Genomic DNA, 122251 nt, shown 5'->3' on the forward strand with positions numbered 1-122251 from the left:
ACTATGGCTGAACTTGTTAATTGGAAACTGATTGCTTGGAACATTAAACTACCTATGAATGACTTGGAAGAAAAGAGTATTTTGTTTCTTAAGTTTGGTGGTTCTGCAAACACTTTGGAATTTGATTCATCTCTTCCTGTTTTCACCACCCATGGAGAAATACTTGATATTTTGTGTCAAGATTCAAAAATATAGCTATTCTCAGAATATTTAAAAAAACATTGTAAAAGTCTGAGAATAGCCATATTTTAAGTCTTCTGACTGAAAAATGAGACTCCATGATACTGGGGCACAGTGGATACAGAACTAATTGCATAAAGTTAAGATTTGTCAAGGAAGGATACAAACCCCATTCATAAACAGTAAAAAAAAACAAAAAAAAACTGTTGATTATAAAATCCCAAATACAATTACTTATCAAGAAGCAAAGAAAGGAGTACATTTAGTCATAAGACACCCCACTCCTGTTTTCAAGTAATATCATGGCAATTTCATCATATTTGTAGTATCAACATATTATCCCTTTCATAACCAAAGGTGGTAGTAGTAGTGGCATGAGCTTATGCAGCATCCAAAAAATTACAAAACAATCCCCTCTAAATGTTCGTCCAGTTCCTCCTTAAATTTATTTAACCTATCAATTTCCATAATGACAGATGGAATTTTTGTTCCAGCAATTTAACCACCTGCTGGCTAAAGGGAAATTTCTGCACATCTGTCTTTCTTCAATTTGAATTTATACCCCCTTACTTAGGTTTGTAATCTGAACAAGTGGAAGAATCCCATCAGAATTCAGCATGCTCATTCAAGGCTTTGTACACCTCAGATCACCTCGCAGGTGCCTAGTCTCCAGCCACTGCAATTTGTAGAACTTAAGCTTCTCTTGGTAAGAGGATTCCTTCATTCCCCTCACCAATCTTGTTGCCTTTCTCTGTACATGCTCAAGCAAATCTACATCCTTCCTAAAATGCGGCCTCCAGAACTGTATGCAGTACTCAAAGGTGTGGCCTGACCACACCTTTGAGTACTGCATACAGTTCTGGAGGTGATTGTCCCTCTGCTGTGTACAGAGGGACAATCACCTCCTTTTCCCTGCATATCATTGATAAAATGCCATGACCTGCCCTGCCAGCTCAGAACTTGATGTCTGACTGCACAATTTCATTTTCTACCACACAATTGGTATGTTTCTCTGGGGTTACTTCTACCCATATGCAGTAGTACTTTGCATTTGTCAGTGTTAAACTTAGTTGCCACTTCTCGGCCCATCTGCCATTACCAACCCTTGTATCATCTGCAAGCTTCAACACAGCCTCATCTTTAAAACCTTCATCAATATTATTGATAAATATACAAAATGGTGGACTGAACCCTGTGGGACTCCACTAATATAACATTAGTCCAAAGAGCAGCACCCATTGATTACCACCCTCTGTCTTTGAATTTCCTTTTAAATCCTTAAAGAAAACTTAAATGTATGCTATAGTAATTTATTTATCAGTATGCTATAGTAATTTATTTATCAGTGTATGACCAAAAAAATACTGAATTTTTGACAAAGTATGAATAATTGGGATCTAATTTTTTGGTAGAAGCAAACCATTTGGGTTCCATTTTAGCATCATAGCAACAAACCATTTTAGCATCATAGCAACGAACATTCTCCAACTCATTTGTTTAGACATTCCACTAAGCCAGAGGCTCCCAAATTGTGGGTGTGTTATTTTTGTATGAAGCACCATTTTTTTAATCCTTTGATAATTCATGTCTATTAATGCCTAAATTGTCAAACCTGTTTATTTACACTTCTTGAGCAGGTGTGAAATGTGCAGAAGTTTGGGGACCTCTGTTCTAAGCTGTTTGCCAGTAATTTTTTGCTAAAGATTAAAGCAATTTTCCCATATCATGAATTCTATATATCAGTATTGGGAAAAATTTTCTTTGAAAACAAACTGCTTACTGTTTTAAAGTTCATTTTGCAATTTATGCTTTCAAATTATATTAACTTACACATGTGCTAAATTCATATTTTAATTTTGTATATCAACAGCCCTGAAAATTTATCCTACCCAAGCATATGCATAAGACCAGTTGAGTACCATGGGAGGTGATCCATGTTATCTTGATGAGGAATTTCAATCTGATGTGACAAGAGATTGAAAAAAATCTTTACAATTTACCATTCTTAAAAGGTAATTGCTTTTATTTACAACTTTTTATAGCTTAGTGTTCCTTGTGATGATAAGTATTCTGCCAATTGATTGCTATATGAAAATAATAATGCCCGTATCAGTCTGAAGGAACGTTGAGACTTTTTCAACATTAAAAATTTTAAAAAATTCCATGTCTAATTTTGCTTATTTTATTTTATTTTTTTCCATTATAGGTTTGGTTTAGAATGTTGAAATGGAAAGACACTTATGAAAGTAAGTTTAGTGTTACAGAAACATTACTTTAGAAATACTTGTTTTTGTTAAAGTTATTTTCCCAACACCTGCAGACTTTCATTTAAAATATAATACTAGTTTTAAATTAGATGTTCTACAACAAAACAGGCTAGTTCTAGGTGAGAATATCATTAGAAAATAGATGTGCAAAGTCTTAATATTTGAATCCTGCTCCTAAAGGTGAACCTTTCAAATCATCAGAATGCCCACATTCAGCAATTCAAGTTTGTTACAGTTTTTATTATTTTTTATAAAATGTTAAATTATATTGTATTCAAATTGTCATTTTATGGCTACATATTTAATAGAGTGAGTCGTGATGAAATGTTTTAATTCTGATGCCTTTATATGAAGCTAAAATAACGGCAGAAGTGCCTACTTTTGCCTGTTGACAAGGAGCAGAGTCATCCTGAAAGATGCAGTTACTTGCCTTCTAATATAGCCAGGTATCCATTGGCATTTATGGAACCTTTTATAAACTGCAGGTGACCTACTCCACCAGCCAAATGCATCATTATATCATTTGGCTGGTGGGGAATTTCATTGTAGATGCCATAGTCTGGGTCTGGATGGTATTCTTCACATCTATAGCAAATAGTTTGTCTCCCATCAAGAGCCATGTAGGTTGAATTTCTTCTCATCTGAGAAAATAACTGACTTCCACTGCTTGGGGAGGGGGTCCATTTGACATGCTACTTACACCAAATTAATTGGGCCTTTTTCTGCTGCTGCACTTGCTACCACTCTTGTATCTTCCGATTCTCTTTTCTTATGTTTTATGGCATAAGTGCTTCAAAAATGGGTTTTGTTTACATCTGGTTCCTTTTTTCCTATCAGCAGAACATCCTTCCTCATTTAAAGCAACGATAGCACTTAACTCTCCATCCTGACAGTCAACAGTGACTGCTAATGCAGTATTGTCAGTCTTAACTGATGCAATCTGTAAGGAATATTGCCGTATACTTATGTTATTTGGATGACAATTACAATTTTAATGGATGATGCACTTTCTTTGAACACCAGTGTATGTGGCATTTGGGTAGTATGATGTAAGAATAGATTCTTTAAGACAAAGTACTACTTTTATTATAAAATAAAAGGCATTAAAAATTTGTTCATCATACAGGTAATCAATGACTTCATTGTTATCCCAAAACAAATTGACCTCTTCCATCAAGTGCACTGGAGTTTTCCACTTTTCTTAAAGGAAATATACCACAGTTTCTGGTCTTTCTCCATGCCTGAACAAACCCATTCATAAACTTTTTCTAGTGTTGGAGCCTGAATGCTTATTCCCTTCAATTGTTGCACAGATTTTTTAATAGTATTTTTAAAAGATTTGTTTGGGTGGGCATAAAGGGTTGCATAATGATGGTTAGAGTTCCAGGAATCAGTGCCCTGGTCTGGAACACTACACTTGTTTTCAGCCATAATTTCAAACCTTATTTGTCCATGAACCTTTCTTATGAACATGCACGACTATTCCTCACTAGCACTGATTTCCTCCTTGTTTCAGATGCACATCAGCCGATCTTTCTATGTGATTATAAATTTCTGAAATGAAAATTATTTTATCATTTAATTCTGTGGGGAGTTGCTGTGGAATTTTTCTCAAGAAACAGTTTCAATTCTGCCAATCTTCAGTGACATTTATTTACTTCATCTTACAGGTGTGGCCATATATTATTAGTCTTGCCTAAGCTATGTAGACAGCTTCCTCCAATCCCTAACATTATTCTCTATGGCAGTGGTGTCCAACCTACAGCCCTGCAAATAATTTTTATACAGCATTTTTAATTATTTCAAAAACCATGTGCATTTGAAGCTAAAATAAGTGTAAATAACAAATTTAAAAGGCTGTGGCAAATGTGTTTGTAGCTGACCTGTTAAGCTTGTGCTTAATAAGTACTGCATGTCTTCTCGTGTTTACTGTTGAATACATTTACCACTAGCTTAAAGATATTTAAGCTGGAGGTAAATGTAAAGCATTTCATATCAACTTAAACATGAACAAATTTGTGGGATGGCCAATTATTTGCCGACACATGTATTCATTCAGGCATAGTGTGGCTGCAAATTAATTTCGGTAATTAACTATCATAGTGGATCTGATCGAGGGTTTTATAACAGGGGGCCTTACAAGGTAAGTTAATTAATTTTACTAGAGAAGTCAATCTACCCTTAAAGTCCTTGCTAGCAATTTAAAATCTAATTTTGTAGAAGATAAAAATATATATTTTTCTGAATAGTACTTTTTATTTGCAACTTTCTAGAAAATAGATTTGTGAAATTGTTTAAAATTCTGTAGTCCTCAGACAATTTCAGAGGTGATCTTTTTCTCACAAACAACCCTTCTAAGTACAATCACTTTGAATGTGTCCTTTAGGCACATCAGATCACATCCACCTTGTCTGCATAATATTCTATATTAATAGATTGAAACCTTTAACTGGCCTTCTGTCAAACTCATTATTTAATAATACCTAAAGTGGCCATCCAGCTCTGCAACTCCCGATACTAATCAAATAATCGTCATATCAGGACTTGTGTAAATCTAAAATAAACAATTAACATTGATCAGCAGTTGAATATAATGATGATATCTTGTGGGAATCTCTTTGAGTTTCTATGAAAAAAAAAAATACATGTATATCTGATGTATCAGCTGGTATATTAGTTACTAGAAACAAATGTGATACAGCCACATGCAAGGTTAAATTCTTTTCTACACCTATTATTAATAAAATAGGGTTCTTTGAGGTAAATTCCCATCTGGAATGTATCCTTTACTAAGTAACTCTATTACAATGATCAAAATATATCATTTTGTTACATTAACATTCTAAAGCAAAAAGTCTTTCCAAATGGGACTGACATTGTACTCAACTATTATGTTAGTGGAATCTGTCATACTTTTCCATTAAAATTAGAATCATTGTTGCCAGTTCTGGGATTAGAGGATTCTTTTAGCAAATAGAATGTTAATAAAGTTGTACAGAATTTGAGGCTTCCCTTAGATATCAGATTAAAATAGTTTTTCTCAGTTACTGAGTGTATGATCTGGAATTTCTAAGGGTAAACTGTTTTAAGTAAGTTTGTCTCCAAGTTTTAACTTGGAAATATGTTAGTTTCCAAATCATTCTCAAAGAGAAAATTATCATAATTAAAGATGACCCATTTTTACATAAGGAGAGTAAATATTATACCAATGAAGAGATCTATGGTTTAGATGCTCTGTTTTCAAGTGCATGCGAGGAGTTATCCTATCCTCCTCGTTGACCCTTTTTATCACTTTCCATGACTTACACAGCCTTTTGCTTGCATAAGGGGACTTCCATGTTGAAAAGTGATTGTGCATTCTTCAAATAAAGAAAGCTAACCTAGTTTTGTGTGGAAGTAGATAGGTGAAATGGGAAATTTTTTTTTTTAACTTATCATAGATCAAAATACACGCTTGGCACATTCTAAGGCAAAAAAAATCCTTTGTTTTCTCTTAAAGCAGTGGCTTTGAAAGACTAACAAAACTGGAGAAAAAAAATTAACTAGTGTTAAGTCTTAATTGTAATGCTTGTGTGAAAATAAGTTAAATGGGGGTGGGGTGTAAAGCTAATTTTTAATTCTATTTGAATGTTAAATAAACATAACTACCTATTCTGTGCAATTTTAAAATTGGATAGTTTCATAACATCATTGGCAAGTTGATATTTAAGGTGTATGTGATGAATGGAATTGTTACATAACTGATCTTAATTCAATGCAAGTTTGAATTAGAGGAGAATCACAAATTCTTATTTTAATTGGCATAGAACCATTGATAATGTGTGGATATATCTTCCTGGAAAGAAAATTAAACAAAACAAGAACAAGACATGTGCTTTAAAATTGACCTATTCCTCTGGGTTACATCTTCATGTTTTCAAGGCATTGCAAAGCAAAACAATTGGTATCTAGAAGTAATACATCAGTCAGTTCAAAATGCTGTTTATTTTTGGTAATGCATTCATAATAATTGGTTTAAGTAAGACTAAATGCAGTTAGGTATAATATTTCTAAAGAGTTATAATCTATATAATATCAGTGTAAAAACACCATATTCATCTCTTTAATTGTAGTGTGAAAGGCATCATTTCAACTGTATCTCATTGTGCTCATCCTTCACAGGTTACCATGTATTGCACTGTCTGGAATAAGTAATGCTTCATTAAGAGAGAAGACTTGTTACTTATTCTCATTGGGCACCACCACCCTGACTTCAGTATCATGTATACCTTTGGGTGGGGTATGTGATACTGTAGTTTTCACACTAATATTATATATACATACACTAATTGGTGTTAATTAAAAGCTTGGAACTAGTTAATTTTGGGTGAACTTTAACCTAGTTGACATTTCTCCACTGTTACTATAGTGATGACAGGCAGATCAACAAATTTTAGCAAGTAAATGCTCATCCTTTGTTTTGATATTTCATATGATGCAGAGGATTGTTTTGTCCCCTCTTATCCAGAGTTTGTGGCTTGTGAATTTTTACTGAAAGGCCATTGTAAACCTATTCTTGGTTCAATCATATTCCCCCCCCCCATTCAAGATTAGTGTTTTCTTTTAGAAAATTTGTCATTTAAGTTCTTTTGTAACACAAACATGTAACTACTATAATGATAGGTGAAGAAATACAATATGCTTTATTCCAGAATAAAGGCATGTTTTTATACTATTAGTTCATGCTAATTTAATGTGTAGTGCCAACATTGTATTAAGTAGTCAGTGGAACATAAGTGAACACTGCTTTTGGAAACAACAGTGAAAACAGTACAAAGCTAGTACCTGTGAGATCACTACTGGTTGACAACACAAGTCAACCAGTAGTGATCCACTCGAGCCTCAGATTCTTGCAGTTGCTAAGATGGCATGAACACTGCTCATGCTTGTGTCATTTGTGTATCCCATTATCTGAGAGAGCACTCTCAGATAATGGGATACACAAATGTTTTTGAGGATACCAACCATTAGATGCTCTTATGGGTAGGCCTATGGATTCTGCAATCTGTTTTTGTGTGCCAATGTTCATGACAGACTGTCATCAACATTGCCTACAGGAGTCACCTAGTCTGAGGTTCCATTATGCCAATGGATGGTTCATATTTGACTAGCCGTAAACAGACTGGCTATGGTATCAGATTTTTCTGTCTGTTCATCACCATTAACCTACATTCTTGAAATAGGTCTCAGGAAAGTTAGACTCGCACAACTGTATATGACAAATGTAGTGTTAAAAGTGATTAAAAAATTTATCAACAGTGGAACTTTGCTGTAATGACACAAGTTACTGTCATCCTTGATTGCTCACATAGGCCTGAGGGTGGATTTGTTCAGAACTTACCACCAAGAGATGGGAGTCTGTAATTTGACAGGATGAATGGTTTCACTTTTGATAAAGGAGGTGGTTGTCTAATTGCTTTAACACTACAGTCTGTTTGCCCTAGGTGATGTGTATCCAGATAGCATCGAACAGGAATGGTTCTAGGATCATCTGCAACATTTTGTGACCTCAATCCTATTGAATGTTTTTGGGATATAGTAGAATGCAGCAAAATCTAAATTGTGCACCTATCCTCACTGGCAGCCATCTGTTTAAAAGTATAGTCCTTGTATAACAAGTGTTTACACTACACTATTTATAGAGGGGAAAGATGACATATATAACACTAACCAAATCCAATTGTGCATGATTTGTGTTTACAAGAAAGGGCAGTCCAGTGTTTAATCACCCCCAATTGAATAAAGAGCAGACTATTTTATATCAGTGAAGGGAAAACTCGTTTCACTATAATAACGTAAAAACTGACAATTCTAGTTATAGGTATTATCGCAAATGCAATTAGATAGTTTTTATAACAGATTCCACTAGCAGAAATTAAATGAATCATGGTAGTGACCTCCAGAAATGTGAGGTGTTAATAGCCTTTACGGTGTTGTTTATTCAGTTGCTACATGTGCCTCCTGATTTTGTAATTTTGCTTTATAAGGTGAAGACTACAGATTCAGAGAGAAAAGAAAAGCAATATGGATAGACAGAGGTGAACTGGGTCAATTTGTAGCAGCCTTATAATAGTGTTTATGGCCAAAATTACATTGGCCTCCAGTCCATAGGAAAAAAAAAAGTGATATTGCATGTGCTACAGGTTGAGAATGCAGAGAAGATAAGATAATTTTCATAGCAAGTGAAAGTGTAATGAAATCAATTAGATCAACACAGATGGAATGGCTGTCATTTGTTTGGATAGAAAATCAAAGAACAAGTTTGCTTATGATAAAAGCATTAGCTGACCACTCATTTTTCACAAAGAGCCTGTTATTTATATTGCACATAGGAACACAACTATTGTGCTATACGAGGATCTTTTGGCTACAAAAACAGGTAGTAGAACAAGATAGTTCTGCAAGCATCTTATAAGAAGAGAAACTTCAAGACCTGCAGTTATTGATACTAATCCCTCCCCCAATGAAATTCTTTATAGAATGTAGGCAGATTATAATTGGCCCATTTGTTATAACATTCTGGTAAGTTTAAAAGCTTTAGGAAACTTAGGTTGCTGCATTTAGCAGGAAGTGTATGGCTAGATTCAAAATTCTAGTTTTCTGATTATTACCCTAATGATGGGCATTATTTGGATGATTGACCTTTATTGAGTAGTGGCTCCAGATTAAAAAAAAAAAAGTGCTTTGATAACAGCTAGTTACTAGTAAAATACCATGTAAATTAATAGATTTCAGCACATGATGATCATTAACAAAAATGAGTACTAATGAATAAATTAGAACTCTCTCTTCCTGATATGCTGATAAATAAATACTTGAGTATGTTACATTTTTATTTTGAGTTGTAACTACTTTAAATTTTGTTTCAGATGTCTACAGTTCAGGGAAATTGCATTGAGGTAGGTATTAGTATTCTTAAATTCTGTATATAATTAATTTAAAATGTGCACATGATGAAATTATTTGAACTCTCTCTCTGATTTCTTTGAGGACAAAATAAACTGATTTTGCACATTTAGTAATTTTTTTATTATGTAGCCAGTCAACATTATTTAAGGTTGATTGATAGTCTAATTTTTCTTCATAATTGAGAATGGAGTGGCAGGACTTTTTGTTGTTAATCCAGGGTTCTAGTTTGCCACAACAGGCTAGTTGACTTAGTCATGAAGCTAATTTTTAAATTCTGATTAGAGTGAAATTATTTTGGGGGGGGGGAAGGAAGGAAACATGTATTCGGGAAGAAACTCAATTCAGGGCTCAGAAAAAGGTTAAAATTATCCATATATGGAATAGGCAATCAACAGAAAATCCTTTGTGAACAGCAGCTGCTTTTTGAGTTAACATCAAATTTCTGCCAATCAGTGTTGTAATCCAGGTCAGAAATTTCACAGAAAGGAGCCAGCAATAAAAAAAAGATTGTGCATGATCAAAGGTGACCAATGTGAAACTTCTGTTGCTTGTACAAACATTTGGAATGGCCAAGTATCATTAGTTAACAATTTAACCCTTTATTAGTGAGCCCTGGAATTTTACCTAAATATTTATGTAGTTCCCCCAGAAAAAGAAGAAAAAAAATTTTTTTTTTTCTGGGGGAAACTTTAAATGTGAAGGCCTTAAATTTATATATGTACATCTGAACAGGTTAGTGTTTCCCCCCCCCCCCTTAATTAGAATACTTGTGGGCTTTCTTAAAACAGTTTACTGTTAGTGGTACACTGTTAATGGATTGCAGCCCAATAAAGGTGCCAGGTTCATAGTACTGTGGTGTGTTTTTATACCTCAGCCTCAAATCCTGGAACAAGTGTTTATTTTTTTTTTACTAATCGACTTTAGAATATCTGGCACCATTAGTGTTATGTTATTATGAAGACATTTATTAGTACACTGTTAAACAGGGTTTTCCTGAACATCCACTATCCTTTTCTTAAAATAACATTTTTGTGCAAAACTAGGTTATGGAGTAATGTTGATCATTTCAAGAAAATCTGAGAAGTTAAAAAAAAAACATGGGGGCTTATTGTATCATTGTTATCTCTGTAGTACAGATAAGACTTTACTACCAGATGTGAAAATAAAATTATCCATTTGCTATATGAGTGTAGCATAATGTCAGCTCATTCAGACATTGTTATTGGTGAAATTGCACAGATGGAAAGAAGTGGGGGGCATGTTAACATGATTTGTTGAGTTTTCATTAGGATTTTTAAAAATTTATTGCATGTTACCTGGCTTTCAAAGGGGTTGGACCCAAAGATTGAGAGTGTTGAAACGAAACTTCATTTTATCAAAAAAGGCTGGTCCCAGCTTTGTGTAAGGAAGCCTATATCAATGTGGAGGAAATTAAGGTTTTGACAGCAGGACCCAATACAGATTAATTCTGAAGGCTAAAATGTGGTTCCTTGCCACTAATTGTTTTTTCTTCCCTCCTAGGGAAGAAAGTATCCACTTATACAATAACTTTATATTTGTAGTTCAAATTTTAGAGTATCTGGACAGGAAATCTATTCATAACTTTTTGCTGATCAAAATCTTAATGGCAGTAATTACTTTAAACCTGTATGGTGCCACACCCCATTAGGTAGAACTGGAAAAGAAAATCTGATTTTCTGTACCTGTACTAAATATTGAGACATTTGTAATTGGTATGGCTGCTGAATTTACATTGTACTCCATGTTAAATCCTATTTTTGTCACAAGTTACAGTGAAACATTGCTTAATTGACACTAAGGTTTGGAACTGAAATTTGCTTGGGTGTGCATATGATTTTTTTTATAATAAAATCTGTCCTGAAATTAAATAGAATGTTAGGCCAAGGGCTGTTTATTTTCCTTCCCTTTTATCAGGAAAATGTTTCAAAATGACCTAGTGCATGGGGGGGGGTGGCATATTGAATTCTGTGTCCCAAAAAAATTGAGCCAACTATTGAAGTTCAGGGAATTGGAAAAAACTGCACCTTGATGATTTTCAGAGCTCAGTTTATCTATCTCACAGCTGTGAATTAGAAAGGGAAATAGCAAAGAAAAGGTATTAAATTTTGAAATTCCGTTCCTGAAACTTGTGTTTAAAAAATCTGGCAACAGCAATTTTCTCATCAACATATTCTTGAGTTCTCAGTGCTGAACTTTTTAAGTCTAGTTTTACAGATGAAACTAGAGCTACATGCAAAGGTTACAAATTATAAGCCTGATGTAAAACATCTAAAGCCTCACTGATTGACAGGTTTATAATTTTTGTTATGAAGGATTTTAATACCTTTTTATTAAAGCATCTTTGAAATGTCTTGTTTCTTTCTTTGGTTAAGTGTGACCTATACTGTACTTTGGAAAATTCCAAGTGGCATGTGGGGTTCACTACCTTAAAAAAAAAAAAAAAAGTTGCTTTCAGATGTTTAATAAATTCCACTGACCACACTACTTTTTGCACGTACAGTAGACTCTAGATCAGGGGTGGGCAACAGCCGGCCTGCGATGATGTTGAATCCGGCCCCTCAGTAAATGCATAAATATAGAAAATCCATACCTGACTACACTCGCCGTCAACGTTTGGCTTAATTCGGGAATCGCGGCCAGTACAACAGTAACCAAGTGATTCTACGCAGCGTCAAAGAGTTATTTCCTAATTATTATTGTAGCATCAATCGAACAAAGTTCCTTTGGGTTTGACTTCTTATTGAAAAATAATATTGGTGCGAGATATTTTATGCCTTTTCTAATTATTACAATTTTTAATTTAATATATAGCCCATAAAATGAGCCAATTAAAAGAAAACTTGATGCCACATTTTCAATGATAATTGGACGTCAATGTATTTTTTTAAAAAATACATTGGTAATTCAAGTAATATAACATTTTTTTTTTTTTATTAAATTGTTCAATCTATTCCAGCCTGCTGACGAAAAAAGTTGCCCACCCCTGCTCTAGATGGTAAAAAAAAAAGTCAAATTGTGGATAATCCAAAAGTCCCAGTACTTCTTACTTTTGAGTTTTATGTAACTCTGGAATGACTAATAACATTGTTAAAATCTGAATTCTCCACAATACTTGTTAATGTTTGGCCATTTTGATACATCCTTAGAGATTTAACAGATGCAATGTTCTTTGTTTTACTGAAAACGCATTTACTTATCATTTTCGTGATTTCTAAACGAAACACAACAATTGGTCTCTTTTTTTTTCTGAACGGCAATTGCAAGATAATAGGTACACTATTTCTGCCAGTGGCAACTTATAATGCTGCTTGTTGCTTATTTATTTTTTTAATTAAGTCTTGAGGTGTCCTGGCTAATCTAATCTGCTGTACCTGATTATAAGGCTTAATATTCCCTCATGGAATGCCAAAACTATATTGGCAATAGTAGAATTTTGCACATGATGCAAGAAAGTAAACTAATACAGCATCAGCTAAAAACAAAAAAAAATCCATTCATTCCAAATGTTTGTCTAATTCTGCCTTGAAGAAATTTTTTTAAGCTGTCAACTTCCAAAACAGATGGAAGTTTGTTCTTGCAATCAGCTGCCCATATATGCCACCATAGGTTTGTAATCTGAGCAAGAGAAAACTTTGTATCTGACTGCACAATTACCCCCAGTATAACACCACATAGTTGCTACCCAACTTTTCCAGATCCTATCATTAAAACCCTATGATATCAAAATTTTTTGCATTCAGCTCCTTTGTGACAACATCAGTACCCAATCAAATTGGTCAGACAAGACCCCCTGGCTTCTTTTACCATTATTTTCCCTGGAACAGAAGTCCTAACAAGTCTGTAATTGGAGATATATTTGCATATCTCCAGAGTCAAAGGATGCTCTCATAATTATGGCTAAGGGTTTGCTTACTTCCCTTGCTGCCTCCTTTAATATAACTGGACAGATCCCATCCACCTTTGTTATGTTTAACTTCCAACAATTTCTCCTTGTGTGAATGTAAAATACTTGTCTACAGTGAAATTGTTGATATCAAGTGGACCAATCAGATTCATAAGTAAAGAAGTCTTTGCATCCATTGCCAACAATTTTTCATAACCTGTCTACTGCTGTGTGACTTGAATACAGACTAGCTTGTATCTTCCTTAGGATTTGTATTGCCTGACAATTTGTGCATCCATTCATTTTTCTTCTCAGCTACAAGTCTTGTTGGTTCATCTGACATCTATTTGGGCCTGAATCTCAAGCAGTATTTCTTAGTGGAACAAAAAGCCCAGTAGCTTCCAAAATTACTTCCCACTTAATTTGCTGTTTGTAATATCAGTCTCACTGTAGGCCTTAACAAAAGGAAGAAAAAAAAATTCTGTTTACCCCTGATGGCAGTTACATCTTTAAGTAAATGCCACATCACTACACTATGATTTCTGCCTTTATCTAGCTGTAAATTCTTAATGTGTGAATAATCACTACTGATAATCAGATCAAGAGTGTTACTCCCTCTTGCTTCTCTAACATGCTGCTGAAGAAAATAATCATCTAATAAATCCACATGCCTTGCTAGTGACCAACCCACAGTCTATCTCAAAAGTTAAAATCCTCCATTATAAGACAGTGAACTAGTGTGCTAGTACTTTCTTCAAACAGGCCTCTGAGGTTGGGTATATTCATACTGTAGATTTTAGTGTTTTGCACCAACCTTACGTAAAAATAAAAACACAAAGGAAACTGGACTTTTAATAACTGTGTTTACAATAAATTTAACTTTACGATAAACTATACATATAAAATATTATAATCTGCTACATTAAAATATACTAAGTTAAAAGCGATAAAAAAAAAAACCATAGCTTTCAAAGGCTCCAGCCTTCTTCTTCAGCGGTGAAGAAGGCTGGAGCCTTTGAAAGCTATGGTTTTTTTTTTATCGCTTTTAACTTAGTATATTTTAAGTATATTTTAATGTAGCAGATTATAATATTTTATATGTATAGTTTATCGTAAAGTTAAATTTATTGTAAATACAGGTTATTATAATTTATTATAAACACAGTTATTAAAAGTCCAGTTTCCTTTGTGTTTTTATTTTTACGTAAGGTTGGTGCAAAACACTAAAATCTACAGTAGTGTGCTAGTAAATCAGTCATAACAAACTCCTACCCTCATTTTTGCTTTTCCAGTGGTTGTCACACCAAACTGACTCAACATTGCATCCCTTATATCTGAGTGGAACTATGCCTCTGATAGCACAACAGTGCACCTTGGAGGTGTTAATGAGCACTTCAAATTTATTTACTATACTCTTAGCATTGGTGTACATGTATCTGTTCTTACTCTAACACTGCCCTGATAGCAAATATTTTTGCATCCCTTCTATTTAAGTGTATCCCATCCCTGTAGAAGCACAAGAAAATATCTGATAAAAATTCTACCCCATGAGCCCTGCAAAATTTCTCCAGGGAGGATATGTTTATGTATGAGTGTGGGTTAACTGTATTTAGCAGTCCCTCTCCTGACCACTCTGCTATGGAACTTGTGAATTTTTTTTCAGCATTCACCTGTACTCAGCAGCTGAGAATTTGGGCCCCCTATGGTATGATTTCTGTTAAATTTACTTTCCCGTACTATACATCTCTTAGTTAAGTAACTAGGAATATAAATTAATGTGCCAATTTAGTCAAAAAAAAAAAAAAAAATTATTTAATAAATTTTTTTTTTTTTTAAATTTTAGGATGTCTGAAGATAGGTTTCTCTGAAAAATAACCATTGGTTCAAGATTGTGTATAGCATGCAGCACAAGTGGGTGTGTTTCCAAATTGGCTCCTAGTTTCATTTGAAAATGTTTAACTAGACCATACTTTGTACTGACCAGTATTGTTATTTCACTTAGGAAGGGAAGTTAATGACATTGCTTGAATATGTAATTTGAAAGTTGTTATTTTTATAAAGTGGAAATCAAATTCAAGAACATTTTTTTTTATTGTGAATTATTTACAGGCATTCCTTTCAGCAAGGATGCTATCTCTTCCTCCTAATTTTCAAAAGCAGTATGAGGTATGCCATGATCCGAAATCCTACAAGCAAGACTGCCAGCATTGTCAAATCGAAGTTGAAATTTCCCTGGAAGGGAAGGATTGCTTCATTAGTTTTATGCTATATACATCTAAGCAGGTTTTTGTTTGAATACTTGCTAGTACTATGTAAACATCTTAATTACAGCCTCAGTTGAAGAGACCTGTAGGGTGCACATTAAATTCATAATATTGTGTTGCTACCTTTGAAATAATTTATTGTTACATTTAAAAAAATAATAAATTTTGTAATTAATATACTGGTATAGAGTAATCAAAGACAGTGGAACATTTCAATGGGCTTTTGCATAGAGGTAATGAAATCTGTGAGGCTGAAAAAAATAAAATATTAGCAAACAGTTCAAAGCTCCTGTAACTAAAAAAAAAAAGTGGGAAAATATTGTCTTTAGGCCAATCAATTTGTATAGTTTTTTTTAAGTACTGATTGAGTTTGGGATTCATCACAATCCTTCATTAGGGAAGGATTGTAAAGATAGCAACACATGAATAAAAATGATTACCTCAATAAAGTTGTAACTTTTGAGTACAGACTGTCCATCTGGATTGCATGCTGTCATATTTTGGCAATCTGAAAGGAATAAAGATAGATGATTGTTTACACTGAAAGTAGCCAAGCTGAGCACAATTTCATGCATGATGTTAAACTTGGTAGTTGAAAAAAAATTAGATATAAGCATATACAGTGAAATGTGGCCAATGAGTCGATCACAATGAATTTTAAATATAGTCATTCCTCAATTTGTGCAGTGGGTTTTGGTACATTATTTTAATGAAGAGCAGATTCTGAAAATTTTGTATGATAAACAAGTTTTACCATAATGTAAAATAACACATTCCAGCTGTCTGTCTTATTGCATTTGCACTAACAGAGAAGCCCCATAAACTGGAAAGTGCAAATTCTTTTATGGTTGTGACATAAACTGATTTCTTATAAGGATATAACCAAACAGCAATAAACAAGGTGTGTTTGTCTGGTTATTTTGGAAACAGTTTCCTCATCAATTATCCTACATTAGCTGTTCAGACAACTTAAGTGTTTTAATACCATGAAAAAGAGTGGGAACTAGAATACTTTTTTTGTAATGGTGAAAGAAAAATGTTGCTGTTTGATTTGCAATGCTTCTGTGGCTATACCCAAAAAAGGCACTCTATGATAAATACCAATTGGATTTTCCACAGCACTAACTGTAATGTCATCTTGTAAGAAAAATGCACATTTTCAGAAATTAAGTGTTGTGCAATTATCTCAAATTAATGTGATGTGACGCATAGTTAAAATGAGCAAACAATTGTGTGCCCTTTTCTTTACAACTGGATAAATCTACAGATGCCAGTGATACAGCTCGGTTGCTAGTTTTCAGTGATCCTGCTCTGTATTGTTTCGTTAAAAGAAAGAACTAGAGGTCTTGAACTCATTCTATTGAAAATGAGTTGCCACTATTCAAGTTCATAACAGATTTGTGTGCCAAAAGGATGAATTCCCAGATTTTTTGAGTTACTGCTGTATCATACACCAAAAGAGTTATGGACATTACTTTCAAAATTAAACTAAAGAGAACCAGATCTGAGGTGGCTGAGTAAGTTTCTACAGAGATTTCAAAGGGGAGATTATTATCAAGATCTACAAGATACAGAGTGGTTGTGTGATCTGAATTACAAGGGAAAAAAAATAAAAATGTGGGTGACATGATTAGTAGTATTTCTGCCTATAAATATCAAAGAAAAAAAATTCTACCATTTGCAAAAATATCCTGTTTTTGAAACAGTTGGTGGACCTTGTTCAATATTTCTTATCCATTTAATGTTAAACAAATTGCTGCAATTTTTCACATGGAGAAAATGATATCTTTAAAGCCAGAGTGGAAATATGTTTGCAGAGAAAAGTACCCAAATTTAAAAAAAATGCAGTGAACATTTTGGTTCCACATATCTGAAACAAACAGATGAATCACTATGCTCTTATGGAGTTGCATACAGAAGATTCTTTACTGTTGGCCTTATCACAATATATCCCTGATTTTGAAAGCTTGGCAGATGAGATGAAGACTTAACTTTGCATAAAATGTTTTTATAAAAACATTTTTTAGATTGTAGATTTCATTACAAATTAAGTTGGCAAGGGGTGGCCAACTTAATTTGTATTTGTAAAATAAACTGCTATTACAGCAGACTTTCACAGCCGTAAAGCAAGTGGCCTTATCTTCCTCACTCCTATTATTATACACACAGACTCTTTGTCAAGTACCTTTTTAAATCAAATTTTCTTAGTCATTGTGGTTACAGTATCAGCAGTGGCAGATTTAGCACTTGAGGCCCTCCCCCCTAATATTTTCGGTACCCCTACAGTATGAATTCTACACAGACGTGCTATAGATTTGGTGTTGCGCAGTTCTTTCATACATATTCTACTTCAGATTCACTTAGATCATATAATACTAACTTCTCATATTAAATTTTTATTCAGTAATGGTAATAATGAAAAATTTTTTTAGACAACACCCTCCCCCCCCCTCAAGAGGCTCCTGTGCTGAAATCTGCCACTGAGTATCAGAAGAAAAAAAAGTAGATAATGGTAATTAAATTAAAGCCAGGTATGTCTCAGCACTGGAAATCTCATGCTTACCAATATATTTCACATTAGTCCATTGATTGATTGCTAGTGCTTCAAATCCGTACTGGAACCATGATAAGTATTTCATCCAGATGAAGTACACTGGAACAGAACTAAAATGATGAGAATTAATGTTTAATAATCCTCAATATATCAAGACTTCAGAAAGTAGGTAATGGAACTGTGAGCAACTTAGATATTTGAATACAAAGTTTCAAAAAGAGCTGTTTTGGGAGGCCTCATCCCAATCTAGCAGAACAAGCCTGTATACACAGGCTCCCTATGTAGAAGGCTCTTACTGAGCCTTAGAACTCACTGTTATTGGGGGGGGGAAAGGAGAGAGCAAAATAGTAAGTAATAACACTAGAGCAATGCTGCAGGAAAAGGTGCCATTAATGAGGCTATACTAGGAGAACAGCAGCTGTGGCCGTCAGAATTCTGACGTAATCTATGACCATTTGTGCTGTCTGCAAAATTTGAAGCAACAGGGCATCTTGCTGTTCAACCAGGTAGAGGTTGAAAATGAGTGGCCTCCTCTTGTGTTGAAGATGTGACTGCACAAGTGTGCCAGCTGAATCTCATGCCTTAAGGCAGAATACTGTATTCTCTGTGTCAGGGTACTATCCTTACAAGATGCACAATTTTGTTTCACAGTTTTTGGTGCAATTGCCAGTGGATATCATTTGGAGTGATGAAGCCCACATCTACACAACAGAAAACCCTTGAGTTATCCAAAAGTGACTGTGGTGTGGATTTATGGCCACATCTGTTCAATCACTGGACTGTGACAATGTACCACCTTGTTTCCAAAGGCAACACTTTACAGACATGATCAGTGGACCTTGCCCACAGCCCTTTACATGAACCCTGTGTATATATAGACTTGTTTTTAAATATACTAACATTTACACAGATGATTGAGGCTGGATATTTTTAGATTTGAAATGGTCATCAATTAAATATTTGCAAACAAAAATGTTATTCTGACAGGTATTGAAGATCATAGCATTAAAATTTGTCAAATGGAGTTGGTCAAAAACTCCAGTTGACACAAATGTAAAAACACTTTTAAAGGGAGTTGCCAAGAAACTTCTCATATATTCTAGTGTGGGTGAACAAAAAAAATTTGTAGTTGCCAATGAAATGCTGAAGATATACATTGTCAAATAACTAATCTAATTAGATTAAAGAATACTTTAGTGTTAATAGTGGCATCAGGCAAAAAAAAAATTCACTCATCCAATAGTTAGTGTGAAAAAATACAACTGCCACAGCAATGGATGGCTAGTTGCAAGCAATCAACTGTTGGCTGAAGTTAAATATCACATCTATTCTGTGAGCATTCTCAACATTGAATTTTTGCCTATAAGGGGCAGTGTCTGGAGACACTGCACCTGCCTTGAGGTATAAAGCTGAATACTGATGAAATTCCTCCTCTGATTATGCACCTGAGGGTACATAAATTCAAATTGAGGAAAGAAGTGTTGAACTTTGCCAGTGGGTGATTAATAGTTGGAACAAACTTCCATCTGTTGTAGTGGAGGTCAACAACTTAAATATAAGTTCAAAGCAGAACTAGACAAACATTTGGAGTTAATGGATGGGAGGGTTTTTTTGGCTGATGCTATATAATAGTTTTCTTGCTGCATGATGACCCACAGTGCAAGAATCACTTCCCCCTGCACTTCTTTATTTATCTGTTTATCCCATACCTGTAGAAGCAGTCTCTAATCATATATTTCCTCATATTCTGTCTGGCAGAATAGCACGTCAGAACTTTTTCAACATTACCCTGTTAAGCAAGTCCTGAGATCTACTCAATGTCGTTATTGCCAATGATATCAACTTTTGGCTGGTGCAGCATATGGCTGCACCAGCCAAAAAAAAAAAAAAAAATTTCCCGAGTTACCCAGAACAAGTAAATACGTGGGCTCTGTTAGGGTGACTAAGAGTAGAGTTAATAAATTTAAGCTTGAAATGCTAGTCAAGACAAATCCGACCCACCTTACACTGCGTTAATATATTAGCAAATATTCTTGCACCCCTTCTATTTAAGTGTATCCCATCCATGCAGAATTTGGGTAGTACAATGTGTACACAAAGAGTTAGTTAACCCACCGTTTTAATTATATCTCATATTGTGGTTGCCTTCACAACGAGATAGAGGTATTGCACTACTTCAAATAACGACGCTTCTCTAGTGGAAAAAGACTACTGTTATTTATTTTCAGAGGATACCACCACCCAGATGATCGTTTCGAAGCTATTGGGCTTCATCATCAGTGCTGTTAGTTAAGTAACACAAAATCTAAGTGCATCCAATTGATGTTGAATCTGCTTGGTGTGACATAAGCACTGGGAAAGGAAAAATAAGGTGTGTATAGGCCTAATGAGTATAATCAGCAATTGTGCAGAGAAATAGTGGGCCAGTAAATCATAATGTCTTATAATGGGGGGATTTTAACTGGATCTTGTGGGTTGGTCACTTGCACACTAGCAGGACTTTTGTGAATGGCTGTTTTCTACAACAACCAGAGGGAGTAATACTCTTGATCTGATTATCAGCAAATTCTTAATGCATGACTACAGGGGTCACGGACAGTTTTTAAATTCTGTACAGTGGAATAAACTGATGATGTTACCATGAATTCTAAACGGGAAACCTTCAGGGACTTAATTTTGGAGGCTACTGCCTAAATGGATGCAAGATGAGTTAATGAGGCTTGTGGCAGAGAAGAAAAACACATGGGATGCAAATAAAGTATCAGGTGACACAAGCCTATAACCAAAGGATGCAAAGAGATGAATCAGATTGGACCATGCTCAGGTAGCTGATAAACTGAATGAGTATTTTGCATCTACATTCACACAGGAGTGTTAATCAAGCTAAGCAAAAAAAAAGGCACTTGGAGTGGACGGGATCTATCCAGTTATAAAGGAAGCAAGCAAACATCTGGTGAGTATGGGCTTGGCACACCCAGGGTCCTGAGCTGGATATCATCATTCTCTTTTAGGAATTTATTTTTTTTTTGCCTGGTGAAGCATAAGACTCCGGTTTCCTTGCACCATATAGCTAATAATAATAAAAAAAACCTTTAGGTATAATTATGGGAGGTACCCACAGACTGGAGATGTGCAAATGGGGTTCAAAAGGTGACAAGTAACTATAGACCTCTTAGTTGTTCTGGGGAAAATAATGGAATCACTGGTTAAAGAAGCATTGCATGATCAGTCATCTAGAGAAGATGAGTAATAGTTATGAGGGCATGGGTTTGTCTGACCAATTTGATTGGATACTATGATGTAGTCACAAAAGGAACTGAATGCCAAAAATAATTTAGATACTGTTGCACATGAAAATTCTGATGTACAAATTGGAGACGACAGAGAGTGGCAATCACCTGGGGAACTCCACGTGGCTCTTCGTGGAGTTCCCCAGGGTTCGGTGTTGGGCCCATTGTTGTTTTTTATATCAGGTTTAATGTCCAAGTTTGCAGGCGACAGTAAGCTACTCCAATTGGGCTGATAAGTGTCAACTGAAGTTTAACATTGACAAATGCAAATTGCTGCTAATGGGTAGCAATAACCCAAGAGAAAAATACCAACTGTGTCGTACTACACTCAGGGGTAATTGTCCAGACGGCTGCCAGAGCAGGTCATGGAGGTGATTATCCTGTTATGAAAGGCAATGGTCAGGCCACATTTTAGGAAGGATGTAGAGTTGCTAGAACGAGTACAAAGAAGAGCAACAAAGGCTTAAGTTCTGTAAAATGCAGCACCTGGAGGTATATAAGGCCTTGAATGGGATTCTTCCTCAGATTAAAAACTTGAGGAAAGACAGTTGTAGAGTAGATGGGTCAAAATTTTCCTATAGCCAGCAGGTAGTTTGTGGAATGAATGGAGGGTTTTTTTTTTGGCTGATGCTGCATAAGCTTGCTTTCTTGCATCGTATGCCTCTACTAATGCTAAGTAGAAAGGAATCACCAAGAAAGAAAAGAATGACAATATCCAGCTGAGGACCCTGGGTGTGCCAAGCCCATACCAGATGTGAGCCCCTTGGGTTATGCTAAGGTTCTACAACTCCTGATATATACAAAGACATTCCCTCCCTGGCTGATATGTAAACATCAAATGCGTAGTACATTTCAAGAGGCCAAATTTATAATACTAAAGCAATATGCTTAACCTTTATAAGCTAATTTAAAAAAATAACAAAAAACTCCCGCTGACTCAAGCGAAATGCAAATTTGGACAAGGATCTATTTTAATCCTTACGGAAATGCATTTCTTAACATTGAAGAGGCATACAAGCAGTGGGCTTGCGAGAGCCCATTGTTGAGACTATCATTTATTTTACAAATGAAATCCTGAATGCAATTATTGAGTATCCAGAGCCGAAACTACGGTGGGGCACAATTCCCAGCATTTTAATGGTGCAATCGGTCAGTTATGTATTTTAAAATTGCTTCATTTTTTATTTAATTACAGTGGGACCTCTGGTTACCTAACTCCTTTACAGCGAATTTTTTTTGATTCCCCTTGATAATTACATTTTAAAATAGTCATGTAACGAACGGATTAAGACAGACAACTTTATATGCATTGTTCTCACCTCTGACTTTTAGAAAGCGCGAATTAAGGGTGAAGGGGATTACAATTTCACAATGGTAGTGGTGTCCTTTTATAAAACCTATGCAGTCGCATACCGAAAAGTCGCGCTCATCAATCTGCTTTCCACAGCCACTCAGAGGATTAAGAAGATTCCCAACACAGATAATAGCCTCTGGTCAACCTGTGTTGACCAGAGGCTATTATCTGTGTTCCCCCTTTACTCTGACCAGAAGTCATATGTTTTTCAGAGAAGTGAGTGATCCACGCCTTCCAGTAAATTTCTCCTGTCTATGTTTACTTGGTCACAGTAGCTGAATATTCGTGTGATTCCGACATTTTTCCCAGTATTCAAACAACTAGTGAGCGTAGCAATGTGTGGGGGGGGGAAGCGCGTGAAGCAACTAAGATGCTAAGATGAAACTTTGTCGAGCTTTTCACTGTGCAGAAAATGTCCTAAAATATAATGGCATACAGACAATAATTAAAAAAAAAAAAAATCTCCAATAAACTAGCACTAATTAAGGATGATTGCTAAAGAACTTGACGTGGAAACTGCAAAGATCGGTCGTGTGTTCGGGCCACGATGAGCAGCTTGTAGCTGGCAATTACGGGTTGGAGGGATTATCCCACTTTGTGCAAACATTTTGAATCAGAAGTTAAATATTCCGGATTTTTACATCTGGAATTTCTTAAATTAGCACTAATGATCGACATCCTGCAGCTTTACCGAATCGAAAGTAAAAAAATTACCTCGTGACAAGTTATTAATGCAACAGAGTGATTTTAAATTAAAAAAACGATACCATTGAAAGAACTTTTGTCTCGGTGGCAAGATGGTGAAAACCAAATAAGAAATTTGTTTTCTGATAAAATATTAAATAAAAATTAATGATTTTATCTTTAAAATCGAGTGAAATTCCATTTTCAATTAAAGCCAGAAATATCTTTGAAACCATTGCGATTAGCTGAGTGATCTTTCAGGCATAATGAATAATATTGTATACCATACATCTAAATGGAAAACCATTGCTTCAATTTGATCCAGATCGTTATGTCAAATCATTCTTCTGTAATCATCGCTCAGCTATTGAGCAAAGCAGAAGATCGACAACAAATAAAGAAGTAAATTGGCAATTTTTAGAATAAATTTTTTGTGATATGGGAAATATTTCATGTTATTTTTTATTCGCAATATTAAAATTTTATCATGAAAAAAAAAATGAATAAAAAGTTGTGCATATGCTAGATGGTTTATGCGAAACGTCCTTTGCATTTCTTTTAGGTATTTTGATTTGTATATATCGATTACGAAATAAAAGCGCTTTTTTATTGATCATTCACAGATTTTCATAATTTCTAGAAAACAAGATACAAAATGAATTTATGGTAAGATATGTATACTTGTGAGTGCAACGTATCTAAATATCTCTCTAAAATAGCACTGATTGTGTAGTTGAAGCGACACCTAACAATGGAATGTAATGAAAATAGAAATTATTGACAAATATTTGAATTGTTGCAATCATACTTACTGCAATAGTAACTTCAGGAAGCATGATTATGATGTCATACTATTCAAAAATTCTAGAACTGTAAATACTGCCGTATCCAGTTACCATCGTAAGGCGAGGCATGACGACCAGGTTATTTTTTTTTTTTTTTTTGGATAGACCTAGAAACGTTTTACACATTTAAGGGGGTAATATCTGTCCACCCCCTAAATCAAGATGAAAATCCAAATGTTGCTGGACATTGGATAATCTCTGAATTATCTACTGACTTTGAAACTCAGTAGTTCTTTAAGGATCTCATTTGTAATACCGAAACAGGGGGTGATGTTGTTGTAGTAGGGTTTTAGGAGCATTAGCATCTAAGGTCATATTCCTCCATGTACACTGTCTGTAAATTGTGGGTTCTAAGGTCGATTTTCTGTTTGCTGGACCAAAAACCCGTGTTTCCCAGGAGGAAAAAACCATGCTCCCCTTGTCTGAGCCTAACCAACTCAACCACGTTGTAAAAAAGACCCATAGAAATTCCTCGCATCATTGGCAGGATTCAAACTCAAGTACAGCACCACAGATATTAGTAGAAGTATTGAAAAAACCCACTTAAAGTTAAATGCTTTACCACTGATTATGTCACACCAAACTGACTCAACATTACAGTGTCCTGGTGACTCCCTTCTTAATGAACTTATATGAGACAAAGAGTGGACAGACTAAGAGTACCGGTCATGAAAAATGCATCACACGCTCTAATCACACTACTAGTAGCACAAGTGTGGGAAGCACCTCTGGTGGAAGCCACAGATGACATCACTTCCGTGACCCATCAAATTTACTCGGTAGAAAGTCTGAAAAACTGCGAGCCCATTGTTAAAACATTCACAGCTCACCACTGCATACAAGCCTACATTTGAATCTGCGAAAGTTTATACAAAATTTATCAAAGTTAGCAATTCTCCTAGGCTTCACTGCCATGCTATATCTGGGTAAAAACTTCAGTGTATCCTACCAGGCTTGCTTCCCAATGCAAAATTATCCTCTTATAAAATTTGCTATCATATCAACATTTTTTCTTCACATGCTTCATATTTGGAGGCTAATAACACCTAGTTGATTTCAAATAGCCTAGGTTAAGCTTTTGCTTGATGCATAGATTCCATCTCACTCAATACTAGTCCAAAGTGATGTGTACAGCAGCTAAAAAAAAAAAACTACTGTATCACCTGTCCAGTTCTTCCCTGAAAGTTGAAGGCAAACTTCTTCACATGTTTTGACACCAATAGGTGGTTTCCATCACACTATGTTAGTGTGATGGAGACCTTTATTAACTGGAAGTGAATTGTTTGCTAAAACATTTCATGACACTGACTATCCATGATACACAATATATATATATAAATTGGATATAGAAATATCACTGCACTTTGTATACTCTTCTTTAAAAAAAGAAATCCAGATTCTGAATTAACCAGGGTACCAGTTCAATAAAGAATAAAAATTCCTTATTTATCATTGTGTCTAAATATAGCATTAGCAGAGGCATTTGATGCAAGAAAGCAAGCTTATGCAGCATCAGCCAAAAAAAAAAAAAAAAAAAACTTCCACTTCACCCCTCTGTTCGTTCGAAATACCCGTCCAGTTGAGCCTTAAACTTATTTAGGCTATCAACTTCCACGACAAGGGGATGGAAATCTGTTCCACCAATCAACCACCCACTGGCTAAAGGCAAATTTCCACACTTCTATCCTACATCTGTCTTTCCTAAATTTGAATTTATGCCCTCTCAGGTGATTATTCTGAGCAAGAGGAAGAATCCCATCAGCATTGAGCATGCTCAAACCATTCAAGGCTTTATACACCTCTATCAGATCACCTCGCTGGTGCCTAGTCTCCAAAAACTGTAATTTGCAAAACTTAAGCCTTTCTTCGTAAGAGCACCCCTTTGTTCCATTCACTAATCTTGTTGCCCTTCTCTGTACTCGTTCCAGCAGCTCTACATCCTTCTTGAAATGAGGCCTCCAGACCTGTATACAGTACTCTAGGTGTGGCCTGACCATTGCCTTATACAAGGGAATAATCACCTCCTTATCCTTGCTAGAAAAAGTCGTATATATCATTGACAATACACCATGAGCTACTCTTGCAGCCCGTCTGCACTGCTCAGAGAACTTCATATCTGCCTGCACCACAACCCCCAGGTCCCTTTCATTCTCTACCACTGTCAGTGTAGTACCACCACAGAGTTGATACGTTGCTCTGGGGTTGCTGTTTCCCATATGTAGTACTTTACATTTGTCAAACTTCATTCGCCACCTCTCAGTCCATCTGCTCAACCTTTCCAGATCCTGTTGCAGCAGTGTCCCTGCCAACCTTCGTATCGTCTGCAAACTTTGACATTAAGCTTGATATATCATCATAAATATAGAAAACAATAATGGACCCAACACTGAACCCTGAGGGACTCCACTAATAACATTAGTCCACAATGAGCAGTATCCATTGATTACAACTCTCTGTCTTCTCCCCCACAACCACCCCTTTATCCATAGCAGCAATTTGCCTCCAATGCCACATTGCTCCAATTTGTGCAGCAGTATCAAAAGCCTTTCTAAGATCCAAGTTATTCCCTGCATCCAGTTCTTTTTGACTGCATCATATTATCCAATCAAATTGGTCAGGCAAGACTTCCCCTTAACAAAACCATGCTGTGTCCGAGCTATAACTGAAGTCTTGTCTAGATGATCCTGCAGTGCTTCTTTAACCAGTGCCTCCATTAATTTTACTGGAACAGAAGTTAAACTCACAGGTCTATAATTACTTGTGTCAGCCTTTGATCCTCCTTTGTGAATTGGGGTCACATTTGCACATCTCCAGTCTGTGGGTACCTCCCCTGAGTCCAAGGAAGCTCTGATAATTATGGCTAAGGGTTTGCTTACTTCCTTTGCTGCCTCCTTTAATATAACTGGATAGATACCATTCACCCCAGGTGCCTTTCTTGTGTTTATCTTCAACAATTTCTCCTCCACTTTACTCTCAGTTATTACAAGATTCTCTAGCTTACAGCCAGAGTTTACTTCACCTCTGGCATTCCTCTTCCTGAATAACTCCTCATGTGTGAATGTCGATGCAAAATATTCATTTAGTTTGTTAGCTACCTGAGCAGGATCATCAACAGTTGACCCGTCGATATCAAGTGGGCCAATCTGATTCATCCCCTTTCTTCTAGAGTTTACATAAGTAAAGAACTCTTTGCTGCCAAAGATTTCTCGTAATCTGCCTTCACCTGCCTAATCTCCTTTGTAACTTGGTTACAGATCAACTTCTATCTATCATAGGCTTCTGTGTCACGTGTTAATTTGTATGTATCCCATGCATTTTTCTTCTCTGTCATTCATTTAGGCCTAAACCTTGAACAATATTTCTTAGTTGGTATGTAAAGCCTAGTACTAAGCTTCCAAGATAAGTTCTTTGAAGCTTCCCATTTTGAATTTTCTGTTGGTAACATCATCAGTTGGTCCCACTGTATAGAATTTAAATACTGTCTTAGTCCATCATAGTCGCCTTTATGAAAGCAATAACCCTTCTCTTTGAGTAAATCCCCCCTTCAGCACACTGTGATCACTGCCACCTAGCGGTTCCTTTGTCTGCAGATTCTTCATGCATGAAGAATCACTACTGATAATCAGATCAAGAGTATTACTCCCTCTAGTTGCCTCCCGAACATACTGATGTAGAAAACAATCATCCAATAAATCCACAAAAGCCTTGCTAGTGTGTGAGTGACCAGGCCCAAAATTCCAGTCAATATCTGGGAAATTAAAATCCCCCATTATAAGACTCTCTGATTTACTGGCCCACTCTATTTCCCTGTGCAGTTTCTTATTATACTCAGAGTCATTAGGCCTATAGCACACTTCTACTCTCAATTTTGATCTCCCAATGCTTATGTCACACTGCACTGTCCAGCAATGTCAACTGGCTTCACTTCCTTGGATTTTGTGTTTCTTAACTAATAGCATAACCCCTCCTACCTTCCTATCCTTTCTGTAGACGTTGTACTCCCCAAATTCCAGTTCTGCATTCCTTATATCTGTGTGACACCACGTCTCTGATATCCCAACAATATCCGCCTTTGATGCTTTGAGCAATATCTCAAATTCATCAAATTTATTTACCAAACTCCTAGCATTGGTGTACATGCAAGTATACATGCACCTGTTTCTATTCTTAGCTACCCTAACACAACCCATGTGTTTACTTGTACCGCAATGACTCCCAGCAGTCTCTGAAATATCCTGCATCTTGTTTTTTAGGCTTCTGCTCCCAATAGAAGCAGTGCAAGAATCACTTTCACCTCTGCCAGTGGCAATTCTCAAACACCTTGTGGTTCACCCTACTAAATCTATATAAAGCACATGTATATGACTACAAGAGGAAGTGCACTTAGATAGCTTGTCCAACATAATGCCCATTTGAGTACACGCATAAAGCTAATGAACTACCACTTTTCAGAGTAGTCTACTGCTAAGATTTTAGTAAGTTTCTCTCTCTATTAATATATAGAAGATTGTTTTTAAAATCCACTGTAAATCGCTTTTTAATATTTTATTTTATTTTTTAGGGTTTGTCAAAACTGGACTAAAGTATCTTGATAAACCTAAATTTGTTTTCTGTTTATCGGAAAAGGCCTTACCCCAAAAATTAGGACTAATGCTAATAAAGAAAAGAATGCAAAAACATACCCATTATTTAGAAGTAATCCACCAAACAGCATGAAAGGAACTAAAAATGGACTTGTCAAAGCCAGTGCAATGGCTGGATTGCCAGTTGCACAGGACAATATATAACCTATAAAATAAAATTAAAAATATATATATTTTTTTTTCTCTGCAAGCTCTAGACTTGCAGCATGCACATTAATATGAATACATAAAGTTCAGAAGCACAATTATGCTGACATAGTTTCAGTGAAATCAGACTTAAAATTAATACATTTTCTCAAACTCCTGGCCAAATATTATTTCATGAATGTACTCCACTTCCTACTAAAACAGATTCAAATAATACCTTTAACCCTAATGCAGCATTAGATATAAAAATAGACTAAATAATTAAAGTCAAAAAACAATCATAATTCATTAAATCATTGTTAGCCAACTATTATGGACTTCGAGGATAAAAGTTGTCTCATAGGGATGGTTGTTTTGGAACATTGACTACTTTGGTCGTACTATGCCAGTTATATTTAACCCTGGGACTCACATCTGGTGAGTATGGGCTTGGCACACCCAGGGTCCTGAGCCAGATATCATCATTCTTCTCTTTCTTGGTGATCTACTTTTGACTCTCTCTCTCTCAGGGTAACTTGGGAATTTTTTTTTTCCTGGTGCTGCATAAGCCTCAGGCTTCCTTGCACCATATGGCTATTAATAATAATTTTCTTTTTACCATGTCTGTAAGCTCAACCCTTCTTACCTCAGATCAGCTAATTACAGCCTCGTTTTAAGAACAACAATTCCAGGTCTTGCAGGCAAAGGGCAACACTAGACGGGCACTTAAAGCGCGAGCATCAACTGGCATCATGAACACCTCCAAAACAAACTACATGTAGCGCTTCTAATGTCAGATCGTTTCAAACTAGACAGGGTTCTTCTAACATTTCATTGGATGTCACCAACGATTCACTTTTTCTATTCCTAGTTTCAAGATGGTGCATTGTGCATTTTTGTATAGTGTTGATTGCGAGTAGAAAGAGAACGACAATGATTGCTTCATCCAGAAAATTCAAATAGGTTAAAAACAGGACAGTTTTATATTATGTTAGAAAGCCTCCCGAGAAGTTTTTATGAACTTCTAAGATTAATTAGCAAAAAAAAAACACAAAATTTTATACCGTCATGCAGAAATCAATACTGATGTAGTAGTAGTGGCATGTGATGCAAGAAAGCAAGCATATGAGCTTATACAGCATCAGCAAAAAAAAAAAAAATTACAAAACAATCCCCTCAAGATATTTGTCCAGTTCTTCATTAAATTTATTTAACCTATCAACTTCCACAACGACAGATGGAAGTTTGTTCTAGCAATTAACCACCTGCTGGCTAAAGGCAAATTTCTGCACATCTATTCTACATCTGTCCTTCCTCGATTTCAATTTATGCCCCCTTAGGTTCATAATCTGAACAAGTGGAAGAATCTCATCAGAATTCAGCGTGCTCAACCCATTCAAGGCCTTATACACCTCGCAGGTGTCTAGTCTCCAGCTGCTGCAATTTGCAGTACTTAAGCCTCTCCTAGTAAGAGGATCCCTTCATTCCCCTCACCAATCTTGCTGCCCTTCTCTGTACACGCTCAAGCAAATCTACATCATTCCTAAAATGAGGCCTCCAGACCTGCACGCAGTACTCAAGGTGTGGCCTGACCCTTGCCTTATACAGAGGGACAATCACCTCCTTTTTCCCTGCTAACAAAATTTCTGTATATCATTGACAATACCCCATGACCTGTATGGCAGCCTGTCTGCATTGCTCAGAAAACTTCATATCTGACTGCACAATTACTCCCAGGTCTTTTCCTTTTCTACCTCCTTAAGTGTAGTACCACACAGTTGGTATGTTTCTCTGGGGTTACTTCTACTCATATGCAGTATTTTCCAATGTTAAACTTCAGTTGCCACTTCTCAGCCCATCTGCCCAAATTTTCTAGATCCTGTTGCAGTAACACACTGCTAACCTTCGTATCATCTGCAAACTTCGATACTAAGACTGATATATCTTCATCAATATCATTGATAAATATACAAAACAACAGTGGACCCAACACCGAACCCTGTGGGACTCCACTAATAACTTAGTCCATGAAGAGCAGCGCCCATTGATTACCACCCTCTGTCTTCTCCCACTCAACCATCCTTTTATCCATTGTAGCAACTTACTCTTAATACCATTCTGCTCCAATTTGTACAGTAGTCTTCCATGCACAACAGTGTCAAAAGCTTTGCTGAAATCCAAGTATATGATATCAAAATTATTTTTTGCATCCAGTTCCTTTGTAACCACATCATAATAACCAATCATAACCATAAAGCATAGATGTTTACATCTATGCTTTATGTGCTGTACCCGACAGGCCAACTTCCACTAATTGAAATGTTGTTTTCTTTGTATGTAAAATTATTTTTATTTCTATCCACTATTCTTAAAGATTATGGTATTTGTAAGACGATGTCTTACAAAATTACTTTCGGTAACATAAAGGGTAACTACTTATTTGATTTTACTGCACGGGACTTCTCAGAAAAAAAAAACACCAATGTTACTATCTTCCCACCACTTGGCATTATTTCCAGATTGAATATTGACCAGTGCTTTCATTCTGTGAGAACAGAAAATATTCTCCACTACCCACACTGTAATGGATTACTTTCCATGCAATGAAGGATTACTACTGTTTGATTTTACAAATGTTCATGCAAATACACCAGCTTTCGAAGTTTGTAACGCAGCTCTCAATAGAAATATTTTCTTGAAATTTCATAAGAACAGCATTTCCCAAACTAGGATCCATGTAATATGTTTATTTTCTTAAAAAAATATACTGACAGAATCACAATGATACAATTATTATATACGATTAGTGTATAAAATAATTGTATCCATATTTAAAATTGATGATAAAGTTATGTATTTGTATAAGAATAAAGTTGAGTTGTTTCACACATTAAACTTCATTTCCTTTTCAGAAAACCCATTGTTCATACTGGGTTTTCTTTTTTGAAGGGGTTCATAAGTCTCAGTAGTTTGGGAACTGCTGCATCAGAAGATCGAATATACATCCAGGAAATGTGCTGTACCAATATTGTTCCCTAAAAGGAAACTTTTTTTTATGAAAAAAAGTGCAGTGTTATCAGTTTTACACAACTTTTCCATTTCCGGTGTGGCTTGCAATAGATGAATTTCCTTTATTTTGCATTAGTAGATGCAATACACATTAAAGAAATGAAGAAAGATCTTTTTGTTTTACAAAAACGATCCATTGCAATTCTTTCAGTCATGTTTTTTATATCAAGAAATTCCTAGTTTTTCTGTGTATCATGCTGGCAACAACTCTGTACTTTGTGGGTTACTGTGTGCTTTCAGCCTTTCACAATACTTTTCAAAAAAGAAAGAGACCAAAGTTACGTTTGAAACAGAAGGTTCAAAGTGAATTTTGAAAGAAGACAGAGATCACATGCGATTATTTTTTGTTAATGCCAACATTAGTTGTGCTGAATATTCTTTGGCAGTTTTCCTGATTACTGTTTTGATCTTATTTAATAATAATAAGGTTCTTTATTAACCTAAATTATATACATTCATGATTCCATACACAGATAACCAGAGGAATCTGCCAATAAATTGTCTCTGCAAGTAAACAAACTTGTATTTTTTTAACTAATGAAACAGTACTAAAATAGATGTAATATTTACAATAAATATAAGGTTCAGAACTAAGCTTTCTGATTTTTATCACCATTACATAATTCATCCCAGTTCCGAAACATTTCTTTTAATTTCAATTTGTCTTTATTTCTTTGTTGGAGTAGTCTTTTAATAACATGTTGTACAAAGGAAGCCTCCTTTCCATCTCACAAATAAACTCCTCTGTGTCAAACATAGTCTTCCCCAAAGTATAATAAACGAATTAAGGCCAACCACCCCCATGCACGGGGAGAATGTCTCCTCGAGCTATACAAATGCCAAGGCGTTTGCACTTCCACCAGCATTGGCAGGCATTCGCCAGCTAATGTCATCCAAAGCACCCATCTAGTTTGAATGCCTTTACCCTTTGCTTCCTGTAAAACTGGGTGTTGGAAGGCATTGCCATGGTTCAAGTGCTCATCTAGTATAGCCCTAACAGTTGTCTTTCAAAGAATTTTAAACATTTCAGCCATGTATGAAATAAACACAAATTGTAGTCTACAATATTTGTTAACCACCCCCTCCACACACAAAAAAAAAGGGGCTAAATTCAGAATAACAAAAATAAATGTTTCTCAAACTTCAACTCATGCACAGTACTATAGATTCTAATAATTTATTTTTTCATTTCATGGTGCCTCTGTAGCCAGGTGCAGCAGTGCATAGCACACGCTTCATGATTAGACTGGGGTTCGAGCCCTTAACCTCCAAATACTGAGGATGCTGAAAGGTCAGGAATGATCACCGCATATCTCCGGAGCAATATGGCCTTAGTTGCTAATGCTCCTAAAAAAAAAAAAAAAAACACCCAATACAGTAAAGTGTTATTCCTTTTAACTACCAAATAGAAATTAAATGCTGTTAACACCATAAATTCAAAATTTACTTGTAAACCACACGGCGAGCCAACAAGTTATACACATACACATACAGCTATTGCATAAATGTTGAAGGGCCACCACCAATCCCTGATTGACTACTTATCGTTAAGACACTGGTTGAGGAGACAGGCAGTAGAGAAATTTCGAATGACATTCTGATCCATTGATTGAATCAGTGAAGTTGTGTTTGATGCAATGAATACTACTTTTACAGGAAAAAAAAATATCGTAGGCTGTTCAGGGAATTGTCGAGCACAAGCAATGCTGTGAGTCTCCAGATCATTTTCCTCAGCTTAAAATCTTAAATCATTACTACCCAGCAAGAGCATAAAGCAGCCCTTGATGCTTTATTTCCCCAGTACCTTAGTGTTACCATCAGTAGCAATTACTATTATTTTAGTACAACTCCTCAAGATCCACACCTGACTCAGTTAAAATATATATGTGAGTTGTGAGTGTCGCATTTAATCTGTTAATACATGCTATAATCTCCATAAAATTTCTCTCAATTAACAATATCAACTCTACAGCTGTAAAAACTCTACAATTGTAAACTTGTATGTATTGCTGCACAGGTCTGTTAATTCAGCTTGGTTTTGCGTTCACCTGGTGTTACTCGCAGACAAAATCGCACATAAGCCAATGTGAAAATCGCATTATATTCGTATTGTTCCCTAATATATCAGTAGTGTTGGAGCAAATTCTCTTCACTAAAATGCAAGTAATAGCAGAACTGACTGTATTGCACCCTCTCTAATGTGCTGGTGTACAAAACAGTCACCCAATAAATCCACAAAAGCCTTACTACTGTGTTTGTGACCAACACACAAATGTTAAAATTCCTCATTATAAGAATCTGGTTTACTGGCCCACTCCCACATCACAGTCATCAGGCCTATATATTACTCCTACTCTCATTTTTGTTTACCCAGTGCTTATCCCAAACTGACTGAACATTACACTGGCTACCCATCTGAAGTGGATGCATTACCTTTGATGTTACGCGCTTCTTAATAACCCCCCCCCCACACACACCATATTTTCTGAACACATTGTACTCCCCACATTCAAATTCAATTACTTTGCTCCTAACATCAGTGTGCATGCAACTGTTTTTACTCTTAGTTACCCTAACACAGCTCATGTTCTAAATATTCTTTCACTCTGTCTATTTAACTGTATTCCATGCCTGTTAACGAGCACAAACCATAGTGAGAAAAATTCTACACTATCTTGCATAGTCTCTTTAAGGCTGAACTACCTCTGTTATTTATTTATAATGATATATATAATTTATAAATATAAAATATTTATTTAGCTTGTCAGCAACCTGAATTGGATCATCAACAGTTATGCTATTCATATCTAATGAGTCAGTGTGGTTCACCCCATTCCTTTCACTGTTAATGTAAGCAAACAATTTTTTGCATTTCTAGCCAAAAAACTTTCCTACTCCCCTTAGCGATTTAATTGCAGACTAGTTTGTACTTACTGTAGGTTTCTGTGTTCCTTGTTAATTTATAATCAATCCATGCATTTTTTTCTCTACCACTAGTCTCATCTGTTCATCTGACAACTAACAGATATTGTTAAGATTTAGACCAAAATGTTCTAAATCTTGAACAGCATCTGTTAGTTGGTATAAAAAAGGTTAGTAGCTTCTATAGTTACTTCCCTGAATGCTTCCATTTAGAATTTGTTATTGTTGGTAACATCACCAATTGGTCCCATTGAAAGTAATTTAAATATTGTCTACAACCATTGTAATCACATTTACAAAAGCAAAATCTTTAAGTAGACTCATATCAATATATTATGATCACTATTACTTAGCAGTTTCTTTATCTTGGTTTTTTTTAATGAATGAGGAATCACAGGTAACAAGTCATGTTTAACTTGTTTCAGTAATATGTATGATAATAAATGTATTGAGGGCTTCACAAATTTTCCATTCAGGGTGCCATCAGAACTCAATGTAAAAATCTGTCCACAACACTTAGGAAGAGAATGAGCTCTAATGGCAGATAAAATTCAGTTTAATTTTATTTTCTGAAGACCTCAGTGCATAAATAAAAACAAACTTCATTTTATTGAAAAACAATGAATACCAGCTAATAACATTACATAAAAAAAATAACAACTATGATTTGATGGACAGATGAATGTATAATGAAAGCAAATCAATTGCTGAAGAGTATTTTTCCAATTTTACCCATAATATAACTTCACTTCCAAAATCTTTTCAAATTGTGCATTGAAAAATTATAGATAGGTCAGATTAACTATACATTGATCACAATCATTCGGACATAGCATGAGAATGAAAAGTCCAATAAATACCAAATTTTTTGGATATATCTTGTTGGTCTTTGGGAACATTTTTGGTCCAATTCTGATTCCGTTGTCTCTGCAATCCATTTAAAGACTTATTGAAGATACTCTTGGATGTGATGATTCCAGAAACAAAAAAAAAATAAATAAATAATAAATGTGGTCATCCTGTTTATACATTAGGATGACCACAAAAGACAGCAGAAATACATCATCAGCATTATATTAGTAGTCACATAGGCTTGAACTCTGGATACTTACATAACCTCACAGCTATGGTTACACAGATCCTAAAACCCTATATCATGCCTTCACACTCCAATGTAGCATAAGAGGTTTTAACTTCCTGGGGTACTTTATTTTATATTCCTATTACTCAATCACAGCAGTAGGTAATGTTGGTTAATGAGAAAATTCAAATAGCCACATGTAATTTCATAACATTCAGGTATATGTCATTCACAGAAATATGGGTAAAAATCAAAGAGATATACTATAGTGATAAAAACAATGAACAGATAAACAGCCATACCAAAGGAGCATGCAGTATTTGCCACAAGAACAGCAACAAGAACACACATCAAAAACAGAAATGGATCTCTCTGAAGTCCTGTAAGATATTAAGAAAAACAAAAATAGTGAGATAAAAGCAAAACCACTTGAAATTTATTTCTGTGAACACTTAATTAAGAATTCATTTAGTGCACTTTTTGTAATATCTGACACAGTTACATTGGAATGCAATGGCAGTCAAAAATTCCCATCTCCCAATTTTTCTTTCTTAATTGGGTTATCACATGTAAAGTGTAAGCTGGATCAACTTGGAAAATAGAGGAACCCACTGAGAAGATGTGTGTGCGCACACACACATGTTCAAATATTTTTGATGGATAATTTTTACAGTATAGGGCCTGGCTGAAAGTCCAGCAACTGTTTTTTTTTATTGGATAATTTTTTTTCGGATCAGAAAATGAGGCCTATCTAAATGTCTTAAACTCAATAATAAGAAATGATACAGGAGGTTGTACTGAAATCTGTTCAGCAATAAGAAATGGTTGCTAAATTTGATATAGATATGTGATCTGTATCAACCAAGTGTGTGATAAAGGTTTTGCAGTTTTTTGAATTTCACATTTTTGTTGATGAAACAGAAAAATTAAGACGAAATTTTTGCTATGTTATTGAGTAATTAATTTTTTGTGTTACCACTCTGCAAGCATAAATTAAATGGCTGTTTCATTTTGCTTTAAAACTTTAAAAGTAAGAAGAAAAGGGCAGCTTAGTCAAGGTGCTTGCCAGTCAGCAACTTGTGCCATATTGGCAGTGAAAGTGGTGTTTTGGATAAGCTAAATTTTTACTAACAGCCCAAGGGGGATGGCTTTCATTTTTTTTGTTCCTAAATACAGGGCATTTTTTTTTTTGACTATTCAACAAGGTTTGCATGTTTTGATATTGCCGTGCAATATAAAGAAATATATGCTCGAGATCAAAACCCAGCCATATATGTTTTCACAAGAAATATATGGTCCATTGCTATTAACACTGGTATATCAGCTACAATAAAACAACCAAAGAAGGTGTTATCTCCTTTGGTGACTGTATAAAGTATATATTATAAAAATTAATTTATTTCTGTTAATGCCTTCAAATGGTTATCCCCCCCCCCCTGCCGTGGATTTTTCCGAAGGTGAGGCATGATGCCATGTTTGATCAGCGTCGCTGCTACTAACTAGACATGTATGTCGAGTGACAGAGAGAACTGACTAGACTGCACCTTGCCTAATTACTTTGGTTTTTTCACAAGAAATAGTGGATGTGTTGCAAAATGCTTTTGCAACACATCCATCCGTCTCTTTGTCCACATATAATAACTGAACTCCCAGTGGTAGAGTGAATGCCTTCTTTTCACCGACTAAAGCCAGCAAATTTGCGTTACAGTATATGAAAACACTGGTTACCCTTTTCTAAACATTTTGAATATGCGAATGAATGCAAAGAGAGTGAATGCCATCTTGGTGCCAATTTTAAATCGGGAAACGAGTTTCCCTTCAAACTATTTTCCCGATTTCAAACCAGCAGCAAGACTGTATTCATTCTCATCTTCAAAATGTTTAAAAAAGGGTACCCTGTGTTTCCGTATACTCTAATTAACACAAACTTCCTGGCAATTACACAAGGTTCATTCTAGGCAGTTATCTCGACATACATGTCACGTGATCAGTTAGGCATAACGCTTTTCAAATGTGGAATCACGCCACAGGTACCCACTTGTAAACATTAACCTCTTTTTTTTTTGTTAGAAGCTGCACATGCATTTCTCCATTGTAGGCTACTAATAAGTGATTACAAGTATCAAATTCTAAGAACTATGTAAACTTAATTATTAAAAAAAAAAAAAAAGACAGGGAAGGGAAATGCTTTTGACTGACATCAATCAGCAACTTGAACACTTTGATATGGCCACAAAGGGATAGAACAGTTACCACCCCTACATTCATTTTCTTTAAAAATAAATCTTTGCTTTCTAAATTGGAGGATGTATTCCTCTACTTTTGCAATATTACTTTTGCAAATACAAGGAAAGCAGCTATTGTCTTTACACATCCATCCGTCTCTTTGTCCACATATAATAACTGAACTCCCAGTGGATAGATTTTCATGAAATTTTATATTTGGCAAGCCATTGAAAATTTCATTTATAAGTTTCACGTAGGTCAGTGTGCAAACTATGGGGTGCGACCCCCAGAGGGGTCGCAGGATAAATTAAAGGGGTTGTGGCAATTTTTAAATAAAATTATTGTGTACATAAAAGCTAAAATACCTGTTGTTAAAATTACTTTTTCAATACTGTAGATGTAGAGACCTAAGCGATATTGCTTATATTGCTTCATTTGCATACTTCTTTATACATATATATGTACATAAGTTAACATTTATATAATTTTGGGTTCTAAAGAATTGAAAAGTGTAATAAAAAGAAAATGCATTACTTTAACTATCATTAACAAGCTCAAAGTGATAGAACAACTTGAAAATGGTGTTACTGGAAAAAAAAAAATGCTGAAGAATTGGTATTGGCCAACAAACTGTCAGATATTTAAAAACAAAAAGAATCAATAAAGACATTTGCTTTAAAATTTGATGTGAGAGGTGATAAAAGCAGTGTATCAGACAGATGTTAAAAAAGCCAAAAGAAGTGTTGCTAGAAAAAGCTGTATTTAAAAATATAAAACAATTATTTTATTATGTAAATTAAAATGGAAACAATTTTTTTATTCATTTCTCAGTACTCGAATAAAATTTTCTACTACAATTTATAAAATGCCATTTTGCTTCTCTAAAAATCTGGTCATCCTACCTTGGCGTTTACATTATGGGGTTGTGAGCAAAATAAGTTTGCACGCCACTGACATAGACTATTCAAATACTATATATTGTGGCTGAAGCACCAAATATTATGTTTGTTGCCACATGCTGATTGAATAATATGACAGATGTATATAAATGAAATGTTCTCAGTGTGCAAATGAAAGTCATTGCTTTCTGTTACCAGTTCACTAAATACATAAATCACAGCCAAAATGTTAAATATGTTTTACATTTCAATTTTTATTTAAATCCAGGAGGAAATAAGTAAAATTGCATTACATTGACAGTATCCTATGATTGTTCAGTTTATTCAATATTACGAAATGTGGATTGAATAGTACATTCTGAGAGAGAGATGTGCAGTTAAGCGAAGATAATTATTATATATATTTTCAGTAAATCAATAAATAATTAAATTTTTCCTTCTACTAACTACAAAAAAAAGAAAAAATTCACTTAATTTAAGAAATAAAAATCTAACACACTGCATACATTAACTTGCTAATTACATGCTCTACAGCCATTTTTAATTTACTTCTAGCAGAAGCTCTATGAATTCTGAAATAAAACCAACAGACTTTATCGTAAATTCATAAGACCATAACATTTACTCACTGCAGTTGAAAATCTGCTGGCTACCAACTATAGAATGCAAAGTGGAGAAGCAAGATACCAACTAATTTTTGGAAGAATTAGTGTTTAAATCAAATAATATTTGGGGAACCAATTTTGTCATCCTGTAACGAAACTTGGAGAACAAGTTTTTCACCAAATTAAAATAAATTTGGATCCTGGAAAAGGGGGCCCAGTAAAAGTACAAAAACTGAACATATAGAATCCAACTGCACTGCACCATCTGTAATGCAAAACTGAAAACTCAAAATTAAGCTGAATCTTTATTTCAAATTTCTTTACTACTTGATTATTATTGCTGAAAATTAGTAACACAATTCTTTCAAATCATTTAAAATATATACAATCCAGGAAATTGAGTAAACCCGCTGATATTTTTTATCAGTTTCCATAAAAAAATAATTAATTTAAATTTCAGCTTTGAAACTCATTACTAAACACACAAAGCGGCATTCAATCCAGACTAAAGATTCCAGTCTAACTTTAGGCTGGATTTGTTGAGAAGAGTATCCCACCTGATGTATCTAAAATTAGCATTAGTAGTGGCATATGATGCAAGAAAGCAAGCTTATACAGCATCAGCCAAAAAAAAAAAAAACCTTCCCATTTCACCTTTCCGTTCACTCCAAAAGTTTGTCCAGTTTTTCTTTGAATCTGTTTAACCTATCAATTTCCACAACAACAGATGGAAGTTTGTTCCGGCATCAACCATTTGCTGGCTAAAGGCAAATTTCTACACATCTATTCTGCAACTGTCTTTACTCAATTTGAATTTATACCCCCCCTCACGTGCGTAATCCGAGCAAGGGGAAAAATCCCATCAGCACTGAGCTTGCTCAAACCATTCAAAGCCTTATACACTTCAGTCAGATTACCTTGCAGCACTTATGCCTTTCTTGGTAAGAGCACCCCTTTGTTCCCCTCACCAATTTCGTTGCTACCCTATTGCCGAAGGCAGGAAATGGTTTGAACCTGCTAGAGGAAGAAATGTTATTTTTTTATAATTTGGAAGTAAGTGCAAGCATGGCTTTAAATAAGAGAAATTAAATTAAAATTCAGTCTGCAGGATGCAGTTTGAAATATTTGGAAGCTCTAGCTCACAAATATCAATTCTTAATTTTCAGAAAACTCTAAACTTACCCACCGACCAATATATGATACTCATGAAGATAACTGGAACTATTATAAAAACAGGCATCTAAAAAGGATAGAATTTGACAGTTTTAATTTTTTATTAATAAAGAAAAAATATGTTCCTGTAATAAAGGTTAAGTTAATTATGATAGTAATTCCTGTATGAAATAAGATTAACATAAAAAAAAAATGCATATCCTACCTCATCAAGAAGCCAAATCATACAATGGTTAATAGAAGTATAAAGTATTTTGATGGCTAAACAATTCATTGCACTTCCCAAATTAATTTTTTTTTATTCAGTTTAACCTACATAACCCACTTGTTTAATATTTTCTATGCAACTGAAGTGAATGGTAGAGGAATTCAATATATATACAAAAAAGAGGGTAATAAAAACAAACAATATTATTTCCTTATTTTTGGGAATGACCAATTATATATATAAGTTAATTCAGAATTTCATGCCATAAATCATACGGTGAATTAGGATTTTTTAAGAAAAATTATTTTCATGTTTCTTGATGTTGTTTCTGGGCTCAGTAAAAATTATGCAAATATATAATTACACTGCAAATGCATGAAACAATCAACGTAAGTTCAGCAAATAAAATTCATTAAAGAAAAAACAAAACACGAAATGACTTGATTTACAGGGTACCATTTACTACCTTCAAGTCTACAACTCACATTGTGTTTCAGGGCATTATTATTCACATCACTGCAAATTTCAAGATGTAATCATTGCAAAGAGGAGAGGTAACAGCAAAGGCCTTTACTCTTTGAAAAGGTGACTACAATAGTCTCATGGACAGTTTTTAAATCCTATGCAGTGGGACCAACTGATGATGTTACCAACAGTGAATTCTAAATGAGAATCATTCAGAGAAGTAATCGTAACAGCTACAGTGGCAGACAAGAAAAAACTGTATCACTTGTGAATTTTGCAAATAATGTGTTTTGCACTGAATAGTGGGTTGCAGAAATGTTCGAAATGCATTTGTTAGATGGAATATATTTCTTTTTGAATGAAATCCAATAAAAAGAATCCACGTGATATACCTAATTGCCATAAATATCTTCCCAAAGGATAAAATGCATAATTAATAGAAATATGAGAAATCATGCAAATGGCAATCATGACAACCAAACATACATTTTATTGCATTTACATGTAAAAACTGAAATAACAAGTTAACATAATAGTATTATATACTGTCAATCAGCAAAATAAGGCCTCAATATTTTTTGTTCCTCCTCGAGCTGCAATTATAGCCTTGCAACGATCTGTCATAGATTCAATCAACTTCTGGATATACAGTTACCCAATTTCATGGTACCACACCCTTACAATGCTCTCCTGCAGCTGAATCTTACATGTTGGCTTCTTCTGAGCAATTTTAGATGAAATTATGTACTGGCAATTTTCAATAGGGTTCAAATCTGCACTGCTGTCAGGCCAGTCCAACACTGTAATGCCAGCATTTCTGAGGTATGACTGCACCTTAAGGGAGAAAAATGAGAAAAACATTGGTGCAAGTACGTTTTAAGCCTCGTGAGACAAGAAGACAAACTCATCATTAAATCTAAATAGCATAAACTTACCAATTTTGCTGTGTGGCAGGGTGCTGAGTCCTGTTGAAAAATGCAGCTTTGGATGTCTGTGTGGTGATCCCTAATAACGAGTTTCAGGCACTCCCCCAAGATAGGTGAATAACATTCTGCATTCACCGTTCCATTAATAAACTTAATTCACCCTAACCCTTTGCTTGTTATGCATCCCCATCCCATCTAACTTGCAGGGAACTTTACATTCTGTGTTATGCAGTCAGGATGGTATGCCTCCAATTTTAATCTTCTGACATATCACTTCTCATCCAAGCCATGGAGGTTGAATTTCATTCATCAGAAAAGATGACAGTGTCCCGTTGCTTCGTTAAAATGAAACATGCATTTTAACCCAAGCAAGTCACTTCTTCCTCATTTGTTGGGTCAAAAAAGGCTTCTTCCTGGGCCGATAGGCACACAAACCACATTCTGAAAGCCGTCTTTGGATAGTTTGTGCACTTGTTTCAACACCAGAGGCCATCTCAAAATACAGTTTTAGATCAGGAGCACCAGCATGGCAATTATGAAAGTATAGTCATTTCAAATATCGATCTTGGGAAGGCGTAGTCACTCTCTTATGACCTGATCCAGGTCTTCTCTTCACATCACCAGTAGAAAATCCTTCCTGGGATAGAGCAACAGCTACACTTTTTTTTCTTCATGTCAGCTGAACTAATGAGCATGTATCCCTTCCAACACCATATTTATAGAAATGGCTGAAGCAATACCTTGCAATTACTGTCTAATGCAATAGAAGCATTATCTGACACGTCTCACTACAAATGTTACTTTTTTAAGGTGATGCAGTTTTTTTTTGTCTGCCACTGTATTAAGCTTTTTATATTGAAGAAATACTGTTCAAGACTTAGATCTAAATGGATGTCAGATGAACTGATGAGACTTGGGGCACATAAATAAAATGCATGGGATATACATAAATTATCACATAATGCAGAAGCCTACAACAGACATAAATTAGTCTACACTTAAGCAAACCTTTAACCATAATTATGAGTGTCCTTGGATTCAGGGATTCTTATCATGGACTGGAGATGAGCAAATGTATCTCCCTCAAATGTACCATCCCTATCCATAGTCGTAACTTGCCCTTAATGTCACACTGCTCCAGTTTGTACAGCAGGCTTTTATGTGCAACAGTATCTCAAGTTTTCCTGAAATTCAAGTATGATCTCAAAATTATTTTTTGCCTCCAGTTCCTTTGTCATAGTATCCAATCAAATTAGTCAGCAAGATCTCCCCTCAACAAACCCACACTGTGACTGAAGTATAACTGCACCCCTATCTAGCTGATCCTGCATCACTTCTTTAACCAGTGACTCCATTATTTTCTCTGGAAAAAGGAGTTAAGCTAACACATCTGTAATTTCTCATGTCACCCTTTGACCCCCCCCTGTGGATTTTGAGATACATTTGCACCTATTCAGCCCACAGGGACCTGCCCTTAATCCAAAGATTCTCTCATAATTATGGCTAAGGGTTTGCTAACCTTCTTTGCTTTGATTCTGGCATCCACTTCAAAAAGAATTCCTCATGTGTGAATGTAGATGCAAAATACCTATTCAGTTTGTCAGTTTAACAAAACTGTTGTCACTGGTACTAGCATTTCAAATGAGGATTTTCCTCCTTTGGGACCTACACAGGACATAACATGAAGTCAATCAGATGCAAAATAAAATGCATCCTGTATGGTAAGTCTTGTCAGAATATATTCATCTCCTAATGATAATTTTCAAAATCAAGACTGTCATCAAACAAATACTATTGTTTCAATAGCTGATGCTCCGACTGATGCTAGAGCTCAGGCTCATAAAATACATAAAGAAATTGTTGAATTTTTTACTAATGAAAGCAACACTTTTTGTTTACTGAAGAAACTACTAATTTTATTTATGAAAAACCTGGTGACTTAGAATTTATTCTTAACAGTCTAGTTATGGACAATGAAAAAAACATTAATATTCTTTCATCTTCAGCTTCACATAGCACATCTTATGCAAATGCTTTAGAGAATTCAAAGAACAATGCTGTGCTGCCCGTATACAAGTACCAAACTGTCCAATCATTACCAACACAAAACCTGGATATTGCTATTTCTACAGATTCAACTAAAATCAAAATCTAAGCCTAAACCCTACATAATCTTATGCATGGCTACAGATTCTAGTACTTGTTCCACCAGTAAAGATATTTTTGATGAAGTAGCTAAGACCTTCCGACAGTCTTTAAAAAAAAAAAAAAAAAAGCATTAGCAGAGGCATATGATGCAAGAAAGCAAGCTTATGCAGCATCAGCTAAAAAAAAAAACTTCCATTTCACCCCTCCATTTGTTCGAAATACCTGTCCAACTGAGCCTTAAATTTATTTAGGCTATCAACTTCCACAACAAGGGATGGAAGTCTGTTCCACCAACCAACTACCCGCTGGCTAAAGGCAAATTTCCACACATCTATCCTACATCTGTCTTTCCTCAATCTTAATTTATGCCCTCTCAGGAGATTATTCAAGAGGAAGAATCCCATCGGCATTGAGTATGCTCAAACCATCCAAGGCTTTATACACCTCTATCAGATCACCTCGCCGGTGACTAGTCTCCAGACACTGTAATTTGCAAAACTTCAGCCTTTCTTCGTAAGAGCAACCCTTTGTTCCATTCACTAATCTTGTTGCCTTTCTCTGTACTCGTTCCAGCAGCTCTACATCCTTCTTGAAATGAGGCCTCCAAACCTGTATACAGGACTCAAGGTGTGGCCTGACCATTGCCTTATACAAGGGAATAATCACCTCCTTATCCCTGCTAGAAAAATTCCTGTATATCATTGACAAGACACCATGAGCTACTCTTGCAGCCCGTCTGCACTGCTCAGAGAACTTCATATCTGCCTGCACAATTACCCCCAGGTCCTTTTCATTCTTTACCACTGTCAGTGTAGTACCACAGAGTTGATACATTGCTCTGGGGTTGCTGTTTCCCACATGCAGTACTTTACATTTGTCAATGTTAAACTTCATTTGCCACCTCTCAGCCCATCTGTTCAACCTTTCCAGATCCTGTTGCAGCAGCATAGCGTCAGTAGTGTCCTTAACAACCCTGCCAACTTTTGTATCGTCTGCAAACTTGGACATTAAGCTTGATATACCATTATCAATATCATTTATAAATACAGAAAACAATAATGGACCCAATACTGAATCCTGAGGGACTAGACTAATAACATTTATGATGAGCAGTGTCCATTGATTACCACCCTCTGTCTCTTCCCCCTCAACCATCCCTTTATCCATAGCAGCAATTTGCCTCCAATGCCACACTGCTCCAATTTGTGCAGCAGTCTTCCATATGCAACAGTATCAAAAGCCTTTCTAAGATGCAAATATATAATATCAAAGTTATTCCCTGCATCCAGTTCTTTTGTGATTGCATCATAGTATCCAATCAAATTGGTCAGGCAAGACTTTCCCTTAACAAAATCAAGTTGTGTCTGAGCTATAACTGAAGTCTTGTCTAGATGATCCTGCAGTGCTTCTTTAACCAGTGCCTCCATTAATTTTCCTGGAACAGAAGTTAAACTCACAGGTCTATAATTACTTGTGTCAGTCTTTGATCCTCCTTTGTGAATTGGAGTCATATTTGCACATCTCCACTCTATGGGTACCTCCCTTGAGTCCAGAGAAGCTCATATAATTATGGCTAAGGGTTTGCTTGCTTACTTTGCTGCCTCCTTTAATATAACTGGATAGATCCCATTCGCCCCGGGTGTCTTTTTTATGTTTATCCTCAACAATTTCTCCTCCAATTTTCTCTCAGTTATCACAAAATCATCTAGCTCACTGCCAGAGTTGAATACACCTCTGGCATTCCCCTCGCTGAATAACTCCTCATGTGTGAATGTTGATGCAAAATACTTGTTTAGTTTGTTAGCCACCTGAGCAGGATCATCAACAGTTGAACAATCAATATCCAGTGGACCAATCTGATTCATTTCTTTCCTTCTAGAGTTTACATAGGTAAAGAACTCTTTTCTGTTTTTCTTTGCATCCTTTGCCAAGGATTTCTCATAATCTGCCTTTGCTTGCCTAATCTCCTTGTGACTTGGTTACAGACCAGCTTATATCTATCTTAGGCTTCCATGTCACCCATTAATTTATATGTATCCCATGCATTTTTCTTCTCTTCCATATGTCTCATTAGTTCATCTGACATCCATTTCAGCCTAAACCTTAAACAATATTTCTTAGTTGGTATGTGAAGCCTGGTAGCTTCCAAGATAAATTCTTTGAATGCTTCCCATTTTGAATTTGCTGTTGGTAACATCATCAGTTGGTCCCACTGTATAGAATTTAAATACTGTCTCAGACCATTGCAGTCGCCTTTATGTAAGCAAAAACCCTTCCCCTTACCCCTGATGGTAGTTACCTGTTTGAGTAAATCCCACTTCAGCACACTGTGATCACTGCCACCTAGTGGTTCCTTTATCTGCAGATTCTTAATGCATGAAGAATCACTACTGATAATCAGACCAAGAGTATTACTCCCTCTAGTTGCCTCCCGAACATGCTGATGTAGAAAACAATCATCCAATAAATTCACAAAAGCCTTGCTAGTGTGTGAGTGACCAACTCACAAATTCCAGTCAATATCTGGGAAATTAAAATCCCCCATTATAGGACTCTCTGATTTACTGGCCCACTATTTCCCTGTACAGTTTCTTATTATACTCATCAGAGTCATTAGGCCTATAGCACACTCCTACTCTCAATTTTGATCTCCCAATGCTTATGTCACACCAAACTGACTCGACACTGCACTGTCCAGCGATGTCGACTAGCTTCACTTCCTTGGATTTTATGTGTTTCTTAACTAATAGCATAACCCCTCCACCCTTCATATCCTGTCTATCCTTTCTGTACACATTGTACTCCCCAAACTGACTGGACACTGCAGTGTCCAGCAATGTTGACTAGCTTCACTTCCTTGGATTTTATGTGTTTCTTAACAAATAGCATAACCCCTCCTCCCTTCCTACCCTTTTTGTACACATTGTACTCCCCAAATTCCAGTTCTGCATTCCTTATATCTGTGTGACACCACGTCTCTGATATCCCAACATTATTTGCCTTTGATGTTTTGAGCAATACCTCAAATTCATAAAATTTATTTACCAAACTCCTAGCATTGGTGTACATGCAAGCATACATGCACCTGTTCCTATTCTTAGCTACCCTGACACAACCCATGTGTTTAATTGTACTGCAATGATTCCCAGCACTCTCTGAAATACCATGCATCTTGTTTTCCAGGCTGCTGCTCATTCCAATAGAAGCAGTGCAAGAATCACTTTCACCTCTGCCAGTGGCTACTGTTAATCTATTAGTCCTTGTATTCCCCCAAGCTATCAGTTTTCTGACCCACCTAACACTGCCTCGATAGCATCAGCAAATATTCTTGCACCCTTTCTATTTAAGTGTATCCCATCCCTGTAGAAGCAGTCTCTCCTGTTAACATGTACAGACCAGCCTGAAAAAAATTCTACCCCTTGAGCCTTGCACAATCTTTTCAGGGCCGAATTGATCGACAAGGCTCTCATCATATACTCCCCTCTATTGTGTCTGGGCAGAATTGCAGACAATTTCAAATTCAACCCTAATTCACGGCTTTTTTTTTTTTTTTTTCAACAGTGACCTATACTTGTTAAAAAGACTAAAATAAAATCGATAAAAAATATAGAGAACAAAACTGTTGCTGTAGAGACAGCCACCTCAGAAGATATATATGTAAGATAACTTTGTTAACTTCTCTGACTGATATGGGTATTAAGATGGAGACCCCATCTTAATACCCATACCCATTTATGATGTAGCTCGAAATGCTTCCAAGGAAGAAATACTTTATTTTTTTTATAAAAACTTTAGTGAACAGGGTTTTTCTTTTGATGTCTTCACTAAGGAAGTTACCTTTCATTTTTGTACTTCCTCAAGACTGGAAAAGCCTTGAAAGCTCCCAGGACTGTCCTCAGAGCACTGTGCTGAACGATGTTTAGCTGTTCTTAGGTGCTTATCCTGGCAGAGTTGTATACTGCAGAACTGTAATCTAAGCACAAATGGATTAGAGTCTTGTAGAGGTGTAGTAAGGTATACTGATCAGCTCCCCATGACATGGACAAGACTGATCAAAGTATATTCAAATGCTTTAGACAAGTAGTTCTTAAATTAGTATATGTGAGTTTGGAAACAGCTTGTTGTCTAATGTCAGTCTAAGAAATCTAACAGAATTAACAAGTGGGATCAGAGTTTTGTTTATTTCTAGTTCAGGATCAGGATAGAGAGCCCATAACTTGCAGAAGTGAGTGGCAGTGCATTTCTTTACTGATAATTGATAACTGTTCTGTGAGGTGCAGGAGTCTATTTTGTTATGGCTAGTTGGTGCTGCCATTCATTGATGTTTATACTTTTAGACTGACAGGAAATGGTACGGTCATCCACATACATGTAAGCTTTAATGGTTTTTGGGAATCCTGTGTTATGTCACTAACCTGAATTGCAAATACTACTGAACTAAAGAATTGAACCCGGTGGTATGCCTTCCTCCCAAATGTGAGATGTAGAGAGTATTAATCCTGGCTGGGCCATCCTGGACCACCTGTCTTGTTGAAGCAGGGGCCAAAGTGGTGTGTTGAAGCTTGGCCCCTTTCCAAATTTCCACAGGTCTATTTTTTATATGCCGGATTCCTATGATGTTAGCCTGGAACCTAGACTGTGGTCATTGCATCCCAATGATATTAATCTGGATGCCCAGATTAGCATCAGTTATGTTTTGTTGAGAGTCTTTTGGCTCTCTAACACAAATACAGCATGTAATAGTTGTAGACTCTCTGGACATTATGGATGAAGTACCTCTGTGAATGTTGCTTTAAGAAAGTGCTCTGCTATTCATGTATTCCTAATAAACAGCATTTATTAGGAATTCATGAATATATATATAAAAAAGGCACTGAGCCTTTTTTTATATGCTGCCCTGGGCACCGGCAAGATATTTTGCATGGTGGTGCATGTGGGAATAAATTTTTTGTTCACCAGATTTTAATTATTTACTTAAGTTATATTAATTTTGTTCTTGTTTTGATAAATTATTTGAATTAATATTTTAGGTTTTTTTTGTAGAATTTGTATTGTTTTAAATGTTTCAATAAATTAATGAAAATATTAAAAATTGTGTATTACTTTTAAATCCAAAGATGGTGCACTTGCACCATGCTGCCAAACCCATGTGCTTATTGCCTTTTTTTTTTTTTTTTTTTTTTAGGTGCAGTTTCCCCTACCTGGACACAATATTGTGGTCTTGCAATTAACTTATACAGTGGTATTATATCTCCCTATTCCAACAAGCAAATGCTTGATAAATCATCCATAGGACACCATGGGCTCTCCATCTGTGCTGCTTAGAGAACTTCATATTCAACTGTATCATACATAACTCCCAAATCTCTTTTTTTCTCTACTGTTTTTAGTTCAGCCTCACCCATTGTGTAAGTTATTTTAGGTTTGCTATTCTCAAAGTATAAGACCCTGAATTTTGCTGCTTAAAAAATAGCTTCCACTTTTCTGTCCATCTCTGGAGTCTGTCAAATTTTTCTTAAGAAGCTATGCTTGGTTCTGATCATTAACTAATCTCCCAGTCTTGATATCTTCTACAAATTTTGACATCACACCTTCTATTCCTTCATCAATATCATTTAAGAAAATCAAAAACTGCAGTCCCAGTATTGATCCTTGGGAACCCTACTTCTTACATTAGCCCAATCTGAAGAATAACTGTTAATCATAACCTTCTGCCTGTTTACACAATTTGCATGTAGTGTGGGTTGAAAAACCTGGAATAATTCATGGGGAAAAACCTCAACCTCAGATCACCTAACTACAGCCTGACTGAAGAGGATATTAGAAATTACTCCAATAATTGATGAGAATCAAATTTAGACTTTTCAAATGAATGACAGATATCCAAGAAGACAAACAGGCTAGTAGTTGTATATGGAATTAGAATTAACTGTTCACCATTGAAAGTTTATGCACAAGAAACAATAAATACATTTTCCTGAAGAAGTGGGAATGGTGTGATATGGTTATCAACTGTATGTGATCGTTGGTAACAATATCTTCAATAATGATGTTAAAGTCCATTTTCAGTAGATAGTTGATATTAAGAAAAGATTGACATTCTTGGCATTATGTTTAGAATTGTTAAACTTATGAGTGGAGAAAAAAGGAACAGGTAGTATTACAACATAAATATTCACAATTCTAACTTGCAGTTATAGCAGAAATATAATAAATTTTACAATAAATATTAACATTTATTATATTTTACAGCTAATAAGATTATTCTTTCTCATATTTTATTACTTTAAAGTTATTTAAAAAGCTTACACAAAGTAGGTAAACTGATTAGAGACAGACTGGTAGCCTTTATGATTTTTTTTTTTTTTTTGATTTGGTAGTTGTTGGCGCATCGGCTTCTGTGGCCATATTGCACCTCCCAAGGTTTTTGCAGTACTTTGATCCAAGCCCGAGGCGGGAATCGAACCCGCGACCTTTGGGTTGCCGGGCAGGTACTTGACCCACTCGGCTAGGTAGCCTTTATGAGAGATTATTATTATAGTGACTACTTAACAGAGGTTTCAGAAAGAAACCCAGTATTTAGTGCAAAAGAATAGGAAATACAGTATTATCTCTTTTAAAACCCATAATTAAAAATTATGTAGGTACTAAAGATGGAAAGGAAGAGTCTCTCATGCCATAACTGGACAATTATTATTAATGGGGACTAGTAGACAATCACGTTAAAGGCCTTTGAAAAGTCAGTGTAAACCATATCAGGCTTGTCTCCCAAATCAAGCACTTCTCTGGTGTCTATATCTATACATGCCAACTCACCTTTTTGAACTGAACCTACATTATTTTTGTATTCACTGCTTAGGAATTTTACAAATTTTTTTTTTCAGTTAAAACAGGACTAGGTAATTAGCAATTTTAAAATATCTATATTGGTAATTAGCAATTTTAAAGTATCCTCACCTCTGCTATTGATTTTGATAAGAAGTATGTGTCTGCTCGGTACATACCATTAAAGTGTTCTCTTAGAAAAACAGGTAGCTCTGAAGAAAATGTCTGAAACAGAAGAGAGCTAAGTTATAATTTACAATAAAGGTTTCATGAGATATATTATATGGGATGTCTGAGAGGTTGGGAACCAATGACAAAATACAGTAAGAGCCAATTATAGTGATCACTGGTTATTAGAATCAGCCACTTTAGAGAATCAAATTTCAAAGAACCAATTCAAATCAATAAAATGCACTACACTTTCATCGTTTCTTAGAATCACATCTTCAGTTATAAGGATCAATTTTGAATGCCTCTGTGATATTTTTCTAAAGCGCATTTCTGAAGGTCACAACCATAAAACTAAAAATAACTTGCAGTTTTCAGTTTATTGGGCCTGTTTGTTTGTACAATCTGTTATAAACGGATAGTTACTACAGCTTTAACAGAAGAAGAAATTGCCAAGCCTGTTGCTGATAATTTCACCAAGGAGGAGGAAAATGAAGATTAAACCGAATGAATTCCAGTTAAAAAACTGGCAAACTCGTAAAGCTATAGATGTCCTGAGGAGAGCGTTGGAAGAAGCTGGTGCAAGTGATCGTAAATATAGACTGTCAGTAGCATAGCTACCCTTTTTCGGGTATGGAGGCAAAGAACATTTCAGGCCCCTACTTAATTAACGAAAATTGCAAAAAGAGGAGACAGCCAAAGATGCAATTGCCTTGCCTGCCTACATGGTAGCTACGCTACTGTAGACTGTTATAAAATATTTAACAAGCTCTATAAATACACTTTGTAGTGATAATTTAAAGCAATCTAAAATAAGTGACTATTTAAAATTATATACATATTACAAAGTGTTATGTTTAATTAATATGTATATAAATTAAGTTATGTACATAAGTATAAATTTATTTTTATTTTGCTAACCTATGGATAATATTCTTTGATTTTTATGCATTATTTAATTGGTAATAAAGTGTAAATTTGTGCTTTATATCTTTATTTTTATAGCCTGTGAATAATATTTGATGATTTTTGCTTATTAGAATTCCTGTTTATTAGAATCAAAATTCAATTTGCAAATTATCACTATAACCAGTGCTTACTGTACTTTATTTACAACACAAGGTAGCTTAAATGTGTACCTATATTAATACATATTTGCACACAGCAAAATCATTTTGTATTCTCAGTATATTGCATTAATGCAATGTAATTCTGTACATGAGCAGTATTATCGGCTTTCATAGTGAAATCCTACAACCTGATGAGCCCTAGAAAAGTGTCTAGTGGATTTAGATCTGAGATACTTGCATCCACTTCTCTTATCATCTGCAAATAACTCACCATTTACAGTGCAAGTAAAAAAGAAAGGACCAATTTTCTTAACCTAAAAGATACACTATAAAAACCAGTAGATTCCTTTAATTCTGTATTCTTGGAATTTGCCATTGGTTTTATATTTTCTGGATTAAATATTTTGTAAAATCAAGCCATTAGCATTAGTAGAGGCATTTGATGCAAGAAAGCAAGCTTATGCAGCATCAGCCAAAAAAAAAAAAAAAAAACCACTTCCACTTCACCCCTCTGTTCGTTCAAAATACCTGTCCAGCTGAGCCTTAAACTTATTTAGGCTATCAACCTCCACCACAAGGGATGGAAGACTGTTCCACCAACCAACCACCCGCTGGCTAAAGGCAAATTTCCGCACGTCTATCCTACATCTGTCTTTCCTCAATTTGAATTTATGCCCTCTCAGGTGATTATTCTGAGCTAGAGGAAGAATCCCATCAGCATTGAGCATGCTTAAACCATTCAAGGCTTTATACACCTCTATCAGATCACCTCGCTGGTGCCTAGTCTCCAGACACTGTAATTTGCAAAACTTAAGCCTTTCTTCGTAAGAGCACCCCTTTGTTCCATTCACTAATCTTGTTGCCCTTCTCTGTACTCGTTCCAGCAGCTCTACATCCTTCTTGAAATGAGGCCTCCAGACCTGTATACAGTACTCTAGGTGTGGCCTGACCATCGCCTTATACAATGGAATAATCACCTCCTTATCCCTGCTGGAAAAATTCCTGTATATCATTGACAATATTCCATGAGCTACTCTTGCAGCCCGTCTGCACTGCTCAGAGAACTTCATATCTGCCTGCACAACCACCCCCAAGTCCCTTTCATTCTCTACCACTGTCAGTGTTGTACCACAGAGTTGATACGTTGCTCTGGGGTTGCTGTTTCCCATGTGTAGTACTTTACATTTGTCAATGTTAAACTTCATTTGCCACCTCTCAGCCCATCTGCTCAACCTTTCCAGATCCTGTTGCAGCAGCATAGTGTCAGTAGTGTCCTTGACAACCCTGCCAACCTTTGTATCGTCTGCAAACTTGGACATTAAGCTTGATATACCATCATCAATATCATTTATAAATACAGAAAACAATAATGGACCCAACACTGAGCCCTGAGGGACTCCACTAATAACATCAGTCCACGATGAGCAGTGTCCATTGATTACCACTCTCTGTCTTCTCCCCCTCAACCATCCCTTAGCCGACCGGGCTAGCCGAGTGGGTAAAGTACCTGCCCGGCAACCCAAAGGTCGCGGGTTCGATTCCCGCCTCGGGCTTGGATCAAAGTACTGCAAAAACCTTGGGAGGTGCAATATGGCCACAGAAGCCGATGCGCCAACAACTACCAAATCAAAAAAAAAAAAAAAAAAAAAAAAAAAACCATCCCTTTATCCATAGCAGCAATTTGCCTCCAATGTCACACTGCTCCAATTTGTGTAGCAGTCTTCCATGTGCAACAGTATCAAAAGCCTTTCTAAGATCCAAGTATATAATATCAAAGTTATTCCCTGCATCCAGTTCTTTTGTGACTGCATCATAGTATCCAATCAAGTTGGTCAGGCAAGACTTCCCCTTAACAAAACCATGCTGTGTCTGAGCTATAACTGAAGTCTTGTCTAAATGATCCTGCAGTGCTTCTTTAACCAGTGCCTCCATTAATTTTCCTGGAACAGAAGTTAAGCTCACAGGTCTATAATTACTTGTGTCAGCGTTTGATCCTCCTTTGTGAATTGGGGTCACATTTGCACATTTCCAGTCTATGGGTACCTCCCCTGAGTCCAAGGAAGCTCTCATAATTATGGCTAAGGGTTTGCTTACTTCCTTTGCTGCCTCCTTTAATATAACTGGATAGATCCCATCCACCCCGGGTGCCTTTCTTGTGCTTATCTTCAACAGTTTCTCCTCCACTTTACTCCCAGTTATTTCAAGATTCTGTAGCTTACTGCTAGAGTTGAATACACCTCTGGCATTCCCCTCGCTGAATAACTCCTCATGTGTGAATGTTGATGCAAAATATTCATTTAGTTTGTTAGCTACCTGAGCAGGATCATCAACAGTTGACCCATCAATATCAAGTGGACCAATCTGATTCATCCCTTTCCTTCTAGAGTTTACATAAGTAAAGAACTCTTTGCTGTTTTTCTTTGCATCCCTTGCCAAGGATTTCTCGTAATCTGCCTTCGCCTGCCTAACCTCCTTTGTAACTTGGTTGCATATCAACTTGTATCTATCATAGGCTTCTGTGTCATGTGTTAATTTGTATGTATCCCATGCATTTTTCTTCTCTGCCATATGCCTCATTAGTTCATCTGACATCCATTTTGGCCTAAACCTTGAACAATATTTCTTAGTTGGTATGTAAAGCCTAGTAGCTTCCAAGATAATTTCTTTGAATGCTTCCCATTTTGAATTTGCTGTTGGTAACATCATCAGTTGGTCCCACTGTATAGAATTTAAATACTGTCTCAGTCCATCGTAGTCGCCTTTACGGAAGCAATAACCCTTCCCTTTACCCCTAATGGTAGTTACCTCTTTGAGTAAATCCCACTTCACCACACTGTGATCACTGCCACCTAGTGGTTCATTTATCTGCAGATTCTTAATGCATGAAGAATCACTGCTGATAATCAAATCAAGAGTATTACTCCCTCTAGTTGCCTTCCAAACATGCTGATGTAGAAAACAATCATCCAATAAATCCACAAAAGCCCTGCTAGTGTGTGAGTATCCAGCCCCCAAATTCCAGTCAATATCTGGGAAATTAAAATCTCCCATTATAAGACACTCTGATTTACTGGCCCACTCTATTTCCCTGTATAGTTCCTTATTATACTCATCAGAGCCATTAGGCCTATAGCACACTCCTACTCTCAATTTTGATCTTCCAATGTTTATGTCACACCAAACTGACTCCACACTGCACTGTCCAGCGATGTTGACTGGCTTCACTTCCTTGGTTTTTATGTGTTTCTTAACTAATAGCATAACACCTCCCCCCTTCCTATCCTGTCTATCCTTTCTGTAGACGTTGTACTCCCCAAATTGCAGTTCCGCATCCCTTATATCTGTGTGACACCACGTCTCTGATATCCCAACAATATCTGCCTTCGATGTTTTGAGCAATACCTCAAATTCATCAAATTTATTTACTAAACTCCTAGCATTGGTGTACACGCAAGTATACCTGCACCTGTTTCTATTCTTAGCTACCCTAACACAACCCATGTGTTTACTTGTACCGCAATGGCTCCCAGATGCTGTATATTATTATTATTAGCCATATGGTGCAAGGAAGCCTGAAGCTTATGCTGCACCAGCCAAAAAAAAATTTCTGAATTACTCTGAGAGAGAGAGAGAGAGAGAGAGAGAGAGAGAGAGAGAGAGAGAGAGAGAGAGAGAGAGAGAGAGAGAGTCAGAAGTAGAAGGGAATCACCAAGAAAGAGAAGAATGATGATATCCAGCTCAGGACCCTAAATGTGCCAAGCCCATACTCACCAGATGTGAGCCCCTGGGGTTAAATATAGCATTTTGTTAACTGTTGTGCTGGTATAGCAACTGTAATAAAGCAGTTATGCAATTGATTACTCTGCCCTTGGGGAAGTGGTGGAATATAAAAAGAAAATTTTTATTTTTTTCTACGTTCACCTACACTATATGATCAAAAGTGGACACATGCAACTGGTTGTGAAAAGGGCTTTTAATTTAAAATTACACCATACAATTATCATACAAGCCAAAGGCTTGTATGATAACCTTAACCTTCCTGAGCATACTTTCTACCAGCTTTCATTTGGTGTTGGCTGAAACTCACTACCATTCCTCCTGCAAAGCAGCTTCCAGAACTGGTTTGCAAGAAGTCTGCTTGGCTACAGTCTTATCCAATGTCCAATTTGTCTCACAGATGTTTAGGGTTCAGTTACAGAACCCAGGCCAGCTAATCCAACTTTTCAACATCATTGTGGACAATAACATTGACAAGCTGGATTGACCAATACCAAAAAAGGCTCATTTCTGCAATACTGCCACAGTATAGATAATGTATAATTGTCCAAAATGTCCACAGAGGTGATGAACTTCATAGTTTCAAGCATTACAACCAGCTGAAATAGCCTGATACCATCACCAAACTTCATGGTTGAGACATACTCATCAGAATGAAACATTTAGTAACAAGGTTCATCACTTTCTCTATGTTTGAGCCCATGAATGTTGGGAACAACATGCCAAACATCACTTGGAATTGAGTTGGTGATTAGGCATATGCACATCTGCCTTACGCTGAACCCAAAGCTATGCAGCTTCTTATGGATTGTTGACCCATTAATTGACATCTCTGTGGCCTGTGGGCCTCCTCCTCATGATCTTTTCCACAGAACATGTGATGGTTCATCAAAAAACACTACCTAACTCATCTGTCCATTCCCTCTAATAACATGCCTAATTCTTCCTTAAATTTATTCAAGATACCCACTTCACAATAGCAGATACTCTCTGGTTGAAAGAAATTTTGCACATTTATCCTGCAGCCATCCTTTTTCAAATTATGGCTACGTTTCCTTGTGCACTGGGAATTAGAATACCCTCATCATTAAATTTAGTCAATCCATTTAAAGCCTTAAACACTTTGATCAGATTTTCTTGCAAGTGCTGCAGTTTGCAGAACCAAAGTTATTTGTGGGAAGAGTATCCCTCTGTGTGCTTTAATCTGGTTGCTCTTCTCTTCATCTTTCTTAAAATGAGGCTTGCAGGCCTGTATGCAGTACTCAAGATGTGGCCTAACCATTGCTTATACAATGGGATAATTTCTCCTTATCACTGCTGGCAAAGTTATCATATACATTAACAGAATTCTCATGAGCTGTTCCAGCAGAATGTGTACACTGCTCAGGCAATTTCATGTCAGACAGCTTACATCATGCCAAATTTACTCAATATTCTCAATGGTCACCTGCATCATTTTGGTGCACTGCCTTAGATTCTATATGCTTCTTAACCTAGAGCATTACTCCTCTCCCATCCTGTTCCCTCTGTACTCACCATCTTCAAACTCCGCATTGATCACATCTGGGTGGCACCTCATTTCTGATATCCCTACTATGTCTGCATTTCTTGACTTAACCAGTATTTCAAATTCATAAAATATGTTTACTGTACTTCTAGTCTTAGCATACAAGCAAGTATATAAACACTTCTTTCTGCTTTTAATAACCATAACACAATCCATGTATTTGCTTGTGACATAATGAACCCCAGCAGACCTTGTAATCCCCAACACCTTGCTTTCAGCTGCTATATGTCCCAACAGAAGCAGCGCAAGAATCCTCTTGCAGCTTTTCTTCTTCTATTAGCCTGTGTGGCTAACGGAATAGCACTTTTAGCTGCAATTTCTCTTCAATATTTCTTTCAGTATCATAAGAAAATTCGGTATTAGTATTATTACTAGAGACAAATTATGTAAGAAACCAAGCTTATACAGCATCAGCTAAAAAAAAAAATAAATATCCCACAACACCTGTCAATCCCCTCCAATAATTTTAGTTCTTTCTTGAATTTATTCAAACTATCCAGTTCCACAACAAAGCTGGAAGCTTGTTCTAACAATCAACTACCTGCTGGTTGAAAGCAAACCTCCTCACATCTATTCTGCAACCATCCTTTCTCAATTTGAATTTATGTTCCCTCATGTATGTAGAAGAAGAGGAAGGATTCCATCAGCACTAGCTTGCTAAATTCATTTAAAGCTGTAAACACCTCAATCGATCACCTTGCAGGTCTCTAGAAGCTGCAATTTGGAGAACATCACACTCTTTGTTCCTCTTACCAATCTCATTGCTCTTCTCTGTACTTATTCCAGCAGATCCACATCCTTACTAAAATGAGGCTTCCAGCCCTGTATGTAGGTACTCAACATATGGTCTAACCATTGCCTTATACAATGGGATAATCATCTCTTTATCCCTGCTCGCAAAATTCCCTTATATTATTGACAAAACTCCACAAGCTGTTCTGGCAGCCTTTCTGCACAATTATTCCCAGGTGTACTTTATTTTCAACTATCCTGAGTGTAATACCACACAGGTATATTAATCTGGGATTATTACTGTTGCCCATATGCAGTATCTTACATTTGTCAATGTTAAACTTTAATCGCCATTTCTGTGCCCATCTACCTAATTTTAACATCCAATCAGTAATAGATAGAAGTCTTCCAACTCAATCTCTAAAAACATTTTTATGAGTGAATGTAGATCCAAAATATTCATTACATCAACAATATCTAGTGGACTAATGTGATTCACCTCTTTTTTTCTATATACAAAGAATTCCTTTCTACTTTTGTTTGCACTTTTCATCAAAGACTTCTCATAATCAGTCTTAGCTTACTAACTTCTTGGGTAACTTGAATACAAGCAGTTTGTACTTACTCTAGGATTCCTGGAGTCCCATATATTTTTCTTCTGTACCATTAAGCTCATCTGTTCATCTGACATCCACTTTAATATTTTTTTTTTGAATGGGACAAACATCAATCCCACTGAGAAGTTTAAAAAATGTCTGAGCCCATTATAATCACCTTTGAAAAAATAAATTATTTTTTATTTATGTGAATTATGTGAAGATTCCTGCATCAGGAATCTTCACATAATTCCTGATTTAGGGTGATTCTTGTAGATTTGATGTTGCGGAATTCAAATATGGTAACCATATTGCTGTAACATCCACCAATTTTAAGGGAAAAGGGAGTCAAAAACTAAGTTTTTAGTAAAAAATATTTCATATATTTAAAAAAAAATGTTACGTACAGTACTAAATATTGAACAATGGGACTATTAACCTTATTATATTTACAAAAATGTTTATCTGATAACAAAACACATATTTTGTCATTTTTTACCTTTTGTGATCATCCGCTGTGTCTCCTGTATGAGATTCCAACAGTAGTCTGCTAATATATTTGGACTCCATTTTCCTTGGTATCTTTTTGAATTTGAGAAATATCTCGATGAAACCTTTCACCATGTTCATCGGAGATCACTTCCAAGTTTTCAGGAAAAAAAGTCTAAATGGTAATGGAAATGAAGCTGTAATGACACATATTCCGACTCTCTGTATGCTAAAATTAGCTCATCCACAATTTCACCGTAATTTTGTGATTTCTCATTGCCCAAAAAGTTCCAGCTTTTAGTGAATTCCTCAATCTTGGAACAGCATTTTGATTTGAGGACCCACAAAAACTTTTACCTCAAAGAGGAAAATCCTTATTTTTTGTCCATCATTTTCACAATTTTTTTTATATCAAACCTAAGTTGATGTGCAATGAAGGTAAATAGATTTTTGACTTATCCACCAAAGGAGGATGTGCTACATTTTTCTGGCCTGATGTAGTTTCTGAACAGTCTGGCCATTTTTTTTACCCTGTAGTGGCAAGTCTTTGCTCAGCTGTCCCACTCACATAAAAAGTAGCAGTATTTAGTGTATCCCCCTTGCGACTCGGTCAGCAAAATTTCTCAGAAAAACCAGAAACACTTTTAGGTCAACACAGATATTCCATTTGTATTCTTGATAACATATTTTTTGCAAAAGAACCTGTAGGTTCTTGTATGTTTCCTTCATGTGAACTGCATGGGCCAATGGTATAGATGGATACTTATTTCCATTATGGAGTACAACTGCTTTCAAAGTGACCTTGGATGAATCAATGAAAAGCCTCCACTGCTCAAGGACTTGCTACAGATGTAACTCTTTCATTAATTCCTGGACATTATTGCAATAAACCAAAGAACCATTCATGGAGTAATAGGTCATTAAGTCAGATTTCCTCTTCCTATAAAAAGACACCTTGACACCCTTTTTAAGAAGATTTTACTGGTGAAGCCTTGATCCCGGTAACTGAGCCTTGGTTTTGGAGAGGTCCAAATCAGTTAATTCTGCCCGAGTGATTAGGTGCAGCTTTACAATATCAAGAGTTGAACAATCTGGATTTTTCTGGGTTCTGCATCTTCTGAAGACTCCTTTTCTGATCCTGAATCAGAGTCAAGTCCATAAGTTTCTGGTGGCTTTGGCACTTTCAATGTATCATTGTGAGGAACCGACCTTAGATCAGAAGGTATGTTGGGATACTCTACTTTATGCTTGGATTTCCCAGAAAAACCAGAAATATTGGTCATGCAAAAGTAACAATCATTTATGTGGTCTCGAGATTACTGCCATATCACCGGAACAGCAAAAGGCATCAATTTATCATCATCATCATCATCATCATCATCATCAGCCATTTTCAATCCACTGCAGGATGAAGGCCTCCCCAGCAACTTTCCAGTTCCTTCTGTTTTGAGCACTGGCCATCCATTTACTACCCACAAACTCATGAATTTCATCTATCCATCTCCGCCTTTATCTTCCAGGTTTTCTTCTAGCTCCTCTTGGGTACCATTCTGTTATTTTCTTAGTCCATCTGTCATCATGTCTTCGAGCTATGTGTCCTGCCCAAGACCATTTTAGTTCTTTAGTTTTGATAAGAAATGTCCTTTACTTGAGTTTGCTGCCTATTCGATGTGTTTCTCTTCTTATCTAACAGTCTGATTCCCAATATAATTCATTCCATTCTTCGCTGTGTAGTTCTCAGCTTCTCTTCCATTCTTTTGGTGAGTGCCCAAGTTTCACTTCCATAAGTCATGGTGGGGAGTATACATTGGTTCATTATTTTGCATTTCAGACAAACTGGGATATTGCTCTTCAGTATGTGACTATATTTCCTGAATGCTATCCATCCAAAATTTATTCTTCTCTTGACTTCCAGCCATTTATCATTATTACAGCTAATAACTTGTCCCAGATAAGTATATGACTCCACCTTTTCAATTACTGCTCCTTCAATAATTATTTCCCTTTCTGGGGCATACTTGTTCATCATTACTTTTGTTTTAGCCATATTCATCTTTAGTCCAAAATCCTTACTAACTGTGCGTAACAGATTAAGATTTTCCTCTAATTCTTTGGGATCGTGGCTTATGACCACAATGTCATCTGCAAATCGTAAATGGTTTAGGTACTCTCCGTTTACATTGACTCCTTTCTGCGACCAGTCTAATCTTCTGAAAGCTTCCTCAAGCGCAGCAGTAAACAGCTTCGGAGATATTGTGTCTCCTTGTCGAACTCCTTTCTCAATTTTAAATTTATTACTGTCTTTGTCTAGTCTAATAAGGGAGGTAGCATTCTCATATATTTTCTTCAAAATCATAATATGTGGGATATCTATGCCTTGTCTTTCCAGTGCCCAAAACATTGCCTTATGCTGTATGGAGTCAAATGCCTTTTCATAATCCACAAATACCAGGCATAATGGTGTTTTATATTCATTTGCTTTCTCCATTAGCTGTGATATTACGTGAAGGTGATCCATAGTTGAGAATCCTGTCCTAAAGCCAGCTTGCTCTTTCAGATGATTCTCATCAAGTATTCTTTCTAATCTGTTAGTAATGATCCTTGTGAACAACTTGTAGATGTGGGATAACAAGCTAACTGGTCTATAATTTCCAATTTCTGATTTATCTCCTTTCTTATGCAGCAAAACCATGATTGCATTATTCCACTGCTTAGGCGTCACACCTCTTCTAATGCACTTTGTGAAGAGCCTTGACAGTTTTTGTGTTATGCCTCTTCCTCCCAATTTTAGCAACTCTACAGTAACGTCATATTCCCACGGGGCTTTCTGATTCTTCATTTTCTTCAATGCATGTTCTACCTCATCAGGAAGAATATCAGGAATGTCGTATATGTTGCTAATTTGCAATCCATCTTTCCCACTGCTGGCATCATTCCCTCGCTCCTTGTATAATTCTCTATAGTAGTCTTCTGCTATTTGAATTATGCCTTCTCTGCTGTTTATAAGTACACCATCGCTATTCTTCAGTTTCAGTATCATTTGTCTTTCTGTATTACTGCTCATGGCTGCTGATTTAAATCCTTTGTTTCCCCTTAATCCTTGTTCTACTTTTCTTGTGTTAAATCTTCTTATGTCCTCTCTGAGTCTCTTCCTAATGTCTTTGCATAACTCAGTATACTCAATTTTTCCCTTGTCAGTGTTTATCTTGCTCTTCATTTTTTGCCTTCAGTTCATCATAACAAGTGTTTCTTGACTAATTTTTTCTTCTTTTGATATCTTTTTCCCTATAGGTTTTTTGGGCTTTATCACTTTCAGAAAGTTATAATATTCCTCGTCGATATCTTGGTCCTGAGCAGTCTGTTTAGAAGTTCAAACTTGTTCTTAAGTTCCAGCACATACTGCTTTTTCTTCTCTTCTGTTATCTCAAAGACCTTTGCATTATTTACTCGAGTCAGTTTTTTCCTTTCCTTTCCTACATCTATATCAAGTATACATCTTACCATTCTGTGATCGTTTCCAACGTTTACCTTATTCAGGACATTAACATCATTCAAAATATATCTTCTGTTAGTGAGGATGAAGTCAATTTCATTAGTTGTTAATCCATTTGGACTCTTCCATGTCCACTTTCTGTTCACCCTTTTCTTGAAAAAAGTGTTCATTACTGACAATCCTTGAGATTTTGCAAATTCCACAAGTCTTTCGCCTCTTTCATTTCTTTCACCAATTCCAAAATTTCCTATAGTTCCCCTTTCTGCGCTGTTTTGTCTTTTTCCAACCTTAGCATTGAAGTCCGCCATAATAATAGTGTAGTGGGTTTTCTGCTCATCTAGAAGACTCAATTTCGGTGTACATTTCTTCACCCTCTTCATCATCATGGCTCGATGTTGGTGCATAAATCATTATAACCTTTAGCTTGTACTTCTTAGGAATCTTGATATTAGTCTTGACACCCTTGGTCATGTACTTTTGAATTCCAAAATGTTGTTTTTTAAATCTTTATGGACCAGAAACAACTCCACCTTCACTGCTTTCACTGTTTCCATTGGTGTACAGCAGATTTCCACTTGATAAACTTATAAGTGATTCATTTCTTCTTCTTGTTTCAGCCAAACCGATGATATTCCAATTCACATTTTCTAATTCCTTTTCCAGCTCTAATATCCTGTCTTCACTGATGAGTGATCTTACATTGTAACAGGCCAAGTTCAGTTTCCGTGCATGGCAGCCTGGTTGTACCCAGAGATTCTTAGCACCTTCTGCTTCCACTCTGATCCTCTTGCTGCCATCAATTTATGATTACCTCTAATCATAGAGCCTTGAACATGAACTATAGAAAATCTGTTAAGCACATTCTTTATCTTGATCTCTGACCTTACATCGAAAATAGGGTTCATAAGTTTTTCTCACAAGTTGTGACATTGGCTTCTGCTGCAATTTGAATACCACTTCTCTGAAAATGTAGAAAAGTCTATCAGGCTTATTTCAGCAAAAATGTGACACATTTCATGTACAGCTGATAACCCAGCCCACCCACCAAGAAATTGTAAATTTTTATTTTAAGCATAGTTCACGATTTACACTAATGCACACAACACTTGTTTGCAAACACTAATTCACTAAAACACTTGTTTACCCAACACACTCTCTGAAACACATACTTTTTGAAATGCGAAAATGCTTGCTTGCTGCAGAATCCATTCATATATATATACTGGTAGAGAAGTTTCTAGAAGACTCAATGTTTCTAGAGAACGCCATCAAAAGTTATAGAACCTTGAAGAAACATCTCAATCTCTCTTCCACACGTAACAACATTCTAGAACATTCTCAAATGTTGTAGAAAGCTTCCGAATGCTCTAAAAAAAATAAATAGATAAAATAGATGGAAAAGATGATTAAACTAATTACAGTTCTTGGTTTTTGGTCATACATTAGCCTATGATATTTGAAAACTGAGGGTGACAAGAACTTTTTAAACACACATCTCAGTTTTTCAACATATTTTCTATGAGAATCTGTGGAAATTATTTCATGGAGGAAATTGATAACAACCAATGTAATCAGATGAAAGTATTGCTTTGTCTTGTTGCCTCTTTACCATGTTAGTATAGAAAAATCCAAAAGTATTCTATTACTGAGTGAATGGCTAACCCACAAGTTAAAAAAACTATAATTTGCTTAAAAATGCTGTTCTGAAAATAAATTGCTATTTTGGATCTACCTACTTGGTATGAATCTCTCTTTTCTGTAGTGAAGTTTATTAAAAGCAAGAACTGATTGTTCATAACTGATTATGAACAATCAGTATGAACAACCTTAATTATACACCTAATTTTGATAATCTCGTTGAAAACAACATTCAGTGTCAAATATCTGAGATAATTACATGGGTTCAAAAGAAAGTGTTTAAGTGTCTTAAAAGCATTTAATTTTTCCCCTTTCTCTTGCTTGCACTGTTGAAATAATGTTGTATTATTGATAGTAATAAAACAAGCTCCTATACATATTTTTCCTAAAAATTTGTAGAAGAATAATGAATTTCAGTTAAAGTATATAGGAAGCATTTTTAATATATAAGAATCAAATGAAGTTTTCCACATTACATCTTTGCTTAGAAAGCAGATTTGCTTAGAAAACATATATGTTTTGCAGTATTATCTTAAACAGAAAATACTGTAGCAAGCATTGAAGCAATATATACATATATAAAAAACATATAAGCAATTTATATATAACACATAAAAATAAGTGGCTATATACAGCATCTATATAATTAAAGTATCCCTATTCACAGCTTTCTGGAGTAAGCTGTAATGGTCAGACTGTAGTGAAATTTGGTGTATGGATAATTGACAACACGAGTAACAGAATGTAAAAAAAAACTAAAATAAAATAGTTCACATACCCTCTACACCATGGCAGAAATGGTAATTTACTAGTTTCTTGCTTTCACAGCATAGGTGTTACTGAAGTTGCTTCAAGTGAATGATGCAGAGTACAAAAGACATTTATCCTCAATTCATAGCATACATGAAAGTGGATAACCAATGGCAATGGAATAACTGGAGTGGACAAGGTCCACTTTCATCAGAAAAAATCCCCTATGTGGTACACACAGTTCTGCTACACTTCCCAAAAGTAACCATTTGGTGTTCTTTACCACTTCCTCTGCCATTGGATCACTCTTCTTTGAGAATAGCAAGGCTAGCTAGAGGGGGTCTGTCTAATGGTCAGAACAAAGTGAAATTTGGCATATGTATAATCCACACAGGTAACAGAATTTAAAAAAAAAAAAAAAAAAAAAAAAAAAAAAAGTTTACATATCCCAATCCATGTCAGAAATAATAATGTACTGGTTGCCTGTTTTCACAGCATGGATGGTGTTACTGGAGGTGCTTCAGTATTATCCATAAAAAAAATTCACATACTACAAGAACTTAAAAGTTGATAATACAGAGTACAAGACATTTATCCTCAATTCATAGCATACATGAAAGTGAAATTGGAACAGTTGGGGAGGGACAAGGTCTCTCTTCACTTTGAGTAAGTAGACCTATAACTGTTAATTTGGGCATAAAAAAAACCTGATGCACAGGTACATATAGTTTTATAGTGTTTTTACACTTCCCAAAAGTAACCATTTAGTATTTCTTCACCACTTCCTTTGCCATTGGACCAATCTTCTTTGAGGACTGCCAGCCTAAATCCAGCACATGAGCCTGCTGCAAGAGGTTACAGGCCCATGTGCTCCACTAATGAGTACCTGAAATTCTTAGTGTTTATGCAAAATATTTCATATATCCTACACGAATACTATTAGGGTGTATGAGAATTATCTCATATTATTAATTATCTCATCAATTATTTACACTCAAAGTTTTACAACTTTGATTGTAAATAAAATTTTAATTGGGAGTCGCAGAACAATATATTGGTCTCATTTTATAGAAAAACTTTTGCCGTTTCACTGAGTACCAGTAGATAGAAGCACATGTGTCACATTCAGCACCAGTAAAACAGCTGATTGGCTCAAGTCAGTCAGTCACCATGAATCTGCAGGAGAAAGCACAGTGCATGGAGTGGTTTATCAAAATGAAATATGACATACAGGTCCAACGAAATTTTAGAAGACATTATAATAGAACACCCACCATCAAGACCATTGACGCGTGCTTAGTACAAAAATTTTAAAGACATTGGAGTGTTGAGCACAAGAAAGGTGAAGGGTGGTCTCATGCATCAGTTGAAAATGTTGAGTGCATATGAGAGGTCTTTCTTTGCAGTCCACACAAGTGAACATGAGCTGCAGCTCCTCAGTTGCAGTTGCCTCATTCAACTGTACATCAGGTCTTACAAAAACGTTTGAAGCTGCACCCTTACAAATTGCAACTGCTGCAAGGCAAGGGATTACATAAGATGATAGGGTTGCCCATAAAGCAATTTTCAATCACTGTGCTTGATCGAGTTGACACAGATAATGTTTTTCTGTAAAAAATCATGTTCACAGATGAAGCCACATTCCACATTTTGGGAACAGTTAAACAAAATGTATGAATCTGGGGATCAGAAAACCCACACATCATGACAGAGTACATTAGAGACAGCCCCAAAGTTAATGTGTGGTCTGTTTCATGATCATGTGATTGGACCTTTTTTATTTGTCGAATCAACAATCAACTCTAACAACTACTTAGACACACTGGAAAACTTTGTCTATCCACAGCTAGAAGAACTGCAACCTGGTACAACCTTGATTGTGCAACCTTGTGCACAATCAAGCACCATGCTGGTGCTTGATTGTGCACAAGTCCCTCAATGAGAAATTCCAGAACTGATGGATTTGGTGTGGTGGTCCCATACCTTGGCCTCCTAGATCACCAGATATCATGCCCTATGATTTCTTTTTATGAGGGCATGTTAAAGACCATGTGTATAAAACTCTGGTGGCTGACAGTAACAAATTGAAGAAAAGAATCATAGTTGAAATTGAAAATGTTGACACAAACATGCTGCAGCGTACATGGCAGGAATTGGAATATAATCTGGATATTTTGCACCTGACTAACAGTGCCCACATTGAGTGTTTGTGACTGTGAGAAAAAAAAAATTTGAATTTCTCTGTTGGATGTTGCCTGAATGGGAATTCTAAGTCTTTCAATAAAGTTATTTTTTAAAGTAAAGATAATTCGCATATACCCTGTATATCATGCACAAACACAAAAATATGTTTCATTTCTCAGTTCATGAAAGACCTGTTTTGAAGGCATTTCTCTAATGATAAAATGATTGGTCAGTCCTGGCAACATCATGGCTATCCCATCTGCTTGATCTTATCAACTTGCAATTGCAATCATTCCTAACAATCATTTTTTAATGATAGTCCATCAGCAACACCTTTCCTCCAATCTTCAACATCTCAACAGTGCCATTTTTACCCTTAGTGGAGGATAAGTGAACTTAATCTCCCCCCACACCATTTTCTTTCCTATGTTGTGGACTATATGTACACCAATAAATTTTTCTTCGATTTAGAGCTGCCCGTCCCACTGGACAGTGGGATGGGCAGCTCTAAATAAGGATACTTTAACACTAAAGAATTTGTGTGTGTGTGTGTGTGTGTAAATTCTTATTTTTAATATTTTATATAGGTTTTTTTTTTTTTTTTTTTCCTGGCACCTTCCAACTTCTTAAAAATATAAAAATAGTGTCCACCAGCCAAAAAAAAAAAAAAAAAACAATTAATAACACCACTGGAAACTTCTCATGCAAAGTCACATGTAAATATTTTTGATTCACAATTAGAAAAAACTTTTCATAATAAAGCCCAATTATACTGAAAGTGAGTGGACAGCATCCTAAATAAATTAAATGCCCTTATGTGTACTCTTATACATGGAATAAAAATCTTGATATTGTAAGTAAAATGAAACAAAGTATATGTTTATATGTTGAGGATACTCACAGTTATTACAGGAAACATATTCTGAAAGGTCATGTTTGTTAAGGAAAGAAAAAGAACTCCATTTAAATTCATGACTGATTCATGATTTAATTCTTGCCCCCAGTAAATAGCAGATATGAGTAATGCAACTGCCTAGAAACAAATTAAAGATTGCATGAAAACCAGTTAACACAATGTAATTTTATCAAGCACTAAAATTTATGCTTACAAATTTCATGATTTAATATAGTAATCTGCATTTCTTAAATATTTTGATATACTGTACCTTGTTTCACACTATATTCATAATTTTTTTTTTTTTTTAGGAATAGTAGATACATATTCAAAAGGGGAAAATGAAAGTTATCACTTTAAAGGCCTGTAAAATGGAAAACAGAATGCTGTACAGAGATTCAGAATGGACAGTAGTCACACAATGCAGAAATGAATGACACGAAAACAGTTCTATGAAGTGCTACCAAGGGGGAAACGGCATTGTATAGAAAAATCAAGCAAATTATACTCATGACATGTTCATGAATGAGCAATGAGGACACAAAAATTCACATGAAACTTGCATTGAGAGATTGTGTTTTGTTGATCAAGCTCTATTACCTTATATATAAGAGCTTTTCAATAAAGAATAATCAATTTTTTTTTCACAATGTATAATTTTATTAATCATTCATATTTTGATGGTCTTTTCCAAAGTAGTTCTCCATTTGATGAAATGCACTTACTTCAACGTTTCTGCCATTCTCTTAACACAATGTAATTTTATCAAGCACTAAAATTTATGCTTAAAAATTTCATGATTTCTCTGATATAATAATCTGCATTTCTTAAATATTTTAATAAACTGTTTCACACTATATTCATAATTCTCTTTAGGAAGAGTGGATCCATATTCAGAAGTGAAAAATGAAAGTTATCACTTTAAAGGCCTGTAAAATGGAAAATAGAATGCTGTACAGAGATTCAGAATGGACAGTGGTCAAACAATGCAGAAAGGAATTACTCTCTAGGTCAATTTGATGGTCTTTTCCAAAGTAGTCTCCATTTGATGAAATGCATTTTAACAGTTCTGCCATTCTTCATCAAAAACATGGTGGAAAAACATTTTCCTCACAGCTCTTTTTTAACTTTAGAAATAAAAAAAAATCAAAAAAAAAATCACAGGGTGCAATCACATCTAACATTAATGCTGGCTAAGTAGTTAATGACAGCATGAGCTGTTGTTATGTTGTTATTTGGTTTTTAGGAGCATTAGCAACTAAGGCCATATTGACAGCATGAGCAATGTGAGGTGTCACATTGTCGTGATGCAGCATCCACCCACCTGTGTGCAGTTGTAGTAGTTTGCAATGAACGTAATCCTGCAAAATGTGCAGTAAAAGTATGTATTAAGGTCCTTGTAACAGTCATATGACTTGCCACAACATGCAGGTGAACTATTCCTTGAATGTCAAAAAAAGAGATTACCATAACCTTTCCTGCAGAAGCCACAACTGGGGTTTTTTTCAGTGTTGGTGATGACTTCCATAGATTTCCAAACAGAGCTTTGTTGCTTGCTCTCTGGGTCAAAATGAAGCCATGTCTCATCTGCTGTTACTACCTTCTGCAGAACCTCACCATCTTCAGTAACCATCCATCGTAGTACCTGACAAACCTCCATGTGAACTTGCTGTTGCTCAGGTGCGAGTATTCTTCGAGTCCAGCATGCAAAAACATATCATATTCAAATGGTCATGGAGAATACTGTGCATGCTTCTTACTGACATTCTCAACATCTCTGCCAGTTGCTTTACTGTTATACGACAATCTTCTCTTACAATTACAAAAGTAGTCTTTGTGGTTTCTGTGGTGACAGCAGTTGTTGGAGTTCCAGGATTGCCGATTTTGCGATTGAATCACATCCATCTTTAAACACTAAACTATAGTGAGCTGTTCTATGTGGAAGCATACATTCACCATAAACTTCTTTTAATATTTCAATATGATTCAGATGATGGTTTCTTGAGATAGAAACAAAATTTGAGATGCTCAGCTAGAAATAGCAAGCAGTATGGTTGTTCATGAAAAATTATGACCATTCTTTATTGAACTTGTTATTTGTTTGTTTGTTATTTGGTTTTTAGGAGCATTAGCAACTAAGGCCATATTGCTCCAGGAATATGCGGTGGTCATTCTCTGACCTTTCCACATCCGCCATATTTGGTGGTGATGGGGTCGAACCCCGGTCTAATCAAGAAGCATGTGCTACGCACTACTGCTCCTTCCCACCTGGCTACGGAGGTGCCCCTTTATTGCGCAGCCTTCGTATTAACCTTCTGTTAATATATTGATGAAGGCATATTACATTTAATGTCTAGGTTTCCTGATAATACCGATGCTGACAGGGTGACTAATGACAGGTAAGCAGAATGTATTACTGCAGGAAGACCTAGAGAAATTAGGTAGATGGGCTGTGAAATGGCAATTGAGGTTTAACATTGACAAATGCAAAGTACTGCACATAGCTAGCAGTAATCCCATAATAAAGTACCAATTGGGTGGTACCATACTCAAGGTGGTGTAGAACAAAAAAGACCAGGGGTAATTATAGAATCTGACATGAAGTTATCTGAGCAGTGTAGACAGACTGCTGGGGGTTCTGTGAATGTTATATAGGAGTTTAGTCAGTAGGGACAAGGAAATGTTTACCCCGTTGTAAGGCATCATCTTGACTACTTCACACATGTCAGAAAAACCTCATTTTAGGCAGATGTAGATCTGTTGGAACAGGTGCAGAGAATAGCAATCAGATTAATCAGGGGGACAAAATATTAATCATATGAAGAAAGAAAGAAAGACTCAGTTCTGTAAACTGTAGTATCTGGAAACTAAGCAGTATGAAGAGACCTGATCACAGTGTTTAAAGCTTTATATAAATTGAATAAACTTATTGCTGATTGCATCCTAACTCTTTTTTTGGATTTTGGAAAACAGACCTTGAGCTTCAGGTTGCATATCACAAAACTTTCTAGCGACAACCGACAAACTGAATTCACATAAATTTAAAATTACCAATTTAATAATTGGTAATTTTAATACAATAAAATAAATAATTTAATAAATTTATGTCAATTCAGTTTGTTGGTCATCGGTAGAAAGTTTTGTGATTTTTTTGGATGTAAAGAAACTTAAATTGAAAAAGATGGTTGCAGGTTACATGTGTGAAAAGATGGTTGCAGGTTACATGTGTGAAAATTTGCTATCAACCAGAGAATGGCTGAGCTTTTAAACAAATTTTCATTTGATGCTGTGGGAAGTGGATAGCATAAATAAATTTATGGAAGGATTAGATAAATTATTATGAGCTTTTGCATATTTTATATATATATTTATATATACGCACATATTGTCTTCACCACATCTATCAGTCTGTACACATGTAACAATTTGACTCCCAGTAGATGGATTTTTCAAACAATTTAATATTTGGACCTTTTAAAAATATTTGTTCATTCATTCAAATTTAATTAAAATGCTGTGGGAAATGGGAATCAATAGAAATCCAGCAATTAGACAGTCTATGTATATTTTTGCTTGTATTGTTATATAAGACTGGTGAATGCAAGATATATATATATATATATATATATATATATATATATAGAGAGAGAGAGTTAAAAAAAAGTATATGGGAGGAGAATAATAATTTTAAAGTTTTATTAAATTTTTTATGAAGTTATAGTCTTAGTAATTAATTGATAAGGAAACAACTATATTTGCCTTTCACTGCTATTAATCACAGAAAATGTAACAAAAATAATTTAATTTATGAAAACAAATAAAGCACGCCTGAAATGTAATGCATCACATATATAAACTAGCTTGTTTTTCTGACAGATGCTGTATAAGTTTTCTTCCTTGCATTGCATCATTTGCCACTGCTAATATTATTTTCTCAAACATTATTCAGTATCCTAAGTTTTCCCCCCCCCTCCTCCTTATCACATCTTGTATGTATTGGGGCACAAGGACATTAATCTGAAAAATGTTGGGAAAATAACTTTTAATTGCAATTTTCACCTTGTGTTTAGTTTATTGTTGAACCAACAATAAATCAGTTTTCATCCTTTTTTCTTTAAATAAAAGTATGTAGTTAATTATGATTCAACCCTATAGGTCAAGTCACTTGACCTACAGGCAAGTCCTATTATTCAAAGAAAAATTTATAAATACTTTTAATATAGTTGTATTGTATTGTTTTCTTAATAAACTAGTTATTTCAAGTTAGATGTGATAAGGCTCATTTTGGGCCATATAAATATAAATAATAAAACCATGATATTGTAAATCCATACCTGGTGACTAGCTTTTAAAAAAAACATATACAACCAAAAATAATTTGTAGTGAAGAGATGCTCACACTTCTATTTTAACACCTAAAAATGTTTAACAGCAAATTCAAAACAACAAATTGCTAATCATTGTTCTAAAAAATAATCTACAAATCATACAAAAAATTTACCACAATAGACACACGATATTTGATTTTGGAAGGTGATCCCCCCCCTTTCCCTTCTTCCAAAAAAATGTGCAATTGCTCTAAAAACACTCACTGCTGTTTGAGCCACACGTATAGTGGTCAACATTGGTTCTCTTGATGTGCTTAAACATGCTCTCCACAATAATGTTCTTAGTTGCATACACCAGGAGGCTTTATACCTGTAATAAATGCAATCAGTAATAAATAATTCAGAAAAACTCTAAATGCCTCTCTAGCTATTTAGGTCTATAATAATATTAATAGTATGCACCAATTTTCTAAAAGAGACTGCTTTAAGCTGCAAAAAATACTGTATATTACCGAAGAAGGAACTTTGGTTTCATTACATTAATAAAAAATACCAACAAAGACAATGAAATCAAGTTCCTATTGTGTTAAAAGAATGATAATATCCAGGGTCCTGAGCTGGAGATCATCATTCTTCTCCTTCTTGGTTATTCCCCTTCTACTTCTGGCCCTTGTTCTCATTCTCATTCTCTCTCTCTCTCTCTCTCTCTCTCTCAGGGTAATTCAGAAATTTTATTTTTTTGGTTGGTGCAGCATAAGCCTCAGGCTTTCTTGCACCATAAAGCTAATAATAATAATTGTGTAACAACTTAAAACAAAATTACTCAAAATAATTATATAATTTCTCAATAAAATGAAAAAAAAATGCATGCCTAAATATACACAACTGATAAAATTCAAAACAGAGAATAACGAACAGAAATCCTTCCTAAGGCAACATAAAATAAGAAAGGGGTCTCATACATTCTAAAAAATTTTTGGCTAACTTTTGAGCAGACATGAATAATAATAATATTAATAAAAAATGCACACTACACAAAGGCAGAAAATTAAATCTGAATTATTATTATAGCAGCATCTAAGCTTTTCACACATATCAGTATAAGTACATTATGCCTTTAGAATGTATTGCGCTCTCAAAAGCTGCTTTTCCAGGTTGATAAATCCAGAATAACTCATGGGTAGAACTTTTAAGCAATCTTAAAACTTTTGGTGAGCATTTTGAATTAGTTGAATGTGCACACTGCTTTTAGGAGAAGATGTATTTGAAAAAAATCTCATGTTAGAGTTTAATCATTATCCTTTGAAAATTACAATATTTAATACAATTGTACGAAATTAGTAACATATAAATACTTACGCAGATAGAGCATTTTCCATATCTGCCACCTGAAATACAAACAAATGATGAAATTAAAGAGATAACAGATATCACATAATTTCATTATTAATTCTTTAAAAATTCTTTAAAATTCAGATGCAACACTACCTAGACAATCATGAATGCCTTCTAGATATCCAATTCACGTTTTGTATGCAAATAAAATTATAAAACTTCAGTAATCTATACATTATAGCAAATTTAAGTTTTTTTTTGCAGCATAGAGAGCAAGTTGATGGGGGATTTCAAGAGCTGCTGGGAGTCAGTCATGGAACAAGTAAATAAATAGGCTGTGTTTAAAATAAATGGGCTGTAAGTAAGAATGAGAACAAGTGCATGTATACTTGAATGTAAACCAATGCTAGGAGTATAGTAAATAAATTTGATGAGCTTGAAATGGTAGTTAAGACATCAAAGGCAGATATTGTTGGGATATTAGAGACATGGTGTCACACACACACACACACACACACACACACACACACACACACACACACACACACACACACACACACACACACACACACACACACAGTGCAGAATCGAAATTTGGGGAGCACAGTGTATACAGAAAGGATAGAACAGGACAGGAAAGGAAAGGAGAGGAGAGGAGAGGAGAGGAGTTATGCTGTTAGTTAAGAAACACAAAATCTAAGGATGTGCATCCAGTTTACATAGACAGACAGTGCAATATTGAGTCAGTGGGGTGTGATATAAGCACTGGGAAACAAAAATAAGGGTAGGAATTTGTTATAGGCCTAATGACTCTGATAAATACAATGAACAATTATACAGAGAAATAATCAAAATATCTTGTAATGGGGATTATAACCTTCCAGATATTGACTGGAACTTGTGGGTTGGTCACTTGCATGCTAGCAAGCCTTTTGTGGATTTATTGAAGGATTGTTTTCTACAGCAACATATTCAAGGGACAACCAGAGGGAGTAACTCTTGATCTGATTATCAGCAGTGATTATTCATGCATTAAGAATTTGCAGATAAAGGAACCACTAGGTGACAATGATTACAGTGCACTGATGTGGGATTTACTTAAAGATGTAACTATCATCAAGGGTAGAGGGAAGGGTTTTTGTTTTCACAAAGGTGACTAGAGTGGTCTCAGTCAGTTTTTAAATTCTATACAGTGGGAACAACTGATGACATTACCAATGGTGAATTTTAAATGGGAAGCCTTTGGGAGAACTTAATCTTGAAGGCTACTAGGCTTTTCATATGAACTGAGAAATACTGTTCAAGATTCAGGCCTAAATGGATGTCAGATGAATTAATGAGGCTTGTGACAAAGAAGACAAATTATATGGGTTGCATATAAATTATCAGGTGACACAGAAGTCTGTGGCAGATATCAGCTAGTCTGTAATCCAGTCACAAAGGCGGTTAGGCAGGCAAAGGAAGATTACAAGATCTTTGGGAAAGGATGCAAAGAGTTCTTTATGTAAACTCTAGAAGGAAGGGGATGAATCAGATTGGTCCATTTAACACAGATGGCTTAACTACTGTCCTGCTCAAGTAGCTGATAAACTGAATGAGTATTTTGCATCTACATTCACACATGAGGAATTATTCAAGGAGCACAGGGGCAGATGTTTATCAAACTCTAACAGGGAGTTAAGTGATTTTGTAATAACTAAGAGCAAAGTCGAGGAGAAATCGTTGAAGTTAAACATAAAAAATGTACCTGGGGCAGATGGAATCTATCTAGTTATACTGAAGGAGGTAGCAAGGGAAATAATCAAACCCTTAGCCATAATTATGACAGAATTCTTAGGTCAGGAGAGGTCCCTATGGACTGGAGATGTACAAATGTATCCCCAATTCACAAAGGGGATGCAAAGGGTGACACAAATAATTATAGACCTGAAAATAATAGTGTCTCTGGTTAAAGAAGTGATACAGGCTCACCTAGACAAATCTGTAGACACAGCATGGATTTGTAAAGGGGAAGTCTTTTCTGACCAATTTGATTGGATACTACAATGTGGTCACAAAGGAACTGGATGCAAAAAATAATTTTGATATCACATACTTGGATTTTAGAAAAGCTTTTCATACTGTTGCCTATGGAAGACTGCAATACAAATTGTAGTGGTATGGCATTAAGGGCAAGTTGCTGAAATGGATAATGGGATAGTTGAGTGGGAGACAGCAGAGAGTGGTGTCTCCCACTCTCTGCTGTCTCCCACTCAACTATCAGCTGTCTATGCTGTCTCCCACTCAACTATATGGTCAGGCCACACCTTGAGTACCTATATACAGGTCTGGAGGCTTCATTTTAGGTAAGATGTAGAGCTGGAACGAGTACAGAGAAAGGCAACAAGATTAGTGAGAGGAACAAAGGGGTGCGCTTATGAAGAAAGGCTTAAGCTCTGCAAGTTGCAGCATCTGGAGACTAGGCACCTGCGAGCAGCGGTGTATTTGGGCCAGAACACACCGGAACAATGTTCCGGTATTTTTTCCTAAATGTTTGTTGTTTATTAAACTACACGGTCCACCATTAGAATTATGGAATCCAAATTTTTATGTCTGAACTTGGTTGTAGTCTCATCATTCTGCTGTTGACTAACAAAGAACAAGGGCAATCACACAAGAATATGTAATCAATCCTGTATGGGAATTTCTATGATTCTTCTGAACAGTATTTTTTATATTATTTTGAAGTTTTTGTTTCCATTCTTTTCTTTTCTGATTTTTTAAAATAAATTTTGTCTTTGTTTTTTACTTTTGAAATTTTTATTTAATAGTTATAAATAAATACCGAACAAATATTCTAATATTTGACTTATTTATTTTTGCAAATGAAAAAAGCATAGGTAACTATTTGTAGTTAATCGACGAGCGCTGCAGTACTATTTTTTTTTAACAGTACACCTCTGCCTGCGATGTGATCTGATTGAGGTGTTTAAGGCCTTGAATGGTTTGAGCAGGCTCAGTGCTGACAGGATACTTCCGCTTGCTCAGATTAAGAACCTGAGGGGGCACAAATTCAAATTGAGGAAAGATAGTTGTAGAATAGATGTGCAGAAGTTTACCTTTAGCCAGTGGGTGGTTGATTGCTGGAACAGACTTCCATCTGTTGTTGTGGAAGCTTATAGGTTAAATAAACTTAAGGCTGAACTAGACAAACATTTGGAGTAACCGAATGAGTGAAATGGGATGTTTTCTTTTTTTTGGCTGATGCTGTAGGTTATTGTAGTAACATAATATGACTACTTTAACAATAAACTATAACCATCAACACTGATGGTTTGCTGTGTCACACTCACCTTGACAGTCTGCTCATGTTGGAATAACATATCAGTAAAACCACATATATTATGGTAAGTTAAGATTTAATTACTACCATGTTTGTATTGTGCCTGTTCATATGCTACTGATAGAAACTGATATAACAGGTTAATAAAAAGTGATCTTAGGGCTTAGAGGGGAGCAGTCATTCTGTGTGTTATCAGACTCAGTCTAAAACACTGATGGATCCAATATCTTTCTATTTCAGAAGATTTACCACTCTACCTGCTTCCCTAAAATCCACTGATACATACATTCTCGATGGCAAGACCTGTTACGTCTCTTAAGTGGCAAGAAGCATGTAGAGTGGTTCTCTTCAAGATGCCTTGTCAGTGTGAAGAAGAAAAGACCAAACCCTCCAGCACATGACAGCATGACAAAACAAATGGCACTCAGTCCCCAGCAGCTTTCACACCCAGTCTTACGGCAGCGAGAGAGTCGGAGTAGAAACAGAGGTTACTAAGAATCTCTGGGTACAACTAGCTGCCATGCACAGAAACTGAACTTGTCCTGTTACAACATAAGATCGCTCATTGGTGAAGATAGGATATTAGAGCTGGAAAAGGAATTAGAAAATGTGAATTGGAATATCATTAGTTTGGCTAAAACAAGAAGAAGAAATGAATCACATCACAAGTTTACCAAGTGGAAATATGTTGTACGCCAAAAGAAACAGTGAAAAGAGTGAAGGTGGAGTTGGCTTTCTGGTCCATAAACATATTAAAAACAGCATTTTAGAATTCAGAAATACATCGCCAAGGGTGTCAAGACTACTACTACTCAGGATTTCTAAGAGGTACAAGCTAAAGGTTATAATGATTTATGCACCAATGTGCTGAAGAGGTTGAAGAAATGTACACCGAAATAGTCTTCCAGATGAGCAGAAAACCTACTACACTACCATTATGGGAAACTTCAATACATTGGAAAAAGACAAAACAATGCAGAAAGGGGAACTGTAGGAAATTTTGGAATTGGTGAAAGAAATGAAAAGAGGTGAAAGGCTAGTGGAATTTTCAGAATCTCGAAGAATGTCAGTAATGAACAATTGTTTCAAGCAAAGAGTGAACAGAAAGTGGACATGGAAGAGCCCAAATGGATTAACAACTAATGAAATCAACTTCATCCTCAATAACAGAAGATATATCGTGAATGATGTTATCGTCCTGAACAAGGTTGGAAGTGATCACAGAATGGAAAAGATGCACAATTGATATAGATGTAAGAAAAGAAAGGAAAAAACTGACTCGAGTAAATAATGAAGGTTTTTGAGATAACAGAAGAGGAGAAAAAGCAGTATGTACTGGAACTTAAGAACAAGTTTGAGCTTCTGCAGACTGTTCAGGACCAAGATGTCGATGAGGAATACTACAACTTTCTGAAAGTGATAAAGCCCAAGAAACCTATAGATAAAAAGAAATCCTGATAAAGCCCAAAAAAACCTATAGGTAAACCTATGGTGGGTTGCCACCCAGGTGTGAACCAATGTAAGCAGGGGTCGAGGTGTGGCACCAACACCATATGGAGGAATGCCACCCCTCTGTGTTTCCAGGCTGTACTAAGTAGTAGATGACCCTCATCAACTGGTGCAATACCACTACTTTCCTTATTGGAGGCTTGAAGTGGTGGACCCATGTTTAGTCTCCAGAGCTAAGTTCCAGTCAACCCTTCCCCATCTCTTCCATCATGCAGTAAGACGGATGACTTTTGAGATTATAATGAAAATCCTGGCGAGACCTAATCTTCCTTACATTTCGAGGGTACAGCTCTAAAACGGCGTTTGCAGGCCGGCTGCTAGTTAGTACACCGGACTGAACCTATTGTTAACTCTCTATGAGGCTTTCGGATCAGCTAGTGTATAATCTTGCTACCTCTACTCTGCCAGATAGTGACTGGAGGGAGTCCGAGTAGTGTGTATGCGGGGGGGGGGGGGTATTTTCGAGACCACGTTACGTCAAAGATCTGGGTATATTCTTACCATATATGTATGCCATATCAAAAATTTCATTACTTCATACAGTATGTCCTCCCACTTTTTTTTACTATGGAATACACCATGAATTGTCAAACTAATAGAGTAAGCTTATCTGCAAAAAGATCTAAACCTCCACAAACACTTCCTAGTTCATTTCACAAATATACGTGGTCCCAATTCTAATCTCAACGATGTCCATTTCCACTTGCAACCTGCCACACTCCGTGTACTTTTTCTGACAGAATCTCAGTTATCGGTTGATTCAACTACTGCTCATCTCATTTTCTCAAATTATTCCCTGTACGATTCCTTTCATCTCAAAGGTGGTACTAGTGCATATGTCCATTCATTCCGATATTCCCTGTCAGACTTCGTAATTAGGAGTCTCCTCTTTTCGATCTTCTCTGGCTTAAAATCTCTCTACCTCACACTGTCAAATTCATCTGTTGTCTCTACTGTCCTCCCAACTCCACTAATCACTTGGAGCTCTTTGACTTCCTCTCTCCAGTCCAAGTTTCCTAACAGCGAGGTAATTTTCCTTGGTGATTTTAATGTTCACAACCCCAGCTGGCTTCCGTTTTCTAGTCACACTGACCCAGCTGGCTGAGATGCTGAGGCTTTTGCAATTACTAATGACCTTACACAAATTGTTCATTTACCTACAAGAATACTGGACAATCCTAACCATACAGCCAACACATTTGATCTTTTTCTCACAAACAACTCTTCTAAGTAAGCGGTCGAAGTGAGTGGTCCTTTAGGCACCTCAGATCACAACTTGGTGATTGTCTCATCCCCAATGGAGCCTTTATCTCATGGCTATTCCCAACCTCTTGTTGTTTGACATTACAAGAATACAAAATGGGATGACCTGCCAGATTTCTTTTCTTCTTTTCCTTGGTTGGACTACTGTTTCAAAACTTCTGATATCAACGTTTGCTCAGATTGTGTCAGTGAAATTATTCTTGTAGGAATGGAATCCTTTATCCCACACTCCACTTTAAAATCTTGTCTTTTATCTAACCCTTGGTTTTCCAATAAATGTGCCAATGCCATTCAGGAGATTTTGTTGTTGTTTTGGTTTTTAGGAGCATTAGAAACTAAAGCCATATTGCTCCGGGGATATGCAATGGTCATTCTCTGACCTTTCTGCATCCTCCATATCTGGTCGTTCAGGAGAAGAATGTTGCATATCGTAATTGGCTTGTTTCCAATTCTTCAGTTTCATTTTCTACCTCCACCAAAGCTCATGATAATTGTAAAGCAGTTATTAATCAGATAAAGGTACATTGTTATCAAAACAAAAGAACTAAAAGGGTCTTGGGCAAGGCACATAGCCCGAAGATATAATGACAGATGAACTAAGAAAATAACAAAATGGTACCCAAGGGGAGCTAGAAGAAAGAAAACCTGGAAGACAATGGCAGATATGGATAGATGAAATTCATGAGTTTGTGGGTAGCACATTTTGTCCTTGAGGTTGTCACAGACATGCCAGACAAGCTGTACTTGCTACCTGTGAGTCTAAAACGTTGATGGAACTGATATTCGGGTAACACTCAAGTCAAGTCAAGTGGATCCAATTTCGGCGAAGTCCGGATAGTCTGTGACAGCCAAATCCTCTGCTTGCACCTTCACAATGGTGGGACTGTTATTAATCCTTGGTATAACCTCCATGCACAAGTACATGGTGGGTGACCATCCAAGTGTGAACCAATGTATGCAGGAGTTGAGGTGCGGTGCCCAAACCACATGGAGGAATGCCACCCCTCTATGTTACCAGGCAGTACTAGGTAGTAGATGACTCTCATCAACCGGTGCAATACCACCACTTTGCTTATTGGAGGCTTGAGGTGGTGGACCCATGTTTAGTCTCCAGAGCTAAGTTCCGGTCAACCCTTCCCCATCTCTTCCATCATGCAGTAAGATCGATAACTTTTGAGTTTATGATGAACATCATGGTGAGATCCAATATTCCTTACATTTCGAGGGTACAGCTCTAAAACGGTGTTCTCAGGCCGGCTGCTAGTTAGTACATTGGACCGAACCTATTGGTAACTCTCTAGAAGGCTTCCAGATCAGCTAGTGTTTAACCTTGCTACCTCTATTCTGCCCGATAGTGACTGGTGGGAGTAAGAGTAGTGTGTATACGGGGGAGCATTGTCGAGGCCACGTCAAGGATCTGGGTATATTCTTACCATGTGTATGCCATATCAAGAAATTTCATTACTTCATACAGCATGTCCCACCCACTTTTTCTTACTATTGAATACACCATGAATTGTCAAACTAATAGAGCAAGCTTATCTGCAAAGAGATCTAAACCTCCCAAGCGCTTCCTAATTCCTTTTCACAAATATACGGAGTCTCAATTCTAATCTCAACGATATCCATTTCCACCTTGCAGTCTGCCAAACCCCATGTACTTTTTCTGACAGAATCTCAGTTATTGGTCGATTCCAACTTACTGCTCATCTCAGATGCCCAAATTATTCACTGTATGATTCTTTTCGCCTCAAAGGTGGTACTTGTGCATATGTCCGTTCTGATATCCCCTGTCAGAGACTTGGCAGTTTGGAATCTCCTCTCTTTGATCTTCTCTGGCTTAAAATCTTTCTACCTCACACTGTTAAATTCATCTGTTGTCTCTACCGTTCTCCTAACTCCACTAATCACTTCGAGCTCTTTGACTTCCTCTCTTTGCAACTTGACTTTCTCCAGTCAAACTTTCCTAACAGTGAGATAATTTTCCTTGGTGATTTTAATGTTCACAACTCCAGCTGGCTTCCGTTTTCTAGTCACACCGACCCAGCAGGTCGAGATGCTGAGGCTTTTGCAATTACTAATGACCTAGTACAGATTGTTCATTTACCTACAATAATACCGGACAATAATCCGGTATTCTTGTAGGTAAGAATCCTAATCATACAGCCAATATGCTTGATCTTTTTCTCACTAACAACACTTCTAAGTACACAGTCAAAGCGAGAGGTCATTTAGGCACTTCAGATCACAACTTGGTGATTGTCTCTTCTCCAATGGAACCTTTATCTCATGGCTATTCCCAACCTCGTGTTGTTTGGCATTACAAGAATGCAAAACGGGATGACCTGCGAGACTTCTTTTCTTCTTTTCCTTGGTCGGATTACTGTTTCAAATGTTCTGATGTCAACGTTTGCTCAGATTGTGTCAGTGAAATTATTCTTGCAGGAATGGAATCCTTTATCCCACACTCCACTTTAAAATCTCTTCTTTTATCTGAACCTTGGTTTTCCAATAAATGTGCTAAGGCTGTTCAAAAGAAGACTGTTGCATATCGTAATTGGCTTGTTTCTAATTCTTCAGTTTCATTTTCTGCCTACACCAAAGCTCGCAATAATTGTAAAGCAGTTAGTAATCAAACTAGATTAAGTTTGAACAGGCTAAGCGTAGAAAACTTGCTTCTTGCCCTAATGGTAGCCGAGCACTCTGGTCTCTTGCCAAAGCTATTGGCCACAACTTTTGCCCATCTTTGCTCCCACCTCTGTCCAAACCAGATGATTCTGTTGTCACTTCAACCAAGGATAAACTGATCTGCTAGCATGCCATTTTTCTTTCAACTCGTGCATTAATGATCTTGGTAAAACACCTCACATTATTCCCAACACGCTCCGTTCAATGCCTCCTGTGGTCTTCCATCAAAAGGATGTCAGAAGGATTTTGATGAATCTTGATGCTAAGAAAGCTCCAGTTCCCAATGGTATTTCTTCACTTGTTCTCAAAACCTGTGCTCCTGAACTTACTCCTATTCTTTGCCGCCTTTTTTCACTTTCTTATTCCAAAGGTGTTTTTCTTTCTGCTTGGAAATTTGCTAATATCCAGCCAGTTCCTAAAAAGGATGACAAATCTCTCCCATCCAATTACTGTCCCATTGCAATTAGCATTAGTAGAGGCATTTGATGCAAGAAAGCAAGCTTATGCAGCATCAGCCAAAAAAAAAAAAAAAAACCCACTTCCACTTCACCCCTTTGTTCGTTCAAAATACCTGTCCAGCTGAGCCTTAAACTTATTTAGGCTATCAACCTCCACCACAAGGGATGGGAGTCTGTTCCACCAACCAACCTCCCGCTGGCTAAAGGCAAATTTCCGCACGTCTATCCTACATTTGTCTTTCCTCAATTTGAATTTATGCCCTCTCAGGTGATTTTTCTGAGCTAGATGAAGAATCCCATCAGCATTGAGCATGCTTAAACCATTCAAGGCTTTATACACCTCTATCAGATCACCTCGCTGGTGCCTAGTCTCCAGACACCGTAATTTGCAAAACTTAAGCCTTTCTTCGTAAGAGCACCCCTTTGTTCCATTCACTAATCTTGTTGCCCTTCTCTGTACTCGTTCCAGCAGCTCTACATCCTTCTTGAAACGAGGCCTCCAGACCTGTATACAGTACTCTAGGTGTGGCCTGACCATTGCCTTATACAATGGAATAATCACCTCCTTATCCCTGCTGGAAAAATTCCTGTATATCATTGACAATACTCCATGAGCTACTCTTGCAGCCCATCTGCACTGCTCAGAGAACTTCATATCTGCCTGCACAACCACCCCCAAGTCCCTTTCATTCTCTACCACTGTAGTGTAGTACCACAGAGTTGATACGTTGCTCTGGGGTTGCTGTTTCCCATGTGTAGTACTTTAAATTTGTCAATGTTAAACTTCATTTGCCACCTCTCAGCCCATCTGCCCAACCTTTCCAGATCCTGTTGCAGCAGCATAGTGTCAGTAGTGTCCTTGACAACCCTGCCAACCTTTGTATCATCTGCAAACTTGGACATTAAGCTTGATATACCATCATCAATATCATTTATAAATACAGAAAACAATAATGGACCCAACACTGAGCCCTGAGGGACTCCACTAATAACATTAGTCCACGATGAGCAGTGTCCATTGATTACCACTCTCTGTCTTCTCCCCCTCAACCACCACTTTATCCATAGCAGCAATTTGCCTCCAATGTCACACTGCTCCAATTTGTGTAGCAGTCTTCCATGTGCAACAGTATCAAAAGCCTTTCTAAGATCCAAGTATATAATATCAAAGTTATTCCCTGCATCCAGTTCTTTTGTGACTGCATCATAGTATCCAATCAAGTTGGTCAGGCAAGACTTCCCCTTAACAAAACCATGCTGTGTCTGAGCTATAACTGAAGTCTTGTATAAATGATCCTGCAGTGCTTCTTTAACCAGTGCCTCCATTAATTTTCCTGGAACAGAAGTTAAGCTTCCAGGTCTATAATTACTTGTGTCAGCCTTTGATCCTCCTTTGTGAATTGGGGTCACATTTGCACATTTCCAGTCTATGGGTACCTCCCCTGAGTCCAAGAAAGCTCTCATAATTATGGCTAAGGGTTTGCTTACTTCCTTTGCTGCCTCCTTTAATATAACTGGATAGATCCCATCCACCCCGGGTGCCTTTCTTGTGTTTATCTTCAACAGTTTCTCCTCCACTTTACTCCCAGTTATTTCAAGATTCTGTAGCTTACTGCTAGAGTTGAATACACCTCTGGCATTCCCCTTGCTGAATAACTCCTCATGTGTGAATGTCGATGCAAAATATTCATTTAGTTTGTTATCTACCTGAGCAGGATCATCAACAGTTGACCCATCAATATCAAGTGGACCAATCTGATTCATCCCCTTCCTTCTAGAGTTTACATAAGTAAAGAACTCTTTGTTGTTTTTCTTTGCATCCCTTGCCAAAGATTTCTTGTAATCTGCCTTCGCCTGCCTAACCTCCTTTGTAACTTGGTTACAGATCAAGTTGTATCTATCATAGGCTTCTGTGTCATGTGTTAATTTGTAAGTATCCCATGCATTTTTCTTCTCTGCCATATGCCTCATTAGTTCATCTGACATCCATTTTGGCCTAAACCTTGAACAATATTTCTTAGTTGGTATGTAAAGCCTAGTAGCTTCCAAGATAAGTTCTTTGAATGCTTCCCATTTTGAATTTGCTGTTGGTAACATCATCAGTTGGTCCCACTGTATAGAATTTAAATACTGTCTCAGTTCATCGTAGTCGCCTTTACGGAAGCAATAACCCTTCCCTTTACCCCTAATGGTAGTTACCTCTTTGAGTAAATCCCACTTCAGCACACTGTGATCACTGCCACCTAGTGGTTCATTTATCTGCAGATTCTTAATGCATGAAGAATCACTGCTGATAATCAAATCAAGAGTATTACTCCCTCTAGTTGCCTCCCGAACATGCTGATGTAGAAAACAATCATCCAATAAATCCACAAAAGCCCTGCTAGTGTGTGAGTAACCAGCCCCCAAATTCCAGTCAATATCTGGGAAATTAAAATCTCCCATTATAAGACTCTCTGATTTACTGGCCCACTATTTCCCTGTACAGTTCCTTATTATACTCATCAGAGTCATTAGGCCTATAGCACACTCCTACTCTCAATTTTGATCTCCCAATGCTTATGTCACACCAAACTGACTCAACACTGCACTGTCCAGCGATGTCGACTGGCTTCACTTCGTTGGTTTTTATGTGTTTCTTAACTAATAGCATAACTCCTCCCCCCTTCCTATCCTGTCTATCCTTTCTGTAGATGTTGTACTCCCCAAATTGCAGTTCTGCATCCCTTATATCTGTGTGATGCCACGTCTCTGATATCCCAACAATATCTGCCTTTGATGTTTTGAGCAATACCTCAAATTCAAATTTATTTACTAAACTCCTAGCATTGGTGTACACACAAGTATACCTGCACCTGTTTCTATTCTTAGCTACCCTAACACAACCCATGTGTTTACTTGTACCGCAATGGCTCCCAGCAGTCTCTGAAATACCATGCATCTTGTTTTTCAGGCTTCTGCTCATTCTAATAGAAGCAGTGCAAGAATCTCTTTCACCTCTGCCAGTGGCTACTGTCAATCTATTGGCCTTTGTATCCCCCCAAGCTAGCAGTTTTCTGACCCACCTAACACTGCCTCGATAGCATCAGCAAATATTCTTGCACCCTTTCTATTTAAGTGTATCCCATCCCTGTAGATCTCCATTACTTTAGAAAGAGTAGAATTACTTCTACTCTTTCTAAAGTAATGGAGAAATCAATTAAACATCAATTCTTAAACTATCTAGAAACCTTCTATCTGATCAACGATCACCAGTTGTATTCTGGCTTATGTTAACCATTTATGGACAAATTCAATGGAAAATTGTGGTGAAACACAAGCAGTTGCTGTTGACATCTCAAAGGCTTTCGATCGTGTTTGGCATAAAGGTCTTCTAAACAAGCTTGCATCTTATGGTTTTCCAACTGTTTTTTGTAAGTTTTTATCCAGTTTTTTCTCTGATCGTTCACTGAGTGATGGTAGATGGCTCTGTCTTCTAACTTCTCTACTAATGCTGGTGTCCCCCAAGTTTCAGTTCTTTCCCCCCCACTCTTTTCCTCTTGTATATTAATGACCTTCTTCCATTGACTGAAAATCCTATCCATAGTTTTGCCGATGATAGCACATTGCACTCCATTTTCATTTTGAGAAACCTTGTCCTGCTCAATCAGCTTCAACTTCTTGAAAATTTGCTACTAATTCCTTAAATGCTGATGTCCATGTAATTCTCCAGTGGGGCAAAGACAACTTATTTGCAAAATGAAGTTGTCTTTAATTACAAAACACTTTTTTATAGTGGGGGAAAAAAGCATAATTCCAAATGGGCAGCTATCTCTCACAAATTGTAAGATGGTATTACAATTTGGCTGGACCCCCAATTAACATTTAAAGCTGTGATTCTGCACTACAGGTCCAGTGATTTTTTCCATAAACAATGCCATTACATGGCCTCTAAAGAAAAATTCCACTGGAATCAAATTAGGATTACAAGGTGACCATAAAAAAGATTTAATATCCTCCCTACCCACTGATCAAGAAACTGAACCTTTTGAGCATTATGCACCATGTAGACAAAATGTCCACACTTTGCAAAAAATTTATAATATTAATTTCTTTTATTTGGGAAAATGAAGTTTTTCAACAGCTGTGTTCTCCACAAAGAAGTCTTCCATGACAGTATAGTGGCTTTGGTATATGTCACTCATTTGGAGAGGTCTAGATTTTAATTCCATTGGAGGCTGGAGAGAAATTCTTAGGGCCTCTCCAATTGAAACCACGGTAAACCACTTTCAGGTGGATGAAGTAGGGCTGTTCCTTCAAGTTACAAAAACCAACCTATGAACATATACTGGATGTGCCATAAAACAAAGAATAACATAAAAAGAAGTAGAACAATGATTATCACATATAGTTTACCATTACATGTGTAACTTATGGCTATCAAAAACACCAACATATCACTGTTTGCTGATGCACTCAGTGAGTTACACTGACCTAAAAACATCTTGGAAGTGTTTATATATATATGAAAAATCATGTATGAATGCACTATTTTGCCATCACTTCTACTTTTCATTAGAGTTATTAAAACCCACTCAAAGACAGTTTTCAAATCTGACATGGTATTAAATTAGAAAATGAGATTACTTACCACAGCCACACTGTCATCTATCACATCCTTGACTCCAACAAACCTTGTGTTAAACTCAGATTTACAGAATGCATCACAGATTTTCTATTAATAAAAAGGCAAGTTTTAAATTATTAATATGTATTTATTTATTATAATAAATACATTTGTATTCCTAACCATATTAATTATAAATAAATAATTCAAGAGAGCATGCAATAGCCAGCAGTCAAATTGAGATCTCTATGCATTTGCTTAATCCGTAATTTCCCATCTGCAATACAGATGTGGATTAAATAAAACATGGGTATAAACCCATGTTCTCTTTGATATGATGGCTAAACATGTGTATGTCTCTGTGATAATTATGTTTCTGCAGTCTGTGTTAGTGTGTTAGTATGTTGCATGCAGCAATAAAAAATTCTTACATTGAAATTGTCTCCAAGATGAGCAGTTAGTGATTGTTACGTTTTTTTTTTCACAACTCTATTATAACATGGTTTTCAAAGTAAGGTTTTCAAAATCTATGCTTAACCAACACAAATTTTGAGCAGAAGTGGTTTGTGATATAAGAAAGTGATAGCTGAAATTTATGTTCTGATTTTCAAAACTTACTAGTGTCAGAAATCATTTCCAATTACATTACTTATCTATTCATATTCTACACTCTGGTGAAATAAAAAAAGAAATATTTGGAATTCCTTATGAAAGCACAAAGAACTTCCCAAGACAACACTGTCTCCTTTGCAGCATGTGCTTTTGAGTTTCTGTATTTCTCTTTCTGTGTATATAAAATCCTTGCGTCCCCTAGTGTTACAGCTTTACATGGACATTATTCTAAGATAAGCTATATCTAAAATTTTTAATCTGTGATACACATGAAATGGGAAACCAATGCAATGTTAAAGTATTTTATTCATTGATAAAACAGATTATTTTATCTCATTTTTTATCTTCCGAATCTCCAAACACCTGATTTGTCAGTTTTTGCATAAGGTAAGAAAATTGTCAAATTTATTCTAATTTACTAAGAAAGAGATTGGGTTTTCTGATAGGCTGGGTTATTACTAGGAAGCAGATAGCAAGTCAGGTTTTCCAATAGGTTGTGTTTTTTCACTCTAGAGATATCTGTTGGTGAACCTTTTCCCAATATCTGCTCACCAGCCAATGTGACTTGATTCACCTGTCAATTAAAGGTTTTGATGCAAAACGTTTTATTTGTTGAAATTATAGTTCCTCTCTCAAGTTCTTCCATCCCCTCTCCCTAACCAATATACACAGCTATTTGGAAATATGCTAATAGCAGCCATGGTTAATTTGGCTGCAGAGCAGGTTGAGTTTACTAATGTGAAGTAAAATCCAGAAGATAAATCATTGAATACAGATATATAAAATACTAGAAGGAATAAAGGATTTCATCTCAATCTTCTCAGGTACCATAAGGTACTGGTGTACAAAATAATAAAGAGTATGTACTTTTGCCTTTTTAGAAGGCTGTTTAATTTCTTAAGAGAGAGAGGTGCTAGCACTTGTAGCAAAGTACAGAATACTGCACTCTGCTACAAGTGTGCTAGTTAAGTACACTTGGTGTACTTAATTAGCACCAAGTGTACTATTTAATTTAAAAAATTTAATTTAATAAAAAACACTAACATTTTTCATTGCATCATCACCATCATCAAATAATTTGAAAAGTAAACTTAACTACAAAATGTAACAAGTAACATGCTTCACAAGTAACAAGCTGTTTAAGGGAATATTTCCTGTGAATGTCTATATATTAAATGCTATTAGAAAAGATGAAAAAGAACATGCCCACATCATATTTAAATTTTTCATTTTTTCATTAACATTTATACAATCATCACCTAACTACAAAAATGTTAACCAAGAAATTTAATAAAAAGTGACTTACTTCTACTTCTTCTCGACATTCCATTTCTTGTCCAGGAATTATAGCAAGTGTCTGAATATAGAAATCTGCTGGATTGAAGTTTGGAGGACAATTAAATCCCTGGCTGAAAAAAAAAGAGCATTGCCTTTAAGATATATAAAATTCAAAACTACCAATATAGTCAAGAGCTTGCTAGTCTTTGAATTAGAATCTTGTTCATAGAGAACTATTTCTGGCAAAAGTGATCCTGACTATACTTACTGGTTCACCATGAAAGTCAAATGAAGTTAATAGCACCAGAATAACTGAACTAATAATTCATTTTTAAGAAATCACAACTTTTGCTGTTATCTAATAAAATTTCTGTAAATTCCACATGTTTCATAATAATCATTTTAATCATTTATAATTATTATTTTATTTCATAATTTAATTATAAAGATAAAAAAAGGGCAATTAGTATTAGTAGTGACAAATTAGTAGTATTAGTAACAAGCAAGCTTTCTTTCATGGTAGTGTGTTCAGCAATCCAAAAATTACTCTCAGGATTGCTTTCATCCCCATGAAAGCAAATTTTTGGATTTAGTTAATTACAACTTAACATTCATAGAGCCTTTTCATCAGTGATTTTGGCACAAATAGCATTAGTAGTGGCAAATGATGCAAGAAAGCAAGCTTATAACAGCATAAGCAAAAAAATGACACTTCCCATTTCACCTATTCATTCTCTCCAATAGTTTTTGTCTGGTTCTTCTTTGAATTTATTTAAGCTATCCTATCAATTTCCACAACATATGGAAGTTTGTTGCAGCAATCAACCACTTGTTGATTAAAGGCAAAATTCTGCAACTCTCCTTTCTCAATTTGAATTTGTGCCCCCTAATATGAAGTCTGAGCAAGAGGAAGAATTCCATCAGCAATCAGCTTGCTTAATCCATTCAAAGCCTTAAACACCTCAATCAGATCACCTTGCAGGTGCCTAAACTCCAGATGCTACAATTTGCAGAACTAAAGCCAGTCTTGGTAAGAGCACCCCATTGTTCACCTCACCAATCTCATTGCCCTTCTCTATACTAATTCCAGCTCTACATCCTTCCTAAAATGAGGTCTCTAAACTAGTATACAGTACTCAAGATGTGGCCTGACCATTGCCTTATACAATGGGATAATCACCACCTCATCCCTGTTAGCAAAATTCCTATATATCATTGACAAAACTCCCTTTTTTCTGGCAGCCTGTCTGAATTGCTGAGAGAACTTCATATCTGACTGCACAATTACCCCAAGTCTTTTTCAACATCCATTATCTTGAGTGTAGTACCACACAGTTGGTACATTACTCTGGGGTTACTGGTACCCATACACAGTACATTGTCAACATTAAATTTCAATTGCCATTTCTCAGCCCATCTGCCTAACTTTTCCATATCCTGTTGCAGTAGCATAGCATACCATGATTCCTATCATTAACCAAGTTCGTATCATTTGCATTAAGCCTGATATCAATATCAATAATAAATATAGGAAACAACAACGGACCCAACACGGAACCCTGAGCAGGGGCGGGCCATCCCGAGGGTGCAAGGGATGCACTGCACCCGGGCTGCAACGTTCAAGGGACACCTGAAAACATGAAACTTACATACACATATGAAAAAAAATTTTATGGGGGGGCAGAAAATTTCAGTTGGCACCCGAGTGCAACATACCCTAGGAACTCCACTAATACCATTAGTCCAAGAAGAACACTGTCCATTGATTAGCATTAGGTAAGCTTATACAGCATCAGCCACAAAAAAAAAAAAAAAAGCCTTCCTAATTTCGCCCACCCATTTCACTTCAGAAGTTTTAGTTCTGCCTTGAATTTACTTAAGCTGTCAACTGCATAATGACAGATGGAAGCTTGGTCTAGCAATCAACCACCTGCTGGCCAAATGCAAATTTCCACACATCTATTCTAAAACTGTCTTTTCTCAATTTGATATCTTGATCAGTACTTCAAATTCATCAAATTATCTATTATGCTCTTAGGAGTGGTGTGCATGCAAGTACTCATCACCTGTTCTTACTCTTAGTTACTCTAATACAGTCCATATATTTACTTTAATATACCTTGTAATTAGTAACTTGTATTGAAGTGAATTGAGTTGCAGCATTTTAATTGTAGTTAAAAAGTTTGAAAGTTCTATTTGCATAGGTAGTATATATATATTTTTTGTTCTCAGCTAAAAAATTAGAAAGGCAGCAGTGTTACTTAACAACATAATAGTTTAGTATATAATACAAGCAACTTCTGTATAACACGGTACTACTACAAAACTGTTTCACTCTAACACGATTGATAAATTACAGCAATGTTCACATAACATGGTTTTGCTCTAACACAGGGAACTGCAGCAAAGCTCACATAATACGGTATTTTTGAACTTTTTCTGTGGGGAAAACTCTGCTATTATGTTAGATATAATTTTTCAACATTTTACATTCTTTTTTCTGAATACCCAGTGCTGACTCGCTAGTCATTATGCAAAAACAATATTGGGAGATCCCTGTATTTTATTTTGTTGGAACATCCCCATGTTAGGCTCTGTGCTATTGAATTTGTGCTTGTTTCAGACCATAAAAAATTGACTTTGAAGCATGCGTTCATGACTTTTAAGGTTTTTGTAAGATTATTTTGGTTTTTATTAATGTTAGTAGAAGCATATGATGAAAGCAAGCTTATATAGCATCAACCAAACAAAAAAAAAAAAAAAAAAAACTTCCCATTTCACTCATCTATTCGCTCCAAAAGTTTGTCCACTACTTCCTTGAATTTATTCAAGCTGTTAACATCCAACAATTAACTTTCAGCAATCAACCACCCGCTGGCTAAAGGAAAATTTCCACACGATGTCCACACTTACGAAGAAAGGCTTAAGTTCTGCAATTTGCAGAACTTAAGCCTTTCTTCATAAGAGCACCCCCTTTGTTCCCCTCACCAGTCATGCTACCCTTCTGTGAACATTCCAGCAACTCTACATCCTTCCAAAAGTGCCATCTAGTGGTTCCTTTATCTGCAAATTCTTAATGCTGTTGTTGTTTAGGAGCATTAGCAACTAAGGCCACATTACTCCGAGGATATGCAGTGGTCATTCCCTGACCTTTCTGTATCCTCCATATTTGGTGGTCACGGGCTCGAACCCTGGTTTAATGAAGAAGTGTGTGCTACGCACCGCTCCTGCCCACCTGGCTACAGAGGCACCCATGACCATGTGTTGCACACTCACACGTATTAGCTATACAAGCAGACGACCCTTACGACATCCTCTCCTAACCAAGGTTCATCAGCATAAGACTCGCCTGGTGCAAAGCGTGTGCAAGTTGGACGTCAGAAGACTGGAAGAAGGTGCGCTGGTCAGACAAGTAGCATTATTTACTCCACACCGTCCATCATTGTGTACAGATTTGGCGTCAACAACATGAGGCTCTTGTTCCATCATGCATGGTATCAAAAGTGCAGGCCGGTGGAGGTGGTTGTATGGTGTGTGGCATGTTTCACTGGCAGGAACTTGGACCCCTAGTGCATGTGGAACAACATATCATTGGTCTCCGCTATCATCAACTGCTTGCTGACCGTGTACATCCTGCTATGTTACACCTTTTCCCGATTGGCAATGGTGTCTTCCAAGATGATAATGCGCTGAGCTATTGGGCACTTGTTGTGCAGGAATGGTTTGAGGAACGCAGTTCTGACTTGCTGCATATCGATTGGCCTCCGAACTCCCCCGATATCAGTCGCATAGAGCATGGAAAGGCATATCAAGCGTCTGGATATACCAATCACCTCCATACTTGCATTGCTGACCGCATTATACATAGCAATTAATCACTTTTAAGACAGTATGTGATTTTATTGGCTGAATTTTCAGTGTCTCTTTTTTCTATTTGCCATTGACTATTATTATTATACAGTATTAATATTGTAATAATATTATATGATATTATTACAGTATTGCTCTAAAATAATCATTAGATTTCCTTACCTTGCAAAGAAAGCTAAAGCAGATGAAGACTTTCCAAAATAAGCAGTTCTACCCTCTGCCATCAAGAGAAGATGATCAAACAATGCAAACACCTCTGATGAGGGCTGATGAATGGTGCAGATGAGTGTCCTTCCTGCAGCAGCCATATCTTTTAAAACAGCAACAACGCTTTGGGCCATGGAAGAGTCAAGCCCAGAAGTGGGCTCATCACAAATCATCAAGGATGGATTTGTCAGCACCTATTTAAAGAACACTTGGTTCATTGTTCCATTTCAGCTCAATAAATCACTACTACTATATTAAAATCTTTGTTATAGGTTGATTGGGCTGACTCAGGGCTCAAAATGGAAAATTTTATGAAATGGAATGCCTCAGGATAATACATACATGCAGAAGGCAGTTATTATTATTAGCCATATAATGCAAGGAACCCAGAGGCTTATGCTGCACCAGCCAAAAAAAAAAAAAAAAAAATTCTGAATTTCCCTCAGAGAGAGAGAGAGAGAGAGAGAGAGAAACAAGAGTCAGAAGTAGAAGAGAATAACCAAGAAAGAGAAGAATGATGATATCCAACTCAGTTAACACATATGGATATTAACTGAGATGGCATTTCCAATTCATAGAACAAACTAGCACACACACTCATCTTTACTCTTCAAGAATTTGTCTAGTTCTTCCTTGAATTTATTAAAACCATCCACTTCAAACAACAACAGATGAAAGTGGATGGTTTGAATAGTGGAAGTGGACTATTCCAACAATCAACCACTCACTGGCTGAATGCAAATTTCTGCACATCTACCCTGCAACCATCCTTTGCCAACTTAAAGTTATGCTCCCTCATGTGTGCAGTCTCAGCAAGAGGAAAAATGCCATTCACATTCAGCTTACTCAATCCATTCAAAGCCTTAAACACCTCAATCAGATCACCCTGCAGGTGCCTAGTCTCAAAGAAGCAGCAATTTGCAGAATGGAATCCTTTCTAGGTAAGAACACCCTTTTGTTCCCTTGACCAATCTGGTTGCCCCTCTCTGCACCAGTTCTAACATATCTACATCCTTCCCTAAAGGCAGGCCTCTAGACCTGCATACAGTACTCTAGATGCAGCCTAACCATGGTCCTGTACAAAGGGATAATCACCTCCTTATTCCTGGTAGCAAAGTTTCTGTATATTACTGATAAACCCCATGAGCTGTCCTGGCAGCATGTCTGCACTGCTCAGAGAATTTCATGTCTGACTGCAGAGTTACCCCAGGTCTTTTTTATTCTCCACTACCCTGAGTGTAGTTCCACATAGTTGATAAATTACTCTGAGATTACTGCTACCCATATTCAGTAGCTTGCATTTGTCAATGTTAAACTTCAACTGCCATTTTTTTTTTTTTTTTTTTTTTTGCCATTTTGCCTCGGCCCATTGACCTAATTTTTCTAAATCTTGTTGCAGTAGCACACCGTTATTATCGTTAACCAATCCTGCCAACCTTTGTATTATCTGCAAACTTTGACATTAAGCCTGATATGGCATAAGAAGCCACAGGTTGGAAAGAATTGTGTATGCTTTTGAAATCTGCAGGATATGCTTCCAGTAGCAAGAAGTGCAGGCTGTAATAGCACAGCTTTCCACTAGAACCAGTGTGGAGGTCTCTTTTACAATATGCTAATGTATACATGAATGGAGACAGTAACTTGAGACATCACATCTCACTCGGTGCATTCTGACGACGTGGGCACACTCTCACCATATTGCATAAATGATGTTACTGAGATGCGTAATTGACCATACTCATTAGACATTTTTGATTTTGGCTTGTTTGTCTCTGGCCATACTCACAATTAAGAATTATCTTCTACAGCAATGCAGTTAATGTACCTACATTATGAGTATTTGTGTGCAATTGTGAACCTTTTTATTGACATAGCAACTGGAAATTTTGGATCATACAATGCTTTCTGGTTCTTGTTTGTTTTATGTACTGCTTTTCCCCATTACAACTACCTAGTGTAAATATCACCTCACTTAAGAAGTCTGTACGTTGAGAATGCAGTGATTTTGAATATTTATTATTATTAGCCATATGGTGCAAGGAAGCCCGAGGCTTTTGCTGCACCAGCCAAAAAAAATTTCTGAATTACCCTGAGAGAGAGAGTCAGAAGTTGTTGTTATTTGGTTTTTAGGAGCATTAGCAAATAAGGCCATATTGCTCCGGGGATATGCGGTGGTCATTCCCTGACATTTCCGCATCCTCCATATTTGGTGGGCATGGGCTCGAACCCTGGTCTAATCAAGAAGAGTGTGCTACACATTGCTGCTCCTTCCCACCTGGCTACGGAGGCACCAGAGTCAGAAGTAGAAGTGATTCACGAAAAAAGAGAAGTATGATGATATCCAGCTCAGGGCCCTGGGTGTGCCAAGCCCATACTCACCAGATATACTCTTGGGGTTATTTTGTTGAATACTCCTGAGAATGTCTTAAATGGCTGTTTTGCTTATCACTAAAACACTTAACCAATAGGCATATTTACATCAAAGGTTTTCATAATTATTGAACAAAGAATTATAGCAGAAATAATAAAGCAAGCTTAACATTGTTTTTTGCCAGAAATACAATGAAAGCAATTAAAGTGCATATAGTTAAAGAAATTCTTACTTCAGAAGCAAAGGCTAATCTCTTCATCTCTCCTCCAGATATCCCCTTGATACGACCAGGAATTCCAATCCTTGCATTTTCACATTTCTTTAGACCAAGCTAAAAGAAATATACATTTGCACTAACCTTTACTGACGGTAGTTAATACAACTAAAACATAATAGTATATATGAGCATATACAGTATATACAGCACCTAATGAAAGGTAAAGCATTTACCAAACCCTATAATCCAAGATGTGCGGAAAATTTCCGCCCGCTATGCTTACCTTGTTGTATAAATTAAAACCACTGAAAAAGTTGCAGAAAAGTTCATAACCTTGACTGAATTATAAAACAAGACAGTTTCCTACTAGTGATTATATTTCGCAAAGTTAAAAACATCTAGAATTTCTCAATTTCTGGCAAGCTGTGGCATTGGATGGATGTTTTAGAACTGGATATTGTTTCTGTTGGTAATTTAATGTATCAGTTCATCGAAAAGGGTCTGAATAGAATGCTAATAAAATGGATCATTTGATAAAAATAAGATAATCCACACATGACAAATGAGTTCTTAATTTGGGCAGGAAAACGTCTTGTTTAATATTTATCAGTGTCATCAGGCAATTTTTATATGTACCAATAAATTATAATTCTTATAATAATTGCGATTGAAATAAATTCAAATACCTCTAATATGACTTCCTCTACTCTGTCCATCCTTTGACGATACGTAAGGTGTTTATCCATTCGAAGAAGTGCCTGAAAATAATCAGTTGGATTTATGATATGGAAATTCAAATTGACACACAGTGATCAATATTTACTGCTGTATGAAAATTAATATAATTGGAATATTACACATTACATAACTAAAACCATCCATTCTTAAATTGGATGATTTAGTCATTTTAGTGAAGCAGCTATATTTGTTTGTCTCAGCAAAACTTCCCTAATGGAATGTTAAAATGCAGAAGTCAGATTTCTGACTAAGTGTATTTGTTGAATGAATGAATGAAGAGTGTTATTATTATTATTAGCCATATGGTGCAAGGAAGCCTGAGGCTTATGCTGCTGAGAGAGAGAGAGAGAGAGAGAGAGAGAGAGAGAGAGAGAGAGAGAGAGAGAGAGAGAGAGAGAGAGAGAGAGAGAGAGAGAGAGAAGGAAATCACCAAGAAAGAGAAGAATGATGATATCCAGCTCAGGACCCTGGGTGTGCCAAGCCCATACTCACCAGATGTGAGCCCCTTGTTGTTGTTGTTTATTTGATTTATTGGTGCAAAGGCTGCTAAGGCCATAATGCACCTATTACAATATTTGTTGGTACAGGTTTGGTATACTATACAGATGGTATTTGTTTATTGTTTTCAGAAAAGTAAAAAGATCATTTATATCTAGTTGGTCTCCGAGAATTTGCTGTAAAGTAAGTTGATTAGAGGTAAATAGATGTGAAGAGAAAGCTATTTGTTGTTCTCTCGAGTATAATTGGCATTGAATGATAAGGTGTTTTACTGTGAATTGGAGTTTGACAGTTGCTGCATAGTGGAGGATCATCTTGTGAGTAGGTAACCATGAGTTAGGTGGACATGCCCAAACTGCAATTCAGAAAGTACAACTCCTTCCTATTCTCTCTTAGGCTTGATGGCCATTGTTTGTGATCATTTTTAATCAGGTACAGTTTAATGCTTTTGTTCTCCTGCCAAATTAATAGCCATTTTTTTTTTTTTTTTTTTGATACATTGTATGACGACCCATTCCAGTCACTCAACATACAAAAAGGTGGTGACAGTTGAATGACTAAATTATCCAAATCAGCTAAAATGTGTGAATGATTGGGCAAAAGTTATAAAGAAACAACTGTTATTGCTATCCTGACCATAATTCAGGCAGCAATTGCTTCTAAAATTGTTTGCAGAGGGATAGGTCTGAAAGAATGTCTGGAATTGACTAGCAATGCTATTCATCCACGAGCAATATTAGAGTTGTTCTTATCTTTTCTAAGCATTATGTGATGTTTTATGCTTATAGATATTTGAGGGGTCAGGTTTCTTTCTTGTAGACAAAGAACAGCAGGCTTATATTCAGTAATTAAATCATAAACATCGTCCAAGTTAGCTCGGAGTCTGCGACAATTCCACTGAACAATTTTATGCATTATTGAGGATTATCAAACGTGTCTGCTTAAGGGACGCTGTTTGTTTACGCCTGTCTATTCTTGTTTTTTTCCTTTTTGGGAATATTAGTTTGCTGATGCCCATGTCTTTCTCTGCATGTATTTCAAGAAGTGGATCATCCTCGTGTGATTTTTCATCAATGTCCGTGGTATCAGTATTTTATCTTCTCTCCTTCAGAACTTGTTTTCTTGATTGGCTGCTGTACAGAGTTTTTATCTGGCGGTATTGTCAGTGGTGTACTTACTTGAAAGAGTTTTATGCTGTTGCGTAGAACTTTCTTTTAGTAAAGAAAAGACTGATCTTGCCCAGTGAGATATTGACATGCTTGGAGAAACTGAAAGTCTGCACTGTTATGGAGCGTTATTGCTTTTGCACAAATGAGGCATAGGAGTGGAATTTAGTGGACACTAAAAATTGTTTCATTGCTTCATGTATAGCACTGTTCAATTCTGTACTTTTCCATTTTCTTTTCTCTCTGCCACTGGATGCACTCCCTTGAGCATGTTAATATCTGACTGGGCAAGGTCAGTCCAAGTAGAAGTTAAGTACTCTACATTTCTTGATGACTATCCTTTTCGCATGCATTACATTTTGATCATTTAATTTTTAAACGATCTCTCTCGGATATATTAAAGAGATCCCACTCTGCTATAACCGAAAGCCTGCCTTCAATAAAACCACTAGAGGTATGTGACTTAAAAAGATCCCCAGGAATTATGCAATCAGAGTCTTGTACCAGAATGTTAGAAGCCTTTGCAACAAACTGGATACCGTTGACCAAATTCTCCTCGCCAATGATATCAATATCCTCTATGTCACCGAGACCTGGCTTGATAGAGATCAAGAATTTTTTATATCTGTGTTCCAGCTGGATATAAATCTGCTTTCACTTCTAGAGTTGGGCAAAGAGGAAGTGGTGTTGCAATTTTCTTTAAGAACTCACAGACCTCATTTATTCATCAAGTCTCTAGCCAAACATCAGCATACAAAGCTCTTGCTGTTACTGTCAGCTACCATAGGGTCCTCATAGATGTAGTTGTTATATATATACCCCCAGCGGTGGGATTCAAATAATTTAACAACCGGTTCGCTGCCCTAATGACCGTTCTAGGTATAAAAAAACTATATAGCGAAAGGTAGTTTATTATTTCATGCAGTTAATACTTAAATAAGAACAATAAAAAAAGGTCCACAAAACTAGATTATGTTATAAGAAAGAGTTTTAAAATATTAATGAAAAAATATTAAATAATACCTGACAAAAAACAATAAAACTATTATTGCTTCTTGATTGGCGTCCTCACTTGCAATTTCGCTTTTATCCGAGCATCATCGGCTGAGTGATTTATCCTTAACCATATTTTCACTGTAGGAATAGGATCCCATTCCTTTAGAGGTAGGCCGATTAGACTAATAGTCATTGTGTTTGATATATTAGAAACAGTTAGGCGACTTCTCTTCTCTGAACATATTATGTTCATCTTTGAAAAACTCCTTTCCGCTTCTGCTGAACTTACAGCAATTGTTCTGACAATATTTTTAGCTCTTTGAACACTTTCAGGAATTGCATAATTCTGGGAATTTTTTAAAACGTTTCCCACGAAATATCGATAATCATTAAAATCAATTTGGTAATTAAAAATGTCAAGAAATACGAGCAATTGTTCTTCAGCTGCTTTCCATGGAACTAGTACTTCTTCAATATTCCAGTAATCTGGCTCCAAAAAATTGAGAAATTGTAATTTATTCCTATCTTGAAATTGGCTACAACTTGCTTTTAAATGTTCACAATCCATTAGTCTTTTTTTCAAATTCGTTGCGATGTTTTCTGAAAGTCTTTCCCGAGGAAGCCCGACAAATCGATGATTTTATACAAATTTTATATTTTTGAAGGTTTCTGAAGTAATTAATTTATCAGATTTTTTTTTCTTATGGACCCTTTTCCTTTCCGAGCATTTGAAATACTTTAATAGATCTTATCACGAGTGTTTTTCAGCCTTTAGTATGCTTATGTTTCTTGCTTGCAGTGCATTTGAAAGAAGAGAAATTTCGTTTAAAATATCAATCATCAATGCCAAATCAGTTATAAAATATATATTTTCAAGACGGGCAGCCATACCTAAGTACTTTTTTATTTGAATAAAAATAGTGATGTAGCGCGGGATAAGCGCGCCACAGCTAGGGTTGACCTTAAACTACAGTCAGCCCATCTTGGTCCCAAAACTCTACCAATCTTTATAATTTAAATTCCAAGTTGTTCGGATATTTTGGAAAGTTCAATTTGGTTCTTATTGGATTGATGAAAAATAGTATATATCTTATCAATAAATATTTTAAAATGATTTACTTGCTTTATTTCCTTTATCGAATCATCTAAAACAAGATGGAGGCGATGATTTAAACAGTGTCATATTATTATGTTTGGAAACTCTTTTGCAATCCTAGTGCTCACTCCAGATTTTCTCTCAAGCATAACGCTGGCACCATCGGAGCAAAATCCTATTAAATTTTTTTCTAGGTAGTTCTTAGTAAGCCCAACATCATTTAAACTTTCCATAACTGAAGAACATATTGTCTCTGCATCTTGTTTTTCCAATTAAACTAGTTCTACGAAAATTGTTGGTGATGTAACTGAATCCTCAACTTTTAAGAAAAGTATAATAACTGGTTTGCAGGATATCGTTGAAGCTTCGTCAATAATCAAACATATTTTCAGATTATTTTCAATAATTTTATTAAATATTTCTTTTTTAATTTCCTTTGCAATGAAATCAACTACTTTCACAGCAGTTTTACGAGAATGTGTTCCTATTCCCATATCTAATCCATTTTTAATTTGCACTTCTATCTCATCTTCTATGTCTGAAAACGGTTTACATCTTTTTGCCAGCCTGCAAACTGTATTAAATACTCTACAAGTAGCACTTAAATATTTTTCACTCATCGTATCTATTACTTTTGTTATTGACTCCTGCTCACATTGTTTTAAGTTCGCTTTACAAATGTTATGAGCTTTTGATGAAAAATATTCTTTCATATTTTTTCCTTAGAGAAGCCTGGTGTACCTCTTTATTTTTCCCTGATGCCATTCTTTTCCATTTTTTTGACACATGAACACTTTTCTCTTTTATAAAGTCATATTTTGCACAATACTCGCAACCTAACTTTTTGTTAAAAATTACCAGTCCGTCATATTTTTCTTCAAAATTGTTATATTGTTGCACTGTCCAGCAGTCAAGAAGATTATTTTCAATTTTGGAGTTGTTATTGTTTTTTATTTCAATAATTGACGTGCTGCTTTCTTCAAGTTGAAGTGGTTGTGCTTGTGACTGTTTTGTACCATCCAAGGCCAATTCTGATTTTGGTTTCTTATTGAAAAAATCTGTCAAACTCTGTTGCCTTTTCATCCTTTTAAGGTCTACTGCAAAAAAATTTAAAAATGTTTTATTTTAATATATTATAGAGCAGGAGCGGATATGTGCCTATATATTTGAATATTTTTACTGGTTCTGCCCATGTTTGGTCATATCATAAACTTTTATAAACAAAGCACTGTGCTTATACCATTGATAAACATCAGTCAGAACATACATTTTCTTAATTTTATCGATACTAAACGAAAATTTCTAGCTGAATTAATAAATGGCATAGGCTATGCAGATTAAATATGATAGAATAATGTGTACGACAAACCTGTTTGTCACGGGATAAAAACCTCTTAATTACCAAGGGGACACTGGCATAAGGATTCCAACATGGAAGAACATTCTTCCACGGCTTCCGAAATGGGCGATAAGATAACCCTTTAAATCTATATTTCTCTTGGTTTGTTGTGTAATAGCTTCCTATTGTTTTTATTGATCGGGGAACACCAACGCACTCATAATATCTCGTGTGAATTTAGGGCATAACACAAAGCTGAAACAAATGACAGTGTGTCACCCCCCCTGGTTGTTTGGCACTTTTTCTCTCTACGTTATATGTTTGTTTACTTAAGTTACAAACGCGAGGGAATAAAAATGTAGTATTTCATCAAAGGTATGATGAGTTTTATGAAATGAATAAATAAATATTACAAGCATAGTTTCGTCTAATTTTTTTCACCTATGGACGGAATGAACATTACTACGGGCACTTGGAATACGCTGTTGCGTAGATGAACGTTAAAAAAAGTAAGGAATGTAAATTTGTGATTTCCACATTGGGTGGCTGCCCAGGCGCCCACCTTAGAGAGAACCCTGATCACAAGTGCCATTTTAACAAACGGTTCGCCGAACTCAACAAAAAATTAGGTATCGGTTCTACCGAACCGGTGCGAACCGGCTGAATCCCACCACTGTATACCCCCCCAGCACCTTCTTATGAAGCCATCCACAAAATATCTAACCGGATCATCAACCAGTTTCATCTTTCAGCCTTGCACTTTATCCGTGGAACTTTAATCTTCTTCCCCAGTTAGCTAACCTTCAGAAAATGCTCCTATCAAACTTATCTTCTACAGGGTTACAAATGATCAACGATCTCCAGACCAGAGATAACCAATTAGATGTCATCCTTGCTTCTTTTCCTTGCACACCTGATTACCTGCCAGAGACTTATTTCAATTCGGACCACAAGCCAATTGTTGTTCTTTTACACATACCTGTTCCAAACTTCAATGTTGTAAATTCGACTAATACCATAGTAATAGTAAGTCCCAGGTTTCTGAGTATTTCTAGATGTGTTGAGGCTGCCTCTGTCATCCCATGGACAGTCCTAAAATATTGTGATCTCGAAATTGCAGTGAATTTGCTTACTAGTTGGCTTAAGACTATTGCGACCTTTGCAGAATCAAAGAGAATTTCCATCGTGCCTCGGTCCAGAGCATGGTGGACTTCCCATCTTAATATGAGCTTCAGGTTAAACCAGCATCTGCACAAATTGTGGAAGCAGTCGCAAAGTGTCCAAGAAAGGATAGCCTACTCCAGAGCCCGCGCAATATTTAATAAGCAGAAATCTCAAGCAACTAAGCATTACATGGATAGAACCCTTCGTAGAGGATAATGCCCCTACTCTGAGCGGCCTTCTGATTTTCCCCCTAAATCTTAAACCTGACCAGTGGCTTGACTTCATATCTAGATTTGCCTCAGAACATGGAACAATGTCCTGATCTTCATACACAAACAACTAGAATCCCACCTGACACTGTCTGCAGTATCAATCTCCAGGGAACAGCTTATTACTGCCATTAATTCTACATCAGCTTCTGCTACGGCAGGTGCGGACGGAATTCCCCAATTCATTATCAAACGTCTTACACATATATTTTGGATCCCCTTCTATTTTTAATGCTGTTTTGTCAAGCCATTTCTTTCCCCAGCAGTGGAACACCTACCTTGTGAAGCCTATTCTCAAAATTCAATCTCCTACACTTCTTACTCGTTACCAACCAATCTCCAATGCCTCAAGTCCTCTAATGCTCCTTGAGAAGGTACTTCTCCCCGTTCTAACTAAACTTCTTCCACATCAGTATCCTCAAATCCATTACTCCCTCAGAGATCCACTGTGACTAACCTCTTAGCCACCATACCATCAGCTCTATCCTCTCTGCGTTTGAATCCCAAGTAGAGCTTGTAATCATCTATGTAGACCTTGAAGCAGCTTTCGACTCTATAAATGTCCCTGCAATGCTGAAGCTACTTTCAGACCAAGGAAGACATTCTACAGTTCCTCACGTCACTCCTTCAAAACAGAATAATCCAGCTTACATTCCATGGGCACATATACGAGCGAAGTATCTCTTCAGGCGTGCCACAGGGTGGTGTCTTATCTGGGCTCTTGTTTACAGCACTTATCTCTCCACTTGTTGAGTCCAGGTATGACACTTTATGTTATGCAGATGATATAAAGCTCCTCACACCGATTTCTCCATATGATGAATCTTCTTGTGATAACAGGATCAATTTATAATACACTCACGGAAATTGAAAACTACCTCAACCAGGTCGGATTAAAAATAAACCCAGAAAAATCTGAATTTATGATATTCTCTTTAAAGAAAACGCCTTCTTATATTCAACCAATTCTGTGAAATTCTCATCGTCAATAAGCATACTGATCTCGGGGTTGTGTTTGATCCTAAGCTCTGCTTCAGTTAATACATAGAGCTCCTCACCTCGGCAGCTCGACTCGATGAATTGCCAAACAGCATTTACGTTATATTAATAAAGTCACAACTACTAGAAAATATATAAAAACCATAGTATTACTCTTCAGGCCACTTTTTTCCGCTGAGTTTTGGCTCTTAAAATGGGCCATAAACAAACACACTTCCTCCACAGTTAATGGCAACTGAAATGGCCAGCTTGGTTCAAATTCACAGGCTCCCCACGCTGATTAGGGTGAAACGTCTTACCATGACTATCAAAATGATGGTTGGCGAGATTTCGGCATCATCATTCTGGGACCTGTGCTCATGGAGGGTCCCTCAGCCTTCCCTCAAAGCAACTCCAACTCTATGCCTACATCTCACAGCCATCTCCACCTACCCGATAGGTTCCTACCTTTTCAGCTACTTTCATGTGCCCAGGCCTTGAATATATCACCTGATTTATCTCATTTCTTAGGAAATGAAGCAAATATTTAAGAACTTTTATTATATCTAAAACAAATTGGCTTGTACAGAAGCGTATAATTTAACCTCTCTTACAAACAGACACAATTTGGCCTTAGTAGCTCTTGTGTCGTTAAACCGAATAACAACCACAAGAACAAAATTCATGATATAGAATACACGATAGGTTACGTTACATTAACATACCTTCATTATGTCTATAAGTAACCTAATAATATCTTCATTTTTTTATAAAATTAAAACGAAACTCTTTTCACATAACATATTAAGCTAAATTATTCATTTATTGCTTTATTGAGTCAGTGATAATGAGAAATGAGGACTAATTAATTGCAATCCTGCACAATAATGCAATGTTTTGAACCCGCTTGAGATTGTTTGCTTTCTTTCAAAGCGGGTTAGAAACGCCATAATTGTGATTGAACAGGACCGAACACCGAAATGCAGAATATATCTTAAGCTACACGTTTCTGCTCGCACAAGCTTCTTAAAAACCAAATTTGAGTGAAAAAAAAATGGAAAACATTTTCACCAGGGCATTAATCTAATGGAAAAAATCAGAGAATGTGGGATGCAGCTATGACGGGTAACCACAGTTAGTATCTGATTACTAAAGGAAAAGACGCTCAAAGTGCACATTTTTTGAATAAATTCTTGGGTTATCTTTCAAATTATGTGTTGTTCTGGAATTATCTTTGTATTCTCTTTGGTCAATGGATGTACTGCTTTTGTTAAATTAAATTAAACCCTTGTAATAAACACAGAGACAGACATTTTTCTGAAAACAATTTTCATAAGTGCTCAGAAATGTAATCAAAAGAAACGGCCATATTCATAATGAGCATATCCAATATCATAAAGAAACAGCCAGAAATGAAGATCAGAAGAAAACTTTTAAAACTTTGTTTTACAATGTAATCAGAATATACCAGCCATTAAGATGGTAGGAGAGTGCAGATAAAACGAAACCTTCTCCCTTAACCTGGCATAGTATGAAACTTAAGGTATTCGCTATAACATGGCGGTAGAAGACGCCCCAGTTCTGCAGCACCATTGTGACCCTCGAGGTCCCATTCGAACTGGATTTTTCACTTTAGGCAGTGCGATTCGCAGCTCCACTTTTTGGTTGGCTGGATGCTGCAATGCAATGTAAGGTTCTTGCGATTAAATGGCATGTGTATGACATTCTGCAGTACTTGATGACCATCTGTGTTTAGTTAGTGGATCATCTTTAACCTAGATCTCCCAGACGTCACCTTTTATTCTCTGACAATACAAGTTAGATTTAAGATTCAAATGTAGAGTGTTACCGAAAATTCCTCATAAGTGATCTTTGTGTTATCAGAAAGCTGCATCTGGGGCTAGAGCACTTAAATACAAATTTATAAAATGTGAGAGAACAAATATAGACACGTATAATTATAACCCAGTTTAAGGTAAAATATACTAACAGGCAGTAGCTTTCGAGACTGGCGTGTCTCTTTATCAACTGATAAAGAGACACGCCACTTGAAAAAAACAAGTTGGGAGGGGAAAATATTACGATTATGAGAATAAACTCTAGAAAAGCGGAGTTGGGGAGGGGACTGCCAGTGGCGCTTGACAATGAACACTATGTCCAACTACAAAAAGCAATACATTTCCTGAGAAAGGAGAAATTTAGTTGGTTCCTATAGCATTTGCACAATGTGTAGTGGTTACAGTTAGGGCCTTTTCAAGGTAGACTGATGTAAACCGCTTTTGCTATATTTCTGTCGTGATCCCACGTGATTGTTGTAATCCGATCCATCGACATCAAAGAAATCTGAAAAGTAGTGAAATGCATTTGTTTGCTACTTCACGTTCGTATAGGTTTGTAAATACTACAAATTTGGAAATTTTAAAAATAACGCGAATGAACGCATTTTCACTTAAGAAAGGTGGAAGGCATTATTGCACCTAGCTGTCATCACACAAACACTACACATGATGGAAAAAATACCATTACAAAAATTTAATTGCTGATTCCATGAAGGTATATTATAGAAGAGAGCATATACCGAAACATTTGCCATATGAAATTGAATTATAAAAGCCAAATTTTACAACTCCGTTTGCTAGAATAACAGACACCATTGCCTTCTGTGTTCTCACACCATTGAATTGAGGGTGTGAGGTATTAAAGGACTAACGCACAAATTGTCACTGCTGTCAACACAAAGATTTATTGCAGGGAGAAAGAAAAATATCCGGCATTATTTAAAGTCAGCTGCGTAGTTACTTAAGTGAGGAAATTAAATTTTTTTTGTTTAATTTTGTTATTATTATTTTTTATTATTTATTGCCAAAGGAAAACCATCTTGGAAGACTCGTTTATAGCCCTAATGGCGTTTCATAATTATTTATTACGTTGGCTGGCGTTAATTTTTCGCTCGACAGTCTCACTTTTGTTTATTTATTCATATTTTTTAATTTTGGATAATGCAAGACGTCACAGGCTTTTACCTGTGATTTTGCACGCTAATATTAATTATCGTGGACCTAAGATGCATTTAGGGCTAAAGCATTTACCCAATGTGTTCTCGTCCCTGTATATGTAGTTTTCCTGGTTGGCAGAAATGTATACCCTGGTATTCACTTGGCTGTTTCTTCGGAATTTTTACCACATTGACTACTCAGGCCATAATGCACCAATTCCAATAGTAATTAACCCACACTATTTATTATATATAATGTGTGCAGAGTTATATCTGTGAGAGCCAATTTTCAATTTTTTCAAATGCCAGAATAAACCTACTCCCCTTACTTGACATCATGTAATTACAGCTCGATTTTAAAGACGTGAAAATACATTCTTCCACTTTCAAATGGGATTTTAAGTCGGACCTCTAAAAACGAATGGCCAAAAGAAAACCATCTTGGAAGACTCGTTTATAGCCCTAATAGCGTTTCATAATTATTTATTACGTTGGCTGGCGTTAATTTTTCGCTCGACAGTCTCACTAACAAGCGTTAATCATCGAGGACGTATTACTTACCATCTCGCAGCACGTGTTTTTAATTCAGGCTCGTTCACTCTTTAATTTATGCCAATCTTACTCTACTATATGTATTTTTCCTAAAATTTGTATAGCAATATATTTGATATTTATGTAGCGGGTATGTGGAGGGGATGGGCATTTACAAGCAGATATGCGGACTGGTGGAATTAACTTGAAAACCTATTGGGCGTAAAATATAAGAGAAAATCCATGAAAATTTGTAATTGGACAAATTTTGCCGTAAAAGAGTTTCGAAGATTTGAACATTTTACGAGAAATTAATATCCTATTCTCAGCAACTTGAGATATTTGCCTCACCTGAAATATTAAGTGTTCTCGTACTGTTAGCGTTCCTACAAACAGGTCAGCCTGTTGGACGTACGCCAAAAGTCGAACGAAAGACCGATTTCTCTTCTGACCATTGACCAACACACAACCTGATACCGACACTGATCGCAGATTTCTTCCTGTTAGCACATTCACGAGTGTGGTTTTCCCGGCCCCACTTCCTCCTATGATTGCCAGTAGCTGACCTGGTTGTACTTCTCCACTAACTGAAACAAAATAGTTGTAAATATAATAAGTATTATAACGTGCTTTAAGTGCACAAGAGAAAAAAAACATAAGTAATTAACTTAATTCATATCATAAACTAGATATTATTTCCCCTCTCCTTGTACAGTATAGAAGAATTAGCGTTCAGGTAAATCTTGTTTGCATGTATTTATTCAGTTCTCTGCAGACACCTTGATAGTGAATGAATGCCAAAGACTAACTCCGGCTAAGTTGGCAGATGTGGGATCATCTCAGCAAAATTGAAAAAAGGAGAAGGAAAACAGTAGAGGTAAGAAAATATGGAATTTCGAAAAAACTTCTATACAACCCTTCAAAGCGGAATTGGATAGTTACTTTTTGGCGATGAAGTGCGAGTGATTGAGATTTTTTCTTATTTTTTTGGCAGAGAAAGACGCTTTCTTATAAACTAATATTCTCTTATCTAATATCCCCTATCATATTCTTCCCACCACCAAAAGATGGGAAGCGTAAGATAAATGCCCACAACTCTTAAATTCAAAAGCTCGGCACCCACCACTGAGGGAGGCAGTTTATCCCTTTATTCAGCAACATTCTGACCAAATGTAAAATTTCTGAGCTCCGCCAGTCCAATAGTTTTACCCAATAGGCTTACATCCTCACTCAGATCCTCTTAACATTTATTCAAAGCTATGTAACTCATACATTCGAAGTTTCTCCTTATATGGACGTTCCCTTGCTGTTCCTACAACACGATTCCCTTGTCATTGGAAACTGCCTTCAGACCCGAACACAATATTACAAATAGTATTGACTTAACCTTCTCCTTTCCAGCCACCTACTTATTCTGCACGGTAATCTTCTCTCACACACACACAATGGAATTCTTACAGAACTGTAGCGTTCTGAGGAATACAATTTGAAAACCTGTCTGGACACCGTCAAGTTTGGAATGTAACAAGGGTTTAGTGAGGTATAGGTCCTCCTTTGGTTAAAATGGCAACAATGAGTTAATGCTTAATTGGCAGGTTGCCAACACGCAATTTTAGAGCTGATAAAAGAGTCAAAGGAACTGCGGATCGAGCAGTGCCGATTTGAACAGTGCACTAAAATTGAATGAAAAAGTTATTAATCTATTTTCAACAAATAAAAAGCGAAAAATGGATTTTATTTTTAAATAAAATTTCGAGATTACCCAAGTCTGTTAATGGTAAGTGTCCAGTTAATGTTTTTTAGTATTTTTAAGAGCAAGCTGGCTTTAGGACAGGATTCTCAACTATGGGATCACCTTCACGTAATGTCACAGCTAATGGAGAAAGCAAATGAATATAAAACACCATTTTGCCTGGCATTTGTGGATTATGAAAAGGCATTTGACTCCATACTGCATAAGGTAGTGTTTCGGACACTGGAAAGACAAGGCACAGATATCCCACATATTATGATTTTTAAGAAAATATATGAGAATGCTACCTCTCTTATTAGACTAGACAAAGACAGTAATAAATTTAAAATTGACAAAGGAGTTCGACTAGGAGACAATATCTCCAAAGTTGTTTGCTGCTGCCCTTGAGGACGCTTTAAGAACAATCCCAAAGAATTAGAGGAAAATCTTAATCACTTATGCAGAGTTAGTAAGGATTTTGGACTATTTTGGAATATGGCTAAAACAAAAGTAATGATGAACAAGTATGCCACAGAAAGGGATATAATGATTGAAGGAGCAGTAATTGAAAAGGTGGAGTCATACACTTATCTGGGACAAGTCATTAGCTGTAATAATAATAAATGGATGGAAGTCAAGAGAAGAATAAATTTTGGATGGATAGCATTCAGGAAATATAGTCACATACTGAGGAGCAATATCCCAATTTGTCTGAAACTTAAAATAATGAACCAATGTATACTCCCCAACATGACTTATGGAAGTGAAACCTGGGCACTCACCAAAAGAAAGAAAGAGATGCTGAGAACTACACAGCGAAGAATGGAACGAATTATATTGGGAATCAGACTGTTAGATAAGAAGAGAAACACATGGATTAGGCAGCAAACTCAAGTAAAGGACATTCTTATCAAAACTAAAATGGTCTTGGGCAGGACACATAGCTCGAAGACATGATGACTGGACTAAGAAAATAACAGAATGGTACCCAAAGGGAGCTAAGAGAAAACCTGGAAGGCAACAACGGAGATGGACAGATGAAATTCATGAGTTTGTGGGTAGTAAATGGATGGCCATTGCACAAAACAGAAGGAACTGGAAAGTTGCTGGAGAGGCTTTCATCCTGCAGTGGATTCAAAATGGCTGATGATGATTATTATTATTACCATCTATGGTCTACATGTCTTATAACCAAGGCAATTCAATGTAACTTTTAAGAAGCAGCACCCCCCCCCCCCCCAATACATCAGAGTCGCCACTGATATGGATCTGTACCGTAATATTGAAAGATTGCATGAAGAAAAATTTAGAAGGACCCGAATGAGTTATCCGAAAAATGAATAAAATAAGTGATTGATACACACGCAAAGAAAAATGCAAAGAAGAATAAGAGAATATTACAATACAGTACTTGCATGTTTGATTATAAATTTGTATAATTTTTTGTTTTTGCAAATTTTAATTGATGATTTTCATATTATTAAACTGTGATTATTGTTAGTAATGTGGTTTTTGTGAGCTGACTATTAGTATTTAGATGTTAAATAATAAATATTTCCTTTAGTTTCCTATTTTGCTTTCTCATATTCTCTTATTATAACGTTAATAAATATGCATAAATATGCAGATTTGTTTGTAACATATACATATGTTGCAAATATTAAATAATAATAAAAAATATGCTACATGTGCCCCCCCCCCCTAAAGTTTACATTTTCCCAGTGCATACGCTCTGGATTCTGCTACCCACCCACCGATGATAGGCCAATTTTGAAACGGTGCCGTCTGTGTAGTGGTGCCCACTGAGAATAAGTAACAGTAGTCTTCGCTACTAGAGAAGTGTTACTTATTCGAAGTAGTGTAATACGTGGTATCTCGTTGTGAAGATAGCCACAATATGAGATATTATTAAACCGATGCCTTTACGTAGTTTAATTTTATGGGTTAACATCGATATTATACAGTTAATTTATATCCATATGGAATTATACCTTGTGCATTTAAATACAGAATTTTACTGTACATCGTTCATAAAAATGTTTCCATTTGTTTAGGCACTATATTTTATGGCACATTTTATTCACACTGAAAGCCTCGACGCAAATTTTCAAATGCTGTCAATATTTCATGTTTGGAAGGTTTAATATTGCCCTCATTTTCATCGATCTCATTGTCGATATTGTCACTAGTTCTTCGAATACTCTCCAAAATGTTGAGTCACTCGGATATTCAGCTACTATGACATCGATATCATTCCTAAAAATTCTTCAAGTACAATTTCTCTACTGATCAAACTTCTCGCTTGGAGTTCTTCCCAAAATTGCTCAATAGAGGCGTGAACTGCCTTGTAGCAGTTCACCCCTCTCATCACTGTTAATTGGCGTTTTAGCAAAATCTGCTTTTGCGAAACAATTCTGAATCATTGTTTCCGTCACATCTTGACTCCACACTTTTTTTTTTTTTTTTTTTTTGTTGTTGCACCACCGGCTTCTGTGGCCATAATGCACCTCGCAAAGTTTTTGTATTTACTCATAAAGTGCCAGGCAGGCACTTTACCCACACGGCTAGCCAGGTCGGCTCCACACTTTTGCCAACTCTGATATGCACATCCTCAAATCTATAACAGAATCTACAGGTTGATTGGTTTCTATTCTTAGTATGTGCCGTCGGTAGTGCATTTTCAAATTCTTGATAATGCCTTGGCCCATTATCTGCAGTTTAGACGAGGTATTCGGACGGACGGAATAAAACAAGCTTCACAGTTGTAAGTTTCGAAATTATCGACAATGAAAGCGATTTTTCTGTTTTCTTTCGTCATCTTTCTATCGACATTTAAAATCCAAATGTTCAAAAATTTCACTTGTCATCCAAGCTTTTTTGTAGTAATCCAACACTAAGGACTTTACTCCTTTGAAAAATTGGGGTTGTTTACTTTTGCCTATTACCAAAAGCTTCAGTTTTTTTCATTACCAGCCATATTTGCACCAACTAAGCCTGTAATTCTCTCCTTACTATTTCTACCACCTACACATTTATCACCTTTAAAAGTCAGTACATTGTTCGGCAAGCATTTAAAAAATAGACCTGTTTCATCAACGTTGAATATCTTTTAGCTCTTAGTCCTCCATAATTTTTTTCAAAACTGTTTCTTTCCAATGAATACAGTCTTGTTCAATTACAACCCCAATTTCACCAGAAATAACTTTTTCGAATAAGCTATGGCGCTTTTTAAATTTGTCCAGCCAACCAGAACTGGCTTGGAATGTTTTATGCCCCAGAAAAGATGCATACTTTATAGCCTTTTCTTTTATTAAGGTGACGTTTCAAGGCATCTTTACGAATACTCACCATCAAGACTATGCTGTTAGGGGTAGAAAAATAGAAAGGGTTACAATTTGAATTATATTCCAATAATTATTAATTTTAAGGCTAAACATCCGTTTTGGTTACACCAGAAAACAAAGATTCAAAATAAGTAAAAAATAGAAAGTAAAAGAAAAAAACAAGTTTATTGGTGGGGGATTAAATCTATATAGATTTAATCCCTCACCCATAAATTGTTGGCAGCACCTCTTAGATTTAATTATATATAGATCTATATATAATTAAATTTATATATATTTAATTAAATATATATAGATTTAACCTCTCACCAATAAATTAACTGTTGGCAGTACCTCTTGCGAATATGCACATCAGGTTCTGGTAGCATCGGCAAGCAGGAGTCTGACAACAGGTAAGAATTTAATTTTTATGTATGTTTATCTGTATGTATTTACTTATTTTTAATCTCTGTTTTCTAGTGAAACCAAAACAGATATAGTTAACCTAAAATCTTTTAGACGTAAAAATCCTTAAAATCCTTCACAATTAATAATTATTGGAATATAATTTAAATTGTAACCCTTTATTTTTCTACCCCTAACAGCATGGTCTGATGATGGGCATCGGTAAGATGCCTGAAACGTCACCTTAAATGCATAATGGTTTGGGCTATAAGCTTAATAAACTATATTATTCTATATTATATAATAAATAAACTATATTATCACGTGGTATATGAGTGGTTATTAATTATAGCAATTAATCTTCATTGAAAGCTTACCTTCTTATTTTTGCAAGGTGCTGTGCTATTCTAATATAACCATCCACATTTAAAATAGATATTCAGATCTCATTTATAATGGTCATTCTTGATCTTCTTTAGCACATGCTTCACATTTCCATAGTCTTTTTTTAATATAAACGGTGAGCAACAGGAATCGATGGATGTATTATCCCATTGATCACACCTCGTAAAGGTTTTTTAAGGAGAAAGTTTATAACAAAAATCCATTATATCGTGTTCCGAAAACAAATTATCAATACACTTTAGCATTGAATTAACGAAAGGATTTCATCTCGGAAGCAAACGCTGCAATAAGTTCATAATAGCAAATTTCAGCCTGCACTCGTTCTAAAGAAAAGATAAACACCTTAAATGGGAAATGAACCTCAACACCTGTTCCGATTCACCAGTCCTTATTTTTTCTGTATGAGATAAAAGGCGAATTTTGTATTCATTAAAAAGGAGACTATTGTCCAAATGGAAATCAGAAGCGCTGCAAAAGAGCTATTTTCATGACAGATTTAAATCTTTCGAACCTATGAAGGAGAAATTTTTTATTACTTACCATTTCGCAAAATATGTTTCTGTGTCACCTCATTCTTTGATCGGCAGCAAGAGAAGCAGCTTTTATTTTGGATTGTTGCAGTAACATTAACATTGAGCCACGATAGCGTAGTCTGGGCCACAGTCCTAGAGGTTTGAGCGACTATAGAACGCCTGTTATTTTTTTGCGTCTCTTCCACGGGTACGACAGCTACTTCCTCACACCTATACGCAACCCCTTCTATTGATTCCACGTTAGGCATTGGATACACAAGTTTAAGATGTTGGCAGGACTCACGACGAAGTTCAAAGGAAACTGCAGGGATTCTTCACAATTTAAATAGCAAAAAGTTGCGCTCAGCTACGTCATTTCCAAATCATCCGGCTTATGGATAACGGAAAGAGGCACATTATGCAACTTTCTCTGGAACTTCAACTCATCCTATTTAATTGACTTGATTATTTCGCATCTCGCAGGTATATCCTGAAAGCGAAGTCAACCTCGACATTCTCATAATGCAGCTTTCTCACATTCACAACAAAAAAACAACGAAACATTATTATTCGGAAGCTTTTATTATTGGTTAGAAATATGCTAACTTTACAATCATGGGTCCCCTCTTTGGTTTGACGCCGTTAGCATCATAGACCTTAATACACCAATATATTATGTCAGTACTAATGAATGTTCAGTATAGATACACAATACTTTGTTCGTAGTGAACTCGAAAGTACTTGAAATGGCATCGATTTAATTGTATCTCATATTGTGACTACCTTCACAACAGGTTGCCATTATATTCGCTTCACTAATAGAGAAGACTATTGTTACTTATTCTAGGCGGATACCGTCACCTAGATGGCTTCGTTTCAAGGCTTGTTGATCTGTCATCGGTGGGTGGGTTTGTGTAACAATCATGACAATCCAGCTAAGTTAATCCCACGATATGAGAGATGCCAGAAGGTGTGCATAAGTATATAGTTAAGAAAATATGCGCATACAGCATAGGAGACTACGAATCAGAAATTCACTAATGAATGTTCAGTATAGATACACAATTTCAACTACTTTCGAGTTCATTACTAACAAAATATAGTGTATCTACACTGAACGTTCATTATTGAATTTCTAATTCGTAGTCCTATGCTTTATGCACATATTTGCTTAATTACGTAATTACAAATGCTTGTTTACAGACCGATTTGAAAGTTGGGTGAGCTGAAAAACCAAAACTCATTCGCGGGGAGGGGTAGAAGTTACTCTGGTCTCCGATGAGATTCCAGTTCAAACCTCTCCAAACGAATGAAAACTGGTGAAACCACTAATACCAGAGATTGCGAACCGACATTTTTATTAAGATGTTCTCCCTACCGTTAATAGTCATCGTAAATAGTGCTCAGCTATAACACAATCGTCATCATTATTTATGACGACGACTGTGTTGGACTTCAGCGTCCCTTGTCTGAGACCGAATTATTCAGAACATGAGTGGAATAAGCGCGGAAAAAAAATTCTAAACCCCCTTGACGGATCTCAAACGCAGATCTCAGTAAGGACCGCAAGAACCTGACCATAGCGAATTTATGAGATTATCTAAATCTCATGACGTGCTATTACAAATGCAGAGGAAAGAAGATATCTTTAGCTTTCAAATTCAAGTAATTTGAAAATTTGTAATTTTTTTTCGATATCAACTCTTAAGATATTTTCATTAAAAGTAGGTGGTAATCTCTTAAATCTGTTCTCTTCTGTTCTATTATATAAATGCATGATTTGCTTTAGTTAATAAATCAAGTTGTATAAGAAAATTGCAATTTAAAGAAGTTAGTAATTAAGTTCATGAAAGGATGGATCTGAAGAGACAGAAAGGTAATCCCCCTTCGCTTAGAATTGTGCAAACCCCTGAAAACAAAATTGCAATAAGTTAATAACAGCGAATAGTCCTCATACTGTGTTCATTCTATGGTTGGTGTGTTGCTAGGACAAAAATCAGGAGGGCAACTATGCGATTCCCACCCTTCACCTGAGATCCACTGATTCGGACAAGGAGTGAAAATCACCCATAAAGGCTCCGTCTCTGACACCCTCGCAGCTGGCACACTGGTTAGGATCGCTGTCCTTCCACACCATGAGGAAAAGGCCTAGATTCGAAAGCCATTAAGAAAGGAGAAATTAACCCCCCACCTGAAGTTTTTTTTTTTTTTTAATCTCATCAACAAATAATGAGCCAGAAGGGAATCGAATCTGGCTCATTTATACTGTGTGTGTGTGTGTGTGGGAGAGAGAGATGCTATCCACTTCGATACCCTTGATGGCATCAACAATTGCAATTCACACTGATAATAAGGACCATCGTGCGCCGCATGAATATTCTAGCGAGAACGTTTTGTTTGTTATTGTTTGTTTGTTATTTGTTTTTTAGGAGCATTAGCAACTAAGGCCATATTGCTCCGGGATATGCGGTGGTCATTCCCTGACCTTTCCGCATCCTCCGTATTTGGTGGTGACGGGCTCGAACCCCGGTCTAATCAAGAAGCGTGTGCTACGCACTGCTACTCCTTCCCACCTGGCTACGGAGGCGCCCTAGTGAGAATGAGAATACAGAGTGTGATAATTTCTGTAAAAAAACATTACGTTATCAGCAGTACTGGCACTCCAACGAATGACATTTTTATTTAATGTTGTAGAAGACAGTAACATTGTTCTACAGCATTTATTTATAATGATAAATTCCTTTTTGACTGGGCAGATAGGAAATGAAATCACAAGACCTAACTCACTTAAGTGTTATTAACTTGTCAACTGCATTTAAACTTTTAGTCTAAAAAAAATTCTACTCGTTTTAGAAATATTATAACACAAAGATTATGCGCACTGAAAACAATATATTTCTCCTAAGAAATTTATTAAAAAAAAAGTTTATATAGCATTAGTTTTATCCGACATTTCATGAGTCTCGAATATTGGCTAATGAGGTGAATGAGCAGGGTAGCGAGGAAACATTTACAATTTTTTCTGTATGAGATAAAAGACGAATTTTGTATTCATTAAATAAGAGTCTTGTTTTTTACGACGTCCGTTTTTCAGCCTCACTCTGATCTCTCTGGAGAGTGCGGGCCACTTACCACAGCACCAAAGTAGCTGAAATGATTACAGGTGCTCCATCTCGCAGAGAAATAAGACAAGGTGACTCATGCCTGCCCCTGATAAGTTCATTGACAATCATGGAACGTCTCAACAGAACATTTCCTTTTCAGTAGTTTCATTTAGGGATCATTTAGGCGTTACTTTTACAAACAACTGTTCTTTCATCATTCATTCTGATAGTGTAATAAATAACGCATGCGAGAAAAATTAGATTCATTAAACGCTTTGCTTCTTCACAAAATAATTTTAACCTTGAAAAACTAGAAATGATACGGATAATTAAATAGTTATTGTGTCAAGATGGCATTCCAAACAATAGATACGATATGAAACCTCTACACATCAGAAGGCACGCCCAAGATTTAACAGTTATCATAAATAGTCAATACTACAGACTGAATGAAACTGTAACATTTCAGTTTCATTCAGTATGTAGCCTTTTTTGATTCATCTTTAAATTTTGGTAATTCGAAGTATAAAATTTTACGTACATGATTTCTCAAAGTTGGATTTGGTACTACAGACGACCCCGATTATTCTGAAACATTATAACCTCTATATCACTCAGCTCTTCCTTTGTGGTGTGCCGTAATTTGTTCATCCCAGGGACGCCGGTATTGAATAAAAAGATGACATAACAGGGATTGCGTCGGGTTTACTAAGTCAAGGCCTAAGTAAGTCTCGAATTTTAGTGTTTTGTACAACGTCGATGAATTTGCAGGCACTGCAAATTCATCGACTTACTATATGAATTGCTAACAGGTGCCGACTACTAAGACACAACATATGTTGAGTGTCTAATGCTCTTTCCGATTCTCTAACTATGGTTGAAAGAATTTAAGTACTTTTTGAATATATCTGTTTATATTTATAACTTCTAGTAGTTGGACTGCGATCTACAGTTTACAGAAACTACTTATTTTCGACAAATGAGAAATGTGGTGGTTTGTCATTTGTTTTTGTAAGATGACTTTGTGTAATTGAAAGAATTTTTAAACTTTTACTATGTAAACCCGACTGGACTTTCTGTATTGAGGTATGGTCCATTTCTTGGGTGTGGGGGAATAAAAGAAATTATAAAATACACTGAGGAAGTGGCCCGTTTGCAGCTTTCATATATTAAGCCATAAAGAACCGTTTTCAAAGGGAGACCCATTACAGGTTGCTTTGTTTGATATTTGTGTCATAGGAACTAAGGCCATGAGGTGTTGGTGTTGGTTGTATTCTACATTTGGTTGCCCTGGCTTAAAAACAAGAGTTAAGGGGAGGGGAAGCATGAAACATTCACTGGAGACAGAATAAACTCGACCACGCTATGAAAACTTTCCGTCCAAACAGGATTCAAATTAGGGCTTTGTCCGCACGGGGTGTCCTCTGGCCTCTTAAGACAAAAAAAAAAAAAAAAAGTCCATGTAAACCTTCACAACCGCCTTGTATTTTTGCAATTGGTTTACGGCTACGGGTCACGCACAGTCTAAGGTGAAATACATAACGTTGAAGTTCGTTTACTAAAAATATTAAGAGAAACAAACACACTGAAGAAAACTGGGAGTGCTCGAAATAGTAAATTTTACTAAGCGGAACACTTATCGAGATAATGGAAGAGAAAGCAGTCAAAGAGTACATGACACCGGAACGCCGGTGCTTTCGTTATTGTGAGTCCTGGGGAATTGGGGTGGTCACGTCAGAAAAATCTTTTATCAATAGACATTTGCTACGAAATTTGAAAAGGGACAGAGTGAGGAAGAATTTTTACCTTTCTGGTGATTTTGCCAACAACAATAATCCCGCAAATGTTTCAGTGATATGAGATTTATTCTCATATTATTGAAATACAGTATACTGGCAGATACACACCAGTGTATTCATTTTCTCAGTCCGAACTGAGTTCTCAAAGTTTATGGCAGTGGCCAGCACCCTTTATTTACCAAAATTTTCACTTTTGAATTAAATTTAAAAAAAAACAACAAAAAAACTGATATTTTGTCTTGTTACTCAGCTGATTTTCTATTCGTTGCATCTAATGAAATGTAAAGACGTCAACAGGCATTCTTCCGTCTCTAATTACCCTGAAAATAAGAGCTTTATTAACAAACATGCAATAAGGAAAGTTTATAAAATGTTTATAAAGTTTATAAATATTTCCATATCATCAAAACAACAAAGTTGAGTGATTCGCATCGCCTCAGGTCACGGTGGACAGATTTCCTCCTTGCCCAATACAAATCAATAAAAAATTAGACTTATCAAGACATAATCAAAACTAGGCTTTATAGAATTATCAAGTTTAGAAAAGTAATTAATGCAGGAACTGAAGCATCCTGACCTTAGTAACACTCCTGGGCTGTTTTAGAATAAGCACTCAGGCAGCGTCAGTGTACTTAGCATAGATTATGTAGAGCTGTTCGTAGCACTAAAAATAATTATGATCACTGCAATTAATGTATCATGAAAAAGGCTTTTTTTTTTTTCAATTGATCTGGGATAAATGCCAATTCCTGCGAAAGAAATTGCCTGGTTTTATTATTATGTTTTCCAACCACTTGGCTGTTATTTCCATGCTGTGATATACTAATAATAAATTAAATTAAACTGCATCACAAATACAGTAATTCAGTTTTACTCGATTTCACAACTGTTCATGCCGTATTGCAGAAATGATTGCGAAAGCGCTATATTAACCTCCATGACATTTTAATGGTTTCGACACTCGTCACTACTTTGGAGAAGTCCGAGTTCGAATCCAAAAGAACGGAAAATTTTCTAAAGGCTTTTTCAGTCGGGCCAGTAGTTGGCAGATTTAAAGTGGAGAAGAAGTAAGGCTCCTCAGTGAGTTATTCCGTGTTTTTCAGGACACACAACATACAAATCAGTACGTGAACACAAAGAAAAACATAATGGCGCAATATGGCTAAGTCGCTGATGCGTCTAAAACCCAACAATTTTAATTATTTGACCTGAACTTTTTGTTAGGTCAATCTAAAGGATGATTCACTGCATTTATTCCTGCACTTCTGACAGTCCATGGGCTCCAAGGAATTACGCTAGTTCCCAGTCCAGACTGTTAAGCGTCCACTGTGGAGCAGTTACAGGTAGGATAGTCAGGCAAGAGAAAACACTAACTGTATCCAAGGAGACAACCAGACCACGGGGAGCCACCACCCTGTCATTCCTAACCAAAACCGCTCAACGGGCGCACCCTTCCCTACAGAAGTTTATTCAGACTCTTCAAGGATAAATGCCGAGAAGGCAAAAAAAGGGCCCACTCTGGCCGCCCGCAGGGATCTCTCATAGCCTACTAGAGCTGTTGCCTGAAAGCATCAAAGGCATGTTGCCAACATTCCCCCTTAACTTGTTTCACGCAAGAGCTCTAGTAGATTCTCTAGAAAACTAGACCTAAACTTTCTCTAGAAAACTAGAGAAAAAAATTTTATAGATTCTGTCAACTACAAGTAGATAGATAATTAAATTATCCGCTGTATAATGTACATCTAATTTTTATTGTAGTTTCTGCACCATCGCTCATTTGACCTTTCCTCGGTTGTTGTGTGCAATTTTGCCACAACAACCGAGACTGGCCACATGCCTAACATTAACGTGTATGGTACATGAATAAGTCCGGCGAAAGTCTTATTTGTGTGGATAGGTAAGAACATACTAAGTTTAAATACTTCTCCTTACGGGAGCAGTGCTGTTTATTTGAAGTGCAAGACCAAAGAAATTTGTACCGGGTTACGTAAACGCAAAGGGGTTTTGCCAGATTCGATAAAAAATTATTAATAATGGAGCATCAGATCATCCTTTGATCTTTCGCGTTAAGCACCTAAGACCATACCCCCCTCCCCACTGCGAATCAAATCCTGCTTTTCGTATAGATTCTTAGCCTTGTCGTTTCCTAGATATGCCGATTGCGCAGACCAT

The 122251-nt window shown here is 36.3% G+C and overlaps 1 protein-coding gene across 2 annotated transcripts; it reads right to left on the minus strand.

Annotated features, from left to right (window-relative positions):
* Window positions 1-15390: 15390 nt before the first annotated feature.
* Window positions 15391-115472, minus strand: LOC150087167 (protein white-like). Of its 2 annotated transcripts, XM_090373000.1 has the most exons (17): window positions 115205-115472; window positions 109151-109386; window positions 97716-97787; window positions 97045-97143; window positions 94397-94635; window positions 90393-90495; window positions 88499-88582; window positions 74653-74681; window positions 73558-73663; window positions 68972-69103; window positions 51739-51831; window positions 41044-41101; window positions 36434-36511; window positions 28973-29078; window positions 18127-18227; window positions 16004-16071; window positions 15391-15531 (listed from the first exon to the last, which is right to left on the minus strand). In XM_090373000.1, exons 1-17 carry the CDS (start codon window positions 115443-115445, stop codon window positions 15430-15432), a joined length of 1947 nt encoding a protein of 648 aa, XP_090229126.1. In that variant the 5' UTR covers window positions 115446-115472; the 3' UTR covers window positions 15391-15429. The 2 variants fall into 2 exon arrangements, with proteins under 2 accessions (XP_090229126.1, XP_090229127.1); XM_090373001.1 differs by lacking the exon at window positions 15391-15531 and having other exon boundaries at window positions 16003-16071; window positions 18127-18216.
* Window positions 115473-122251: the final 6779 nt, after the last annotated feature.

This window comes from Mastigoproctus giganteus, chromosome 4 (genome assembly GCF_048544385.1).
Source record: "Mastigoproctus giganteus isolate SK-2022 chromosome 4, ASM4854438v1, whole genome shotgun sequence".
NCBI lineage: Eukaryota > Metazoa > Arthropoda > Arachnida > Uropygi > Thelyphonidae > Mastigoproctus > Mastigoproctus giganteus.

Coding starts and splice junctions, on each gene's coding strand:
- LOC150087167 (XM_090373000.1), bottom strand. CDS start 115,445: ATGCCTAACGTGGAATCAATAGAAGGGGTTGCGTATAGGTGTGAGGAA. Junction 97,788..109,150: donor GAGAACACTTAATATTTCAG/GTGAGGCAAATA, acceptor GATTATTTTCAG/GCACTTCTTCGAATGGATAA. Junction 18,228..28,972: donor GGATTACTTCTAAATAATGG/GTATGTTTTTGC, acceptor TCATCATTTTAG/TTCTGTTCCAGTGTACTTCA.